The 144,179-nt window shown below is 41.4% G+C and overlaps 2 protein-coding genes and 2 long non-coding RNA genes across 11 annotated transcripts; 3 read left to right on the forward strand and 1 right to left on the reverse strand.

The window, feature by feature from the left end:
• Positions 1-21,027: 21,027 nt before the first annotated feature.
• LOC136360897 (uncharacterized) lies at positions 21,028-29,907 on the forward strand. Of its 2 annotated transcripts, none has more exons than XR_010743536.1 (3): positions 21,028-21,241; positions 26,433-26,532; positions 28,661-29,907. It is a non-coding gene; the product is annotated as an uncharacterized lncRNA (long non-coding RNA). The 2 variants fall into 2 exon arrangements; XR_010743537.1 differs by lacking the exon at positions 21,028-21,241 and having other exon boundaries at positions 26,246-26,532; positions 28,661-28,770; positions 28,868-29,907.
• Positions 29,908-30,627: 720 nt separating this feature from the next.
• Positions 30,628-81,052, forward strand: KIAA0930 (KIAA0930 ortholog). Of its 7 annotated transcripts, XR_010743652.1 has the most exons (12): positions 30,630-30,985; positions 48,587-48,735; positions 58,436-58,543; positions 59,741-59,818; positions 64,053-64,154; positions 64,580-64,720; positions 66,797-66,991; positions 69,141-69,303; positions 71,598-71,753; positions 73,411-73,977; positions 74,958-75,040; positions 80,778-81,052. XR_010743652.1 is itself a non-coding variant. In XM_066319473.1 (10 exons), the coding sequence occupies exons 1-10, from the start codon at positions 30,862-30,864 to the stop codon at positions 73,449-73,451; spliced, it is 1,254 nt and encodes a 417-aa protein (XP_066175570.1). In that variant the 5' UTR covers positions 30,629-30,861; the 3' UTR covers positions 73,452-78,234. The 7 variants fall into 7 exon arrangements, 4 of the variants coding, with proteins under 4 accessions (XP_066175572.1, XP_066175570.1, XP_066175569.1 ...); XR_010743650.1 differs by having other exon boundaries at positions 73,411-75,040; XR_010743651.1 differs by lacking the exon at positions 80,778-81,052 and having other exon boundaries at positions 74,958-78,234.
• A 2,550-nt stretch (positions 81,053-83,602) lies between these two features.
• On the reverse strand, positions 83,603-100,410 carry NUP50 (nucleoporin 50). Its single transcript, XM_066319471.1, has 8 exons — positions 100,126-100,410; positions 97,459-97,537; positions 96,212-96,295; positions 92,725-92,920; positions 90,631-91,275; positions 89,335-89,413; positions 88,195-88,313; positions 83,603-87,499 (listed from the first exon to the last, which is right to left on the reverse strand). Exons 1-8 carry the CDS (start codon positions 100,236-100,238, stop codon positions 87,297-87,299), a joined length of 1,518 nt encoding a protein of 505 aa, XP_066175568.1. The 5' UTR covers positions 100,239-100,410; the 3' UTR covers positions 83,603-87,296.
• Positions 100,411-102,504: 2,094 nt separating this feature from the next.
• Positions 102,505-118,591, forward strand: LOC136360898 (uncharacterized). Its single transcript, XR_010743538.1, has 3 exons — positions 102,505-102,528; positions 114,070-114,274; positions 118,297-118,591. It is a non-coding gene; the product is annotated as an uncharacterized lncRNA (long non-coding RNA).
• The last annotated feature ends 25,588 nt before the right edge of the window (positions 118,592-144,179 follow it).

Raw genomic sequence — 144,179 nt, forward strand, 5'->3', positions numbered from 1 at the left:
TTACAATGGTATTTTACCTATTTCTCTTGGTTATACAAGCTAAAATGGGGAGTCAGTTTTAATGTATAATCTGAAAAACATTGTTAGGGTAGCCATGAATGTCAAATCCTAGAATTGTGCCTACACATTATCCCCTCTTGGATGGAAAAAAGAAATAAAAGAGGAATTGGAAATTGAGACTATATGTGGTAGAATCAAAACTAATTCTTGTGGGGTTTTAAGAACATAAACAAAAAGCCATATGAACAAGTGGAGATAAATTATAGCAAATTTGATGATAAACTGAAATTAGATCTGAGAAGAGTAATCATAAAGGCAGACAGGGTTTTGTTTCAAATGCTGAAGCAGTGTGTCATGCAGGAAGAAATGCTGTGTAACTGGGGAAAGCAGATATTGAAAACAATCTAAACCCACTACTAGGTGGTAGGATCAGTTCCTAAGGAGAAAAGAAGCACATCTACCAAGTTCTGAACTTTAAAAAAACCTGAATAAAAAATAAGCATTATAAAAGTTACTCTGGTGGAAGCCTAAAGCGGGGCTTGAGAATTTAACTACTCATTTTTCTGGTTTTGTGTGACAAGAACCATAGGTCATTTCAGGTCCCACTTCTTTAAATTTCACCAACGGAGTGCTGTGGTAACCTTTGTTGTAATATTGAAAATTGGTGTTAATATGTTAATATTGGCAATGGAATTAAATTCTGAGAGAAAACACAATCTGCATGAACACTAAAACCTTTCCACAATACAGTAACTATATACAGGAACCTAGCATAGAAGGTGGTAGAAGTCTCCTCTAGGAAAACTAAGAAGTAGAAGGACATCCTCAGGCCCTGACTGTTTTCAGTGAGTTTAAGCCAAGGTTGCAAAGAGCTCCTAATACCATCTTCTGCCTCTGATCAGGATACTGACAAACTCCAGCAACATCCTCATTCTTAGCATGACATTTAGGAGTTGATTCTACAAAAGATGGCAATTGCTGATAGAAAATTTTCTGTGGTGTAGAATCCCAGAACAGTTTGGGTTGAAAGGACTGTAAAGCTCATCCAGTCCACCTCCTGCCATGGGCAGGGACACCAACTAGGTCAGGTTGTTCCAAGCTCTCTCCAACCTGGCCTGAAACACTTCCAACTTACTCCTCTTTTGAAATTCATAGTAAGGCTTTTGCTAAATTAAAGGTGAACTTTGTAGATATCTGCCCTGGTTTAGTCTTCTGTGTTTACACAATCTCAAAGGTCTGTGGCTACATCAAGAAAACTCTGCTTCAGAAATTAATGCTGTTCCTAATATTATTTTATTTAACCACTGATTCTTGATAAGTGTTTAACTTGTTTTGGTGGAAAAGTCTAAATAATAGAGATTATTTGATTATTTCTTTAATAAAATGGATATAAATAATACTTTTATTTACTAACACCACATTTCTGGTAAAGGAAATATTATTTCATATTAATGTAAATGAAATATTATTTTTTCTAAAACAAAAATTATTTTTCCAAAACTGAAAAGGTCTCAGAGGGATGGCTGGGTACACTAACTGAAGTTTGTCTACGTGGTGTTAGGAATCTTCATCAGTATTAAGATGTTAAATAATTTAAAGTTTATTAATAGTGATTATTTTATTTTAATGTCTTTTCAGTATGTGTATAAATTTTATGTTGTTGCAAGCAAGATTTTGGGATGTTTCTGTTGTCTTTATGTTTGCCACAGCAGATGGAAAAGGTTCCTCCCTGAACTTAATTTTGGAACTCACAGAGGACTTCACGTGATTATGAAATCAGATCTGTTACTGTGCCAAAGGAACAGGGTGTTGTAATAACAAGTTGTTTACAAGTGACGTGTAAAGCATGACTGTGCAGAAGAGGATGACAGAGGAGCTGAGGTGGCAGCTGGAGAGTTTTCTTGGGCTGTAGGCAAAGAAGGCAAGGCATAAGTTAAAGTGACAGAACAGAAGAGAACATTTTGTGTTTGGGAAACAAATAAAGGGTTTAGTAAAGTATTTAGTCTCAGCTGTTACAATTCGTTTTAATCACAGAGGAGCAGGTGAACTGTCTGTGGATAACAAATCCTGAGGTTCAAAATATTTCCCAAAACATGATTGAAACCAAACAAGATTAAATGTCAATATCAGAAAATAAGTTCTTTTAACACTAAAAGAAGCAAAGAGAAAGAAAGAGAAAAAAGGAAAGAAAGAAAGAAATAGCAAAAGCGGGCAGTGGGCAAAGGACAGTGACAGAAACAGGTTAAGCAGAAAATACATCATCACTCTGTGAGTCCCAACATCTCATTGCTTCCCTCCATCTGGTCTTCTTGGTGGTCAGAGTCCCTTGCCAAAAAGTATAAAATCCAATGGATTAATATCCATTTGGGCAGGTGGGAATGCCCAGGTGCCTGCCTTGGGGAGGGCCAGTGTGACACTGTCTCTTGCAAGGCTCTGGGTCAGTTGCATCTTTCTGCATCACAGGCAGTGCTCAGTGCAGGGCCTGGGGATCCCTTTGGGAAGGCCTCTGACAGGCCCTGTCACCCCTGTGCTGCCCCTCATGTGGCTGTCCCATGGATGTCCCATGGCTTTCCTGGGGTGGGAGGCCCTGCAGCTAGGCCAGTCTGAGCAAGGGCGTGCACTGCCCATGACCAGAGGCTGTGGCACACACCCAAAACCTCTCCTCCTTCTCCCCACTTTGGTGTGGGGGTCTGTGCCAGCCTGATAAGCAGCTGACAAACCTGGGGCTGTAGCCTTTTGGAACCCTGGTCACTAAGAATTTCAGACTTTCTGTGCTGACAGAGGCACTGACCCCCAAGAAAATACTCTGACCCAAGGCCTTGGAAAGGCTTCCAAAATTGAATGACAGAACTGGGATTATGGGTGTGGAGTTTGAATAGAAGTGTGTGATATCACATGGTGGAAAACTTAGAGTTTTAGGTTTTAGAATGTAGTAATATATATATAAAGCAAGATAGGGGAGAGGGTTTTAGGGCAGAGGCCAGTCCTTCTTTTTCACCTTCTTCTTCATGCGTCTGCGTGATATTTTGTAATTGGATAGAAAAAGCTGCATTGCAGGCCATGGGTGGTTGGTTATTGGGTTAAAAGTAAAAATAATTCAGGTGTCATTTCTTAATTGGCCAGTTTATCTTTAAAAGGCCTTGTAGAGAAAGAGATAGGAGCCATTTTTTACTTTGTTAACTACAAGTGTGGTAGAACTCATGGTTTGTGAGACTGTAATAAAGATAAGAATTAATAAACATCTGAGTCCAAACACCAAATACTGTCTTGAGCATTTAATCCTGACTCTGACAGAAAAGAAGATAAAAAGCAACAGTAGCCTCCACACTGAAGGTGCTGGGCTTAATCCTCCTATGGAAATATTCTTCTTCCCCAGCCCAGACCTCAACTTGCAGTCCAGGGCTCAGTCAGGGGCCCATTCAGGGTTTGGGGGTCCTTCTGTGCAGCTTTTGTCATAGTTTTGCTATAAAAGGCAGAAGTCCTTCATAAAAACGTTTAAGCCATAAACCATAACATTTCAGTCTCCAACACCTGACTGGAATAATATGTGAGTTTTATCTTTGATCCCCCTGAGGCAACCAGACTATTATGTAGTAGAATTTTTATTGAATGGCATTTCCCCTTGGAACACCCTGACATTCCCCTTTTCCACGGTGTGTCTATGCCATTCCAACAAGGTCTTTTGGATTCATGGGATGGGGAACATCCTGATTTACTTGTTTGGATGGTTCCCAGCCTCAGGAGGAATTCTGAATTTAATGTTATACTCTGTTCTTATAGTATTGTTGTCATTGTTTGTATATATATATATATATATATATATGGTGTGATACCTCATACAACAAACAAGGGTGATGCCTTAAGTTTTAGCTTTCATGTTTTTCACATTCTGTGCTGCCCAGGGGTGCAGTTCTGAGCCTCACATTCAGTGTCACTCAGCTCTCTTCACAGAGCAGGGAGACAAAACAAATCCTTTCCCTGCTGGAGACCAGGGGCAACTTTCAGCCCAAAAGCACAAACAATGGTGGGCTGAAGGGAGGAACAAGAAGGATGGGACCTCACAACCTGAAGCTGGAATTGGACAATTAAACTCCAAAATGCAAATGGACCAAAACTTATAAAAATGCAAGACCTCATGACCGCTCAGCCATTTTATGACCATTCTTAGTCCACCTTGGGTGTAGCCCTGGTGAGGCCCTGTCCTGCCCAAGGTGTACTCTTAAAGGCCTTTCAGTAAATACCTACTTTATCCTCTAGCTCTGTCCAGGCTCTGTTTCAGGTCAGCCTTCCAAGGCATCAGTTTCTGGCCACCCCGAAGGGATCGGGAGGCGTGTGAACCGCCGGCTCCTGCCGGCCCCCGAGAGGGGCCCCCGCTGCGGCCCGGGAGGTATCCGAGGCCAGGGATCCAAAGTTCCGCGGGCCCGACAGGCGGGTGAGTGATTGAATGAGAAAGTATTCTTCTGTTCAGCATCGCAGTTGAGTGTTAGGGAAAGGCCCGAGGTTAAAGCGGAGCGCTCTCCGTCTCCCCGCCGCTAGAGCAGGAGCAGCGCCGCTGGCGTGAGGGCGCCTGTGGCTCAGGGAGCGAAGCCCTGCCTCGGGGTCAGACCGTAGTGGCTCAGGGGGTGAATCCCTGCCCTGCAGCTCTGAAAGGCGGCATTTCAAATCCCGTCCTTGTTGGCTGTTTCTCTCCCTTAATTACTTTCTCACTCATAACTGCTGAGGCATTGGGCTGTGGGCCTGAGAGAATTTTAGCTGTGTAGCAGCTGCTAACGTTTTCCCAAGGAGAAGTTTCTCAGGAAAGCTTTTCCTCGAAACAATCTTGGTAAACAGCTCTTCTTCCTCAGAACAATCTTTGTCCAGCTGGTGTTTTCTGTTTTTCTGTTTTAACCAACGGCATTAGAGAGGTGTCATTTCTATTCACCAATCATACTGTATTGGAGCACCTTATAAAAGGTAGTAAGAATTAGACAATAAAGAGCTTTCTTTTTCTACACTTTGACCTTCTGGATTATTTGGAGTCTTTCGTGTCCTGTAGTGACAATGGGGTGTACATTTTCTTGTGAATATTGTAAAAATAACATCCCAAGAAACATCTCTGCCATTAGTTTTGAGAAACTTGACTGATTTGACTGAGGGGAACTTCTTATTCTTTAAATCTAAACTCACTAGACTCTCAGAAAAAATCTGGCTGACTTATGAGGTAGATAATGACCAGAAGTGGCCTGAATTTGGGAGTCTTGATAAGAAATTAATATCAAGTTTATTCTCCCACATACATGAAGATTGATAATTCGATGAGCTAGAATATATGAGGCTCTTTATGGTGTTAGCTTGTTGCCAAGAGCCAGAGAAAAAGGTGGATCCTGGAGGCCTTTCAATAAATACCTACTTTATTCTCTAGCTCTGTCCAGTCTCTGTTTCAGGTCAGCCTTCCAAAGCATCAAGGGTACTAACCATTCCAGACATACATAAATTGAAATAATAACAACTTTTCTTTCCAGAACCGATACATAATACAGAATTATTATGTTCTGCTTAATATTGTTAACTAAATTCTAACCAATTTTTATGATTTTTGTACGTAAAAGTACAATGTGTGATTTTAGTATAGCTAACACATTTTCAAACTCCAGAAGTTAAGATAAAATAGTAAAACCTAGGAGATTGATGTATCTGAACATATTTAAGGATAACGTACACCTGTGCAGTGGATGCTTTAATAGCATGAAGACACAAGGTACTGGCTTTACCACTTAATGAAATTAAGATGATTGACTGCTGTTGAGTTGGAGTGTAGCAGGATACTCTGCCCTGGAATGTGGTAAAGCAACTCCAACAATGCCCTGTTTGCAAGGCTATGAGAGGGGAATCATGTGCTGGTTTTTGGAGTTGGATCATGCTGGAACCTGTTTGGTGCACCAACCTTGAATCATCCTCGTGATAGTGGGGCAAAGATTTGGCAGATAAGCTGCTGAACTGACCTGGAGGCATGTGACTGGCAGTCAACCCCTTCACACTATCAACCTCCTCTCCATTTTCCATAGGGTAGGCTCTTCAAATATATTCCTTGTTTGAGGATGACTGCCTTTGGTTTTGGGGACAGCTACCAAGGATATACCTGAGCTTAAGAAAAAGAGATTTGCCCACAGTCATTGGTATGGGTGAGTTACATCAATCTGTAATAATTTGGGATTTTTGCTAGCTTTAATTTAATTGCTTTGATGTAGTGTACTATCTTATCTTACACCATAATAGTAGTTTCAGCTTTTATATTGTATGGTATATTATCTTGATTGAAGGGGGTTTTTTGTCTAATTTTTATTGTCTAATATTTAGCATAATAAATAATTAACTTTTTTATAAATATATCTGATTTGATATCATTAAAATATGTGGAACAAAATTCTAAAACTTAAAACATTTACAAAGTAAATGGGGGCTAGGAATGGATCCTGGCCTTCTCTTTCTGAGAAGGAGTTCAGAGAGGAAGGGGCTCTTTTTCTGCACCTTGTGCAGACTTGACAGGAGGGCTTTTTGAATAAACTTTGTTTGAAGCTCCCTCTCCACCCATGACAATGTCTGTAGGGGTCATGGGGGCAGTATGGGAGGGTGTGAGTTCTGTGAGGGCTATAGGCTCTGTTAGGGCTATAGGGTCTGTGAGTACCATAGGGGCTGTTAGGTCTTTGAAGGCTCTGAGTGCCGAGCTGTGCAGAGCGAGCTCTGCCTTCCCCTGAAGGCACAGAAGAGCAGGGAGGGAGTGTGTGTCACAGCCACAGTGCAGTGGTGGCACCTGCAGGCACGTGAGGTGCCAAGCTGGGCTCCACTCACAAGAATGTCCCCAGTTTAAGGGGGCTGGGAGGTCTGTGAGGGCTGTGGGACTTGTAAAGGGCTGAGGAGGCTGGGAGGGTTATCCTGTCTCCCAGGGCTGGCCAAGAAATGAATGTTTGTTCATGTATGTGATGAATTGTTAGCAAGTGTGGAGTTTGTCACATAACTCACCAGCTCTATCTGGAGAAGGTGGATGACTACTTGAGACACAAAGAAGTGAAGCCCAGGTACCTGCTGTGATAATCATGTCTCTGAGCAGTCTAAGCATTAAAATAAAAGAGTCAATTAATGAATGCTGCTGCTGAACAATACTGAGGAAGGCAAATATTATCTAGAAAGTTTGTAAAGCTGACCCAGGGGATGTGGTGAAGAATTTTCATTTTGAATTATGAATTCATTATCTTGGAATTTAGTTCCAAAGGGAATACTAGAGGTAACATAGTATAAGGAAGACTAGTCGTTCATACAGATTCAGCTTCAAAGTAATCTTGAATGTTTTCTCTAGAGCTTGCTGGAGCACCTTGCATCCAGCAGCAGCTCAAACCATTTCCACAAAAGGCAATGCCAGAGGATATTCATAATGGCTGCATTGGTTTTGCAAAGAGCCATGTACAGCTTGGTTGCTCCCGGATGTGTAGTTACGGACATGGGTGCATCTTCATCTTCTGTAGCCTAAGCTGTTGTAGTTTTTGACTGGCACTTCAGCTGTATCAAGTTTTACAACTCAAAATTGTTTGGAATATGGTTGACTTGCAGATCATGGTGAATTTGTGGTTATTATTGTATTACTTTGCATTTTATTTCTTTGTGATTGAAAAGATCAAGTATTTTCTTCTTATTTGCGAATGTTTTTTATGTTTTTCCCCTCCTGGTTTTCTTCCTCTTCTGCTTTATTTTTAGCCCTTTGTTTTCACATGTTCTTACTCAGTCCTGACACTTAGCAAGCTGTTTCTCCCAGAAGTCACATGATAATGTGAAGCATCTAGGTTAGGACAAAACATATATTTTAGTGTAATTTGAAACTAATGAAATGATCAGGAATATTTCAGGAAAATGCAGAAGGACTGTTCAATTACGTCTGAAAAGTTGTTGTCCTATTTCTGACATGGAGAAATCTTTTAACAGCAAAACACCTGAGAAAGTCACAGAAGTGAATAGTGTCCAGATTTTTCCCCATGACAAACAAAATCTATTAATGCAAGTCAGGCTTAGTAGATTTCTGAAATAAAATTAAATCATCTATTTGTGCATGCCACAGGTTGGATAAGAAACAGAACAGTCAGATTTTACATGGTGATGTTGTAAAGTCCTGGTTATGCTCTCCTGTCTTTCTGTGCAAGTAAAGATCGTTTTTTGCCTTCACTTTCCAAGAACCTATTTTAATTATCATCTCTTCCCAGATTAAGACTGTTTTAAGGCACAGATTGCAGATTAATGCACAGGACTGAGATTGCAGAGAGAAGGTGGTGGAAGAAAGTGTCTCAGTAAGACCTAAAAAGGAAAACAAAATCCCAACAGACAAAGGAAGTCAGTAGAAGAGCCGAATCCTTGAATTACAGGCCCTCCAGCAAAGTATTCTGTGCTCTGCAGTGCCCTGGATAGCTCTTAAAAATGGGATATTTTGCCCAATTTTCATATAGAAAGTAAATATAATTAATGACAAAACCCCATTAAAAGGCTTTTGCTAAGTGATCTGCCCTAAGGAATTGAACTCTGGCAGACAGAGATAAGCTTCATCTTCCATATTGTACTTGTCACTTTGTAGTTTAAAGAGAGTTTAAGAAGATGTACTAGGGAACAATCAGGTAATGCAGAATAAAAGCTACTTGGTTTGTATTAGACAGTACTGTGCAATACCACAGGGATGTCACTCGTGGGTTTCAACCCTCAGAATGAATACATAAATGAGGACATAGTTGAAAATATGAGTCAAAACATAATAGCTAGTGCTTTGCATGTCTCAAAAAAACCCAAAAAACCAACCCATATACCTCTTAAAATAGTTCTAATAGCTATCTAAAACAGGTGGACATGTGTCACAATATGCCATGATTCCAGGTGAGTAAAGCATTGGAATTGAGGAATTGAACAACAAACTATAATGTCGCACTTCTAATGACTACTCAGAGCTTAGTTTGGCTGGGTACCAATAAACAAGAAATATTTCTCAATGGTAATGGCATGTCCGGGAGATTCAGTGCATTTCTATAAGACTCTGGTCAGTTCAAAAGTTAAGCACAGATGTCAACCACAGGAAGAGCTCAAAGATATTCCTGTGTACACAGTACATCTTCTCATGTACAAAAACCTTTAGTAAGCAGCTAAAGGACATTTTGAAAAGGGAGATTTCTAATATTTTAGGTATAAAGAGACTGTTTTGTCAGGCTACAAATTTTATTCTTCCCCCCCCCCCCCCCCCGTCATGCCTACAAACTGTACAGTGAAACTGCAGCAGCTGTTGAGATGTGAAAGATACAAAGCAATTATTAACTAACTGGTTTAGAGAGAAAGTCTTATTGTGGACAGGTTTTTTATAAATTTTTAAATGGACTTTTCCCAGTTCTTTCAGGCTGGTCCAGTAAAGCCAGACTAAATAATTAAGGTGACTCATGGTGTGAACTAAGCGGACAATTCCAGTCACGTGAGTTCATAACCACAGTGAGCTTGCTACAAAAACTAGCAGAGAGCTCACCTGCCTAGATTTCTAGAACAATGCAAATAAAAAGATTTTGCTCTTGGTACGTAAGAAATACCTCGACGTGTGTTAATTGTAGTTAGTCTTGGCATTGATGGGTAAATCGCTGCGAATTCTCAACGCACAAATGATGGACAAAAACGAGAGGAGCAAAAATAGAAATCAAATTATGTCTGTCAACCAGCTCTTGATCAGCTTCACTGGTTGCATCTCCTGAATTGGCTCATCTGTAGGCTGTCACAACTGCATGGCTGAGAACATGCTTGAAATGATTGCTAGTCTGGCATTTAAATTTAAAGACAGTTGATTGAATCAGCTTAAACATTAACCAATTTTGTCCCCATTTTAGCTAATTGGGATCTCAGTAGTGGAACATCCCATCCCTTTCATGTCTTGTTAAGAGACGTGTATTTCTGGCGCAGCTGGATGGCTGAGCTGTTGTTCAAAACAGACATTTTCTGTCAACTTCTCTGAAATAATTCAAGGAGGGGTTTCTTGCCTTGTTCTCATGGCAGAGCCAGCATGTGGTAGTTGTTCTCTTGTGTGTGTGCCTTGCCAAGCTGTTCTTGCCCTCTGCTCTCTGAAGTGGGTGATGAAGTGCTCTGTCACTGCAGGAAGGTGTTTCTGCTACGGACTTTGCCTTCCTCACTTAATGCTCACACTGCAGTGCCAAGACCATATATTGGGGAAAAAGGTGGGAGAAACAAGCAAATACATGTGTCAATACTATCACAGAAACTGAAAAGGATTCTGAAAGACAGAATGTAAATCACTTAAGCAAAATTCTGAGTGACAAGTTTCTATCAACTGGATGGCCTATTACAAATAAATGGAAGAAAAATTTACAAAGAGAATTAAAAAAAAAGGCCTGTGGACAAATCATCCTTAAGAGATGGAGCACTAGCAAGCAGCATGGAAAACCATTGATGCTGTCAGTCAGCAGTCCTAGCCAAAGCCTGAATCATTTCACATCACAGACAAAGCTGTGAAAAAGCTTTATACAATGTAACACCACTATAGTTTCAGACGAGGAGAAACCCTAAAAAAAACCAAAAATCACCAGTCACAAAAATCTGGAATTGGTGAGATTATCAGTAAAATTACCAAACTATGAGACAGGGAAGTTTTCTCATCAGTCTGAAAGCAGCACTTCATTGAAAATGCCTAGGATTACCTAAGCATATGCACAAACCATGAAGGCTTTGGGGTCCCTTCAGTCTTCTCTGAAGACAGAACTGGCATAAACAGAATTAATGAGCTAAAATGAAAGTAAAGAAAGATCAAGATATGTTTTTTCTAGAAAACCAAGGCCCCACCAAATTTTTACCCTAAGAATAGTCATCAAAGAGATAATTGAATAGCAAAAGCCACCAAACTTCACATATTTAAAGAAAGCATTTAACAGGCTTTAGAATCAATGGCATATTGAAATATTACGAAATCCAAGAAAAATAATAGACATAAAAACTCTTCTCACAAGGTATACTTTTATATTTTACATAAACAGAGCTTCAGTGAACAGTTTAACAGAGCTGAGTGTCAAATGAAAAAGTCTTGTTTCACCTTTATGTCATTGCCTGCTTCATTATGAGAAGGGATAATGAGGATTATATGTGGAAGTATTTATCATTTGGCTTACATAGCACCAGATAGCTTAACAGCAGCAAGCATGATTTGGATTTTGCTGATGATACTGTGACCACCTTACCTACAGGATTATAAAACACCTTCTCCAATATGAACCAAAAAGCTTTAATAATTAACAATTACCGAAATCTAGGCAGAACTCAGCAATTTGCAGTTCAAATTGTCTGCAAGAGATCATCAAGAGTAATAAAGGTGATACCAGAAGAGGTTTAATTAGGCAACACAACAAGAGTTTTCCCCAGTTTAAACACTTGCAGATTATCACTGCTTGGACTTGCAGGCATATTAAAGGCTGTATCTAGTCAGAGCTCTGTCTGCTCATAAATCCTGTTAATCCCTGGACAACTTAGGATATGTACATTGTGTCCTGAACGGTAAACTTGTATTTCATATTCATCACAGTGAAACAATATATTTACAGGCTTGAGAAACACATTCCATCTCAAGAGTCATCCCGTGATTAAGTAATCTGAGCTAAATGCAACTCGGAAAGGGCTGGAGGAGGACATCGGCAGCAAGGTAGTTTTGCATCTGATTACCTTGGGAATGTGCTTTAATTTGGTGAGCAAATAATTATTTACTTGGTTAATAATGCATTCTATACACACTGCCATAGGTAAGTCTACAATGTACATTAAAAACAAGATGTTAGCTGTTCCCTTGATATTTCCATGATTTTACAAACACAACTGTTGAGACTGTAAAGGAGAGATTAAATCCCCAGTAGGACCTAAACATACTTGGACTCCTCCATACAAACAGCATGAGTTCACTCTTTCCCCCTGCCCTGGACATTAATGGAGATGTCAAACAGAGAGACTCTGGACTTAGTGCTGTCATTAATGTATTTTTTTACCTGTTTAATTTCTAACTATAGTCTACTTTCATAAAAAGAAAACAAACTAAATGTTTGCAAATGCCCTTTTTATAATGGATTGGTTTTGATAAGCACTAGAAGGCTAAGAACTAATACCCAGAAGTGTGGTGTAGCTGTATTTTCAGTTAATGTGTGAGCTCACAACCACTTAAAACTGCGCTCCTCATGGATAGTAAACAGCTTTTTTTTCTTTAAAATTCAGGTGTCCTTTATGCCATTTCATGCTCTCTGTTCAACTGACAATTGAACAGGCCTATTATAGATTCATATTTTTAGGATGTGACTCACAATTATTTAAAAAAATCGTTATTCAGGTAATGAAACATAATGTGTTCTAGAGATTCTGCAATTAGAGAAAACTGCTGCCACTAAAGTGTCATTTCAGTAGCTCTGTATTGGTGTCTTTTGTTTTAGTTCATTGATCCTTAGGCTGTGTATTTCAGGAGTCTCAGACAGGGACTCTGACTTACATATATAACAACTTAATAACAACTTTCAAAAATATATCATCAACGCTATTCTTACTTTGTGATAAAGGAGGAAAAGCTGTGAAAAACAGGGGGAAAGAAAATGGTTTTTTTCTTGTGCTCATGGCAAACAAATACTGCAGCTGATAGTATTGCTGATTCAGGGTCAACTGCAAGCTGCATTAAATAAGCTGAGATTTTGTGAAGTGATTGATTGTCTTTCTCCTAATTCATAGGGATGGCTTCTGCCCTCTGGCATTTTTCAATACCTGACTCATGCTGGCATTTCAATTTTGGAGAAGATAAACCCCCATTCCCCTAACACCCACCTGCTTTACCTGCAGCACTGCTTTGGCTTCAGGGATGTACCTCCAGAGAAATTGATAGCACCCCTAATTTTCAGGCTCTGTGGAATTAATTTTAAATGGCAAAACCTCCCTCAAAATTAAAAAAAAACCCCATGTTTTAGTCAAACAGAGTTGCACTTTCATTTAAAATGGAAATCAAAGCAAGACTTGGAGTATGCATAGCCTTAGGTTTGGTAGTGCCCAAGGCTACCTTCCCATCTCTATTTATATCCCAGCTTTCCAATTTTTCTTGAATGTCAATGAAGCTTCTAATTCGACCACAAATCTCCTCTATTTTCAGAGGACCTCTCCTGTTTTCAGAGGATCTCTCCTGAGGTCCTGCCTTAGGCATCTCTTAAACTTACCTGAGAATGACTGCCTTGAAGGGTAGACTGAGAACCCACTCAGGAAACCCATTCCTCTTCTGATATTTATCTTTTCTTTTCATAAGTCTTTTGAGTAACGGACTTATTCTGTTTTACAAATCACATGATAAATGGAGTGGGGGGAGCTTTTATTGTGTACCTGGTTTACTGTCATTTCAGGCAGGACAACATTTCATTTGCACAGTAAAACGGGATGCCAGTTTTAAGAGGCATCCTATCTCAAGATACCTGCATCCAGGTTTTCAACAATCAATAAATGCCAAGTACTCTGAAGAGAGGTTTTGGCTTTAGCATAAAGGGAGAAATCCCAGTTCTTAATAGGTCAAAATGTTTCTAGACAAAACATTCAACAAGAGACATTTCAGTAATATGGAATTCTAATGTGGGCACTCTGTTGGAAATCAAACTTTTGACTATACTTTTGTGCTTTCAGTTCTTTCTATATCTTTTCCCAAACTTGAACAAAGTTTGCTGCTTCAAAGTCTGTTTTTTGTTGTTGTTGTTGTTGTTTTTTTTTTGCCAGCAACCTCCAAGACAAACTGCCTCAGATGTGGGGAGTGGGGTGATTGGTGGAGGGTAAGAATCCACTTTTAGTTTAGATTTCAGTGCTTGTAGCAAAAGTAAAAAACCCAAATTTCAGGCCCAGAACTAAGGTCAAGTGGTGATTTTATTCTTCATAAACATACTCTTTTTGTAGTAGTAAAAGGAAACATTTAGCTACATTATACAAGAAGAATGGTTTTAAATCAACTGAAAGTAGGTTTAGGTTAGAGGTTAGCAAGAAGTTCTTCCCTGTGAGGATAACACAGGCTGCCCAGAGAAGCTGTGACTGCCCCATCCCTGGAAGTGTCCAAGGCCAGGCTGGACAGGGCTTGGAGCAACCTGGGATAGTGGAAGGTGTCCCTGCCCATGGCAGGGGATGGAACAAGAGGGTCTTTAAGGTCTCTTCCGACCCAAACCATTCTGTGATTTGTGATTTTAATAAAGCAGCTGCTCCCTGCTGGTATCATTCCTACAAAGGGGTCAGTAGGATGGCCTTACTTGGAATCTGAGGGGATCTGTTGTTTTATTGCAGTGTTAGCAGCGCTTCAGCATGTCTGCAACACAGAAGAATGTTCCTGCCTGCTAACCCTTGTCAGTCACTGAGGACTTATCAGAGCTGTGATTTCTTGAGCTGAGAGCATTCAGAGTTTTATTCTCAGTACTTTAGCCTGTGTTTTGACTTGCAGAATCCTCATGGCTTCCTTTCTAAACTGTAATCTTACAGGAAGATGCTGCACAGCTGAGTTTTGCACCCTGACAGCAGCTATGTTTTACCAGTAAATCCCATACTGGGAACACTGTTCATCTTCTTTTAAGAAATATTTGAGATCTTGTTAATGCTAAAAAAAAGGGGATTGGAAACATTTGGTTGAAAGACATTTTTCACATGTGAAGTATTTTTTATTTTTAATTATTATTTGAGTACCCTTCAATTGCTCTCATTGTTTCTCTATTATGTGAAATCCCATAATTTAGGGAGTGCTTGGAAAGCTTCTGAACTCTGTTAGGAATGAGTAATGAGAAACCTAAGGGAAAACAGGCCTTGTGCAAAAGTGATCCACAGCTTCTCTCTCCCCTTTCACCAGCATCTACTGATCACAGTATAAAATAATTAATTTTGAAATCATTTTCCATGTCAGGTTTCTTTTCTGATGTAATACATAAGCAGTGGTACCTGTAATGAGAAGTGCTGCACCTGGCAGTAAGATCTGAGTCTGATCTTAAAGGCAGGAGAAAATTAATTTTTATATAAAGCAACCTTTCCAAGAATAGTGTTGGCTGAGGTAAATTGAGATGCCTAAACTGCATTGATTAAAATCAGTCCAAAAGATTCATGCTTTTTTAAAAAAACAAAGAAAAAAAAAGAAGACTGTCACTGCCGCCTGCCCTGACAGGGGTTTTAAACTAGATGATCTTTAAGTTCCCTTCCAACCCAAACAATGCTGTAATACCACTCTGTAAGGATTTTGAAACCTACCTTTATTTTTTGTTAGGACACCTGATGTGTTCAGGACTTGTCATCTGTTGCAGTTTATTTTAAAACTGCTCGATGAAGCTAAGGAGTTTCTTAAGAAGAAATGCAATAGAAGGGACTGAAATGTAAATACATGGCTGGGTTGCATTGTGAGGTGTGTGCTGTCAGTGGTGGGCAGGAACAAAGCAGTGGTAAGACAGAAAGAGCTGCATGTTTAGCTATTAAATGCTGTAAGTACAGCACCATTGACCATTTGTGCATTCCAGTGCACCTCCTCTTAAGCTTTGGCTTAAGGAGAAACCTTTGTGGAATACACAAAGGTCTATACATCAAATGCACCATTCTGCACATTTTTTCCCTCAATACAGTATGTGTCCCTTCGACAGTTTAAAAAATAATTCTTTGGGATTAAACTAGGTGTACTCAGATTATCACCAATCTGTCTTGTTGCATACACATGGGCAAAAGAAAAGAGCCTCAGGGCAAATGTTTTGAGTTTAATTCTGAAATCCTCAAATTAAATTTACCAACAAGAAGTTTCTGGAGCCTAATGAACTTTTAGTATTTTGCCCCAGATGAATAGCTTGACCTGATACATTTCTCACAGACTTAAATACATGCTTCTGAAAACCAAATCCTAGTGGGCGTTCCAAAATATGACTTCAGGGTTCAAACTCTACTCTACTATTGGTAAATATGCTGATAAATGCCCGTAATATGCATTTCTCCCTTCTGTGGGGCTACCAGTTCTCTCACAGTCTAACCAGGGAATGCATGGGGTGTTCCATCCCCATTTTTTTTCCCAGAGCTGAGCATGTACGCACTGTCTGCCCCCAGGTGTTGCCCACATGAGTGATTCCCAGGCTCAGAGGGAATGAAGCATCTCTGCTGCACCACACAGGCTCTGCATGGATCTCAATTGCCAGCTGCTCTTGGTGCCAGGACACATGTCTGGACAGGTTGGAAGGGAAGGGGTTAACACTAATGCCTTTTTCAGTCAGGTCAGTCCTTTAATAGTCACTTTAGGCTTCATAAATTCAAATTCCCCTTTGTGCTGGGCCAAGGGGAAAAGATATGGTGATGCATCTTTAAGTAGTGAGGATGAGATCACCTCCTTTTTATAGCAACTGAAATCATCCAAAAGCTGCACAGCAGCAGGCTGAGCACGTTTCTCAAGCTGCATAAAAACAGCACTCTCTGGGAATTTCTTTCCAAATAAAAAGGGAGCACATACGCAGCCAGCTCTTATCTTGAAATATGACTCTTAGACACTGCTTTTATTTCTTGGTGAGAACTGGGGGATTTGACTGGTGTTATGTTCTCCCTTCTCCAGTCATTTAACTCCATCTTGACAGTTGTGAAAGTGAAAACCAGATCCTTCATTTTTCCACTGGATATGATGAGAAATCATTATAGCACTTTGAATCTCACCTAGACAGGAACAATGATGCAATGATAGAGGAATTAATATCTATAAAGATAAAGCAATAAATCCCACATAAAAAAATCATCATGTCCTAATACTGTGCAATATCATACAGGCACTTAAGAGAAAGAGTGAATATTGTTCATGAAGTAGACCTTGCCTCCCATGCAAGCACACACACAAACTCCTGCACAAACACAGACAGACATGCAGTCTGAATCATTTATTGGTTGAACATGGCCAGGCAGAGGCCAGAAGCAGGATTCCTGCAGGAGTAATGACAAGATCACAGGGCATGTTTGCAGCCATGGTTTTCCCCCTATAGAAACCCCAAGAATGTACTCTAAATTTAGAGTCCAGCAGGTACATCCATAAATCAGTCCAGTGCCTACATTTAACCACACGCTGTGCAAGCTGAGCGACATCACTTTGTTCTGACTGCTCTGTACCTTGCATTGCTTACATAAGTCACACTACAATCAGCTCTTCTTGTGTTTCCTACTTTTAGAAAAGGCTTAGTAGTGTCATGCAAGGACTGGATATGTTTGGAAGTTTGCCTTTGACTGCTTTTAGACACTGCAGGTTTGCCTAGCAGAGGAGAAACTCACAGAGGGTGAAATTAGCTGACCATGTTCCTTTAGTGTTCAGGTCAGCAGTCTGCTCACTGGAGCCTTGCACTCCTCATGCCAGTTCAGAGGACAGGGTTCAAAGAATATCTTAGTTCTTGGTGTAAGCAGGACTGAAGGGGAGTGAGGAGTGAGCTGTGTTGAAGGTGTGAAAGTTGTGGAGTAAAGGAGTGAGAAGACGAAGCACTGCTGCGGTGTTAAGTGCCTCAGGTCTGGACCCTGTCTCTTTCAGTCACAGGTCCTGAGCCACTCAGAGGATCACAACTACAAGGATGCATTTCATGGTGATTAAGGAACCAGGACTGTAACAACAAGAGTGCACAGCACAAGGACACGTGCAGGGACCTTGCCCAGACCAGAAGGAATCTGTGCAGCTCCTTGGTCACAAGTCATTTCAGCCCCAAACTGCTCCCTGCTCAGAGGCCCCATTCCTGTGTCCATCCAGCTGTGCCCTGTGAATGAATAACCAGTGGGACATGCTGCCCCTGGCCTGGCTGTCCTGGGCCCTCTGCAGCATGGCTGGCTCCACACCAGCATGAAGCACACACCTCCCCACACAGAATGTAGCAGCCTGCACAGAATTACACAGACCATTTGGCTAATTGCAAAATATAAAGCAAGGAAATGGCTGAGAGAAATGAGCTCATCTGCTTTTTGAAACCTCTGTGTGTGCATGTGTACAGATGTAGACTCCACAGTTGATGTTATTTTGATTTATCAATGTATTTGCTGAGTTAATATATTAATATATTTGCTGATTTTTACTGTGGTACAGACAGGCCCCTGCAGCACAGCATTACAAGTGCAGTGGGTCCTGCTAGGAATGACATAGATCAGAGAACCACAAAATGACAAATGTGATTACAATAGAAGGTGAATTTCATTCCAGAAATAATGTGTTATTCTATAGCTGTCCTTTCAGGTTTCATTTTCATGAGCCTCTTAGAAATTCAGCTGTGAAATTAAATTCCACTTTCATTAACAGCCAAAACCCAAGTACACTGCATGCCGTGAAAAGCAGATAGTGTAGGACTATCTAATATATCTATACAAGGTAGTCATATTAAAGATTTATGATATTTACTAACACATGGCCATATCCTTAGCACTTTAGGCTTGCACAGCTCCGTTGGTACATAGCCAGTACATCCCAGCTGGGAATGCAGCCTTCAAAACCTTTACTCATTTGATTGTTGAAAGGCTGAGGCACAGAAAGTCTCACAGAAAATTTACTATCATCTGGAATATCTGCATAGTAAAGCAAGAACTATATATTTTTCACATCTATTGTATTTTTTTGTCATTCGTCCAGGCATAAAAAGTTCAGACTTATCTCAGCTGAGTTTTTCTCCTGGTAGAGATTTACTAGATACATACCTAGTTTCTAAACCAGAGATTTTCTTTCAAGTTAGCTCTCTACACAATCGTAAATCAACTGAATAATAAAAAGGTATGAGTGTGCATGTACATGTCTGAATGTTTAGAAGATTTTTTATATCTTTTCGCTGACTTTTCCTAAAAACCAGTCACTCTACAAGTGCATTATAACTTTGAAGAAATCATTTCAAAGACATGGTGGCATTGCATTTTTTGCTGTCCAGCTAAGATATTGACAAATGTCAATAACAAGAAGGTCTCCCCACTGAAAAAGTGTAATACATCTAAAATTCAAATAATTTTGATACATGTGGCTTTTTTTGTAAAGGTTCATTTTTTTGCACACACAGAAATTAAAAAGAACAACACAAAACCAAAGCCCAGCATGACTGGTTTTCTGCTTTAATTGTGGTAGGCCAGTGGTAGCTGAGCTGCTGCAGAGCCATGTGCTGTAATTCCTTTCCAGCCATGCTTGGAGTGCCCTGTGCCTGACAGCAGGCACTCTGCTGCTCTGGCTGCTTATCATAACAGGGATATCAGAGCAGGAAGAGGCATTTCCTGTGCTGCCCACAGGCTGGGCTTAGAATACCCTGCAGAGATGTGAGGCAAGTGCTGAGCCATCCCTGGAAGGCAGCCACATCTGGAAGCTAGCTAGTGAGGAGAGTGGGAGAACTGGCATTCCCATTTCACCGTCAATACCAAGAGAGCATGTTACCTTCAGCTTGCTTTGATTCTTACAGCATAGAAAAAGATTAAAATTCTCCTTTTAAAATGTACTTACCCATGTAATAACTTTGGCAAAATCTTGATCTCAGTTCTTGGTGAAGTTGTAAATTCCGGATTTATAATCAGCTAATACAACAAAATATGCACAGCCATTATTCTCTTCAGGAAAACAAATACTGTCCGAGTCTGAGCAGTTCTCAGTTGCACAGGTTGAGCTACATTTTCCAGTGACACATGCAGAGCAGCTTCCAGCCAAGCACAGGTTCTGCTGAACTTGCCAAGGTAGAGTTTCCTGTAGTGCCATCAAATCTGAACCAGTTGCTTTGAGGTCCTCGTGGTATTTCTGCCTATTATACACAGTAAACACAGAGAATTCTTGGAGCTAGAATTATCAAGCCAGATCCAGCACTGTTCTTACACAGTTACTTGACCAGTGCAGAGTAAATATTGCAGACATTTTTGTTTGTTGCTATTTTCTGTCAGTCTTTCTTAACAAAAAAAAAACATGCACAGAGATGAAAAATTGTGCTGTAACTTATTTCACTTGTTTGGAAACCACAAACTAATATACATTTGCCTCTCAACATTTAGGAAATTACTGTCTCCCAGACGGCCAAAATTCAGAGTTGTAGGTTTATTTCTATTTGACTCAAATACTGATGTCATAAGGAATGTATAATTCTTTTAAGAATTTAGTTTATTCATAAAAATGCGTCTAACAATCTGAGAGGAACAATAGTTGAGTATTTCTGTGATCAAGAAGAACATCAAATGTGCCTCTCGACCTATCCTCATGCTCTTATCAATACTTCCCCAAGCATCCTGCTGACTTTGATGGCTATTTTTTACAGACAGTGCTATAAAGTATCTTAACATTTTCTACAATACACCCAACCTATCTTCAGCAGAGCATTCACTACACACAACTATCTACTATGAGGAGGGAAACATTTTTCTTTCATTTTGCCTCTTATATCCATTTTAGTTTATTAGATTTGCTATAATCTTCACATAAGATTCACCTAATGGAAGTTATTAGCAGTTCTCTGATTTATTTCATCATTCTAAGGAGCTACTTGATTATATTACAGCATAGAGACTAAGAAAAAACATATCTGCTGTACCATCCCACTGAAGAACTGAAAATAAATCACTAAATATTGTTGCACACAGGTTATTTACTTTTGTGCAGAGAAAGTCTTATGTCTATGAATCAATAGAAGTCTCAGTCGGCCAAAAATTTAACCATATTTTCAATAATGCTGAAGACCATTAAGCAATGATCAACATTTTTCAGGGTTCAGTAACCACAGCTAACACAATAATTAGCACAATTTTGTCAAAAGAAATAATTTGAAAAGAATTATCTTTGAACTCCGACCTATCTGTGGGCACCGAATTATTTAAAACGTCCTGGCCAGACAATGCCACGGGGTTCTGTAGTGGAGTGAACTTCATGTACAAGCCACAGTAAGTCAGAGACTTGATTTTTATCTAAGTTTAGGAAGTTGGTTGTCCTACTTAATTCTTACTTCTCCTGCTTCACTTCATATTTCCACAGGAACATGCTGAACTGGAACAGAAATCCCACAAGTCTTTGTATATAGAGAAATTAAGGGGAGAATAAGCTCTAAACTGTCATAGTCCAGATTCAGAATTGTGGATGTTTCTCCCGGGTGTTGAACCATCTCAATCCATCAAGCTTGTTTTTCTCCTTAAGTACCTTGGGCAACTGGTTATCATCATACTTAGAATCAGAAAATAAAACAAGGAACCAGAGTCAAAACTTCAGACCTTCAGAGCTTAAGACAAGTATTTCATGGTGAGTTTAATTTTCTTGATACAAACCAAACCTTTGAATTCAGAAGTACAGGAGGATTTCTGCTCACCTTCAGGAGGCATGTTGTGCTATTGCATATATCCTCTGGTCCTTTTCACGAGGCAGTCAAGAAACCAGTGTCCTTAAAAAGCTCTAAAGTGTGTTTGCACCTAAAGGGTTGTGCGTAAGAGGCTCTATCACCATGACTAACAAAGAAACACAATCCCTTTTGTGAAGGACACAAAAGGGACTGTGGTACTTCTCTTTGGTTAGAACCAGGTGAGCTCTAGTCATTGCCATGTTTTCCTCTATGAGGATCAAGTGACTTCTCTTCAAAGGGGTTTCTGCCACTTCTTTTCCAGTTACTGTCATCCTGTTGACAGGTTCAAATCACTTGAATTCTCTGATTCCATATTTGCAAAGTCAACAAGATCTATCTCTTAAACTGTCAGGACTTTCAACATGTTCAATCCTGCATTTAAAACACTGAAGCATGTAATCGAAGACACTGCAAAATCTGTTAAAGGTCCATCATTCTACTCCAGCCAAGTTGATTTGATGACCATTTCTATCTACAGAACTTCAGGTGCTCAGGAGCCACATGAAATTCTCTGTTATTTAATCTTGCCTTTAGAAGTAATTCTATGATTGGTTTAATTTCTTAACTATAGTAGATACTATAGATGGCACAAAAAAATTAATTCCATTATCACACTTCCTCTTGAACATAGCCACACTGGAGTTATCAGTACTTTCACTTCTCACAAATATTAAGCGCCAAGGAGTGGGCCAACAGGGGAGATCTGACCAGTCATATATCATGATTGCTCCTGAATACCTAAGACACTTCAATGCCATCACAAGTGCTGTGCTCATTTCTTCCACTTCTGAAGACCTCCTCATTACAGCCATGGATACTAATCAATGATAAATAGCTCACAGTACTTCTGTCAACTGCTTTGGAAACATTGTTAATGTGATCCATTCTTGGCTGTAGAAAATGGAGTGAAACATTTGGGTGGAGCTGCTAGATATTGTTAGTATCACTCATCCTTTTGACCAGACCATAAAGACCTAATGTAAGGTAAAGCTATTTTTATAGCCTTTAAACAGTGCAATTCAATTTCACATTCTTATTGGCAATGGAAGGAGCCAAGTTCTACTCTACTGCTGGACTGACAAGCCAGATTCTTTTCTGTCACTGGACTTGTCCTTTTAAATTAAGATATATTAGAGGTAAGAAAAAGCTGCAGGGCTCAGTATTAGGGCCAAATTATTTTTGATATTTTATTGATGATTGGGATGCCTGGATCAAGTGCATCCTTAATACATTTGTGGATAACACCAAGTTAGGTGGGAGTGTAGATCTACAGAGGGACCTGGACAGCCTGGATACATGGACTGAGGGTCAACAGGGCCAAGTGCTGCGTCCTGATCTTGATCAAAACAACCTCAGGCAATGCCACAGTTCAGGGCCAGTCTCAGGTGTACTTGGTGCTTGCAAAGTTATGCTAAAAACATTTCGAAGGTAAGCAGCCTGTGCTGTAAGCAGGGCTCCTTTTCCTTGTGGATTGCAGGATTCATCTAGGTTTGACAGAAGGGTTGGAGGATGGGAAAAAATGGGAAGAAAGAAACAAAGTAAGGGGTGAGGCTCACAACCAGCTACATAGAAAGCAGATTTTTATGATGATGAAATGTCAGGTGACATCCAAGTTAATGAAAAGACCTGACAGTTCAGGATGGTTTTGTTACAACAATTTCTTTACCTGACTGCTGCAGTAAGTGATTTTGGAGGCTTCTGACCTCTAATTTCTAAAGCTTTGTTCATAAGCAATAACTACTGTGTTTAATCTCTTTGAGACAAGGACTCTCTTCTTTTGTCCATGCATAGTCATTAGACCTAGAATAATTTAGAGCCTCTAGATACTGTGTATGGGATACTGTAGCATTCAAAGCTAAATGCATGGCATTTTTCTTTTAGTTTAATTTGAAAATATTACCCTTATTTTTTTCATACTGCCCAACAAAAGATTATGGCCTTCACTGGTGGGATTGTCCCTTTCTACCCTTTGCAAAGCCTTACAGGTGTGCTTCCCCTGAACACACAGTACAAGCTGTGGACAAGTACAAGTATTAGCCTTTGGAACAAAGCATGACATCAAACTAGCTCATCGTGAGAAACTCTGGCAGCTGTCCATGGCACTGTGAATGAAAGCACTTGTCAAGGCCAGTGCACAGCCAAGCATCCATGGACAGACAGGGAAGACTCACTAATTACTTCACAAGTGTTCCCATTCAATGATTGTGCCCAGCTCAGAGATCCAGCATGTGAAACCCCTGCTCTGCACTGACTTGGTGCTTACACACAGAAACCTTAGATCTTCCTGAATTGCTTTTCTCCCTTAATGTTTCCTCAAAGAACTGCTAAGATGCAGGGGATAATTCTGAGAATTTGGCATCTGATGTGCATAAAGCTTCAACAGTCCCCGTAAGCAGGCAGGATTAGGTGTGTGTATTGGTGTGCACTTCAGCTCAGGACAGGCAAGGCATCACCCCTTGGCACTCCTGACATGCAGCACTGACTAGAGAAAGGATTTTCTTGACAGCCACACTTTGGATGGTTAACAGGGACAGCTGTGAAGGAGGAAGAGATGTTTGCAATACAGCATTTCTTTTGGCCTTAGCAACCAAATTCATGTTTCAAGAGTGAAAAGTTTCTCCCTAAATTTATGGAATCAAGTAATCCTCAGTGTTCTATAAGCCATTAGAACTGTGAAATTCAAATTGATGTACTTTAGTTTATTTATCTTAAATATGCTAAGAACAGCCTTTCTTCAGTGCAAAGACACATCCCACCTCCTGAAGCTCCATAGCTGCCTCTTTTTCATTGAATTGCTTGAGGAAAGGAAATCTCATAGCCTTCTGCCTGAAATAAGCACATAATAAGCTCCCTAAATCTAACAGATGTCTCTACCTTATAAGCTGATCTGGGGAGTACTTTTTATAATCTATAATATAGATTACAGCCTATAATCCATAGTCTAAAATATTTGGCTAAGGAAGAACAGCACTACATGAAGGAGTGCTGTGCCTGGGCACACCTGGAAACTGACTGGCTTAAGACTCCATCTCCTCCTGCTCTGCCTGCACCAGTGTGATCAACATTCCCCCCAGGACAGTGAGGGAGTGTGCAACTGGCCAGGTGTTGGATTATACTTTTTTTTCACTCAGAGATGGGGCAATTGAGAGGTATTTAAAAAACTTTTATTTTATTTTTAGTTTTATGTGAAGGGTGAGACAATGCAGTTGTTATAATTCACGTTGTTACAATTAGAAGCTAACTATTTTTTGATTACAATGCATGATAAATGTTTTTTGGCTATCAGCTTTTCCCACACAATGCTGTTAATGCCTTAAAGTTGTTATAAACGAGTGTGCTGCTTAATTATCCAATCCAAAAAAAAACTCCAAACAAAATTAAATATAGCAATAAGTTTAATTTGAGCAGCTTAAAAGTTACAATTCTGCTAATAGTATTGGTTCTAAATAATACTAATACAGATACTAATACTGGTGGAAAAGGAAGATCTTATGGAGACAACTGACTGGGCTTAAAGCCTTAGCTAGTGTGCATGAAAGTGCATGTCATCACCACTCAGATCCTCTAAACCAACACACTGTAATACTTAGAGAATCATCTTCAGAATAAAACTCCTGTTTCACAGGTTTTCTTTCTCTCCACCTCTGACCAAATGAGATTATTGTGTTTTGACTTGAGAAAAAAAGGCAACATTTCATATACATCCATTTATACATAAACAGCACTTTAAGCCTTCAAATTTTTTGTTTGCTTTACAATTTGAACACAACTTCTCTTACAAAATTGGAGATTGAGCTTCTTGCACAAGCAAATGAGTTGATGTTTTTGTAAGATACATGTATTGTCTTTATTCTACAGAGGTAGAAAAAGTACTGAGCTAATTAAAAAAAAACCCTTCAAGATGAATTCCTGACCTTGTTCACTCACACCCACTGACTGCTTCCTTTTACATGACTGAGTCAGTAAGGCCAAATTCCAGTCAAAGTCACTCTGAAAATATATTTTTTTTAATGTGGGAAAGCATTTCTCTAATCAGAAACTTGGTTTCCCTAATTCATGTATTTATTATACATATTGGTATGAGCACCAAAATATTTTGCAAAGGTGAAAAAGTATTTTTTATTATATGAGAGAGCATGTCAGGGCAGAGTTCAGCCAGGTAATCTGTAGAGAAAAATCTTAGAGGTAAATAGCTGAAGATCATAAAATCACAGACTGATTTGACTTAAAAGGACCGAAAGCTCATCTTGTCTCAATCCCCTGTCATGGGCAGAGACATCTCCCACTAGACCAGGTTGCTCAGTGCTCCAAAGATTGCCTGAATTTTTTTGAGTGTAGCCAGCCTACTGAAAGTTTCTTAAGTAAATATGAATCTAAAAAACCTGCCACACCAAGTTTTTTATCTGGAGCTGCTGCTTGAGTCTTTTATTAGAGCAACCCAGTTTATAAAAGCAGATCTTCTGGAAAGAACAATTTCTTTTGCTCTCTGCTCACAGATTCTTTTGTGTCTTGTCTGTTATTAAAAATATTAACTGATGTTCATTAATACTGAAATACTAACATAACTATAAAACACAGTGTAATTAATATAGCATTAAAACCACTAAAGTAAAATCACATTATTACCAAAACTCTAAACTTTTCAAACACCCTTTTGGTGAGATATTTCTAAACTACATAGATACTTCTATTGTTTTGATATTTCTAAAAAAAAAAAAAAAAAAAAAAAAAAAAGAGACTACACCATTACTAGTTGCATTCATAGAATTGTTACTCCTACTCAGATTTGATTTTGCCCCTATACTTCTAGAAGTGTACACACTAACTCAGATGTTAAAAAAACAGATTTTTATTTTCATTTCCAAATTACAACATAATTATTTAGAAATAAAATCTGAAATGCCAGTTTATTTTTAGAAAGTAATCACATATCTTTTCCCAAAGGAAATAAGGATGGAATCACTGCATTCTTTATAAATTTTGCGTGATTTGATCACTTCTCTGGAGAGGTGGTTTTTTTATACCCTCTGTTATGGCCTGTTGGGATTTTTAGTGGATTTTTTTATATCCTCTGTTACTGCCTTTCTCTTTCAGGCAGGCTGAAACCTGTTCTTTGTGGTTACAAACAGGTCTTGCACAAGTCTTGAGCAGCACTTGAAGTCGATGGCAGACCCACAGCTCGGTGTGACACAAGGTCAGCTCCCTGCCCTGTGGCCTCACCACCCAATTCTCCTTCACCTTTGAGATTTGTCCTCTCAAAGGACACAGGTGACACTCAGGCAGACTTACACATTCACAGTTCTGAAATCCTGTGCTCAACAGGTGAGGAACGTTTTTTAGTAACTGTTAAAGATGAACTCAAAGCCTGTGACGCACAGAGGCTCAAGAGCTCAGGCACACAAAGGTGAGACATAGATAAGGTAACATGCCAAGGAATTTAGCAATATACTTGCATCAAAGGAGGTTCCTGTGGACAGCAATGCTGTGTCACTCCCTGGGACAGACTTGTCAGCAGACACTTGGCCTGTGCAAAGTCCGAATCACCACTGCTCTCTGAGGTGGCTTTCAGCCAGGTCAAGTTCTTCAGCAGAATCCCATGCCCTGAATGAAAACCCTACCTAGCCTGGCAGGGGCTTCTTTCCTGCAAGGAACTTGCCTTTGTCAAGTGACTGCCCTATTTTCTCTTATCCAAGAGCTTAGCTGTGTGAAAAAATAGTTCCTGCATGGATTTCAGACTTGCTGAGCTGGTGAAGAGCTTGAAGTGGGTTCATAAGTGATGAGGGGTTTCTGGCTACAAGTACAGCTGAAGAAAAACAATGAGACATGGATTCTGTGTAAGTGGTTTATAAATCTCAGAAGTCTGTTATCACAGTTCATATGTCACTCCTGTTGAGATAATTATCCTCTCAGGAACAGCACAGGAACAACCTGGGATAAAAGGCTCAGATGCAGAAGGCTCAGTGGTCTTGGCTGAAGAGGAAAGGGATCAGTCTGGACTGAAAGCTCAACTTAAAAGTTCAGATTGTTTCTACTCCTACAGTGCAAGGCTGAGCATTGCTGGCTTTCATTCAGTTAACCCATGGCAGTTAACAAATGAAAGTAGGAGCAGGGGTAACAAGACTGGTACAAAGAAAGGGAGCACAGCAAAAGACTTTAAGACACACAGAACACCTCTAACTTCAGAATTGCATGGCATGAAGTATTGTGCTGAGCACTCAGAGATCTAATGCCAAAGAGTTATTTTAGCTGAAAAAAGATCTTGTAACTTCTGTATATAAAACTTTCAGTATGTTTAATCTTGGGAGCAAAATCAGGCCTGAAGACGAGGAAGTTCTAGAAGTAACTTTGAGTTATCTTTCAAGCTGGCCAATTTAACACAGTTTGTAATGGGAGGCCCTAAACTCCCATGTTCTAAAAGTCAGAATGCTTTGATGCAGTTAAGGAGGCAATTAAGTAAAGACTGCAGAATTCCTTTTTCCATATAAACTGCCTAGATGGCTACTGACCCATAGGCAAGCCCTCAGCAGACTGCCAAAGATGGCAATATCCCAATTTAAGACTAAAATAGAATTTAAATTTTTTAATTGCTTAATCTCTTCCTCAAAAAAACTCCATTTCATGCCCTGTGTCTTCAAGCTATAACATTCATTTGCTGCATATAGCTGTTATTAATCTTAATTTCTTATTATCAGTAAAGGAACACATGAGAAAAATGGGGCTACTTTACATGTTTATCAGGGGTGGAATAGAGCTTCCAAAACTTCAGAGTTACAAGGTCTGTTCCTGCAGTAATTTATGCACACAGAGAGCTTGAAGTGCTCAAGTAATGCTGGTCTCTGACAGGCTGTAAGCAGCCACACAGGTTTACCAGGGTCAGGACTGTCCGGGATGTGTAACGTAGGACTCAGCCTTTGGACAGACACTCAAATACATTCAATAAGCGTGTATTTGCTGACTTGCAAACTCATTTTCACCATTAGGTATTCACATGCCATGTGCTCCTATCAGCATAATGCAGGCTGTTCTTATTAGCTGCTACTAAAATAAATATAGTAAGAAAAATACAGCCTCATATGAATAACTTGCAGGACTTTCACATAGCAAAGGTGACTGTTACTGACTGGTGCAAAAGGCACACCTCACAACATTAAGCCAGTTAGATATTTTTAATAAGCCTAAGGCCTTTGTGTTTAATAAGCCTAAGACCTTTCTGCTGTATAAAACATACATCCTAAGGCATTTAGGATTCTAGTTGTTCCTATGAGTACTTAATCAATAGTCCCTTTAAGAAAACAAACTTTATTCCTGTGTTTTCTGATCAGGTGCTGTGATCTACTAGGAGGTGTGTTTGGCTAGGGAAGCCTACAAGAAGGAAAACAGCTGCATTTTTTGCCCATGGGTGTCTTTTGATAGAAGTCAGAGAAAGTAGGAGGTAAGTTGAGGAGCTAAGAAGGGGCAGGAACACCGTTTCATTTTAAAAAAGGCCTGGATGGGGCAGCAGCAAGTTTCCTGAGTTTGTGTTTTTAAAGCAGGATGGCTGGAACTTGTTCAGGGCAGAGCAGAGAGGCTGAAATCCTGGAGACTGGTGAAACTGCTGCAAGGTTGGCCACTGACGTGTTCCTGTGTGCCCCCAACATGACAGTGCTTTTGGGATCCAGAAGCAATCTGCAGGGGAAAGACATGCAATCCTTGGTGAGTACAGCATGACCTGAGGGAAGTGAGACTGTGTCTCCTCTGACAGCAGAGAGAGTTGTTCCTCCTGAAAATATCAGGAACAACTTGAAGGGTAACAGTACAGGACAGTGTTCTGCTGCTCTTCCCCATGGACCAAATAACTCTCAGGAATGCATTTACAGGGCTAACATGTGACTGCAAACTTTGTTCTCTGCAAGAAAAAGAACTATCACATTTAACAAGGGAAGAAGTGCTTAAATCCTGAGGCTGTGTGTCCCTATTTCTATTGCTTTAAAATATAACTAGGTATTTTACTAGCAAAATCCTACATCAACTTCAAATTTCTCTCCTCTCTCCAATTCAGCATAAGGGCCTTCCGCAGAAAATATTCATCTACATTGGTGGTATGGGAAATAACTGTAAATTGCATTCAGCGGGTGTCTGATTGTTAACTGACTGGTGTCAAAAGCTGACATGAAACTGAAATTGGCAATGTGGGGTAAATGTATGCTATTGTGGAGAATGAACATGCAGTATTTGAAAACTTTTCTTTGTTACTATGCTGTAGCAAAAAGCCCAGCTCTCAAATGCTGTCCACTCACGTTTGGAGTCCTCTGACCCTTTTGCTTCTCCCCACCAGCACTTGTAAGGCCTGCCAACTTTCAAATGGGGCTTCAGAGAGAAGAATCTGCCTAAGCCTTTACAGTATTTTTAGGAAATAAGGAGAGGCTAAAGAAATATTATCAACAAAAAGAATGTTGAGTGAATTGTTTTCAGGAGAACTGAGCAGGTGGTGGCATTGCTCTCCAAATGTGGCTTAGAAAATTGTAGATTTGTGAGGAAGTTTGAGCCATTGTTGGATTCTGCTGTGGCCAACGACCACCAGCAGCAGGAGGATGTGAGATCCAATCTCTGCAGCACAAGCTGGATTATTCCCAGAGATCACCAATTCCTGATTTTCACAACAAGAGGTGCTAATGCTAAGGAAGAGGTGACAGATCTTGGCAGAGACTTCAGCAGACACCTTAGGTTGGGTTTTGTCCCCAGAGGGGAAACATGAGAATAGGAGAGCAAGAAGGAAGCAGCAGCTTGTCTATGACATCAGCGGGGTGGGCAGCAGAGATCTGCCTGCAGTGACAGTAGACAGATCTGTGAGACACAGTGAGGAGGAACGATAGCGAAGAAGGTGTCCAGAAAGCCTGACCAGAAACAGCCATTAAATGTCAGGGATGCAGGATGGATTGTCAGGGATGGAGGACGGGTTTCCCTGGATGGTGGCTGATGTCAGGGATGCAGGATGGGTTGCCCGGGATGCAGGATGGATTGTCAGGGATGCAGGACGGGTTTCCCTGGATGGTGGCTGATGTCAGGGATGCAGGATGGGTTGCCCGGGATGCAGGATGGATTGTCAGGGATGGAGGACGGGTTTCCCTGGATGGTGGCTGATGTCAGGGATGCAGGATGGGTTGCCCGGGATGCAGGATGGATTGTCAGGGATGCAGGATGGGTTTCCCAGGATGCCGGCTGATGTCAGGGATGCAGGATGGGTTGCCCGGCATGACGGTCGGTGCAGATCCGCCCTGTGGGCGTGCCCGGGCGGGTCCCGGCCCTGCCGGTCCCGCCCGGCGGCCGCAGTAGCAGGAAGCGGCGGAGCGCGGCCGGGCAGCGCCGGTGGGAGCGGTCGCGGTGTCCCGGGGAGGGGCCGGCGGCGACGCCCGGGAGACGTCCCGAGGGGGAAGCGGCGGGGGCAGCGGGACCGGGAGGGCTCCCGGTCATTGCCGTGTCGGGAGCGCCGGGTGCCGCCTCCGCGGCGGCCTGACATGAGCTCATCGGCGGCGGCGGCGGCAGCATGGCCTGTGCCCGGAGGGACGGCGAGGCGGACGGCGAGCCCGACCGCTCCCTGCGGCACATGCTGCGGGCGATAGCGGAGGAGCGGAGCCGCGCCGGCCTCCGGCACGACATCAGCGGCCTCGGTGAGTCGGGCGGGGCGGGCGGGGAGCGGAGCCGGGAGCCCCCGGAGGGAGCGGCAGCCCCGGCCCGGTTCTCTGTCAACAACAGCGGCACCTGTTGTGTTCCACGGGCCCTCCCGCCTTCCCCGGGCTCCTCCCGGGCTCAGCCGCCGCTCCATTGTCTGAAATGCCCTTGGAGAAAAATGATCAGGCGGCACCGCGCACATCAGACCGTGTTGTGTTTTTTTTAAGTGTGAACTACGTACCGTGTGTTTTGGGATGGAAATGGAACCGATTTTTGCTGCCTCTTGCCAATGCTCGCTCTTTTGCGGCTCTCAGACGCTCTCTAGAGATTCTGAGCCTGACGCCTCCCTTCCCTGTTTAAATGACTTCACGCCGCTCGCCGTGGTCTAGTAAGCGCAGGATGTTGTGGCTCTTGCAGGTCAGTTAATTTTTGAAACGGTGGAGAGCTTCTTAAGCTCTCTGTCTTGTTAATTTTCATCTCCGTTGATGCAGATTTCACATGGCACGTCTTTATTTAGCTTTTGGCAAACCTTATGCACTGTAAAACAGAAGTTTCAGGTTGAAATTCAGTCGACTTTAGGCAACAGAATGGTATGGCAGCTCCTTAACCAAAATTATTCACATCAGGAAATTCTTCTGGCCAGGCTAATGAATAGAACTCACTAATTTTTATATGCAGCAATAAAGATCATGGAAGATCTTCACGTCCAAAATCTCTGTCTACGTTAATTCAAAGCTTTTGTATAGCCAGGACTGGACCTGTGTTCTGAGGGGCTGAATATCCAGAAGTGCTTGCAGGGGCAGTGCTTCAAATGATGAAAAGTGACGTACAACACTTGTTTCTTCCATGGTGCCTTTATTAATGACTCCTCCCTCCTCAGCTCGTTTCTAAGGCCACAAAAGTCTCATCCATTTTTGACTCTTTGTTAAAAGCTCAGAATAAGTTCTTATTCAGGTTTTACAGGCTGTGAGGTTTGGATTGAGCTGGGGAAACTCTGGTTCTCTGCGTCTGTGCATCACTTTGTCTACCAGTGCTTGCTGTGGTCTCCCTGGAAAGGAATGGGCGCTCTGTTCCTTCCTTTTGCTTTGCCACTGAGCGAAATCTTGTGTGAACAAAGAGAAATGATTCTTGGTTCTTTATGCCTTTTTCTAGTAGAATTGGTTCTCTGGGCCGTAATGTAGTGTTGAAATGTTACAGGGCCTAATAAAGTAAGTAAAATATTGTGGCAAAGAAATGGTAAACGAAACGGGGAAAAGCCCACAAAAATCTAAATAGCTGTGAGATTGTGTTCATTGGAAAGCTTCTGTCAAGTCCTGAGTGGCCATCTCATGTTTGAATGTGAGATAAAGGCTGCCAGGAAGAGAAATATCACCATCACTTTCTTTTGCTGAAACTAGGAAAGGGAAAAACTGTGGTAGCTGGTAAGACCATGCAGATACTTCTCTGCTTGTGTTTGAGCACACATCCAAAACAGCCCACCATGGGAAGTCCTGCTGAGTGGCTTTGGGACAGTCACACAAGGAATGGGACGGTGTACCTCTTTTCTACCAGGTGAAGACTTGAAAGGTAAACCTCAGGAGAGCTCCTTAGCTGGTGGCACTGTGGGACTGCTCGTGGCTGCAGAGACTTGCCCGTGTATGACTGTCCCTGTGTGGAGATGTGCACTTCGCTGTGTTCCCTGATCCATAACGTTGTCATTCTCAGTTAATGAGAGAGAGCTCTTTGCCCTATGTTGTGATTTGTTGCCAGGTTAGTAAATTGTTTAAATGCCTCCCTTAGGAAAAGCACTGAGCTTTTGGAGTGGTAGATGAACCCAAGGTGTAATTCTGTGGCTTAAACTTGTGCGTGTCTGCTCTGTACTAGTGAATGCTGTTGCAAGGCATGCAACACAGCTGGAATAGCCTGGGCTACTCTGGAGTATGCTGGGCTCTGGCAGCAGAGCAGATGTAAAGGATTTTCCTCAAATTCAGAAGTCATGAAAGTAGTCACAGTCCTGTCTGGGATCAGGTGGGTAACAAAGGTTTTGTCTACCTTTTGTGCCTGGCTGGGACATCACCTATGGGGCTTCAGGACCTGCACACCCACACTGTTTTTATATGTGTTGTGGGTTTTGTTGTTGTTGTTGTTGTTGGGTGTTTTTTTTTTTTGTTTTTTTTTTTGTAGGGGTCATATCCTTTTGAGCTGTATCAGCAGGTGAAACCTGTTGTTTTTCAGTTCCCTTCAAATCAGCTGGCAAAGACTCCAACTGTGGCTTTTCCCTGAGCGCTTCTAATCCCTTAGCAATAAAATGGGACTCATTGGGTCATAACCTGGCTATTCTCTGCCATTTTATGTATTTCCTAGAAGTGAGCCCAAGGAGGAGGGAATTGCTATTTTTGCTGATGCTGAGGTTTGGTGAGAGGAATTGCTTTGTTCCAAGAATGTCACATAAGCATTTGGACTGACTTTGTTCAAAAATGTAATTCCCCTTGTGTGGTGGGATTTTCTGTAATGTCCTGTTTGTGTAATGTATAAAATGTAGCAATTCAAAATAATGACTCATGTGGTTATTTACCAAGCTGGGAAGGGTGATGTTCCTCCAAGAGTTCTTGGCTGGATGTTCATGTCACCCAGTTGGACAGTACTGCTCTGGTGTTGTGGACTAGGGTCCCTCTGAAATGCTGTTGGTTGCAACATTTCTGTGGCAAAATATTTCTCCTGCTGAGGGAGTGACAGATACGCTGTGTTTCTCCTCAGCCAGGCTGCATGTAAGGCTCTGAAGTTATCTTTTGGCCAAAGCCCTGAAAGGGAATGTTTTAATTTTGGTGGTTCCTGATACTACTGTGTAACATTTTCAGATACTTAATTTCCTTGTCCTTCCATCTTTCAGTGACAATTTGCCCTGCTTTTAGAGTAGTAGACTCTAAGCCCACTTTTAGTAGCGGGTTTGGACGGAGTGTGACTTTATTTGTACTGGAACTTAGAATGAGTAAGAAAAAATAAATAGGTAGATCTGAACAATCTCTTGGACTGTGGCTGGTCTGTGATGGAGACATGTAGTGGGTGAAAAATGGAGAACTTGTAGAGATCCTGAAAAGAAGGTGGCTGCCCTGTGAAGTGCAGCGCCTGGGGCTTTAACAAGCAGCTGAAAACTGAGGTGGGTAACAGGAACCTGTTCCAGGTGCCAGGAGAGATGGTCTTACCTGCCATGAAGAGTTTCTTGTGCTTCCTCTCCTGGTCATCCTGGGGGTGTTCTGGGACCTGAAAGGCTGTTGAGGAGAGGAGGATGTACTTGGCATGGGGGCAACAGGAGCAGGAATGCTCATCCTCAAAGCTTGAGGGCTGCCTGGACTTGTTTGTGCAGCAGTGTACAAACCTCGGGGCTCATGACGTGAGAAAAGACTGTAGCATGATTCATGGACCGCATTGCCTTGATGAATAAGACCTGGAGAGAATTCTTGAGCCTTCCTGAGAGAAGGGAAGGTGAGGTGGCACACAGTAAATGCTGGTCCCTGTGATGGAAGCCATGTGGAGAAAGGGAAGAAGAGCAGGGGACAAAGTTTTTTGGGAAGCAGAAGAGGTTAAAATGGAAAATTAAAAGGAGGATTAATTTGGATTTGAAAGTACTAGATTCAGGCCTTACCTTTTTCATGGTGTAGTAACTTTTAATTAAATTATAATATTCAAGAAGGATATATTTGCATCTGTAACTTTGAAGAAAGTGTAGCCACAGAGTAGATGGAAGTGTCAGCAGAGAATTTCCTGCAACACAGAACTGGTTTGACAGGAGTTGCTTTCTAGCAGACACAAAATATTCTTTCTTCATTGTTCTTCTTGGAGTTAATTCAAGGAGTTGAGGAGTCAAAGGTGAGAAACTACAAAAGCTGCAAAGCTTTTTCTTCTTTTTGATCTGTCAATAACAAGAAGGTATGAAAATTACGTCTGTCCTAACAAAAACTTGAGGGATGCACACAACCAAATTCACCAAGTGTGGGTAATGTGGCCTCTAATGAGTTTGTTTAATTTAGAACAATTTGATTTCAGTTTAAAAATTCATTTTTTATTACTTTTACCTTATTATTTACACAATTTCTTTTGCCCTAGTTATAAAGTGTTTTGCAGCTAATGAATGTGAAATGTTCACTAAAAAATGTATAGTCAAATACTGAAGAGAAAAATGAGATACTAATGTAAGAAAATTACAAATAGTAAAATAAAAAAGTGTTTATAGAGTAGCTCCTAACCAGTCAAAACGAAAAATACAACCTGCCCTCCGCCCCTAACATTTCAACCAGAAGAAATCTGTATTTCTTTTCAGGAAAAGTTCTAGAAAGTGCAAATACAATGCAAGATCAGAACAGATTATTTAAATCAGAGTTAAAGTAGATACTTTGAAGTCAAAGTGGTATAACCAGTTTACCCTCAGGTAAATACCCTGAGGTATTGAACCTCAGATTTGTAGTTGGATAAAGATGAGCAAATAGCAAAGAAATTCTAGTGTGAAAGATGATTTTAGACCAGTTTTTAGGTGTGTTTTTTTTTTTTTTTTGGTTTGTTTTTTTTTTTTTTTTTTTTTTTTTTTTTTTAATTTCCCTGGCATTGAAAAATGTCTGGAAGACGTTTCTGCAATCAAATACATGTAGGTATTTGATGTGTAGTTGAATGCTTGGATGGGGTGGTGTGGGAGAAACCAAAGGTGGAGCAAACTCTCAGATCCAGTGGCTTTGTCTAGGGGATGTGAATGTGTTTCTGCTTGTCCTAGGGTTTTGTGTCCTTGGGCTATCTGGGACTAAACTCTAGGGCTGCAGCCCTCCAGAGTTAATACCTTTTTCTGTGAGGTTTTGTTTGGGGTGGTTTTTTTTGTTGGTGGTGATGTTGGGGGGTTGGTTTGTTTGTTTTATGTTTTGGTGGTTTTTTTGGTTTTTTGGTGTTTGTTTTGTTGTTTTGTTTTGTTGGGGATTTTTTTGGTTGGATTGTTTGTCTTTTAAAAGTGAATAAATTAAAGTACTGTTTTGATTGTTCCATAGAACCTTGCTCATGCTGATGTCACTAATGGCTTGTCACTCCTCACTGGAACATTTGTCATGTGGCTGTTGAAGGTTGGCTTCTGCCTGGAGTGTGACAGATATTCCATGCCACATCGATAATATAACAGACTCTCTTTTATTACAGCTTTCACATCTTTTTTTAACAGTTGTGTTATTAGTTTGTTCTTTCCTTTTAACAGAGATGAAGCCTTGTGGGATTTTTCATGTCCTGCTCAGGAGTGTACATGCTCAAATTGTCAAAATCAGACTGGATGTGCTGAAGTCAAGAGGCAAGATTTTTTTAAAAACTAGGAAAAAACCCAACACCACCCTCCCCCAAAAAAATCCTCACAAAATACCTTCCAGAACATTGTTGCCCCTGCCAAAATGAGCAGCTGAGTCTTTAAGACATGGCATGCTGCTGTTCACTTTTGGATACTAGTAGAAGTTGCTTGATCCCACTCCCTGCCCCCCCCCCCTTTTTTTTTTTTTTTTAATTAGTGTCCCTCTGGGCAGAATTATGAAAATGTAAGCGTAATAATGGGAGCAGTCAGGGTATTTGAGAACACCCATCTCTTATTTATGAAACATTGTAGCTTTAGTAACCTTAGTTGCTTAGTTTTGTTGTTCTAGTAGTGTGCTCTAGATCTTCAGTACCATTCTAAGCTGTAAATCCATTTGGAAGTCTGAGTTCTGTTTTGGAATTTAAGATGGATGGGAGGTCTGTTTTAGGGATTAGGACACATCTTATGTATAAGGCTCAGGATGGATCTTTTAAAGATTTAAACCTTCTATCTGCTTGGATTCTTTCTATGGAATGAAAACTGGACTTTCCTGAAGAATGAAGTGTGTTGATCTCCCCTCTAACTGTTAGTGTTCAGGGTGTTGATCAGCAGAAAAAGCTCAGAGGGTGCAGACTTTTCAATATCTCAGATACACAATATCTTATGTCCAGCTGCATTTCTGGGAAACCAAAACCCTGCAGTTAAATAGTTTGTAATGATTGTTGCATCTTCTTATCTGGCTCAGTAGGATCAGGTAGTACCTCACTGACTTTAAGTATTACTGGGAAGTGAACAATAAGGTAGAAGGAGAAAGTCTGCACAAAATCAATTCATGGTGTCAGGAGCCCACTGAATAGTGAAGCTGCTTTGTACAGAGTCTTCAGAAGTATGTGAAACAAGCTGGCTTTGGTCTGTCTGCTGTCCCTGGGGTTAAATAGGGATGTTCCTGGGGTTCCTGATTCAAGGAATCAGGGTTGCTCTCTTTTTTTGGGGTGTATGATTGTAAAGAGGGTTTTGGTTACCTTTCCCTATGCAGGAAATAAAATGCAGTCAGGATGCAGGAACAGCAGACACAGACTCATGCTGCTGCTGCAGTGGAGTTGTGGTCACCTGGGCACACTGCAGCAGTTCTGTTGGCTGAAGTTAGTCAGATGCACAATCCTAAGTAATATTTTTTCTCCTGCATTCTTATTGTTTAAGGCACAAATTATATGTGTGAAGATTTATGGAGTTTTCTGCAATTTCAAGCCTTTAGAACTGAAGTTTTTGTGGGTTTGGTTCACCTGGTCTCGAGTATAGACAGTATGGTAGTACTACGCAGAAATTGAACCCTGAAAACAGTAATATTCTTTATCTTCCTACTCTGGGGGTTCACTTGACGTATTTCCTTAGGGACCACAAGTTAAATCCCTTTAGGTGAATGTAGTATTTTGCAGGCAAGTATTGTGTTGTGATGTGAAGAGCAGTTCATTTTGGAGCCATATCTGTCTTGCCACAGCAGTGAGGAAACAGCTTCTGGTGCTGGTATTGAGGCTGCATTTGGTGTTTCTGAATATTTTTTTGCATCATTTTGTTTCTTATGTCAGAAAGCAGAGCAGATGGCAGGCAATCATCAGTCCTTCACATTTGAAGCATTCTGGGTTGTTTCCAGGTCCAACATTGTGCTGCATGTACAGAAGTGCATTTGAGGTGACCCAATCTGTTGAACTTTGTTGTGTTTCCCTCTGGAAAATGACATCATTGGGCTTTTTGTCCCTCTTTTTTAGGCAATATGTGTTCAGTGAGTCAGGCTGAGACTGCCCCTGGCTTTGATGTTTGTGTTGAAAATCTTTATGGCTCAATAGTGACCCAACTCTTCATAAGCTCCCATGCAAAGGCCCCAGGTCAGAAATTGCCCTGTCACTGCAGCCGGAGTGATTTCATGTGTCAGGAATATTGTGTTAGGTGTTGCTCCCATTTGATCAATCTGTTGGCACTGCATTGTGTCAGGTCTTCTGTAGGAAAATGGGTGAACACTTGGGTGGGGTTTCCTTTGAGCACATGGAGGTGGAAGATAGATGACTTCTATCTGATTATTGGTGTCTGGAAGTAGCACAGGCAGTTTTAGCTCCAGACTCTGTTTGCATTTCTAACTGCCAAGCTTGGATAAAAGGCAGAAGTGTATTGGGAGTTCTTGGTCCTACATTGCAGGCTTTGTGTGATCAGCAGGAACTTGAGAAATGGATTAAAATGCCAGTGAAGCTTGAGCTGTGTCTTTGCACTATGAAGAGCTTGATTTAATTGCCTGGAGATGCTGAAACACCATCAAGATGAGGGAAGTGTTTTGAAATGAATTTCACTGGAAAATTATTTCTCTGTGTGGTTGGAGAGCAGATACAGGAGATCTTGAATGTCTAGCAGTGTTGCATTTCCAAAAAGGGATGTGTTTACTTACTTGCCTTAAAGGACCCTGAGAGGTGGGCTTCAAATTTCAAACTCTGTGCTCTGTAATAATACACAGGGTGTATTATTAGTGAAATAATCAGTGAAATAATGAGTGAAATAATCAGTCTCATCCTTTCAGAAGGAAAGCAGCAAGTTCATGGCAGTACAACTTGGAGATAAAGCTCTATAAACCCAGATGTCTTTCTGAATAATTATGATCCAGCTTTTTATATACTTTGTAGGAATGTCAAAGTACCTTTTTTTTTTGTTTGTTTCTAATGAGTAGTTTAATTCTGCCTAAATAATGAAGGTCTGAACAGATGACCCTTGTTTTTCATAACAAGGGTGACTAAACTCTACTCAAAGCACTGTTTGAATTGTTAGTAGCTCGTGTTTTACATGATTGAAGGGAACTGATTTCATCCTCTTCGGTCTTTGAAATTAAAAGCATAGATTACGTTATGCTGAGTTCCTTGCTCTGGCTCTTCAGATTCTTTCTGGATTGTTCTTCATCAGTGATTTTTCTTTTCTTTCAGTTAACAAAGAAGCAAAGATTTAAAGGTTTGCATTATATGCTTAAAAAATGTTACAGGACCAGGATAATTCTTTTGAGATTTTTCACTTTCTTCTGTTCAACAACTGACAGACTAACTCATTTGGTGATAGATACCTAAGTAGTCATATGTGTGTGTATTTAATACCATGCATTAATCCTGTGACGCAACGGAAGTATTTTTGAATGGAAGAATGATCCTTTTGCACTTGTTCTACACCTGGGTGCATCTAGTTGCTCCTAGAAGTCAGTAGGAAAAATGTGGTTGTGAGTCTCCAATGGAAAAGTGGAAAGGCAGGCAAAGTATTAGATCTCAAGTACGCTCTTTGTCACTTTTACAATTTTGCTGTCTTGAATTAATTTCTAAAGTAACATTTTTAGGTATCACCAAAATAAAAGAGACTAGAAATTTAGACTTGATGTGTTGAAGCTCAGTCTAATGTTTTGCCGTGAGGCTGCTGTAGCTGGTGCCAGCAGGGTCAGAGTTGCACTCAGAGCAGCCTGGTGTCCCATTCCTGGAAGCTCTGCTGTCTTCTGTGCCTTCCTGTGACATGGCCAGGAGCACCATCTGGCATGTAAATAACATAATTCTGCTTTATTAAACAAAAAACCCAAATACAGAGTTGTCTGTGATTTTTTGGGGTTTTTTTTCAGCAGAACTTGAATTCTGAATTCCTTTCCAATTTGAATTATTTTCTACAACTGCCAGAAGTAAAGAAAAGTCCAGATTTGAATTTTTCACCCTATGTTGTTCTGAATGGGGCAAAAGGGGAAAATCAGGTGTACACATGTCCTTCCTCTGTCTCCTTTTCTGGTAAGAAACTTTGAAAGAAATCACAAATGTTTCTTCAGCAAGATGCTGTGAAGAATGCAGGAAGTAAAAATGTAATGCTTACCTTGTACTTGCTTGTCACTGCCTATGAAACCTGAGGTTGAGGGCATTTCCTAAAATTGACAGAAAACAAAAGGACGGAGAAATTGGAGTTACTGTGGCTGTATCTGAAGTCTTAGTATGTGTCTTCAAATGCAGGATCTATGCTTCAGTACTTCAATGGCTGAATAGAAGAATATTAAGATTTATATTCTTCTAAACTGTAGTTGCAACATCAAAAGACAGTAAACTGTAAGCAAAATTTCAGAGGAGGATGTTTGTAAGCACAGTGGTGGGCAAAGGCAGTAAAAGACATTGCCTTGTGGCGCTCATGCTGAGGAATTTTCTAAAGAAGACCTTTCTTTTTCAGCTCACATGTTCCTGCTTGAGACCTTGTAACTGTCATGAGATAAAAGAAGTGATTTCTCGGTAGATAAAGGTTATGACTCTCTCTGGTTGTTTATAAAACCTTTTTTGTAACTCTTTTTAGCCTGGAGAGAGTGCCTGTGTCAGGGTGATGTGGTGGGTGGGAGACCCAGGGAAAGGAAGGAGAGTGAAAAGCAGAGCTGAAGTGCCAAACAGTAGTCATGTTGCAGGTTGAAGGCAAAAAGTTTCCAAGTCTCTTAACTCTTTAGCCCAGTATTCTGTTCCCTTGGGCAGGTTGCTGTAACACACCCATGTACAAGCCTTCCAGGTCTGTAGGGATTTGTAGCTGTGCAGGCAAACATGAAAACATGCCATTCCTTTCCAACCAGCATCACTGTTCCACTTCCTCTTCCAAAGGAGTGCTGATGAGGGGATCAATAGTCTCTAACCCTGCACTGCCTCAGGACAGCCTGGGTGTGCTTCCTTGACAGTTTTATGGTTTCACAGTAAAGTGATCAGCTGTTAGAGGAAACATTTTTCTTCCATGCATGACTGAGGTTTGTTTAAAGAGAGTGGCCTGCATTTGCCATGAGAGATTTCACTGGGATGTAGCTGAGTGGGCAGGCTGTTCACTTTTATTTCTAGCTAAATAGCTGTATTTGTTGTCTTAGAAACCTGCATTAATGTCAGTGCTAAAGGGAGTGCTGCCTAATTAGCTGAAATATCTAGGTGCTGGCAAAGACACTCAGTTTGTTGGACAGCCCAACCCTGAACAACCCAAAGTGTGATTTTTAAAGAGTGCCTTTTTTTTTTTAAAGAAATGCATCCTTCTTTAGGCTGGTTGTCTTACGTGTCTTATGGGTTGGACACCCAGCTGAGAGATGGCAGTGTCAAACAAGTTTTTTTTTCAAATCTTGGCTGCAAGATAGGTGAAAGTGTTGGTTGTCAGCTTCTAAAAGTGAGTGGGTTTGTGGTGTAGAAGGTAAGTGAGAATTATGGCTTCTACTGTAAAGCTGCCAAGTGCTCACTCAGAAAGATGCTGCCGATGTTTCTAAGCAGAAAAGAAACTGAATTTGGAAAATACCAGCCTGTGATAGTAAGTATGGGTAGGAAATAACTCTGCTTCTCTGCAGACTGCTGCTGTGATACTCCTTCCTTCTGCCTTGACAGCAAGTTGCCAGCTACAGCCTGGGCAAAGATAAGTTACTGGGGGAGGTGCACACATGAAATTATCAGTTATAACCACAGTGTTGGTAGTTTTGTAAGGCTGAAATACTTCTAGAATACAGTTTGCTTGTTTTACCTGATCTACCACAGTAGTCTCTCAGATAGGGCTTTGACAGTGGCATTTTTTAAGTGTGAAAATAGGGACCTTGGAAGTCCTAAATTTACAGAAGTAAATTTCCAGTCTTTGATCGGAGGAATTGCTTTGGTGGAGAACAAAACCAGCATGTATTTTAGCAATGAAAACACACATTTGTACTGTTACAGACAAGTTTCTGCACTCCAGCAGTGCCAGCATGCTTTGTAAGTTGCTAAGTGACCTTTCCAGGTTGGATCTAGGTCTTGGAAAGTATGGGACTGTTGCTGGGTAATCCTGGAAGCAGCAGTAGGAAATGCGCAAACTTTGTCCCTCTTTGATTGGATTTAAAGTGCCTGCATCCAATGGGGTTGTCTCTGTTGAAGGAGAGTGTTTACACCTGCACTAAATCCCCAGTTAGGCCAGTTCTGAAACACAGCAGTTTTTCTGCAGTAGTTTCTTATGAAAGGTGTACCAAGGTGATTCCTCTGGTGATTCCCTAATGAGCAAATTAAATCTGTGGAAGTGATGCTGGCAGTCCTTTGGGGAATTGCACATGTTTTGAGAGTTTGGGTGCCGTTTCCAGGGAACTGAACTACCACATGCTTTGAGAGGCTGAAGTACAGCAAAGTAACTTACAACTGTTGGATGAAAGTGGATTTATTTCTGTGCACTGCAGTTCAGTAGTAGGTAACCCAACCCTATCCTTTCAATTGTGTTGACCCTTCCTAGGATTAGATGTTCAAAGTAAACTGCCAGATGCCTGTAAAATGCTGTCTTTGTTTGGTGTTTCATACTGACCTGTCATATTTGATGATTTCTCTCTAAGTTTATCTTCTAGGGTTACTCTTGTTGGAAAATATTTCTCATGTTATTGTGATTCCATCTGAATTCTGCTTTTTCAAAGTGGGAATTTGTAGATGGTGCACAGTAGTTTATGCTTTTAAGTTATGTGGGCTTTGACTCAGTGCTGAGTGTTGACTGAAATGATGGTTTCCTCAGCATATGATGTAAAAGTGAAGAAGAGACCTGCAGGAAGGTGTGTGAACTTTAGGGATACATTTTAATTTTTTTTTCTAGAGGCGATTGTGTTTGTCTTCTCAGCAATGATCCTATGAAGCAATTTTCTCCTGTGGAAGAAGTGCAGGTAAAAATGGAAATGGAGAATTGAAACAAATATGAATGGAAGAAAGTAATCTCTCTCCCACCTTCCACTTCTGAGTAACACAGAAACCATCCCAAGGAGAATAAATGAGGAAACTGCAGTGCCCACAGTCCAAGGAGTGAGACTCCTTAATGCTTTTGTGCAAGTGAGCACTTCTTTTTCTTTAATATTCTTTCTATCTGAATGAAATGTAGTAACAAATAAGCAACACTTATTAGTTCAGTCCCCCGTTGTTTGTGCTTTTGGGCTAGAAAATGGTACTCATTGTCCTTGGTCTTCAGCAGGAAAAGGATTTGTTTTGTCTACCTACTCTGTGAAGAGGGCTTGCCAGCACTTAATATGAGGCTCAGAACTGCACCCCTGGGCAGTACAGAATGTGAAAAACATGAAAGCTAAAACTTAAGGCATCAGCATCACATGGCACTGTGTCATTCCTGTTGGGTGAGGCAGAGCACTGGCCCATCTGTGCTGTTGGTGGGGGCCTGGATCTGAAATGAGGTGTCTGTTCAGTTCCTGGCCAGTGGAGCTCTGGGAGGCTGGAAGGACCTGGCAGGGCTTCCTATTTCAGGAGGAAGGAGATGCGGGGAGGTGGAGGTTGTGTGCATGTTAAAAATCACATGAAGGCTGAAGAAAACACAATTGATACCTGTTTTTGTTGACAGGGTTTCTTCTTTTTCAGTCAGTTTGTGATTTTTTCTGCTGCTGGGTGGAGCAGCATCAGAAGCCATTTAGGTTCTTCATTGTCTGCTTCTCCATAGTAGTGCTTTCTGCTGCTCACCTTAATTCATTGAAGCTAGAGAGGAAAGAAGGAGGCAGCTCATTTTTCCCAGGCTCAGGTGAAGGAAGGGAGGCTGAGTTCTTCCTCAGTTTAGCTAGGAGAAGGGGGAGAGCTTTTTCCATTCTAGTTATCTCCAGACCATTTGATTGCATCCTGCCAAAAAGTTGGTGAGATGGCACAAGGCACTGTGAGACTTCCTGAATTTGTAACTGCACAACTGGGGAGCCCAGTGTGCAGATGTGGATTTCCTTGAAATCAATCCTTGCCTCCCTGCAGCCAGGTTCCACACCTTTTTATGGATTTCTTGGCTCATTCCAACTGTTTACTGAATAAACATATAAGCTAGAGATGTCAGGTTTTTCTGACTGGGGTAATACTGAGTCTTCATCATCTTAGATTAATAGATGTGTGCATGCCACACTTGGTGGGGTAGAATAGTTAACTCTGATTTAGGGTAAGGAGGAGGGTTGTGTCTGTGGCATCTGTCTTGCCCCTGTTGCTACTGTTACCATGATGCCTTCCTTTTTTAGCCAAAGTTCTGCCAGTAAAATTCCTTCTTTGTCACCTGCCTTCTAACTATTGCTTGCCACTGAACTTCTGGAAGTTCACTGGAGTCTGTTTCTATAAGGTCAAGCTGAAGGGATTAAGTAGTGTCCCTGTACCAAGTCATGGGAAGGGGCCTGAACTTTGGATTTCTCATGATCTGGTTAGCTGGCAACTATCTCAAGAGAGGGAACATCTATTCTGATTTCATGCAGTCATAATAGCAGCCTTATAACATCAAAGGTAGCTTTAATATATGTGAAGCAGTTCTTATATTGTCCTTGCAGAGTACTTGGCTAAACTCAAAACAAAAATTAAGTACAGTGTGAATTGCTTAGAACTCTCATTTTGTCACCATGCTGGAGTTGTAAAGATCTTCATTAGTGTTTTATTAACCTCTAAACGTCTAAGGGTGGTTATTTACAGGTGATCACTGTGGCAGTATTGGATGAAATGAGTTTTACTATGTTTCACAGTGAGTATCTCCTGGCAGACTAAAGGAATGAAAGCATAGAAAGAAACCGTCTACCTGAAATTATTGTTCTTCTAAGCTCTGAGTTGTACATGCTGAAAAAATTATTATCCACTGAATGGGAAGTCTTTTCTTCTATTCCTTTGAAGCCAAATAATAACCTGACACTTCCCTTTATCCAATGATTTTTTGGAAAGCATTAAAAAAATCTTGATTTCCTATGTGGATATGAAGTCAGTTCCTGAAACGAATGTTCAGTATGAAATAATAGATAAGAAGAAAGACATTTATTACATAGCAGTTGACATAAATTTTGCTTCTAATGAGGATAAAATACATGTAAATGAATAATTACAGTAATTGTTGTAGTTAGGATTTGTTCGTGACAAAGGTCTCATAATTATATAATCAACTTTGGATTTATTAAGATTTAAAGTCTGAACTCTTAATTCCATTTTATTCCTTTAGAAGCAGGATTTGCTAAGGGAGGAGCATTTTCAGGAAGCTGACTTGCTACATGCTCTCAACTATAGATGTTTCCAGTTTTCTTCTTGGCAAAGCTGGAAGGCTTCCAGTGAGATGCTGTAAATTACTGTAATGTGGGGATCTAATGGTTGAAGGCATTCCTGAGTGGACATACTGGATCTGACAGTTTCTGGCTTTAAATTGTAATAGATTTTCTCCTTCTCAAGTTTTAAGAAGTTTTGGTTACAAATAAAAATGTTGTTGTCTCCTTTGCAAGTTAGTGCAATTTAATATTAGATTTTAAAGGCTATTTCTTCTTGTGTGCTGTTGCACATTCTCTCTGCTTCTACTGGAATAGAATAAAAGCAGCTGTTTTGCTGTGGTTTGGCTCTTTTTTGCTTCAGGATGAGTTCTTTAGCCACTGCAGTCACAACAGTCACAGCATCCTTAGGCTGGTTTTAATTACAGCAGAATCTGCAAGCATCCCTGAAGCATGGAGGAGAGTTCTGCATCTCATCAGCTGCAGGTGGGGTTGGAATTGACAGTGATCCAATGTGGCTCAAAGGATTTCCAGGGTTTTTCCCCTGCATTGTGCTGCAGTGCTGAGGTAGGTTCAGTGCTGCAGTACTTCTGTCCCCAGGTTTTCTGCTTAGAGTAAGATTGAATCCATGGAATCAGTTTGTCCTGTGTTCCCCAGCAAGTGGAGAGGCACACACAAAGTCCTGGTATCCTACCCAGTTCTGTTGTTCTCCTGCAGGTATAACCACCCAAAAATGTATCTGATATACATATATGCTAAATATATGTGCTATAGTCACCCCTAAAGACTTAGGTGAGCATAGTAATTCCTGTGGTTTGTAGCCTAAAATACACCTGACGGTGTCAGCAGCTCATGGACAGTTTTTCAGAGTTCTGCATGTACTGTAAGAATCTAGAAGTGATTAATAAACCCTTTTTTATAATGCTGGGTTTAAATAACTTGATTTTGCATTATAAATCTAGGAGTGCCTTGCCTAGAGTTATTTTGTTTCCTTGTCTATGGAGCAAACCAAAGCAGTGTATTTCTGAACACTAGAGCACTTTCACAGATGGTTCTTACAGAACTTACATTCTTTTTTAGTTTTTCCTTTGTCTTTCTTAGAGCGTCAGAGGAACTCAGGGCAATACTCTTTCCCTTTTTCTTCCTCCCTCCCCATCTAATTAAGGCTAGGAATTCAGGTACTCTAACCCCATGAGATTTAATAAGTGTCTTTGGGGCTATTAGTTGATCACAATGAATGTGTGCCATTTTCTGCTCTTTGCTAAATATAGAGGCAGGACTGGGTTGTGGTGTCCTCGACTGTCACAGTTATCACAGGAACTTTGTTAACCAAGTTGAGCTCTGTCTTAGCTGCAGGGATTTTTGCCTTCCCTGTTCCAACTGAGGGGACTGCTCCTTAACTTCCATGGCTTGAATGCTAAGGAATCAGCTTTGAATTTCCAGCTGCATAGGTGTCACTGGGTAGTTTAGAGCCATTTGTCCTTGTGTCAGCAAGGTTTATCCTTAAACCTGAATAATTCTTTTTCTCTTCTTGATGTTCCTGTGTGAATATACAGACCAGTGATAATCTTGTCCTTTTTCAAACTGGTTTTGAGAGTCTGAACATGCTGGAATCCTCTCTTGCATGGTATGCGCTCAGGTGTAACTGTTTGTTATACACAGTCCTGTTCATGTGTGCCCTGAGGAAGCATTCCCATGATGAAGATGCCCAAGATTCCATATCTGATCTCTCCAGCACTTGATTCCATTTGTCCACTGAAAAAATGGGTAGTCCTTAACTATTCAAGTATTTAGTGCAGATTTTATTCAGGATTACGCATTATGTTTCATGCTGCCTTAAGTAATTGAAACTACTTCACTGCAGTCATGCAGATAAAGTAATTGCAGTGTGTCCTGGAATTAACCTGCAATGGGAACTACCTACCTTGGCTTTTTGGGCTTTTCTGTTCTCTGTTCTCCCTTAGCCTTTTTTTTTTTTTTTTTTTTTTTTTTTTTCTTTTTTTTTTTTTTAAATCAGCTGTATACATATTTTCAAATACTATCCTGCTCGATGTTGTTAAACATATTCTGTGCATGGTTCATCAGTGGATTTTTATTGTGGTTTCAATATTACTTTTTTATTTAGTTTGGAGACACTTAATATTTTTCTTTCAGTCACACATATGTCTCCTAAAATTTTGCAAGTCCAATCTCCTGCCCACCCAGTAATTAAAGATTGGAAGAAAGATTTGTCTGGAAAATACTGCGCACAGTGAAGTAGGAAAATGTGAAGGATGTCCTGTAAAGGGTAGATGTTCTGGGAGAGGGGTTGGCAGTTGCACATGTGTACATACACCTCCACCTGTCTTGCTGTCGTGTACATAATAACCATCCATTATCTCCACTATCCATTTTAGGTTTTTGTTCTTAGTCAGCAGTATAATTATTTGTAATTTTTTGTTTAGTGTTTCTCTCCTTGCATTTTTAAAACAGCTTGATTGTAACAGCCAGTTATCTCTCAGCAGGGCTTTGGGGAGGGGATGCAATCACTCCGTGTTGTAGTAATCAGCTCCCCCATCATCAGGCACAGTACTCCTTTCTCTTCTTTAGCAATACAAAAGGTGCAGCACCCTTTGCCGTTTTATTACAGCTAAGTGCTTTGAAGAGTTTCACAAAATGAGATGTCACCTCTAGTGTGCCTCCTTTACTTGGGGAGAGGTCCAACTGCAGTGCTACTGCTGTTGTCATTAGTCTCCTTGAATGAGACTTTGTGGCATCTTCCTATTCTCATTTTTGCCCTGTTCCTCACACTTTTTATTGTGTAATTGGGATTCAAAGCTTGTGAACTCATCGTTTCCTTGAGTTGGATTTTGTTCCTTTGTCAGAGAGAGGGTGAATTGCAGTCATCCTTGCACAGGTACATTCTTTTTCCTGTGTATTGGTTTAAGGAAGGCATCAGCTGGTGGTTCCTGAAGGATTGGCTGTAATCCCCAAAAGCCCATAAAAAACCTGTTGGCACCTTGTGGCTTCAGGTCATTAACTGGAGCATGTACTGTCACCACGTGTCTTTGAAAGTGCTCAAGTGTGGCTTTGGTTCTCCCAATGTGTTGGCACAAGCAGAACCAGGGGCTGCTCCCAGGCCCTAACCTGTGCCTGTGGGCTAGAGGGGAAGATTGGCTGCTGGGCTGTGCTTGACAATGGCCCAAGACAGGCTGTGGGCTCAGGCCAAGTGACAGCTGGTCCGTGCGCCACAAAAGAAACTTGGAGCTACAGTTCTGCTGGCGCATTAAGCACAAACAGAAGTGACATCCTCATTCACAGCTCTGATCTCCCCTTTCTTTTATGCCTCTCTAGGGTGTTTCAAAGATGACCGTATCGTGTTCTGGACTTGGATGTTTTCCACGTATTTCATGGAGAAGTGGGCGCCCCGGCAGGATGACATGCTCTTCTATGTCCGTCGCAAACTGTCCTATGTCAGTGGGGAGAGCACAGAGGGCAAAAAGGTGAGTTGTGGTGTATTTTACACTTGGGGAAAGCTTGACGGTAACATGGGATTTGGTGTTGTGGAGCACCTGATACATGTGAAGAATTGCAAACCAAAGATAAGGATTTTCCAGCTCTGCTCACCACAAGGTGTTGCACAAAATGGATCCATAAGGAAGTACTATGGTTAAGGTTATGAATGCCCGGTGACCCTGCCTTGGCAGGGGTGTTGAACTGGATGATCTCCAGAAGTTTCTTCCAGCCCTAATGATTCTGTAACATCAGCAGCAATGTAAATGAGGTGAACTATCATAGACTTGAGAAAATCAGAAAGCTTGCCTGATTTTTGGTTTGCTTTTAAGTGGTGATGCTTTGTAAACTCAAAGCATAAGTCTGTAGGAAGGGAGGAAAAAAATGGAGAACGAAGATGGTCATACTGATATTTCTAGAAGAAAACTGGCTGAGTTTACCAGAGTATTAGGAATGAACACCTGTTGAGTGTACTCAGTAGCAGAATACAAACAGCCTTCTGGAGCTGGGATGCAGCAATGACAAACAGCGGAGAAACTACTGTATTCTCATAGTCTACATTTAAGATAATATGCCCCTCATAAAGAACTATTGTTCCTTGTAAACATAATCAGGTATCCTGGTGCTGCTGCACATTTCCCCATTAGAGATCTGAGAAACTTCTTAGCATTCCATGGCAGCTTCCATCTTAGGTGGGGGAAACAGAAGCAAGATGTAGGATGGTTTTATTGGGAATAAAGGTTGGTGGCTGCAGGAAGATAAATGGAGGAGGAAAAGATGAGGATAAATCTCCCACCATACATAAATAATTTACACTGTTGTTGAATCACAGGTATTTGTGCATGATGTATGTGAAAGCGTTTGTAACCAGCTATATAAGAGTTCTCTGGGTTCAAATGTGGTGGTGTAAAGAACCACAGTTGTCAACTCCCTTGAGGAAAAGATTCTAGAAGGCTTTCCCACACTTTGGATGAAGATACAGAAAATGGACAGAATTATCTTCTCTCTTCTCCCTGGCTCTCCAGCTTCCATCATGACAACCACTAAGGAGAAGATGGGAAAATATGGTTCTTTCTCTGTCAGTGGTTTAGTCTTCAGCTAGTGTATTTGGAGCTTTAAGACTTGTGGGGGTAGCTTCCATCCTGATTGTTGTTTAAGTGACTATAAAGTCATCCCTGTTTCACATCAAATAATATTGTGGCTTTGTTCAATGTGGTAAAAGCATGGATTGTTTAACCTTTTGTCCTTTTCAGCAAGGAAAGTGAATCTCAGAGACAGCATGATTGTTTAAATCCATTCACAGATCCCTGATCAATCTGTTTAACTGATTCATTACCTTAAAGTGTTTGAACCTCTTGTGGATAGGCAACAGTGGCATAAACCCTTGTATTTGCTCTCAGAGCATTATTTAAGCTTCCTAAAAGCACCATAAATAATTTTTATTTGTGAGGAGGTAGCATAAGTGGTAGTTTACTACAAAATCAGCTAATTTTAGAATTAGTCATCGTGTGTGGTAACAGCTGGAATGAGGAGTGGGCCTTAAAGCACATGCAGCATTTTGTAACTCTCCCATGGCTGGCTGTATTTGCATGGCTTCTGAGAACTGAACCTTTCCTGTGACTTTGAAGTGCCTCAATTGCTTTGTGAAACTTCGTAGTTGGTGAATGGTTGGTACTTGTTCAACTGTCCTCCTGTTTGATTTCACTTGACTGCTTTGTAGTTCCAGCTCCTCTTTTATCTGATTTTTGAGCCTGTCCAGTGCAGTGAGACACCAAACAACTACTCCTACACTTTGAATTATGACTGCATGGGGTTTTAATTTACTTTGTAGTTTTGGACATTCTTTCTTGAAAAATGATGCCAAAATGCCAAAATCATACTGTTAAAGGTAAGGGAGATGGAGACTGGTATCTGTAGAAGCTGGATAGAAGTGCAAGACTCCCTGCCACCCATCAAAATCATTTGGATTTCCAGGGATAGACTGTAAAGGCAAATGAAAGGGAGCGTTCAGAGTTGTTTGGGGACATTTAGGACTAGAACTGGAGCTGTGCTGTTGGCTTCTGCTTTATGCCAGACTGAGCCAAATGGTCTGGTGATGATTCCTTCATGGACCACATTGAGCATGGCTTTGTAGTCTGTGTGCACAGTGACGCAAATTTGTTGTAGTTCCTCCACAAGCACTACTATGCATGTGCTCTGTGCTTAGCTGGCTGCTGCAGGTTTTGGCTGAAGAATGCTGGCAGTGGTGACTCGTTGTCCTGGGTCAGCTCAGAACATTAGTTTATGTTCACAAAAATAAGATCTGTGCAGCTTTGAGAACAGCAATCATCATACTGATGACAACAACAGAAGGGGTTGAGTGGGGAGAGGCTGTTTGTCTGAAGGCTGACACAATGGTGGTGTTTGTTTGTGTCATTTCCATGCCCTGGTGTGATGGTATATGTCAGCGGGGAACAAGTGTCAATGGATCCAGTTCCCAGGCTTTGGTGCCTGTCCTGCATGATTAAAAGTAGTTCTTGCTTGTGGCTTTGGGTTTTTCTCTGCTTACTGGAGTTGAAGAGTGTTGACACTAACATTTTATTTTAAATTGAGGTATAACAGCGGATAAGGAGAATAAACCTGATAGGATTGAGATTAGAGGTTCTGCTCAGTTTTAAGACTGAATGAGAAGGGCTTTAGATGCAGCTCAGTCATGACAGCTTGTACCATTTGGTATGCCCAGTAGATGCTAGTGGTAAACTTCTCTACCATCATAAATTTTATTTTAAAAGGCCTTTTAAATAATCTACTTTGCACTCTGCCTGGTCTAAGTGACTTTCCTTTTGCCCTCTTTTCCTTCCCACCAATTTCTAGACTGAGCATAGGTGGGTGAAACAGCTATTAAACTTCTAATACATGAATGCCGGGGCAGAACTGCCATATTGAATTCTGAGCTATATCCCCTGTACAGACTCTTGGATCCTAGAGAAGTATATTTAATTCTGTCTTTCCTTGGCATGTCACAATAACACACTTGCAGTTTTTCTTGCCAAGTTTTGAAGATACATCTTCTCTTGGTGTCTTAAGCAAAACCACAGACTCCCTGTGTCAGGTTGTTTGCAGATCAAGGTACTGAGGAGTGTAGCTTTTCCCAAGGTTAAGGAATTTAGCAGGGTTCTGTAAAGTAAAATCCCTTTGACTTGTCACTCTTTATTAAGTCAAGACTCAAAAACTGCTTTGCTGCTGCCTCTCATGCCAGCTGACGTGACCTACTGGAAAGTATAAGCCCTGATCCGCACTTCCAAAGGGTCTTGGACATTGCAGGTTTGAAAGGTTAATATGGTTGGACTTAGGATTATGATTTTAAAATGCTGTTAGGTCAAGATTGAGTATCTCTGATCTTTCTGTAGAGAGCCGCTTTACTTTCTCCTGGGAATCCAGAAGAGGCAAGTATATAGTGTTACACAGACAGCTGGGAAACAAAGCTTCAGTGATAGACCAGCAGGTTGTATTCTGCCTTTCATCGTGCCCTGTCACCTGAAAAGGTGCCGTATCTGTAGGGCAAAGCAATAAAAAAGATAAATGTAAGATATCCTGGGCATATGTTCTGAGCTTGCCTGGATATTGGAGTACTTCCTATTTTCTTCAGCATCCTATCAGTGTGGAGGAGTAGAATTGCTGCCAAATGCACAGGGTGGTCATTAGGACTGTTAAGTCTTCAAAAAGCTTAAGCTACTGATGTGACTGCAGCTTCAGAGACAGAAGTGAACGGAGCCGTGGTTTGCATGTTCACGTGCATCTGGACCTGTGACTCAACAAATATTGCTTGTGGTGTGAGCAGTCAGTTTCCAAACCTAAATTACTTCAGGCACATGACTGGCACAGAAAATCACAAGATTTTCCTAACTGAATCTGTAATTCACTGTCACCGTCTGGCTGTCTAAAAAGATTCAGCAACCTCAACTCAGCTCTGTTCCAGTGGTGGGTTTTTTTTGCTTTTCAGCACTACAAGCAAACAGGATGTCTCCAGAAGAGCTCTATGCTATACTTCATGGCAATCCCATGCCACCGCCCAAATGCTGAAGAGAAACAAATGGCCAAAAGTTGCATCTTTTTTGCTGGATAAATTTTCTTCTTGTTCATGTGTAGTTTGTGGGAACAAGCAGTGATTGCAACACATCCAAGTTGATAGAGAATTGGCTGTTGTGCCTCAGCTCTTCCATTGTGCTGAACTTGTAGAGGTGTTGCAGTGAGCAGGCACATTGGCTTCTGCAGAGTTCAGCACCGATGCTTTCATTTTGAAACATGAAAAAAGAATCCTGATGTTATCAGATTGATACTCTGATTTTTTTGTAAGGAGCTCAACATCTTCAGTGTAAATACCTTTCTTTTGCAGTTCCCCTTGCCAGGAATCCCTGTGCTTTCTCATGCTACTTTGATTGTCTAAATCTGTGAGCATAAAGGAGTTGCTACCTGAGAGCCTCTATTCATGATGCACTTGTAAAATCATCGAGGTTGGAAGAGACCTTTAAGGTCGTCAAGGCTATTTCCATTTTTCCTGTGTGCTGTAGCAGACTGCTTGGAAAAAAAAGCCAGGGGAAGAAAATGCTGTGATGAGTGTGACAGAAACATCTTTTCCACACAGAATTATTCAGGCTGTCTGTGACCAGTACTATGCTTGTGACACACGTGGCAGGCTAACACCAGTCAGGGTGGTAATGCTCTCATGTTCTGCCCTATTTCCAGAGTAAAGTCCTGTCTGAGACAAAGCAAGTGTACAGCTGAAATACTTCCACAGTGTCACAGTCACAAAATTCCAGACTCAGGAAGAGGTGTGGGCTGCAGGGGCATTTTTTATGAATTGCTTTATATTGCCTCCAGTCTCTGAAGAACTCTTCTTAAGCAGTCACATAGGGTGACAAAGCCAGAATCAGATGTGATTTTAATATGAATGGCACTGAAACGTGGCAGCCAAGAAGATGCTCTGTTCTCTGCTACAGAGAGCAACTTCACTGGGAAGGGAAGAAGCCCAGGTCCTGTTTTCCTGTCCGATGAATTGTGCTGAATAATTCAGTATCAGAAATGCATCGTATCTCTCTGAGTCACTGGGGAGTGGAGGGACAGAAGATCACTGCTAGGCTGCGCTTGCATCCTGGAAAAGCTAAAAGTGTCTGCCTGGAGCTCCCCAAAAGCCCTATGAAGCCACTGGTTCTTCAGAGCACCTAGTGGATTTGATCTGTGGGTTACAGGCTGGTCAACTTTTGCTTATTAGAGATACGGGAAGGTCTGGGTTTAGTGTTGAAATTAATATGCAATTAAATTGGAACTCTGGAATATCATCATCACATTTGCAGTAACATTGGTAATTAGAACTTAAATGTCTAAGGTCTGCACCAGGGTTTTCCCTCACCCTGTCTTCTGGTCTCTAATCCAGTTTATGCATTTTATGCATTGAACAGAAATGGTTTGAAACACTGATTTATTTCCATTCTGTAATGCTCTTTCTCCCATGGCTCTGTCTGCTGCCTCTAATATTTATTCATCATTTTTTCTGTGCTGTGTTGGCACTCAATTTGTCAATACACAGTTGGTTTTTTTCACTTTCATCCACTGGTGTTTATCTCTCATTGGCAGAAAGCGATTATTGGAACCCCTTTTTTAGGGGTTAGAGGAGACACTCATTCCAGTGTTCTTCTCCTAAACTTTTCTCTAAACCGAGACACTACCACAAGGAAAGGTTTCCAAAGTTTGTGATGATTTGGTTGTATAGAGAGGTTGTGGGCACAGAATTCAAGTAATTGACACAGAAGCAAATTTTTCAAAATGGGCAGTTTGTCTGTAGCTGAACTTTGTTTCTTGCACAGTTTGCAGTTGCTTTGTTGCAGTGGGCTTTGTTTCAGCTTTATAGTTGTGGTGGGTGTCGAGTTGCCATAGCTACTGGCCATTATGCTACCTTTATGTGGGCTCCAGAGTCTGTTCCAGGAGGATCAGGTGCAACTTCTGAATAATTGATAGTATCCAGAAAAAGGGAATACAAATTTTGTATTGGAGGACATTCTTTACACTGTCCTCTGCTGTTAGCACCAGTGAAAATTTCAGTAACCATAATCCTGAGAAAGCTTCTCCATATAACATCTGAAAGAATCTTTATTTCTCATTTTAGGACATTGTTGCATTGCTGAATACAGTTGTCCCCTTTTAAATAGTATCTTGGATATAAATATTCTAGTGGAGGCTTGTAACATCAGCTTCCCTGTGTGACAGGACTGGGAGTGAGTGCACCCTTCCCACAGGGCTTCTCTGCATGCTCCAGAAAACAGTAGGCTCCTTTGGTTTCCTTCCCATTTAGCAGGGACAGGGATGTCACTGAGGAGCAGATGCATGAGCAGATGGGTTTTCATGGCCAACTGGCCAGCCCAGCTTGTGTCCTGTTGAGTATCTGTTCTGCAGCACTGCTGGGCAGTGAAGGTGGCTCTGCACGTCTGGTGCTTCCCAGCTTGTTAAAACACAGGAAGAAGTCCTGGGATATTAGACCAACATCCCCTATGCTGTTTGTGGTGGTTTCTTGGTCTGAGAAAATGCCCTTTTCCTGTGCCAAAGGGTCCAGGCAGCTCCTGAGATAGTCTTTTTTTCCTGAATTGCATGTTGCTGATGATGTGTATAGAGAGGGAAGCCCAGAGTGACTGGTGTCTCCATGTCTGGCGGTGGGAGGCCAAAGAAGTTTTCTGCTGCAGGGAAAGTTTGGATGTGTTTTGGTGACTTTTGGCAGGTCATTGTCTATGTAACCAACCTTGCTGAAGCTGAAGGAAGTGCTACAGCTGGAGAGAGGCATTGCAAAGATCGTAGTGTTTGGCACACAGACCTGCTTTGCTGCTGGTTTCAGGCACTCTTACGTGCAGTGTTTCCTTTTTTTAATCAATTACCTGCACCTTTCCTCAAGAGCCAGACGCGCAGGAATCACTGTGCACAAACCCAGCCAAAGCTGGGTAGCTTTTGCTCAGATGGAATCTACCTTCTGCTAATCTCAGAGTAGACATCTGCTGGTAAAAACACCATGAAACATACAACCTAGGAAGAGTGCTCTGCATGAAATCAGGGTAGTTGTTTCTATTAATAACTTTTCATGTTTGCAAGACGGCATATCTGATCTAGAGCCAGGTAAACAAGCACAAAGTGGCCAAGTGAGTCAGCAGCTGACCTGGAAAAGACCCAGTGTCTCCTGGATGCCTGGCTGGGATAGATTTGTTTTCCTGGGAGGACTCAGCTGTCTGAAATCCAGCATGTTCTCCAGTCCATGGAGAGCCGTGATTCATGGAGATCCACTCTGCCCTGATCGCACAGGATGTACACCAAGGAATCCTACCCTGAATTAGTGCACAGGGGAAAAAAATGCCTAAAGAAAGCCTTTTTCCTGTCAATGTCTGTGACAGACTTGCAAGACATTCCATCAAAGAGTTGTTGAGCACTGGCATTGTAATTGCTGGGGAGAAGTTGTTCATGTGTGTGTGAATTCCAGCAACACAAAGAATTAGCTGCTGAGTTCTGCAGAGGGGGGGTTTAAACTTCAGTGTTATGAGGTGATTGACTACTTAATGGCTTAAAATAAAAGCTCCGTGGATACAGAGGCAGGAGACACTGCAACTGTGTCTGCTGTGCACTTTTTTTTTGCTTTCCCTGGTGTTACCTAGAGCTGGAGTTTTACCCTGGCATTACTCAGTCCTGGCTTCGCCCCGTTTTCTCACTGCTTCTTTCCTTCAGGAAAGAAGGATGGCTGTTACTTCACAGGATATTTCTGGAATCTTTTCATGTCATGTTTCTGTGCTTTTAGGCACAGAAGTGCAAATATTACCTTTGTTTGGAGATAATTTAAATTAGATTGTTTCCTTCATCTGCTCTCATCTTTAGTTTTTTGTAGTAGCTGTCATTATTTTTGTGTAATTATATTGCCAATAAAAAATCATGGATGGGAACCTTGGAAGAAATAAAAACAAACCAAAAGAAGAATGATGTCTATAGACCTTTTAAAAATATTTCTAAGTTTAAAAATTAACAGTGAAGAACAGCGTGTTCAGCTTTCATGGTATCTGATGATAGTCGCAATCCTGAAATTTTGCTGTTTCTCTGATCTTCACTCTATTTTGGTATTCTAGCTTTATGTTTTTCTAGTTTGCACTGGAAGTGTCAAACTACATTCACCTCAGTGTACTACCTCATCATTTTATATTTGTCTCAGCTGCTTCAGTTTCTTAGATAGATAGAGTTGTTTCTATGTTCTGAGATGATTTGTGGTTTTTCATTTGCTTGTTTTTTAGTGCAGCTGAAAATCTTGCACGTAGTTGTGTCTTATCAGTGGTTCCAGTGTGAAACCTTTAGAAGACTTTGCAGGATGTTGATGCTGGCAGGTGCCCACTGACGTGGCTCCATCACTGGGCAGGGCAGAGAAAATACAATGAAAGGCTCATGGGTCAGGATAAGGGCAGGGAGAGATTCCTCACTGGTTACTGTCACAGGCAAAACAGACTTAACTTAGGGAATTTAATTTAATTTATTGCCAATGAAAAATAAAACTCAATCTTAAAAACACCTTCTCCCCACTCCTCCCTTCCTCCTGGCCTTCTTTTCTGGTTTTCTCTACCTCTTCACCCCTCTGGCAACACAGGATCATGGAGAGTGGAGATTATGGTAAGTTCCTCACACATTGCCTCCACTTTTTTGTCGTTAATGTGAAGGTTCATCACAGTCTTTCTCTGATCTTGAGTGGAGTCTCTCCCATGGGAGAGTCCTTCAGAAACTTCTCCAGTGTGGATCCCTTCCACAGGGTCAGTCTTCCAGACATAGGCTGTTCCACGAGGTCACAAGTCCTGCCAGCAAACCTACTCCAGCCTGGGCTCTTCTCTCTCAGATGATACTGCCAGGAACCTGCTCCATTGTGGATTATTCTCCACAGGGTCATATCCTCTCTCAGGCATCTACCTGCTCCTTCTTAAACCTCTTATTCCACTATTATGGACAGCCTTAGCCATCCTGGAGCTGCTTGGCATTGGCTCTGCTGCACATAAGGGAAGCTTCTGGCAGCTGCTCACAGGAGTCACTCCTGTTACACCATTGCTAACAAAATCTGGCCATGCAAGCCCAGTGCAAAGGAGTTTCCAAAATATCTTCTGTGGAGCACACAGGACCATCCCCAAGAGACACATGATGTGACTCTTGGGTATGGTCCTGTACAGGGCCAAGAGTTGGACTGGATTATCTTTGTGGCTCTCTTCCAAGTCGGCATATTCTGTGATGTAATTATTGGACTTTGTCTTATAGATACTCCAATGCCAACAGAAAATAAGCAATAGCTATGGGCTGGACCATGCTGAGCATTAGTGTAGTGACGTGCTTGATTCTGGGGAGCTGTGTTAAGAGAAATATGTATGTGTGTGCATTCCTGATTTTATTAATTTTGCTTTTGCTGAAACATACCTGTTACGGGAAATAAATGAAGCTCCTGTCCAAAACTAAGATTTTCCTGCCTTTCTTCTCTGTTTGCCTATATATCCCATGTTTCCCCAGTTTGTTTCCACACAAAGCCTTGCATCGTCAGCAAAATCTGACCCTGAGAGAAAACTAGGAAGCTACATGATGTGCATCTTCTGCTACCACTTTTATGTTTGGAAATAGGTACCTCTAAGTAATAGTTTTCAAAGTGATGTGGTATTTTCTTAGCAGGTGGAAGTTGAAGTTTACCGTAGAGATTCTAAGAAGCTTCCTGGCCTGGGAGACCCTGACATTGACTGGGAAGAGAGTGTCTACTTGAACCTCATCCTGCAGAAGGTAACAGTGATGCTTATCTAATTTTCACTATATATGCAGTTTTGCCTTTTAGAATCTAAATTAACATAGACTGAGATGCTTATTATTTTTAAATAGAGTCCTAATAGCTTTCTACCAAAATCTTTAACTGTATGCAGTGAAGCTAGGCTGAGTTTTATGCTCTGTAACAAAGTTTTGCAAAAAGAGGGCTTCATCCAGTTTAACGATTTTTGAGAATGAATGAAACTAGAAAAGCAGCATTTCCATTAGAGTTCACAGTACTGGTTGCAGCTAAGAGAGAAGAGTGTAAATGCAGTGTCATAAATTGTGCTGAGGGGTTACTGCTCTTGACAACAGAACTTTAATAAAACATTTGGTGGTAGGAACATGAAGCCAGAGCTAATTACTTCTTTAATCGACTCATAGGTTGCTTGGCTATTGTTTGTGTTACATTGGTGCTTAGGAAAGCTGAATATTACTGTAATCATTTGAGATCCCTTAAAAGTTTTGCTCATTATGATCTCAGAGTGGAAAACTGTTGGCTCAGGCACACATCCTGGAAAATAAATTGTTTTCATTCTCTCTCCTTCCTCCCAGAAGTCTCTTTGCAGAACTTCTCTGCAGAGAGCAAGTTTTGCCTTTATTTGATGCTCAATAAAACCAGGATACATTTGCCACAGTCAGAATTCAGAAATGTTATTACAGCTGGATATTGCTGTCCAAAACTGTTGCACTTGCTCCTTGTAAGTTTTTTCAGGCTGTTTGGAAGGCTGTGCTAGTGTTTTCTGACCTCTCTAACATGTCACTGGTTTTTTCCTGTTCTAAGGGAGGAAATCTTCCATTTTTGTCCTAAAGTGTGCTCAGGGGTGTGTGGGGTTGGGTGTTGGGTTTGTGTGTGGTGCTTGTTCCCCCAGCTGAAATTAAGCTTGTGTTAAACAATATTGGCAGGACTTTCCTTCCCCATCAGTTGTCACCTGAATAAGTTGTCACCTCAGCTGTACAAGAGATTTCAATGTCACTGAGTTAATGAACAAACATAAGCTTAAAAATTGTAGGTGATTCAGAATAGTAAGGAGAGTAAAGAAAATGGCAACACCAAAATATCTTACTTTTCAGATAGACAGCTAAAAAAATGAGACAGAATGTGTTCTGCTTCATGCACATGAATGTTTTGTTTTCCCAACTCTAAGTTTTGATTTCTCTGGTGCCCTGTTCCAGCTGGATTATGTGGTGACCTGTGCTGTGTGCACACGCTCTGATGGAGGAGATATTCATATTCACAAAAAGAAATCTCAGGTAAGCTTCCCCTTTTATTGCTTTGGATCAGAGGTTGGTATCCAGTATTATCTAATCCTAAAAAATGCTCCAAAACTGAGACAGTGGTTCGCAGGCTGCGGTCTGACAGATTCATCCTCGTGAAGCATCTGAAGTCTTTGTATAGTGACATTTCTTGCCAGTTATCTAGATGTGAGATCTAAATGTCCTTTATAGCTCTTCTCAAAGAATTGTGAAGACCTCTGCATGCTTACGGTGTATATCTTTGGCTGCTGGATTTAGGGGAGGAAGGAATATGATGCCTTACTGTTCTCCTGTCTGAGACTAAACCTGAAAATGTATGAGATCTGAATTATGAGAAGCCTTCAGGCTAAGTTTCTGATGTAGAGTTGCTAAATGGCAGACAATTTACTGATTACCAATTTATATTTTTATAAATATATATTTAAAAAAATATATTTTATAAATATATATTTACAAAATTCTTAGTCTCTTAAACTGCTCTTTCCTTTCTTGTCCACCCCATAGGCTTTTATCTTTTGTTTGCAGTTAATCCAGGGTTTAGCATAGTGGAAGAGACTGAATAATAAGCATACTGGGGATAGGAACAAGAAACCTGAGGTTTCCCCACTCAGTTTCAATTTGCAATGTAGATCTTGCAACAACTTCTGCTAGTTAGCAGAAATTCTTCTTTTAAAAGGCTCCTGTTGCATTTAAATGGCTGTTTCTCCCAGGCCTTTCTATTCCCTTAGTTCATGAAGCTGCTTGCGTGGCTTTATGTAAATAAACCAATGCTCTTTAGTCTTTAATTATGTTTTACCACTTTAAAAGAACTTTTGCTTTGCCTACAAACAGAGCTAGCAATGCTGATTATTGTCTCTGTGATTTACATTGATTAAGCACAAAATTTTTTCTTTAGGTGTTGTTGAAATGCCACATTGCACTGCTGATTTAAGCCTATTATTTCTCATTGCTTTTTTCTCTTTTGGCTAGTCCGAATTTCATTCCAAGCTAACTTCTGCAAATGTTTTTGAGAAAAATCTGTAAGTATTATTTGCAGATTTGAAAACTAGGAAGGAGAAGAGGGATATGCCCTTATTGCATGTGAACAGTATTTAGAATGAAGAGGAAGTTTTTTGTTCCTCCTTTCCAGGGGCTCTTACTGTGGGACTGCTGACGAAATTGTTGTCTTCCATTTTCCACATTAAACTTACCAGTACATACAATAACACTTCAGCACCATTGTGTTGATCTAGAGAGCAAAGGTAATTCCATATGCTGTGAGAGTATGTTTGCAGTGGAGCATTTAATTGTTGCATCCACTATTGAGGCTGTTGGTTTTAAATGAAGAAAATCCAGCTGGTTTGGATCTGCATTTCTGCTCTGATGGTTCTTGCTTTAGAAAATGTCTTCTCCTGCCCATGTGCCGCCAGATGTTGATGGCCTAAGATTTGCTGTCCTATTCTAGACCTATGACAAATCTACTCTGCTCACACAAGTGAGTGCCTAAGGCATGAAGCCAGTATGAAAAACGCTGACTTTATTTTGCAAACTGCTGGCTTGACAATAAGATCTCCACAAACTGTATTTTACTCAGGTGTGCCCGACCGGAGATGAATTTGGGGGAGTGTTTTGTTGTTCATTGGCTGGTGTGAGAGTGAGGATGCCTGGAAGAGGTCTTTGTTTCAGGCATTGGTGCAAGTAGCATTTTTGAGGAGTCTGATTGCTTTCTAATGATGTCTCTGGTCTTGAAGCAAGCTTTCTTTTTAATTCTCTTCAATATGCATAAAGACTGCATAAGTACAAATAAGGAAAAGCAACCCTCTCATGAATTTCTGATATCCTATCCTTAATTAAGTTTTGTGTTGAATGGTTTGTAGCAAGAATGTCATGAGCTTGACAGCCTGGCTGGATTCATAGCTTTCAGCATGTTCACAGTCGGCTGAGATTTAACAGGTTTCTTTAAAGCAAGGCTTTGTTTATAAACAAATGTGGAAGCAAAGAAAGCTGCTTGGTATGAATTCCTTCTCCTTCCTTACCTACTCATTCATCTAAAGCCTTTTAGCTATTTTAACAAAGTCCCTAAAGGAGTTCAGGAACTGCTTGGGAGGAGAAATGTGCAAGAGGAAGCATAGTGATAGGGAAAGAAATAGAAGCACAAGATGTGGATGAGAAATCAAGTGCTTGTCCTCTTGAGAGCCATTGTCTTGGTTTTGTCACCGGAACTGCAGAAAAATCAAAAATTCTTCAAAAAACCTTTTTAGTGTTAGAGAATCAAACACTTTATTCTGGCCAGGATATTGTTCTAGCCAGGATGTGCAACAGAGGTCATTTCACCCACACATTGCCTGAGTTGTGCAGAGAAAATCATTCCATCACACAATTTTTACTAGATTTTTTCACATACTTATACAGTCAAAACCAATAGAAATTAATAGGTTCAATGTTCATTGGTCACACATTACACAGTTCTTAGTGTTTGGTTTCCTGTTGGTTATCAATCTCTTCACCTTAGGTGTTAATTAGGGTCTCATTCTTCATTCTCTTATCTCTCTTTTCCCAGACCAGGTTTCTCCCACCAGGGGTGATGTTTGGAGTTGTTGTTAATGGTTGTTATCCTTTTTGTATCTTCTGTGCTACTCCCAGTCTGTTGAGTGATGAAACAGGCTCCTGAAAAGAAACTTCAATTCCCTTCCTCCCTGAGCAAAGGCGAACAAAACCCCTGACTAAAGTTATAAAAAAAAAATTTAAATTTGGTATAATTTTCAACAGTTTGAGACAGTCTAAAGAGGTGGGCACTCTGAAATGAGCAACCTCCCCCTTGGTTCCAACCAACCCCTTTTCCCCAGTAAGGAATGAAATATGGGTAGATTTAAGTGGAAAAAAGGACATTTTATTATCAAACAGACACCAACAGTGAGGGGGAAGAGGTAAATAACTGCTGGATACCAAACTGTTATAACTCAAAACCCAGCGGGAACAAAGAGAGACCCAGAATGGCAGAAACGCCTGTTCCCGAAATGGCGCCTGCAGGAGGCAGCCAAGGTGGCGCCGCACTGTTCCCATCCAAGGTGGCGCCTCCCAGGTGTCCCTGTGTCCCCAGGAACGAAGTGACCAGATGGTGGCAACCCCTCCCAGGAAGGCAGGAGCCCACAGAGCCGTTCTAGAGGTAGATGGAAGCTCGCCGGCCTGGTGGGGTCTGTGCTGCTGCAGCCGCTCCCTCCTGCCCTTGGTGGGCTCTGCCCTGCTGCCGGGGCTGTGGGGAAAGGACCGGCCTGCGGGCACTGCCACAGCCTGGCCTGGCCCCGGGAGCTCGCTGGATTTTTTTTCTTGCTGTAGGCAGAGCTTGCAAAGTTCACTTTGAAACAGTTTCTACTTACAAAATGCGGTTTCTGCAAGTAGCTGCAGATGCAAACCCAAAGCTGCTGCCAAAGAGAGGCTCTCCGTAGTCTTCTCTCCTGGAGGGGCTTGGACTGGAGTGAGGGCTGCTGTGAGTGAGCACCTGTGGAATTTGCCCCCAGGCAGCCCAAAATTGCTAACTGCAGTCTCCCCTAGACAAGGAGGAGGGGGGCAGAAATATATATATGTATATAAAAAGAGAGAACGAAAACCAGGAAGGAAAGTCTTTGCCTGAACAAAGACCAAGTAGCCACCAGAGTGAATACTACACAGCCAAGAGCCCAGAAACTGCCTCCGCACTGATTTCAAAAATCAGTTTAAAAAAATGCGATAGCATCCCCCCCACACACAAGGTCTGTGGTTGTAAGGCTATAAAGATACAGTAACAGTTTTGGGGTGCAGGTAGATATGGAATAAAATAACATTATGGATCACGCCAGGACAGCCATGGCTACCCTTACTGAGGGAGGTTGATCTTGGTGTGGTACTGAGTAAACAACAACAAATTAAGGTAAAGGTTACTTCATGGTTACTTTCTTGTACTGCGGCATTGCAGCAACTTAAAGACACCTGAAAGTGGTGATGAAAAAGTATGTTGGTGTGCTGTAGTGTGGTGAGAGGTCAGGTACACAGAGACATTTACTGTGTAGCAGTGAGTTTTTGATTACTTGCATGTGAAAACCAAGAATTTCTCAAGTGCCATTATTGCAAATCTGGCTTTAGTCAGAAACCAGCTCAGCTGTGCTTTCAGGATGTCCAGCCTGAGGTGTTTCATAATTACTTGCCTTGTGTTTAGTGTGTCTGTTTCCAAGCACATTTAACTGAGGAACGATATCTTTTTTTGCATCTTTCTCAGCAAGTGTTTGCATCTCCTAGCAAACACCCGATGGACAGTAAAGGAGAGGAGTCAAAGATCAGCTACCCCAATATATTCTTCATGATTGACAGTTTTGAGGAGGTGAGTTCCTTGTTGCAGCAGCAAAGTTTTGTCCTGTTCTAGTCTTGTGTCCTGATTAGCTGTTTTCTTGTACCTTATGAACAAATGTTCATGGCTAGTTGAGGGTTATCTTCTGCTAGATCTTACTTTATTTAACCTTCCTCTCTCTTTATTGTTTGAAATCTGATCTTAAAGCTGGATTTTGGCATCAGTGTCTATGATGGGCTGAAGCACAACAGGCTGATATGAGAGCTGCTCATCTCAACAAGTGATTTGCAGTGTGCACTGCCTGAAGTCTGTTTTTTTGAAAGGCTGGGGTGGAACATTCTGATCCCTTTCAATTTATATTGAAACTTCCTCGGGCATAAAGGACAGCCATGGGAATCTGAATGTATTTTGACTGGAACAGCTTTGCATCCAAGTGTTTCTTCTCACATCTTTGGCAGGTTTTCAGTGACATGACTGTGGGAGAAGGAGAAATGGTCTGTGTGGAGCTCGTGGCCAGTGATAAAAGCAACACCTTCCAAGGGGTGATTTTCCAGGGGTCCATCCGCTATGAAGCACTGAAGAAGGTCTATGACAACAGGGTAAGGAGCTTCTGAAAGACAATGTCCTTGGTAGCAATGGTGCTCTGACTAGATTTTCTTTGTGGCTGATAATGTCAGCTTTTTTGTCCTGTTAGATCAACTGCATCATAGTCTGTCTTTTTTGACTTTGAAGATTAGCTGAAAGCTACTGGTTTTGGCTGAGATAACTGAGGGTGTTCAGACTGGGATGTATTCCTCTGCTGTTTTTCCAGAAGGAGGGGAGGTAGGGATATATAGTCAAGAGCATGATACAGGAATGGACCTAACAACAATTCTTGGAGCCCCTTTGTTTTCTTGAAAAGTCATAGAAATTTCTGTATTCAGGGAAGGTATGATTTCATGGGAGATTTTAAACTCTGGTAACTACATTGTGATAAATTGTATTTCTCTTCATTATATTTTGCACTCACGGCTGTTTTCAAAAGACTCCTGTAGTGTCACTGCCACTGAGAGAAGCTTTCTTTACTTTCTACAGAAACATGAAATACCAGCACTTTCATCTTCAAATTCAGTACTTAGTGCTGAAATCAAGAGTCAATAAACTTCCCAAATGATTTATTATGAAGACAATCCTGAGAGGTTTTTAGAAACAAACAGAAGAAATTCTCACAACGTCTACTGTGTCTCTAAATTTCTCTTTGTTTCTACCCTTGTCAGGAGAGGTCCTGAATAATTTCCCTTCTCCCTGATTTAAATGTGAGTCATTACACTCTTCCAGCAGGTTTTTGAGACAACATGAAACAAAAGTTGTGTCTCTCCTACCATTATCATGTGGCCTTACACTGTCAGCAGCTGGATCATTAAAATAAGTGGGAATGCAGAATCACTGAAGACAACATAAAAAGAATGCCCTGCAGTGGAAAGATAAGATTTGATGTGGTAAACTTACCTCATAGCCTAGGAATGTCCTGATTGACCACATAGCTATTTGACATTATTTTGTTAAATTGTTAACACTTCAAATATTTCATTATGGCCAGAGGCAAAACTCAAAATTTTACCATTTTTTTTACAGAACAGGAGTAATCTGTATGCCTTTGAATATTATTTGATTTCAATTGTTTCAGGAAAGGTTTAGATTGAATACTAGGAAAAATTCCTTTACTGGCAGAGTTGTCAAGCACTGGAACAGGCTGCCCAGGGAAGCGGTGGTGTCCTCTTGAGATATTTAACAGATGTGTAGATGTGACACTTAAGGACATGATTTAGGGGTGGGCTTGGCAGTGTTTGGTTAATGATTTGACTTAATGATCTTAGAGGTTGTTTCTAACCTAAATTATTCTAAGATTCTGCAATTCTCAGTATACTACAAGCTGATGAACATGTTTTCATAAACTGATGAAAATTGCAATAAGTCACTTAAACTTATGGATAAAAGCTGAAAATGTGAGACATAATTGTCACTTGACAAAACCTTGACTGTTTTCATATTGGTCTGTTCCTTTTTTCAGTTCTCAGTTCAATTTTCAGTTCAGTTGTGCTGACTGGAAATTGAGCCCCTGTGTCTGTTGAGGGGATTTAAAGCTGTCAGGGTGTCTTGGTGAGCCGTGCAGTGCAGGTTAGTTGTGCATGGGGCTGGTTTCTTCTATTTTGGCCTTGACACTGTGGACATAAAAATGTCAGAAATTACTTGGCACAAAGTAGTGACCCAGTTGTGGGGTGTGCTTTGCTGGTTTGAGGCATCTTGTGTGTGTGTGTGTGTGTGTGTGTCTTTTGCTTTTTGGACTCAAGTGAGTGCCCCAGCACAGGCTGCATCAGGTTGTGCACATGCCTGCCTGGGTTCTCATGTGCCACAGTGTGTGGGCCTGGATAAAAACCTTTGGTTTCCTCTGAGTGTGCCACTGCTAACTCTGCATTTTGGATGGCTGAAGGAGTTGGTTCTTGTCAGAACCTGGTTTTTTCTCTGTAAAATTACTTTCCCTTTGGACATCACTTCAGATTTTAGCTTAAAATGTTTCTTAGGAATCATTATCCACCATGGTTCTGACTTCTTAGATAACTGCTTTCAGAGGATGTTATTTTCAAGTTGTAGACCTATTATTACATGTTTTTCTCTCCTGTCTTGATGCATTGTAGGTGAGTGTTGCAGCTAAGATGGCTCAAAGAATGTCTTTTGGCTTTTATAAATACAACAACATGGAGTTTGTCCGAATGAAAGGACCACAGGGAAAAGGACATGCAGAGATGGCAGTGAGCAGAGTTTCCACTGGTGACACTTCACCGTATGGGACAGAAGAAGATTCAAATCCAGACTCCCCAGTGCATGAGAGAGTAAGTAGCAGATAGAAATACTCTCTTTAGGGGAAGCATGAACATGCTTTGTGCCAAAGCCAGGAGGCAGGCTGAAGCTGGGGTTAACTCCTGCTGAGGTTGTGCACTTAGGTTTGCCTATGTGTAATTTGTAATTTGTACTCAGTGTGTGAGATGGATACTTTAACACAGTTCCCCCTGAGCAAACACTAAATACAGAGGTGACTGGATGATTCATACTTCTGGAGGAGTGTTTTGTTGAAACAACAGCAGTCTTGATGCCAGGGAAACCAATGATTCTGCCTGTTTGCTATAAAAAAAGTAGATTCTACTTCTGTGCAAAATAGGATTTTCCTAGAAACGTGGGATTTGTGTGTTACGTAGGTTGTTCACTCAAACCTCACAGGGAGTGGTGCTTTTAGGTTTTGCCACTGAGAAATACTGGCCAACACAAAGCCTCCATAATGCTAAAGCAAAGCTCATGGATCCAGATGCAGCATTGTATTCCTACATATGCTTAATTATAATGCAAGTGCAGTAAAATGCCAATGGAATCAGACCACAGATGCTGATCTGGCCTTTATTCAATCCTAGCCTTATTTTCCATTAAGACATGTTACCTGGTTAATGGGGATTGGGCAACATGTCTTCAAAATACGTGCACAGACCTGGGCTGGGTCAGTACTTTATGGAGTCTAGCATAGTTTTCTGTGTAGTGCAGCTAACTTGTATAATTTAAAGATCTGCAGAATGGCTTCTGGAGGTCTCCATGCAGGCAGTGTGGTTTTTGTTTCTGACTTGGTAAAAGGCAACATGAGCTACCAGCACAGAACTCATTAACTGGATTTTCTTGCTCTCTACCACAGAACATAGCCTGAAGAAATTAGGCCTGGAGGGACCACACGACCTTTTGTCTCTAAGGCCTTCAGTGTCAGCTGGAAAATGTCAAATTAGATTTGATAATGTGTTACCAGTGCTTTTTGCTAATGGTTTTAACACTGCTATGTCTGTTTCTGGTTCCCCCCACAGTGTGATATGAAATGACTCCCAAATTAAAAACAGAGACAAGCACAAATTAGAAATTAAGTGTCCTGGGAAGAGGATCAGTTGGGTGTTACAATGCCCTTCTTTCATTTTTTTAACATTAGTGATAGAGGGACAACATGGAGTGTTTCTGCACTCAGCCTGGCTTGGCTGCCATTATCGCTCCATGTCACCTCCCTCTGCATTTCTTTGGACAGATATGAGCAGTGTCATGTGCCAGCTCAGAGAGAGTTATGGGACTATTAAATTGACTGTGTGAAGAAGGAAGGACAAGATAAAAGTTACTCACATCCATTAGCAGAGTAGTTATCCCTGTTTTCTTCCCTTTGAAATGAAACTATTAAAATACTGCAATCAAAGCACATCAGTACTACTTTTCAGTTCTCTCCAAAACAGGTGTACTTGAATTTAACTGTAGTTTATTCAGTGGCAACTACTGCTCTGAAGGAAGGGTGTCTCCATAGTTTTGTCCCTAACCTGAGTTTCACCACACACAGTTCCATCTCTGTATTTGTCATCATTTGGATTAACCAAATCTTCTAAGGCACCACAGCTTCATTTTCTCCTTCCAGTATTGAAATATGACACACACAAAAGAGAACATTGACTTCACTTCTGCCTCAATGTGCTGGGCTCAGGCATTTGTGACCCTGCTCCCCAGGGACATTGACCTTCCACAGGATTCCACAGGACAGCCTTTCCAGTAGGGAAACTGCTGCCTTGTGCATGCCAGAGAAATGAAGATGCACATTTTGAGTGTGTTCAATATAGTACATTCTTAGTGAATTATTCTCCTGCATTTCAACATGGAAAAAAAAGATTGACATTCTTGGTGGCTTAATTACTAATTTTGTGCCATTATGACTGTAAATCCTTGTTAAAAGTGATCATCTGAGAAGGGAGTAACGTGTAAAATGATTCGTGTAACAGTTTAGGGTTGTGATGTATCAAAATATTTTCTTGATGAGCATCTTGAGATGATTGTTCAGTTTAAGTTCTCCAGCCACTTTGATAAAACAGAACTAGATACCAGTTATCATTCTGATTTTTTACACATGTGATTGCCTTGTGGCACATGGAGGGAAAACCAAGACTTTGTCCAGCATTTCTTCTATTTCCCTTTTAGGTTACTTCTTTCAGCACACCACCAACCCCAGAACGTAACAACCGCCCATCCTTCTTCTCCCCGTCCCTCAAGAGAAAAGTGCCCCGAAATCGAATTGCTGAGATGAAAAAGTCACATTCAGCAAACGACAGCGAGGAGTTCTTCAGAGATGATGATGGTGGAGGTGAGAGAAGTACTGACAGCTAAACAGACTGGTCTGCAGAGGGCACAGGGCTGTGGAAAGGGATCCCAGTGCAGGGTTTTCAAAGAAGGTTTGCAGGGTGGAAAAACAAGAGCTCCAGATACAGCCAGTGCCTCTCTGAAAATGACATTTTTCACAGGCTTAAGCATCTCTTTGAAGGCTGAATATATTCACAACTCCTGAATATATTAAAACTTATTTCTTTTGTATGGACCCATTTGAGAGAAACTGGAGCAGCTGACATCCTCTCCCTTTCCCAGATGCCACAATCTCTGGGGGCGCTTCTGCAGCTATAGTGGGGTAGGGCATGTTCTCAGCAGCAAGTTCTTTGAATTCTGATTTGATATAGAGTTGGTTAAAGCTGGTGAAAAGGCATTTACTTCAACTGCCTTTGAATCAGTTCTGAACTTTACAAAGGAAAACCTAATGAGTTTGTCTGTACAATAGTTTAATGCCTTGTGGATCTGTTCCTTTAAATTCTAGTTACTCAGCAGGAAACAACCGGCAAGATGGAGTCTGATTCAGACTATAGTATATAAATCCCAATCACATCACAGTCTTGTGAGACAGGAAACTCAAAAATGCTGATGTCAAACTGCTTTTCATATGTTTAAAAACAATTCAGTCAACAAATCTGTCTGTTAACATTCTAACAGATAAACCCAAAGGTAATTTCTAGATTGCAAGTTCTGTTTGAAGTAGCAAAGATATTGCCTATCAACAGCCACCTTAGCTAATAAAGTTACTGGACCACCTTAGCTAATAAAGAATTGCACATTAAAAAACAAACTGAAGTGACAATGTTCAATGCAAATTCTGTGGCAGCTTAAACTGATGGTAGCTAATTCAGAGTTCTATCAATAAAAATCTTTGCTCATCTCTTTTTCCTTAATTTGCCTAATCAGAACATATGTTATTTCAAATGAATGTATTTTAGTATGTTTTACTAGGCACAGGGTAGTGTGGGGAGAAGGGCAGCTTTCCCCACATGTAGTCCTGTTTTTAGTATCTTGATTTTGGAGGTTGCCCAGGGCAGAACAAAGTTCTGGGTGTTTCTCTGGCAGCCCTCATGGGTTGTGCAGTGCCTGCTCAGGGTTGTCTTGCAAGGTCTTATGGTATTTAATGATAATGATTGACATTCTTTTTATTTTCATATCCTTTTCCTTCTAATATATTTATGGAGGTAAACAAATTCTAGGTTTGTCAGATATTTTATAGCATTCATAAAAAATACCAAGAAATTGTTTTTAAGTGTTTTGACCTTATTGTTCCTCATCTGAAAAATAAAAAGAGGAATATTTTAACAGCTTATGCTGGGAAGCCTAATTTACTCAAAGATGTGTTTTCTACAAGGAATAGTAACTAAATTGTGACTTTTTTTACAAAATTCAGAAACCTGAGCGTCTTACCAGTGCACCTCAGGAGCTGCAGTGGTGAAACTCTCTTATTTTGGCATGAAAGAGCCAGATGCAGAGGATGCAGAGATAGGAGCAGAGGTTTGGGTGCATCTTGGCTTTATGGGTGGAGGAAAAGATGTGGATTGTGTAAAGATCACCAATGTCCTTGGTACAGCCAGTGCTGCTGCAGAGTTGCCCCAGTGCAGACAGATCTGTGGTGAACAGGAGCAGCCCATCAAGGCCCACTTCAGTGCCTTTGCTGTGTGCAAGCATGATACAGCAGGAGAGGTGTGCTTATTGCAGCTTCCAAAGTCAGCTCCTCCTGCCCTGATCACCACATTGCTCAAGGCACAGTGGTCATGCATGGGAAGAGGTAACAGACAGCTCTACATGTGTATAAGGAGGGAGGGAAGGATTTTTCACAGTTTTTTTTTTTTTTTCCTCCCACATTGTTATGCATCTTTCTAGAGTAGCTGCCACCATGTATTTTCCTCTTTGGATCAGGATCTGCTTTCAGTCCCGAAGCTTGGATCCCTCTTGATCAGAATTGATATGTTGACTTCAACATCTGATTTTAGCACTGTGGGACAGGGATGAATTTTACAAGGCAATAGAGCAAAGATTAAAAACACTCCAAAAATGCAGCACATGGCTGTGGGAGAGACCTGCACCTATAAAAGACTCCTCTGGCCTATAGGGGACTTAGTATCTTTTTGTTTTAGAAGTTATTGGGGGACATCTAAACTAATTCTGAGCTCAGCTGAAGGGTCCTAGGTGTGGCTCAGGGAGGTGTGGTTTTTTTTTTTTTTTTTTGAGTTTCAGAAGTGTTCCAGTAAAGTACAATCCCTTAAGGTTTGCTGTCTCTTCCTGCCTTTCTAGATCTGCACAACACAACGAATCTCCGGTCACGCTCCTTGTCTGGGACAGGGCGCTCGCTGGTGGGCTCGTGGCTGAAGCTGAACAGGACAGATGAAAACTTTCTACTCTATGCACACTTAACATACATCACTTTGCCATTGCATCGAATTTTAACAGGTGAATTTTGACATGTACCATGTTGGGGGATTCTGCTGTTAAGACAGAGGAGTGAGTGTTTCTCAGTAATGCCATTGTGAATAGGAATAGATTTCAATTTAGAAGAAATTACAGATTCCAGTAAAAAATCAGTCATTTGTAAATAAAGATGGATTTTGAAGTGTTTCAGCAAAATAGATAATGATTCCTTATGATCATTGTGTTGAGTTACACAAGCTGGAGTTACCAAGCTTACTCTGTCACCACAGGCATTTTGGAATTCACAGGAGGTTAATTGTTTCTGCTGGCATTTAATATCTGCTCAAGAGGGTGGCACAAATGCCTCCATGCTCAAATACTGGCTTTGAGCTTGAGCATCCTTTCTGAGACTTCTTTTGTTGAACATACATCTGCAGGAATTGGGGTGTATATTGAGATACGCAGAAATAGGGCACGTAATTTCTGGGATGTAAGGCAGAAATTTTATCTGCCATTTTTCCCTACCCAGGTTGTTTTAGCTTGACATGTTGTGTAGGCCCTTGTTTCCAAGGGCCTTTGTAATCAATGTAATCAATTTTTGTAATCAATATATTTGTGCCAGTGGCAGCTTTCCAGGTAACAAGAGCATTACATGTGGGGCAGGGTGAAATGGGAAACGTGCTCATTTCTCTTGGGTAGTTCAGGAAACCTGTACTAAGATATTAAAATCCCAGTGATGGTGATCAAAGTACTTTTTAAAGTGTCTTGAGTTTATTGATAAGACTTCACTCTGACCCTTCTGTCCATGTTGGATAATCACACTTCTGTCACCTTCTCCTCATATGTCAGATGATCCCATTCCTTAGTCATCTCTATGGCCCTTCACTGGACTCCCTCCACTGTATTTAATTCTTTACAGGTGTGGCTGGAGCCCTCTGGACCTGGGAATCAGTTTTTGCTTATGTCCTTCTCTTTGTGCAGTTGTGTTTGATCAGTCTTTTAATTGTGTGTTCCCTTTCCCCATGTTCCTTGTTCTCTGTGTAGACTTGAAAAGGACACAGCCCAGAGTCCAGATGTTTCTGTGTAGTGCCCTGCTATGTTGGTTTTACTGCCTGTATTTAAAAAGGTGCCCATGATTACAACAGAAGTTTTAAGGTTCAAATTCTGTCACACTTGGACAATATGGACTTGAGGAGCCAAAAAGATGATTTTTTTTTTAAATGGCAGCTTTTTGAGTGCAGAAATGTATGCTTTGGGCAATAGAATGAATGAAGGAGTTGAATTATTTGTACAGAAGCTTCCTTAAGGGACTTGGAGATGTTGCATTTGCTCCTTCAAGAATGGGAAACCCCTTGGCATCTCTTGTTAATGGCACTTAAACCTGTTTCCCTGGAAAATATAGCCACTCCCTGTCTAATGTATGTTGCTTCATCCCAGTATAAATGATAGTAGATCAGCTGTCCTCTCCACATGATGGGATGTATTTGCAGTTTGTCATCTTTCAGCTCCTCCCAGCTGCATCCTGGTTAACTGAGATTTTAACAGGCAAAGCCATGTACTTGTCATGTTTTAGATTCCTGGTGGGCTGTGCCACAGTCCACGCTTGTGTCTCCAGTTCTTTGTGCTTCCTGGTCCTGTGGCTGCTTTCAAGAGCCTCTGAAGTTGGCTGTGTCTCTTTGTTTCTCTCTCCCATGCCCAGATATCCTGGAAGTGCGGCAGAAACCAATCCTGATGACATAGCAGAGAGCGGGCACTGCCTTGGAGCCTTGTTGCCAAGTGCCTATCCACAGCGGTTTTCCGTGCTAACACTACCATCTAGTGTCAGGAACACAGACCTCCGCAGGAAACAGGGAAGTCCAGGAATACCAGCCGATCAAAAGTGCCTCTTTCTTCCTTCCTCTGCTGTCACACACCGAATGCCCACATCACTGGAGTGTTTCTGACTGGAAGAGGACTTTCAGCAAGATAAAATGAGAAGGGGCTGCGTTTAAACTGAGTCAACACTTTACGGACAGTTTGCTACTGTGTTTACTTTATAACTAAGAAGCCAACAACATGTACAGAATGTGTTAAACTTTATATTCTATGGGAGAAACATTCTAAGAATTTCATAATGATGTGCTATTGGACATTGCTCCATAGACTCTGGCCATACCCTCTCCTCGTCTGTGTGGCCGTGTGTGAGCGCATGTGTGTGTGTGTGTTTGGGGAGAGAGAGCAGCTTCCTGCTAAGGGAAGAAAAGGAAAAAGATACATTGCTGTTTTGGTATGTGCAGCAGGTCGGGTCAGAGCTTAAAAGAGGTTGAAAATGTTCCCATTTTTCATGTGTCAGTGTTAGGACAGGTGAACTCTGCTAACAGATTTCCGTATCTACCAAAGAACAGCAACATTTTCATCCTCAAGAACTGGCTAAGAGAATGAGCCAGTGAAAAGAAGGCTAAAATGTGCTGCTATAGTAAAGCTGAGTTTCATCTCCAGTACTAATGCTGCTTGTCTTTCTCTCAGCTGAGTCAATATTAGTTTGAGTCTAAAGTGAAAAAACAAGAGACTGTAGTTGGTCTCCAAAGGCCTAAAACCTTACCAGTAACCCATCCTCCTTCATGCACTGGACTTGAGAGTTTGTAGTTGTCCTTGCAGTACCCTTTGTAGCCAAGGAGGGCATGGGAGCTGCTTTATGGTCAGGCAGCTTGCCCAGATTTTCCATCTTTGGTTGTTACATGCTGAAGCACAGAGAGCTTTCTTGAAATACAAAAGATGGAAACATGATTCTGTTCTGAAAAGTGAGTAAAAATTGCATAGTGGGAGGTCTGAGAATGGTGTGTCAGGAGCTCTCAGGAAAAAGCCTTATGTTTACACATGAAGTTCAGCTCTCTCTAAACGGCAAAACTGCTGTCCTTGACATTTGGAAACAAAATGATTGAATGCTGAGGTTACTGTACTTTGGCTGACTATTTTGATGAGAGCCAGTACATACTTGGGGTTATTTAGGACCGCAACAGCAATGGGAGGGATGGTGTGTCCCTTGGGACAGGTGAGACTCCAGTACATGCACAATGGGAGAGCAAAGATGCCATTTTTGTCACTTTGCAGACTCTGAGCACCTAAACCTGATGCTGTGGCATGTGCTCTGAGCCTGGACCTTTGTCTCCCTCATACCTGGTCTTTCCCAAGTGCTTTGTTGTTACTCTCGAAGTAGCATCTAATGACTTAACCTCTCAAATAGGACTTTCTGCTTTTTTTCCTCAGGCTAGATTCCATGGAAATAGCTCCACTTCAGCATAAAGGCAGACCAAATTTGCCCTTCAGCCCAACCTGATGACTCCAGCATGGTAAGGAGGCCTGTCTGTATTTGAGGCCAGACCTGGAAGCTGTCACCTTAGCACAGCATGGTGGCCTTTCTTACACTGACAGCATGAGTGTATGACAGGGACAGCTGACCAGTTTTCAGTTGGCTTCAAATGTGTTGCAAGGCGTTAGAAAAATGTTCCCTTTGTCATTACCAGCACACCCCCTTTTCATGCTGCAGCCTTGGAATGTTGCCTGTGGTCTGTGTGGATGTGAGGATGTTTCCACCATCTAACCTGGTTGCCCCAGGCTTTCCTCTGAGCCTGGGGAGAGGTGGAATCCTCACTCAGCAGCTGAAGTGCCCTCTCAAGGAACTTGCCAGGCAGCCTGGGTGGGTACCTGAAGTCTCACAGGTGCTGTTCCTGGCATCAGTACAAATATTCTCTCTTTGCCCATGCTGAGAATTAAACTCCTCAGCTAGAAAACGTGCTCCTCTCAATGTGCTCCTCACTCTGCACTTTCATACTGCTGGACTGGGCAAACCAGCACTTGGTTTTCCTTCAAATGTTCATTGCAGAGGGAAGGGAGAGAGGGTTCACATTTGTGCTAATCATGACAATTGATACCTTTCAGTCAGGCAGCCAGAGGAACAATGTAAAAAGGAAGTGTATCCATAAAGGACCCTCAGTGGTAGGTGCCTGAACACTCCTCAGTGGAAAGGAATTTGTAATGCTCCCTCGGTGTTGTGTATTATGTTTAGGTGGCTTAACTGTGTGTGATTTGAAAGACTGAGAAAATCTTGCTGTGTAAGATTTCAAAGCAAATGAGGAATGATTCTAAGCTAGTGCATTAGTTTAAAAGCAGTGCTATGGAAAGTACAGTTTAAATCCTACATCTGTGTTTCAGGAGGTATCATCTGCTTTGTTACATGTATGTGGTTGGATTTTGATGTCTAGTGTTTGAAGGGCTGTAATGTCCTAAAAAAAGTACATTTATTTCTTGTATCTTGCTAGTGGGATATGCTATAGGTACATTAAAGACTTGCCTTTTCTAGTAGAAAAGGACTACAAGTATGCCCTCATGGACATCCATGGAAAATAGAGGTCAAAAAGTCTACTGAATGTCAATAGTGCTTTTTGGAAGCAAAGATGTGCCAGATTCTCAGTTATTCCTTTTTTAAACAACTGTCTTGGACTTCTTATGTATAGCCAGTGCTTCCCACTTTTTGTTATCAAACTCCACATTTTGTTCTGCTTTTAAACATACCCTGAAAATTATAATTGGTTGTCCTTGTGTGGACACATTGATAGGGAATTTGATCAAAAAGGGTTTTTTTTGGGTCAGGATGGTACAGCTGGACCCTTAGCATGCTATTGCACTACATAAAAAAAGAAAAGTGAATGTTAGTAAGAACCTCTCACCCTGTTAATTTGGAGGGGTTTAATTCTGTAGCTCCTAGGCAGTAAGCTGGATTCAGCCCCTGTTGACCATTGAAGTAATTGCTGCAGATGGAGCTGGTGTGTCCTGCAGTATCATGAAGTTTGGCTGTCAGCGTCTTAATGGCGGGAGCACAGTGGGTTTCATCAGTTATGCTGGTGTTTGAAGATGCAGCTTAGTTAACAAATCTGGGAAACTTAGCAGAACAGCTTTCTTTCTTTTTGGAATTCTGCCATACTTCATTGCTCAGTTAAGTCCTTCCATCCTTCTGCCCATTCACTCCCTCTGGAGGTCAAGGCTTACCACTGGAGTTCTTCATAGATGTTGTATATTGATAGATGTCAAATACAAGGATGTGAATCTTTTCACCCATAACAAGTTTTTCACAGCTATCTATTTAACCAGTATAAAAAGCTTTTTTTTTATTTTTAAATTTTTAAAGAAAGCTCTTAAATCAGTTATTTTGTGCTAACTGATTATTGCTCTGCCTCAAAGACCACCATGTATGTGAAATTATGTTCTCTTACTGGCGGCCAGGACAAGGCAGATTCCAAATCTCCTTTTAAAAGAAGATGCTTTTAGAAACTCTGAGTCTTTCAGCTGTCTTGGCTAATCCAGTTTGTGTGGGTCCCTGTTCCTTCTCTTTTTACTCTCCTGGTCTTCATTGTTTACAAGGCTTGGGCATGTTAGGCTCTGGATTGCTGTTACTATTTTTATAGTTTTCTATTTCTGGGCATGGTGTGCTTTCCAGAAAAGAGAATTGTTTGCACAGGTGGCTTTTCACAGTAATATATTTTTCCCAAATTATGTTCATTATTTAGACAGTGAAGTCATTGGCTCTGCAGACAGATATCTTCCAGCAGACCCTCATGAACAGAATCCCATCTGGTCTCTGAAGTTCTGTAGGGATGTGGAATCCAGGGAAATAGACTAGTCTTAGATTATTGAGCTGCTTCTTGCCAGTCATTAATTTTTCCTTTTCAAGATGATTGCTTGTCCTGTATTTTGTAGTCTGAAGCTTCCATATTAAAGACAGATGTAAGATAAAATCTTCAGAAGTGCCTAAGCCCTGTTGTTACCCAGTGGGGTTTAAGAACAAATTTTTATTTAGGAAAATAATGTATTAGTCTTAAATTCCATCTGTGTTGTATGTAGCAGTGTCAAGAAATGACGAGTTTATAGTTCTTGGATGAACAGTGTCTCTCAAATGAACTCACCCTTTGTGTCTGAAAGACTCTCATGGTTTCCAAAGGTCATGGCTAAAAGCACTGGAAAGTGGATTTCCTGTGGTCACAGCAATCAGATGTCTGCAAATGCCTTACACATTCTGCAAGGTATGACTGCAAGTGTGTGGTGCTGGTGTGTAGAAATTCTGTGTCAAAAATAGGTACGGTAGAATCCAGTTAAAGGCATTGTGAAGTAAGTAGCTTTTACACCAAACCTTAAACAAAGGAGTATTTTTTACACCAGAATGTAGCTGTTTGGATACTTGGTCAAGATAATACAAGTTTGCAAGCAGGTTGCAATGTTGAACGTTCTCTGTGTAAATATATAAATATTCTCAGCCTAATTTTATCAGCCTAACATATGTTGCATGGTTTGGGTTTTATTTGCCTCATCGATCATTGGTGTTGCTTAAAAGGTGATGGGTTGGAAATTGTGCTGGCACTGTACTGAGCCATTTGAACAAAGAGCAAGGAGAACGTTGTGCACCAAAAATAAAGTTGACTGTGCTTATGGCAGCAGTGAAGAAAGTGTTGGACCCTGCAGCAAATAAACAGACCTCTTTAACGACCATGAACTCTGTTAGTGGTGTTTTCTCTCTGCTGTGCCTGGTGGTGTTGGAGTTTGGATGTATTCCTTCCTGGTGGCAGGCACCAGTGGTGGACTAGTGCTCTGTGGCACTCGCATAGGCATTGCCAGATGGATACTCATGAGGCAGAGCAGCCTCATTGCTTTTTGTTCTGCATGCATTTGGGGCAAAGGCCAACTTCTGATTCTGCTACAGAACCTCTGATCAGTCCCTGACAACTTGACACAGGATAATGGGGGAGAAGGTAAAAGTCAATGTAGTGCTGAATTTATTTACAAAAGGTTTTCGTTCTTGTCTTTAGAACAGCCCTTCTAAACTGACCTGTGGTTTGTTCTAAACTTGATTATGTAGTCAAGAATATTTATGTTTGTGCAGTGTATAATAGTGAGGACTGATGGCTGTGATGGTTTCTTCCTGATTAATTCAGGAAGAACTTCAATGTGGGGTTATGCATTGTCACAAAAATGAGATTGCGTTTAGATCTGCACTGCTTACACTGCCTTGAATTGTGTGTACTGGCAAGGATCTGCCTTGATTTAAAGACATGCAAGGCTCTGAATCCTCCCTCTCCACTTGATTTTTGTGACTAACATTTCACAGTAGAAGAAACATTCAGGGAATTTTTCTGTCTAAATTAGTTAAACACTCCTTGAACGAATGTTGCCAACCATGTCCTTGAGTTGATATGCTGACGATTTCATTTCAAAGAATCCCAGACCAGGATGTTTTATGAATCCATGTGGATAACAACATTTATCCTAAGCCATGTGTGATAGCTTGGAGATGTGTGGCATATTAGGGAGAATTTAAAGACAGAGCTTAAGAAGAACAGGATATCTCAGTTCTTAACATGGATATTTGAGCAGATTGTTGGCAGCGTTGTTTTGTGACTGCTCATGAAACTGGGCAGGAGTCTTAGCTGGCTGGGAAATACTAAAATATGACCTTGGAACAAACTGTGATTTTTTTTTCCTTGAATGCTTCAAGTTGAAAGGTTTTGTAAGCAGCCATAATGGAGATGGAATATTTAAATCAAAAGGTAAAGAGCAGCAGAACTTCATGAGTGATGGTAATAAACCTCCCCTGCTTGATTAGTCATTCAAGGGTTTGGACAGGAAAAGGTTTGCTGGTTTTGGGTTTAGTTTTTAATCCAAATGCTGAGAGAAAAGAAGACTGCCATGTACATATTTGAAAAGCTTTCACAGCTTTATGGAATTAATTTATTGACTATACTAAAAGACAAATATGGGACTAACAGTGTGGCAATACATTTTGTTCTATGGTGTTTTGGGCAGCCAAGTTAACTCATGTTCTTTTGTCCTGGAGTGTTGTGCCCTGCCTGACCACACCTGGAGAGATCCTCCCAAGAAATACCCTAATATTGCTTGGCACACAAGTTTATCATCAAGGTCTGATTATACATAGTAAAATCACACTTTGGAGATGAAAGGAAAACTAGACATCTATGTTAGCAGTTACTTGTGTAGTCTTCTCAGAAGAAGTATGTTCTTCCTGAAACCTGTTAATGAAACTTTGCAGAAAGCAAAGGAGTAAAATGAAGGAAGAATATGGGTCTGATTTTCCATTAACAGTGTAAGTGAGAATCCGGGAGGAGCTGATGCTCCTTAGTTAAGAAAACATTAAAATACACTGAGGAAAATAAGAGTTAAATTCAAACTCCGTCCCCAGCTTGGTTCCTCACAGAGGTAGGTTTGAAATCCAGTGATTTCATTGTTGGAAATAAGTAATTTATGCTTAGTTATGCCAGAAAACTCTTCCCCTAGACAAACTAGTTGGCTTTTCCTAGTAGGGTTAATGTTTATTGGGGTGGTGGCATGAAAACCAAGGCAGATGATCCACTCTTTTGTTCAGACAAAGACAGAAGGGCTTGTGTGCAGAAACAGGATTTACTTATGTGAGGCACATGGCCTTCCACTGCAGAAAATAAAGCTGAGCTGCCACACAGCTGTCCTTGGACCTTCACATATTGTGTACCTCATGGCACCTGCACAGAAAGAAGGATTTTTAGGCAAAATCTCCTGGTTGGAACATATGAGTGAGTGTGAGGGTTGGGAGAGGGTGAGGATGTGCCTGTTCTGCAAAGCAGCTGCTGGTGCTGCTTTCTGGGCAGTGTGAGCATTTCTGCTGGAGCTGCTGCTGTCACACAGATGAACTTGAGGTAGTGAAATAAAGGTTGGAATAATAGGTGTGTAGATAGTAAAACTACATGTTCCTGAGTTCACTTCAAAGAAACTGTTCAAAGGAAAATGGGAAGAAACAATTTTAAACCTGAATTTCCTGAAATGCCGTCTGCCTGCACAGCTCAGTGGAGAGCACCTACACTGCAAAAAAAGCTTTGTCTCAAAACGTTAGTTACAGCTGCACTAATGTTTCCCCTGTTAACCTGTTAATGCCAACATTGGTGTGATTCTGGTGATTCATGAGAGAGTATTTCACAATATGTGCTGACTCGCCTCGTGCTCCTCTACCTCCCATCTCCCTACAGTGGTAAAGTGTGGTTATGTTTGCAGTTCTGCCTTTCCTGCTGGAGCAATATTGCTATGGAGATTCAGCGAAAGCAGTGTATAAGTCTACAGACTTTTTGAAGTCCTGCACTCAACCTTTAGTTCTGATGCAATCACTGTGTTCATCGAAACCCTACTGGAAATAGTGAATGCCTGCACTGAGTCCAGATGCTTTCCTTTGCTCCTGAAGGACAAAAGAGTTGCCAGAACCTACACTTTCATCACTGCAAGTGTGAGACTAAGTTTTCCTTTGAAAAATAAAATGATAGATGGATCATCAAGGAGCAAGAAGAGTTATTATTATTCAAGCTTGTTTTTCAGCAAGAGATGGGAATGCCATGCTTCCTGCTATGGGTGTCTGTGGTTACCCTGCCCAGCACAGGAGATCAGCAAAGGTGTCATTTCTGACTTCACTGTAAAGGTAAGGAAACACAGATTTCATAAACTGCCAAAGTAAGTAAGTAAGTTTGGTATGTGAACCACCATTTTCTTTTCAGTGCTAGAAATTTCTTTTTACAATGAACCATCTGCAAGCTTCCCCTGGAATTGCCCTCAACAGAACTGCTATTTGCAGGTGAGAAGAATGCTCCTAAGTGCCCACCAGTCCAGGTAGGGCTCCAGATACAGCATCAACCACAGCTCAGACAAAAAAAATTTGTAGTGTATTATGTCATCCATGCTATAAGGTAGTAAACTAAATCACACTTTTTCCTCAGTGGTACTCCTTGAACAAGAAAATTCTTTGAAATTCATATCTTTGAAACCTCTGCAGACTTCCAGAGATTATGAATTCCTTTGTTACCTCTCAGTAAAGGTTATGATTTTCCTAACAGTAATACCCACTAAACTGATTATTATGGGTATTTATTCTGATTATAATCCATTTTGATTGTAATTAAAATAAATATCCATGTGCAGGATGCTGATATGGAAGTAAGAATTTCTAAACAAGTGTGATGCCTGAAAAAATTAACAATACACAAACCTAACAGAATAAGGGATAAGTGTATTGACTACTTCAAACAGTGTAAATTCTGCTGCTGCTTCTTTATTCATCTTGTACAGCTTTTTGTTTCTTGGTGCAACTACTGTATTTCGTGCAACTCACTCAGCTTCATGTGCTCACAGTAATATACTGTAGCTTGTGCTGAGGTTTGCCTTCCAGCCATCATCTCCTGAATATTCAGAGCAGTTTGTTGCTTTTGTCCACCTCAACTTTAGTTATCTTGTCTTTCTTACAAACATCCTATGAAGCAAGTATTTTACCAAAGCTGTTGCCCAAACTTTGAACTTGTTCACACCTTGACGTGTCCTGCCTTGTGCACAGATGGTACCTCAGGGTTACTTGGCTGGTTCTTGCTCTGCATTTGCCTTTCAGTTTTGTCATTAGCATGAGGTTTATTATGGCAGGTAACCAGTCTGTTGAGGCATTGTTTAGATCATGATTAAAGTGTACTTCTTACTGCCAGTATTTACTAGCCAGTGACACACACACACCCCCTTCTCCTGGTTCAGCCCCAGCAGCAGCTCAGCCCTTCACTCCTCCCACTGGTGAGATGGGGAGGGGGTTAGAAGGATGAGAGTGGGAAAACTGGTGGGTTGAGATGCAGTCACTCCAAATAGCCAGCCTTCCTCCATCTCACCCCAGCTCTGTAATGCTGACCATGACACCACAAGGTCTGGGATGTCCCTGTGGCCAGCTGGGAAAAGCTGTCCCAGCCATGTTCCCTCCCAACTCCTTGTGCGCCCCCAGGCCCTCACTGGTGGGGTGGGAGAAGAGCAGGAAAGGCTTTGGCTCTGCAATAACTAAAACATCCCTATGTTATCAGCACTGTTCAGCACAAATCCAAAACACAGCCCTACCTAGCTACTGGGAAAATTAAGTTATCCCAGCCCAAACCAGAACACCTTAAGTTCTTGCTGTGCTCTTCACATGAATGGTTCCAACTGCTGCCTGCTGTGGTTGCTGTGACCTGCAAGAGCATTTGCCTGCTGGATCAGGAAAGAGCCTGATTTTGATTAACACACTCCATTCTTGGACTGTTTCATTTTCTTAGTCTTAGACTTGATGTCTTCTTGCCCCTTCCTCTTATGGAAGTGATAAATCTTTGGTGATTAGCAAAGCAATAGGCATCAGATGTTCTAGGTTACCGCAGCCCAAAAAGAAAAATAATTCTGCCCTTGAGAGCTGTTACTTTGCTTTTTCTTTATGGCTGCCAAAAGTTTGGGAGACTCTATGTGATGACAGTCTTTTTAAGTAGAAGGAAGTATCTAAAATGTGGCATAATGTCAGCATGCATCCCAGGTGCATGAAGTTGAACTATACTTGGCATGACAGGTCTGGCAGTTTCATTCAGTGAGGGTTTTGGGGTTTTTTCTTGTGTTCGCAAACTGTTACAAACCAATGAAGAAAAATATCACTTTGGCCTGACTTTAGGTTAGTGCCTCTAGGCAAGATCTAAAATAAGTTCTGCAAGGATCATCAGGTAAACTTAGATTTTGTGGTTTCTAAATCCTTTAAAATTCATGTGGAGGGTTTAGAGGTCAGTCTCTGTACCAGTCACTCCACCAGTATGTGAGCACAGTTGTTCCCTCTGTCCTCCAGGGCAGCCCCAGCTCCAAGCTGGCTCAGCTCACTGACCTTGCAAGGAAGAAGCATTTTACTGAACTAGCTCCAGGTTTCCAAGTCAGGAATGGGCAGGGCTGGACATTCCTTCTTTTAGTAGCAGGATTTTCTAGGCGGGAGTTGACCCGCAAGCAACTGGTTGTACAATTCATTTTATCAATGCGATGTTACACACTCAAAACGAAAGTGATTCACACAAGATAAATTAATCTTCCATTCATTTATTCACATTTTCCATGGATTTTTGTACATGTCCTCAGTGTATCAGAACTAATGAAAACATTAACATACATGTTATGTAAAACTTAAGTATTCACTGAAAAATTCTGAGCATTTTGAAATCTTCTAACAACTAACAAATCATCACATTCAGCATCTTCATTGGATTTAAACTAGCTCATGCCACTTTGAATTGTTTAATGTCAGGTAATTTCTGCACACACGCACCAGCTACAAAATTTTATCAAATGCAAATAAGTTAAGGCATCAGAAAGGAAGTCTTTAATGACAGTTTAAATGTTACAGTGCTGCAAAGGGAGCTGAACTTCAGTTTTAATAGCAAAGCAAGCCTCCTGATTGGTTTATGCTCTACAGTATGTTCATTTGAACTGTAAATTTAATTTAAACTTTGACATCCATCAACCAAAAGGGATTAAAGGAACACAGTGTTGCCCTCTCAAATAGATAATTTTGAATACATTACAAAACAACCCCACAAAACCAGAAAAACCTCACCCAAACAAAAACCCAAAAAGAACCCCACAAAGAACTAAACCTTGCATATTGCAATTTAGTATTTTAAAGTAAAATTCAAGCCAAGTGTAATAATCTCCCTTAGAAATTATTCTGAGAATTAAAAGAAGCAGGGATGTTTATTTTCCAGCCGAAACTTCAAAATTAGAGGGGGAGGAATGGATAAGACACTCCAACATCTACATACAGCTGGAACAGTGAAGGCATCAATGCAAACTGGGGCAGAAACTTGCATCTTTAGTATCAGGTATCTGATATCCAGCTGTTTAATACATTACTAACCAAGACACAAGAATGCCTCCTTGAGTGCCTCCTTCTGATCAAAACTCTTTCCTTGGATAGCATGTGCCAGTTTGTTAAGAAGGCAGCAGTACAGTGATGTCTGTGCTCTCCATGAAATTTGCTTTTTCATTTAAGGCTTTTTCATTTTGCTTTTTCATTTCTATGTAACAATCTCTGGCCTTTTACAGCATTTCTGTATTTTAGTATTTCTTAAATAGAAACTGAAACAACATCAAAAAATTCTAACAGTGCTGGAAAAGGGCTGTGCTTTATACCTGAGCACCAAGTTTGTCAGTGTGTGACTGACTTTTCCTGCTTCATAGTCTACATAATGGTACAGTCACCATGAATCGATGTTGATTAAAATCTGCTTTGCAGGGAAATTCTTCCCTGTTCTTTTCGAGGCAATTTTCCCCATGTAAAATGTTCAAATTTGTATGTTTATGTATATATTTGACATTCTGATGAAGGCAACATCCCAATTTTTTACCTTCCCTGGCTTTATTGATTAAATACATGCACAGAAGGATTTAGGGGTTACTTGCTGCAGTGGCTAGGGTAGGGTTTCATTCTTTCCAACACAATTTATTATTAATCTACTTACTTTTCCATTCACTCTGTGCCCTCTGCTTGCAAACAGGCCAGAGCTGTACTCTCAGAATTGGGCCACACCCATGTGTGCAAAACCCCACAGCTGGCCCTCTTCAGAGGCAAAGCATAAGGAAAGAAGTGTTAAGTTCAGTTTGTTGGTCCACGTTTCTAAGGATGAAGGAACAGTTCCAAAGCAAAGAAAAGGCAAAGCTTTTACAGACAGAGCTGTTCTTTATGGGATGTACCACCAGAGCTCTGTCTATAAACCTTTCTATACAGAAACAGGGTTAAGACAATACAGTCAAAAAACAAATGCAAAATTAACAGCCCTTGGACCAGAGCCTGGACTAAACTGTTAGGCAACGTTCTGCTTTTCATTCATACACATTTAGACACACCCTCTCAGCTTTGGGCCTCCAATTTAGGTAGCAGCAAGACACTTTTTTTTTTAAAAAAAAAAGCCTTATTTTGAGGAAAGCAATGTCACTGACTTTTAATGGTTTAAATACTTAGCCAGATGCAAAAAGAAATCCCAAAAGGCACCAGTTTATTTTTCAAATATCTCAAATGGCATCTAAGCTCCCTTCACACTCTAGTGTTAAAAATGCAATTCTTGTACACCAAGCGTGGCTGAAATGTGAGCAAAGGCCTTTGTTTTGGAACTTTGGTAAATAGGGCTATAGATAAAATCAAGATTTTCCTCCTTTTAATGAAGAGGGGAAAAAAAGGCCATAACCTGAATTGTGCAGTGAATTAGGCCTAGAGGCAGCCATTTGCTCCCCCCCCCAGAGCAGGGGTGCAGGTGAGATGTGCTGCACCTCATCAAATGGTGTTATTCCTTGTTCCCTGCCCACAGGATGCCACTGCGCTGGAGTTCCAGGTCCCCTATATGCATCATTGTGTCACACTGACATTTTTAAGGAAAGGGGGTTTTCCCTCTGTGTCACATAAGCCAGAGGCTAAACAGCATGTTTGTTCCATCTTGCCAAAGCTGGTCAGTGAGACACATCTGAGAGCAATTCAAGTTTTATATTAACATCAAGCTCTTGGAGAAGTCCCAGAGTTGGAAGCAAAGTAGAAAAAGTTACTAGGGAAGGAGTTTCCAGCAAACATTTGAAAAAAAGAAAAGGATTAAACCACCAAACACAGTCTGACAAAGTTTAGAGGGAAACCAAGACCAGAATGAATGTTCTGATCCCCAAATTATTGCCACCTGGTTAATTTTATCACAGCTGAAAATTATGTTTACAGATTACCCCATGCTCCCCACATGCAACAGAAGGCTTCTGCCAAAGCTGCACTCTGCTGCTCTACTTAATGCTTTTATCACATGGAAAAACACATCCTGACAACACACCCTTGTGCATGTGTCTCCTGGCAAGGGCCACAGGCAACAGAAAGGTCTTTAAAAGTCCTGAAGTTTGTTGGTGGGAAGAGCTCTCTTCAGCAAAGTACCAGCAGTAGGACCAGTGCAGCACATCCAGCTCTGCCTTGGCTGGGTTTTGGGATTAGGGACAAACACCTGGGAAGGACCACGTGGAAGTGCAACCCTTTGCCTCTGACCTGTCAGAAGCCAGGGGATGCCAGTGTGTCCAAGATAAAACTCTTCCAGTTGTCTGTTTGTACTATATTGCACATCATTCGCTTGTTGCTACAGCAAGAACAGAACAGACAGCTCCTCTGGAGGAACCACTACTGTCAACAAGACTACACAAGCAACTTCTCTTTTGAGTATCTGCAGTCTCTGAGTCCTGAAAGCACGTGGGTCTCCAGCACAAAGGAGATCATCACTGGTGGGGTGCAGTACTGTCAAGAAGTCTAAAAAGTCAGTCTCACCAGAATACAACAGAGCAGTTAAATTCTGCAGTCTAGAAGCAGTTTCAACAGGTAAACTTGAACATCCTCCCTTCCCAAGACAGGAGATGGTTGCATTCTTTTACAGTCTGTGAGGAAGCTCTGGTACCATGTTTTTCTACTCATATTTCTGTCCATTTGGTCGACTGGTGCTAAAAACAAATGCCTGGATTTACATCCATGTGCTTTATCCAGAAGAAGTCCTGCATTTAGATACTGAAAATGAGGGAGCACAATCCAACACTTGTGTTCTATTAAAGCTTTTATTAGCTAGTTTAGCTTTTCCTCACATCATTTTTCCAGAATTCCTATAACAGTTCTTAATATCAGAGTAAAGAATGAAATGTTCAAGTGAAGTTAGGGAAGAAAAAAAGAGCAGCAGCAGTTTGGCAATAACTCCTCAAATTACTGCAACTTATCTAAGCCTCCTTTTTCTCCAGTAAGATTTTGTGCAACTCATCTGCATCCTCACTTGTTTTCACTCTTATTAGCATAGTGACAGGAACAGTTGGATTCTTCTCATCGATCGGTGGATTGGGAACACACACTATAAGAACATTGTTTTTTCCGGTTCTTGAACATGGCATCTTAGGTGGAATTAGAACATTCAACAGTATATTTCCTGCATTTGAGGAGGGGAAAAAATTATGATTAGCCATTTTCTAGCTTTTTTACTCTAATACAGTGTTAATATAGGTACTAACTAGAGGTTATGGGCAGTGTTTGGAAGGAAGGCAATTCACAAACATCAGGTATGTTTGTCTTCTTCCCTAAGCATCTGTTCATGGCCACTGCTCTCAGATTTCTCTCCTCACTAGAAATGAGAAAAACTCTGCAAATACTGCATCCTCCTTTTTTAAATGGAGGAACCTGAATATCAAATGATAGCAGGGACACACAGGAGAAGGGGAAGGGGACAAGGGAGAAGCAGCAAATGAGGAATCCATTCACAGTGCTTAGTTTATGCCAAGTTACTCATTCTGACCACCAGACACACTTCACATGCAGAAACAAAATGTTCTGATACAGACAGACATGTTAATTTGGACAAACCAGGGTAAAACATGTTCTTTGTATCCCCAAATATACACTATAACCTTCTACTTCTTGCACTGCTTCATGTGCTCTCTTTTGTAATGCTCTACTAGAGGCATCCAAATGCTTGTGCCAGTATTCTAAATGATTTAGGGGGAAAAAAACAGTAGAAAGGTTTTCACTAATTGTATCTCTTAATGTTGTATAAAAAAGACCAAAATATCCTAATGCTTAGCAAGAAATTCTGACATCAAGAGTTGTTACTGGTATAAATGTACTTACCTAAATTGGTATCTGCTCGTACTAGGAGTTGAGTTTTTTCATTTCCTGCTGGTTTTAAATGTAATGTTCCTACACCTTTTTCTTTAAATTCATTATCCTTTTTGTAGAACAGTTTGCACCTGTGGAGAAAAAAATAAATCCCAAACCTTTGTTTGAGCAGCCATGTAGAGATGAAATACAAAGATATCTCCCAGACACATGTATCCACCTGACTCCCAGTAACGGTAATCAGGATTTAACATGTTGGGAGTAACCCAAATCTTTATTATTCTTGACCTTGTTTCATGTGCTAATGGACAGCACTTGCAGATCAAAGAGAATTATTTCTTTCAGTATTGAAATGATAAATGTATTACTTTCAGGGAAAAATAAAAGGCACAGCAACCTATACTCAGGGTCCATGAGGAGCAATAAATGTAGGCTACTTTTAAAATACACTAATTAGAAAGCCGTAAAAACTTGCTGTATCATTCTGCAGTTATAATAGGACTTTAATGTACAATTTATAAACATTTTAAGTGAAACTCTAATAAAGCTAAAGCCATTTTAATAAAGTAGCACACATCTTTCAGATAGAGCCAATGACTCTTTGTAGCAGAACAAATTCTGTGCTGAGTGTCAAGCAGATGTGCAATTACTTGGGCTACTGAACATACTTTGAAAAACTGCTTCTAGTAGAGCCAGTTTCATTTTGAACTTAAAAGCAATAACTTGTTCACTCCTTTATATAATAACAACCAGTACTTTCCAACTGAAGAGTCTTAATTTAGGCTATACAAATTCACCTGGTGGATTTTCCAGCAGTACTGGATATGATTTCTGTGGTAAAGGCCCAAGGTCCTGCAATTTAACTGTACAAAACCTGATGAAGGCAGAAACATCTTCACTTGTAAAGAAGCTGATCACATGTACAACACAAACTATTAGAGCTGTGTCCAAGATACAGAAGAATTTTAGTAAGATCTTACGCACTCCTGCCTGTAATTAACATTTTTTACAAGTTCTATGTGGATTCTGTGTGGATTCTTAACAAGCTTTATTAATTAGGAAGTCAGGAACATGTCATTAATGATGCACTGCAGTGGTGAAGAATAGCAATATGCAGGTTTATATTTTATTGTCCAAGTTAAAGTCACTTACTTCTTTGAGTAGAAAGCATCATCTTCTTTTATTTCATTAACAATGACTTTTGGTGGCTCTTCTTCCTCCTCTTCCCCTCCTTTAAACAGAAAGTTTTAATATGTTAATGTTGTGAGCACATACTTGGCACTGTATCCGAAGTCCCTTAGGCACACCATGGTTGGCATGGACACATTGACAGCCACAACACCTTTCAGTCCATGTGTACTCTGCAGCAGCTTCAGCTACAGAAAAAACACGTTACTTGTTTCTCATTCAGCTCTTATAGCAACTTCATCCTCACCTTCAGTTTAAGTGGGATGAAAATACCCAATCCATACCAAACAGTCAAACCCCAACAATAAAAAGTTTAGTAAGTCAAAACATTCTGTTTGAACAGAAAGTTCTTATATTTCAAAGAATGTGCTCCACAAATGAGTTCAAGTAAAGCACAATAAATACTTCCAAGAGCCAGGTTTTATTTATAATATTCCTTTTGGGGAAGGGAATTAGTTGCAGAATGACGGATAAGAGAGAGTGGCAGATGATACCTTTCCAGCCCCTCAGCTACTGGGATTTCTATCAGCCTGTTGTACCCAGCACAGGCAAAGAGCAGAGTAAAGCTGTCAGGTACTATGTAACTTTGTTGGCCTTACAATCTATTAAGTAAAACGGACTAAATTTTTCTGTATCTCAAGCTTTTTACTGCAGGGATCTCTTGATAAACCTACAAGGAAAACTAATGGGATGGAGAAGGCCAGCAGGCTCAAAGGTGAACATACCAGCTGGCTTTAAATTTCATCAATTCCTGTCCTCAGATAAAAGATTCTATTATATAAAGTGTAAATCTGACAGAAGCATGTAAGTCTTGATAAGCAGATACTTTTGGTGTTGCTTACAAAAGGTTGGGTTCTCCCAGTTAGGGGTATAATTTCTGCACTTTCAAATTCAAGAATGATGATGATCACAAAAAATAGAACTTCCTGAGTTGGAAAAGACCCACCAGGATCATCCAGTCCAATTCCTGGCCCTGCACAGACACCCCAACAATCCCACCCTGTTTATCCCTGAGAGCGTTGTCCAGACTCTCCTGGAGCTCCGGCAGCCTCGGGGCCGTGACCATTCCCTGGGAGCCTGGTCAGTGCCCTACACCCTCTGGGGGAAGACCCTTTCCCTGATATCCAACCTAAACCTCCCCGACACTACATCATGCCATCATTTTAATGAACTTTATATTGCTTTTTTAGTATTCTTAAGTTCACATACACTCACAGCTAACCATTAAAATAGCTAGGAATGCAAACACATAGAATTTACCTTTGTCCTCACTATTGCCAGTGTCTGTCTGAGGTTCCAATGAACTGGTGGACGCTGCAGTGACAGACTTAGCCTGGTTTGCATCTTTTCCAAACAAACCTGAATTCCCAGGAGAAAATGAGAAACTGCTAAGTGTTCCTGAACCAAGGGAACCCAAAACAGGACTGTCAACGCTCTTGCCAAAATTAAATGAGACAGTTGACGCAGCTCCTAACGGGTCTCTTTTATCTGACGCAGCTTCAGGTTTTTTGTCTGAGGTATCCTCAGTTTTGTTGTTAAACAAAAACGTGGAGCCTTGCTGGGGCTTTGAACTCCCAAACATAGGAGCAGCCCGCGCGCCAGGGGTCTTGGTGCTTTCATTCTCCGAGCCGCTGTCGCTGCTGCCTCCGTGCTGCTGCTCGATGCTGGCCAAGTACTGCTCGTAGTCCCTGAAGATGGGGCTGAGGTCGCACAGGGGGTTGGTGTTGACGTGCTTCACGATCCAGTCGCGCACGGAGCAGTTGAGGGCAGCCAGCTGTTTGTGGTAGGCGCCGGAGCTCAGGGCACCGCCTGACGGGCAGGGCTGGCTGCCGCCGTTGGCTCTGGGGCTGGCCGCCTTCTTCTCCGCAAACACAGCACCACTGGGACCATTGGACACTGGGGATCCTGTCACAAGAAAAATCACGGAGTTATAGAATATGCTGAGGTGGTAAGGACCCACCGGGATCACCCAGTCCAGCCCCTGGCCCTGCACAGACACCCCTCAATCCCACCCTGTGCATCCCTGAGAGCGTTGTCCAGACTCTCCTGGAGCTCTGGCAGCCTTGGGGCCGTGACCATTCCCTGGGAGCCTGGTCAGTGCCCTACACCCTCTGGGGGAAGACCCTTTCCCTGATACCCAACTTAACTCTGGTTTGGTTAATAAACTCCAGTTTAAACAAATAATACAACAAAACAACACAGATGCTGTGCTGACCTAGTGGGAAATGTGGCTTGGAACCTTTTTTTTTCCTCAGAAAACACAGCTCTCTTAAAAGCCTGACTAATATGTTCAATATATGTTAATGAAATCACTCATCCTTATTTAGCTGAGCTCCTTCTTTTGGATTACCACACTGTGCCCCAGGTACTGCCATGCCAGTGAGCAGGTCCAAGTTTTAATTTAGACAAGTAAGGGGTAGACAAAGTAGATAGACCACACTGGTGTATTAAAAAAAATCCAAAGACATCTTGTACAGAATTCTGAAAAAAAACCCCCATGTTTTATATATTGCCAAACCCTTCAAAATCTTACAAAAATCTAACAACTTTAGCAAGCTTTAACACTTATTAAATCAAAGTACTCATCTCTTGCCATTTGTGCTTTAAACCACCCTGAGTCTACTAGCCCATAATTTTACAAGTTTTTGAGCACTTCTGTATGAAAAATGCTAAAAAGCAAACTAGAAAAATTCTCACTGAATATTTCCTTAATTTATTCAAGCTCACTGAAATCTAAGTTACTCTAGACTTCAAACTCCACCATTTCTATTCTATGGCATGGTGACTCCAAAATTCTGTGGTGGCAATGTTAACATTTCTGCATCTCCAGCACAAAGGGACAGAACTAATATTCCTCAGGAAACTCCAAAGAATGAGAGCTCAACTTGCCAAAGTACTTCAAATGTCTTAAAGTTTAGGTGTAACTGTAACAGATAAAATTCTAGTAAGACTGTCTGCAACATCCGATGTACAAGGAAATAAGATAGAGAGTTTAGCTATGCAGCATGTATTTTTTATTTAAATTCAAATAACTGGGACATGTTACCAGATGCTTTATAGCTTTTACAGATTGCCTTATGCCAGTGCCTTCAATTTCCATCTGTGCCTAGAAAACTTTTACCTCCAGTATTAGAAATATGAATTTAGTAACCACCTCTTTAAATTGCATGCCTATGAAAACTTGTCCCTCCAGCACCCTAAAATTTTAAGAAATCTTACAAAGAGGTATTAAGCCTCAAAACCTTAAAACACAACTATAAGATGGTCTAAATTTGGTTTTTTTGCAACAAAAATAACCTTATAGATTTTATGACTGAGAGTGCTGATAAATATGTATGCTTATTTAAAACTTACCAAACGCTGACTGTGTTTCAGAGGTGCTCTTCAAACTGCTGAAAGAAGGAGTACTAGAGACACTACTGCTTCCATTGGACAGCCCTTCCAAAGGCTTTACTCCTGCGCCATTCCCAAATCCACTGAAGCCACCTCCACCTTTTCCAGAAGGCAATATAAAGCCTTTAAACCCTTTAAAAGCTCCTCCACTTTCAGACTGGGAAGAGAAAAAAAGAGAGACAACCACTTATACACATCTTCTCCACACAAATCCTATCTCCACTTAATATTTCTGACATCCTTGGTTTATTTTTCCCTAGTTCAGAGTGTCATTCCATGCATTAGTGTCAGCTATGCAAACCAAATAAACAGCTTCTTTATGACACACACTGCTACTGTTTTTAAAAGACTCAGATGTTTGGTATGAAAATGAACTGGGTCTAGGATGTGGATACATGGAAGTTGTTCAGAGCTGAGGATGTGTTTGACTACCTATTAGACATTCACAGCATCTTGTTTTCTTTAAATAATTACACAGGATAATATCAGGTTTATTTTCAACAACTTCTAGCATTTACAATTGCAATCAAGAGCCCAGTACTTTAACTCACTCATCACTCTGGAGTGACCTATGAAACCTCTTGCAATTTACCCCAAATATTCCAGTGTGACTGATGCAAGATGCAAAGACACTGTACTTGGCCACAAAACATCTCTCTCTGCAACCCAGTTCTTTCATCTCTCTCATTACCCAGTTCTGATCACTGTCTTTGCAACTGTATTATTTTATGGTATAGTTTCTTAGATGTTTCTAAAAGACAAAGGATTATTAACATGCAAATAAAGCACTGCAACTTTTAGGTCTTTGGAGGTAATGAACTTCTACTACTGGAAGTGAACATTCAATGTCTCTGGAAAACCATTAGAGGAGAACTGCTGCTGAGTTTAATCCGCTTTTGCCATTGAAGAAATGGCAAAGCCTGTAAATTTTAGTCTGTATTCCAGTATCTGACCTTGTGGTTATGGATCTCTGCTTCCTTTTGTGCTGTCTTTTCCAGTGTAGTCCTCTGCTTCTCATTCCTAGGTAGGCATTTTTATTGTGTTTCTCTCTTATCAGTCCCACCTTTCTCTCTGGACATTCCGGTTAAACTGTTGTCTTTTTCACTGCAGCATTCTGCTTGCTCCATGTAGGAATGTCAGTAAGTTTCAAGTTTACCTTTTTGTAAATATTTCACAGGTTTCTAATGCAACTTCAGCTGTCCTGTCATCTCTTCTGCATTTTAGACTTTGTCCAGCCTGTTGTCCTGGTTTTGGCTGGGATAGAGTGATTTTCTCCTAGTAGCTGATACAGTGGTGTGATTTGGATTCAGGGGGAGAAGAATGTTGACAACACAAGGATGTTTTACTTGGCTCTGAGCAGTGCTCACTGCAATCAAGGACTTCTCAGTGTCTCATGCTCTGCCAGTGAGCAGGACACAAGGAGCTGAGAGAGAGCACAGCCAGAACAGTGACCTGGACACAGAATGTCATGGCCAGCATAGAAACTGGGCGAGGGGGACTGGCTGGGAGCAGCTAATTCCTGCTTGAGGATGGGATGAGGTCAGGGGGTAGTGAGCAACTGCCCTGTGCATCACTGATTTTTCTTGGGTTTTGTTTTTTTTTTTTTGGTTCCCTTATCATCATTATAATACTTCAGTCATTAAACTCTTCTTATCTCAACCCAGGGGTTTTATCCTTTTTTCCAATTCTCCTCCTCATCCCACTAGGAGGAAGAGTGAGGGGCTGCATGACCCCTTAGTTGTCAGCTGGGGTTAAAGTACATCAGCCCTTCTACAAGCTCTAACAGCCTGCTTCCAGTCCCCTGACTACTTCTACAACCCATCTGGTTCCCCTTTCTCATTCTGTTCTGTTTTTCCTATTCCACTTGCCCCTGAATCTCTCCTGCTCAGGTTGTAGTTTATGTTTTCCATCAACTCTTTCCAGTACAATCCTTTATTTAACTGTATCCTCTACCACATTTCTGGCTAAAACTACTCAAGGCATTAGTGGGCTAAGTCAGCTTCCTCATTTACACTGCCTGGACTGGAGAAGGAAAATCAAAAGCATAGGAGAAGGCTGTCTAGCTCCCAATTGTGCTTAGTCTCATCCAATCCTAAAGCAATCTGAGTAACAGGTAAAGCTCCTGGCCTATTTCTAACATGATGCATGCCCTGTTCAAAGGATGTCTGGGAAAAATATATAAACAACAAAGTATTTGTCAAGGATTTCTGAAAAGACAACAATTTGTCTGGACTGAGTTAATGCTTTCACAGGGACTAAACCTGTAACAAAGGCCAACCTCCTTTCAATTTTCAATTTGTTACTGCAAAGAGTAGATGGCACTGAAGTTCTTAACAAGGAGGGAGAAAAAAAACCTAGCAGCATTCTTAACAAGACATGGTTTTCATTCTCAGAGCAGCTTAGTATTTGGGAGTTTTCTAATATAGCTTCTGACATCCCCCAGCCCTCCAGTATGGATAACTAGTAACTTTGCATTTCCATACTGCCATCTCTGCAAAAAATGAAAGTTTTACCCATTTGCAAATGGCATTGTGTCTGAAACACTCCTTATTTTTACTTCAAAAATATGCTGCAACACTCTCCTCTCCCAGTCAAACTAGGATTACCCTTTTTCTTTTTGCCTTAGCCTTATCCTTGGCATGGAACACTAAAGCCAAAGTTTAGGTGCACATATGAGCTGGTGAGCTGAAATGATAACTTTATTCAGCATCACTTACAAACCCAAGCAAGTAAACACCTGAGCATGATGTTGTATTGTGTAACTGAGTGAAACCCCATGTAAGAGACGGTCCAAAGATCCGTCATCTGCCTCACGACCATCGAGATGGAAACCCCCAAAAGGACTCTAAAACCCCAACACAGGAGTGCTGGCCTGGCTGAGGTGGGATGTTTGCCAAGTGTTGCCTGAAGGTGTGCTCAATGAAAAAACCTGGCATGCCTATCTATCGGAACATCAGAACCTGAGCAGAAACAATGGGCAAGTCACGCTGAATTGACTGCACTTGATGACGGCTGTACCGTTTTCAGTTCACACTGTACTTGCTAACAGCTGACCTGTTCCGAGTTCTCCATACAAACACACCGTAATGATTTCCCCACCTTTTGGCAAACTGCCTGTCCCTTTGGAAAGGACTGTAAGAACCCCTAAGTTAACCAAAGACTTTGAGATCTCCCCACGGAAGAAGACAGATCTATTGGCTGGACCACGAGGATTTAGTCTCTCGGCTGGGAGCTATATCCACCCTCTCTTTCTCTTTTCTCACTATCCTTTGTTTCCCTTCAAATCCTTCTATCGCATTTGATGTTGGCACTAATAAAAGTGCATTTGTTTTGATGAATACTGAGATCCCCTCTGTGTTGTTTTTGCACTCTGAGATGAGTTAATGAACCATCACGACTCCCACTTGCATTAGCAGATCGTCACACCCCAGCACTGGTGTTCAGTTACCTCAGAGCCAACGTTTCGGCGCTTGGCTTTTTTAATTGCTCTGTTCTTCAGGACCTCTTCACTTGCCACAGAGAATGTTCCCACCTGGAAGAGGAAGTGATGGAATCATTAGTGGAATACTTGAAATGCACAGCAGTGGCCAAGATCAGGTTTCGAACATGACTCTAACACTGCTACCAAACAAACAAGGGAAAAAGTTAAAAACCAACCCACTTCAAAATTACAGCACTGTCATTACCTTGCCAGCTACCTGACCTTGGCTTCATACTTGGAAAACTCTTTCTGGCTCTGCACTACATTTCCACAAATAATGTAAGTTTTGCCTTGCTTTTTCAAAACACAGCTCTAAGCTCTCTCTGCTGAAGGGAATCTGTCAGTAATCCACAGTTTGGAGCAGATATATGGAGATGTGGGCTCTAAGCGGCCTGCTGTAGTTCAAACACTAGCGAAGATAGCTAATGGCTCAGTTCTACCCTGCAATGAATGAGGAAATCAGGTTTTCTTATATTCAAATTCCTGGAAGAGTCAGTTTTCTTTCTTACATTTACAGGCCTAAGCATTTAATACTTTCAGTTGGACAAAAACTAAACCAGTTTGTTTAAACATGAGCCATAACGAAGTGTTAGACATTAAAGGTGAAAATCTCTTTTTACAATCAGGTGAAACATACCACTTGAACTACTTGCCTAATTCCTCTGGCTGTGTGGAAACATTCAGCTAAAATTAACATAGTTCTGAAGTTAACTATTACTGACCTTCAAAACAAAAAACAAAAAACAAAAAACAAAACAAAAAAAACAAACCAAAACAACAACAACAAAAACAAACAAAAAAACCCAAACAAAACAAAAACAAAAACAAAAAAAACCCCAAAACTGGAAGCATACAGAGCACTTATCTCCAGAAATCAAATCTACTTTCCTGTCAATTCAATTAATACCTATCACACATTTGAAGAGTCCAAAAGCATTTTAGCAAGCCTGGGGTTCCCTCTAGAAACATGAAGTTCCTTTCCCCAGAACCACTGATGTAATTTTAACTCTTAAAAGCTGCTTTGCTCTATGGTCTGCATAATTGGAAGCTTTATAAAAATAATTTTTAGAAGTCCACTTCTATAAAATTATCTTTAATTGCTACACTTTTAACCAGTTCTACTGCAGGTTTTATGCACAAGATACACAGCAAATGTAAACAGCTACTCTGCTGCCTGCAGGAGTGCATGGTGGGGGAACTAATGTGTATTTTACCTCTTCAGCTTCATCCTCCTGGTCCCAGTTTCGGTCAGTCAGTTCCTTCTCTGCAATTCTCTTTGCCATTTTTCCACACCTGCGTGGAAGAAATAAAAATCCTAGAAAGAATTGTACAGAAATTGAATTCTAAGTAGCTGTGATCTTCAATTTGTATTCGTCGAATAAAAAAACAAGAATTGCAGTTCATGCAGAAGCATATCAAGATTGGAATGACAATAGAAAACCAAGTGTTGTGGCAAAAACAATCAGCACCACTTGAGATTAAAGTTGTGGTGATCAGCCATATTCAATCTTAAATTAAAGTAACAACAGAAATGTACTTTAATGTTATGGAATAAATTTTCTTTAGCAGCTGGAAAAATTCCTTTCAGAACTGTAACTCATATACTCTGATCCTGAAGGGCTACAAACTCCCCAAAGCTGTGGAATTCATAAAAATTAATTCATTAAAACACTGCATATTCCACTCCACATTGCCGCCTCAGGGTACCCACGTAAGCAGCAAGAAAAAGTAAGTTGCATTATAACATCTAAAATAAATACTAATGAGGACCCACTGAATCAACTGAGCAGAGAGCTTACTTAAGACTGAAGACAATGCTCTCCTTTAAAAAATTGGATTGGTAGGCCATTACTAATTTGAAAAAAAATTATGAGTAAATGAGATTAGCTTTCCTACAAAGGATACATAAGGTTTGTCATGGATTTTAGAGCAATTACTGTAAGCAGAAAAATCATTATTTTTCTGGTTATCTCTGTGATGTAAAGCAAAATCAGCTTTGCTTTGTAACTGTTCTGAGTCCCATTTTACCAAAGTACAACTTATGAGCTATGTACAAAACCAAAGAAAGAAAATGTGGTAGCTGGATTCAATCTAGAAAATGTGGCAAGCAATCACACTACTGGAATTTATGAGAAAAAACAGGTTTTTTACTAACTATGGTTATATATTCTGACACTAGATACAAAAACTTTCCAAAGGAAATATGTAGTTTTGTTGCAATTTAAATCTCAAGCAAGCACAGAAATTAAAACTCTTCCAAAAATCCTCTTGGGTTTGTGATTAAGACCTGCCCAGGAAAGAAAAGAAAAAAAGCCACAAATCACTGAATTTCAGAGCCAGAAACTGTAACACTACATTGTTACATGATATCTTGTTTATATGTTGAAATGTTTTAAAACAGCAAATCCAGCAGCACAGCAGCCTTGGAGATGACACGTGCAAGTCCTCAATTTTGTCTGACACACATCACAAATAAGGTCAAGTTACCAGAGCTTCTGGAAGTAGAGGGACAAAGTTGGGCCCATGTATACATATTTAAATCCTCTAATCAACACTGTCCTGAAAGCAGACATCCTTACTTGATCCCTGGGAGACTATTTCAATCTAACCCATTAAAAAGCTAAAAAAGAAGTTTTAAAGTCACCTTTATTTAAATTACTGTTTCATTGCTTTATTTTTATATAGAATGTATTATATTATGTAATACATGGTAATTTTAGTTTTGAATTCATAATAAATAAAAATATTCTGTATATATAATCTGCATATAGTCACATTATGTATATAATATAATATTAATTAAATGTATTAGTTTGATTATTACATCAAACATTTGAGTTATTGAAAGAGCACATTAACTGCAAAGCCTGTCCCCCACCAAAAGAGGGAAAACCTTGTCAACCTGAGCTCCAGGCTTTCTGCACCCCCCTGTGCTTACAGGTTCTCTACAAAAGCACTGTACAGCATCTAACATACATTAATCTAACACAGAGCCTGAGGTGTATTCTATCCCGTGAAACAAGAACCAACACAAACATACATCTGGCTGTTGGTGTTCCCAAACTTCGCCAAGTTTTAGGAGCACATGTTCTGAACAGGCTGAAATAGAAGTACTTTGAGGAACATATCAAGGAATCCCAGAATATCCTCAGTTGGAAAGCACCCACAAGGATCATCCAGTCCAGCCCCTGGCCCTGCACAGACACCCCTCAATCTCACCCTGAGCATCCCTGAGAGCGTTGTCCAAACTCTCCTGGAGCTCTGGAGCCTTGAGGCGTGACCATTCCCTGGGAGCCTGGTCAGTGCCCTACACCCTCTGGGGGAAGACCCTTTCCCTGATACCCAACATAACTCCTGTTCTATTAGCAAGCTCTTCTTGTTTAAAAATAACACGACACAGATGCTTTGCTGACCTACAGAGATCCGCCCAGGAGCTTCCCTGCCCTATTTAACGCAGCCGTTCGCCAGCGAGGCGCAGCATCAGCTGAACAGCGAGGGCCCGGGAGCGCCGCGGTGCCGGCGGGAGCGGAGCCGGCTGCCGGGCCCCGGCGGTGTCGCTGCGGTGTCGCCGCGGGTCCCGGCGGGAGGAAGCGGAAGCCGGATGCCGCCGGGGCCACCGCGCGCTCCCGTCCCCGCGGAGCTGCCGTTCCGCTTGGGCTCCCGGCTGCCCTCGCTCCGTCCCGGGGACACCACCTCGCGTTCCCCGCACACCTCACAGACCCACCGGCGCGTCCCGCACCCTACCAACCCGCACCGCTTCGGACCCCGGTTCAAAACGCCGCCGCCGCGCTCCCTCCATCCGCACCCCGCACCGCCCTGCGCGGGTCCCGCCCGTGCCCGGTCACGCCTCGCCCCCCGCGCGTAGGACCCGCGGGACTCACTCGCTCGGGCGGGCGCTTCTCTCCCGCCGCGCTGCGCTGCGGGGCCGACGCTGCGGCGGGCGTGTGGCGGGGTCCTCCTCGCAGGCTGCGCGGCCCCGGGGCGCGCTCAGCATCCCCCCGCTGTGCCCCCGCAATCCGCGATGCCGCCCGGCCCGGCCGCTCCCTCTGTGTCCGCCGGGAGACGGGGCTCGGAGGGGCCCAAGCCGGGAACGACGCGTCCGCCGCTGTCCCGCGCCCGCCCGCACCGCGCGTGCGCCCGGCGGGCCGAGGGGCGGGGCCGAGGGGCGGGGCCGGGAGGGGCAGTTCCGCCGGCGGCCGCTGCGAACGGACGGGCCCGCTTCGCGGGTCACGTGACTTCCGGTGCCGGCCGCGGTTTCCCCGAAGCCTCCCGATGTCGTCGGGAAAAACAAGGCCGTGACGTCGTGTTTTGGGTGTCAGCGGGCCAGGCATTACTTTATCCTTGGCCCGACAAAATTTTGGTCGCCATGCAGAAGCTGATAAGAAACTTCCTCACCTGTTCATGCGTTTTTATCAAATTAACGTTCGCCCGTTCTAAATCATAGAATTCATGATTTCCAAACACGGGAGGCGCCTCAGGGCGGCTGAGGGGCGGCCGTGCCCTGGGTTGTCCCGAGCTATCCTGCTGCTCAGCCCTGCTGCTTCTTCCCTGCCGTTGGTTCGCTTTCCTCGTTAATTTTTAATTAATTGTTTTAATGAATACTAATCAGGATGTTCATTATAAGCAGTGTGCTAGTGTGTGCACTAGACCTGTAGGAAAGCACGGTCCAAAAACCTGCTAAATGCTGGCTTGTTCCCGTGATCACGGAAATGCCTCCGCGACAGGGTGAAAATCACCCGGAGACCGGGAGTTCTCTCCAACTCTCTTCGGCCGGAATGCTGAAAATAAAGATGGTCATTTTGTCCCAGTGGGGGGCAGAGAACAACAAAGAGCCGCTGAAAGAAGAATTCAGCGTTGCCCTGCCAAGACACACTCGGTTTGAGCTGAAAAGGTCGCTGCGCATGTGATTCATCACCGGCTGGTTTTACCAAGGGCGAGGCATTTCAAGTGTAGTTTGCTGAAAAGGCACAAGAAAGTCGAATACAGATGTTATGCTGAAATGTAAGAAGCAGGAAAATAAAAAGGTCTTCTTTTTTAAATATATATATTTTTTTTAATGTAACTAAACGTTTTCTCCGTTGTTTGCACATTTTGTTATTCCAGAAGTGTAGCTTTTTTAATGCTTTATCTGACAACTCTTATTTGTGGTAAGTAAGGCATTCACAGTGCTGAAGGAAAAGTCCATTTGTAAAGCGTGCTTTCAATAAGGAGTTTTCCAGGATCGCTTAATAGGATTCCAGGCATTTCCTCATTGATATTTTTTATGTTCGTGAAGTTGCTTGGAAGGTTTCTGAGGAATTCCTACAAATTATTTTAACTGGAAACCTGGCTGTTCTGTTGTATAAGAACTCCTGATCTACACTAAGCAAAAGAACTTGATTTGAAATACTCAGCCCTGCATGGCAATTCGGGGTAGGCACCTATTTCTCTTGGCAAGTACCAGGTGACAACTCAGTGTTGATCCAGGGTTAGAGTTTTGTTAGAGGCTTTCCTTTTGTCATTGGCTTTGGTTTGTGGCATTTACCTATCAACTATTAAAACCCCAAGTGCCTCAAAATAACTATATTTAAAAGGCTTTATTTCCCTGGCTTTTGGGGTCTTGCCCTAAAATTACAAAAGGGAATTTATATTTCCAAGCAGGGAATTGGATTTGCTAAAATGTCACCACCAATCTCTTAATTAGCCCCTCAAAATACCATGTTGTCTCTTGGTCCTCGGTGGGAAAGAATATGAGTTGAAATGAAATGGGAGTTTTTTCTTAAATAGCAAATGTCCTAAACAGCAAAAATCACAAATGCAATGTCAGAAGTCATGCACTTCGAATTATCGACTGACTTAGAAATTTGAAATTTGATGGAAATAGTAGTATATGCAATTCTTAGAAAAGGATTAATGTTTGCGTTAAAAGTAAACTTTTGATAATTATGGGCAAAAAAAAAAAGCATTTCTTCTATTGGTCTCTAAGATGTGTTGACTCCAGTTGTTAACCTATTAATTTATGTAAAGTTAGGCCTGAAATCTCTTTCCTGTGTTTTCAGTTTATTTTCTCCAGTTCTGCTAAAATCAACATGCCTTGAACGGAGCTGCTCTCCCCAGTAAGGAGGATGTTGGAAAATGTATCAGAACTCCCATTTTTTAATACTCATTGAAGCAAGGACCACAACTGTCAGTTTTGTTGTCTCTTAATAGAATGTCCTTGCTATAAACTATTTCTGAATAGTCTGTCTAGAAGACATGTACCCAATTTCCCTGAGGAGACAGATCTCCACAACATCTTATAGAGGGTCGGTACAGTAGAGGATCTGTGTGAATTATTGGTGGTTTCTTCCCTAAAGTATTCTAAAAATGAAAATTTCATGTTGACTTGAAAAGTCTTTGTTGGCAAATAAAGGCAAAAATTACCAATTGAGGACAATTTGACAAGCTTTATCCAAAACTAAAGTAAATGCTTCCTTTCTTCTTCTTCTTTTTTTTTTTTTTTTTTTTTTTTTTTTTGTGAGGGTGTTTTAATTCTTCTTTTGGAAAATCGGGAAAAAGAAAGGAAAATGTGGCATTTTTCTGCATTCTTCCCTATATTGAGGAGGGGGTAAAATTTCAGTAAAACCTTCCTCAACTGATATATAATCACTAAATGTAGGTCACAGATTTGTCCAGAGAAACCACAGTTCCAAGTTAAAATTCCAAGTCAGGGATACATATGTCTGTTCGGTTTGGTTTTCTGCTAGCTCAGTTGGAAAAATGTGTGAAAAGAGATTTCTTTGATGCCATTTTTCAAGATTCTTGTGTACATTATTAGAACTCTACTTTTTCATCCTTGTAATAGTAATTACTCACTACAAAGTGGGGTCATTAGCCCTAATTCATATTTACAAATATACCAAATACAAATACAGTTTTAAGGTGAATCTTGTTCTGAAAGAGTGGAATATTTGTCATAGTAACATGTCTCAGCAGTCCAAAAGTGCTTACAGCACCCTTCCACTCAGTCTCAGTGGCAAAATAGGTCAGGACTGTCAGTTTTTCTCATTCTCTGACTGTAATGTAAATTCTGCTCCCCCAGACTTCAAGCAAAATATTAGTTTGTACTGAGTTTTCAGCTCCTTCCAGCAGTAACCATCTTAATTTAAAAAATATTAATTGCTTGAACTATTTTTCACACGTAACCTTTTCCTCATTGCAGAAACAGATGCCACCATCTTGCTTGTACCTCCATAAACTTTTAGGAAGCCATCAGATTTATTAACATTTTCTAGAAAACAATTTTCTCTTGAGTATCAGGTTATGTTGTAATCTACAGCTGATAGATGGTGGAAATACAGTGCCTGATTCCCCCACTGTAGGCACATTACAAGAGCCTCTGTGAAGTGGAGCTTCAGATCTGCCTTTCAGTGGCCAGATGGCCAGAATGTTTGTGTAGGGTGGGGGTTTTTTTTGTTCTTTGTTTGTGTTTTTTTAATTGTTTTTATTCCTTTCCATCATCTCTTGTAGAAATGTAAGAGTTGTTATTCTAAGCCTATAGTCTTTGTGAGAGAAACTGGAATTCCATCTGCTGTTGACTGAAGGAAGCTGGGGGGAAATCAACAGAAACCAACCTTTTTTTAGGCAGCATTTGCTGCTAGTTCTGAGCCAAAAAACTCAAGCCACTCTGCATGAAGTGTTCTGGATGGCTGGTGATTTAACCTGGTGGCCAAGGCACGCAGCTTTCAAAATGTTGTAACACTAGCCAGATTATTTTGTCTCCTCATTGTACTGATTCAAAATATTTTCTAGTCCAATGGAGCTGGGTACAGACAAGTTAAAATGCAAGTCAGTTATAGAAATAATGATTCTGATGTATCTCTTAACTTTGACTTTTTTCTTTTTGCCAGAAATCAAGGGTTGGCATAATGGTATTTTTCCCTAAGGAATTGTGTTTGTGCTTTTAATAGATTATAAAAGAAGCAGTTGAACAAAGTGATATATAGGGAAAGTGAATTACTGAGCTTAAGGGATATCTAAGAAATGAATTGGGATTTTCAGTCAGTATTAGGGAAAACCTCTTCCAAGCTGTGACAGCAAGAACAAATAGATTTTTAAAAGGTAGCAACTTTTAAAAGAATCAAACTGTTAAGCTTTTACAAATGAATGTTTATTTTTGTCCTCATATAACTTTGCTTTGCAGAAATTGTGATAGATATATTTACTAAGGTGGTTTAGATATCTCTAAGCGTTAAAACTCAAGTTCTACATAGTAGTCTATATTTTCTCTGTTACCTGAGAATAATGTATTTTCCCCACGGTAACCTACTTACACATCCACAGAATCTGCCCCAGAGTCATCAAATGAAATGCCTTCAAGCCTCACTCATACTGGGGTAGAGGGAGCAAATGAAACATTTTTCTGAAAAAAAAAAAAAAAAAAAAAATCACTGAAAGTGTTACTAAAAGATTTGAGAGTTTGAGGAGTGTCAAGCTAATTCTTCTTGGAGTACTTGAAGGTTCTCAGTAACCATGAGTATCTTCTGTGGGCTTTGTGTTGGTGGATTTATCCGTGGGTAGCTAATCCATTGGAATTATCCAAGTTTCTGGTTAATTTGTGCCAGAGATGTGCAACACTCATGCTTATGAGCCATATTGCATCTAAAAGCAATATATTTTCATTTTTTTTTTTGTTTAGCTTTTGTGCCTGTCACCTACTGTACATGGCTGTCAAGTAACTTGTGATTTTTTCTCCCCTGGGCCAGGCTGTGCTGTCTAATGACCAGTTTTGTTGTGGGTTAAGGAACATAGAGCTTGAAGGGAGAGAAAGAGAAGTGGTCTGATGGAGACATCTCTTAGCATGTCTTTGCTGTTACTGGTTTTTTGGGGTTTTATTCAGCAATTAGTATTATTCAGTTGCTTCATATATTTAGGGACAGCAATAATTGATTTAATTTATGGCCTCGAGTGTTTGAGATACCTGCAAATTGTAGTCCATGATCACTATTAGTGATCACTTGTAAAATATCTGTACTTTGAGTAAGATTTTTTCGGGTGGGCAAGTAGATTTATACACAAACTTTCCTGCTGAGTACTTTAGTGATACTTCAGATGGACAGAATTGCAGTTGTTCCCTGGAAATACCAAACTCACAGAAAGCTGCAGAAGGCAGGCTGTGCAGTTCAGCACTACTGTCTTAAGTTACAATGTAAGGTGTAACCAAAAGTATGTTTTCTACCACCATCTGTTAAAACCAGGTGAGGCAGTGCTCTTTTTCTCTCCCATGAATCATCCCTGATAACTCTGAAGGGGGATTTTCTCTTAACAGGCCGCCACTGCCTGACTCATAAAATTGCATCATCCCATTGGGAGATGCTCTGCCCAGAGGGGAGGAAACAACATTCCTACCTGGATATAATCCGAGCTTTGGCACACCACGGGCATCCTCCCCTACTGGCTCCCAGGGGACAAGAGCTGCGGTAACCAGCACTGGACCTTCAGAGGGAGACCCGACCCTTCTACAGGATCACTGCTTCAACCAGAACCACATCTGTCACTTCAACAGCACCGCAACCACCATTTAATTGGGCTGCTACCACCACCCTGAACAACTGGCTGCCAGTGGTCCTGTACTATTGCATTTGTTTTAATTTTCCAACTAAATTATGGCTCTGACTATGTAATCTCTCACTGGTTTGCTTTCAAACTACTACACACTGCCAGAGGAAACGTGGTACACAAATGGTACTCAGTGCTGAGATTGCCCTCTCTCAGTTTAGCTCATTCTTTCTGCTCAACTTAACACTTAAAATCTGTGAATTCTTGTGATCTGAGGTCATCAGCTGCCATCAGCACCACTCGTTTACTCTGCTGGGTAAGAATAGATCAGCTACTCAAGAGAGGCAGATGAGATTTTGTTTTGATGAGAAACATTAGGACAGTGGAAAACAAAGAGGGCAAGTAGAAAATGTTAATTTCTGGAGCAGGATTTGAATAGCGTGCTGTAAGAAAGATTGGAGTCTCTCCTTGAGTGAGCAAGCAGCCTTGTGTGCTCAATGGCATGGGTTTTTTTGATCTAAAATTTCTGCCAAATATAAGGGAAGCTACAGATTTACCAGCAGTGTATGGATCTTTGGCATGCAGCACCTGTCCTGTGCAGCCACTTTCCATGAGACAGAAACTTGGAGGTGGTTTGGAGGATACGGGGAGGACACCCACAAGTTTTTGTGGTTGGTGTCTGCTGCGGTATAGACACATTGTATGGACATGTCCTTTCAGCTCAGAAAAACTCTCTGTTGAGTAATATGTTATAAAATATTTGTATGTCCTGTTTTTTTTGACATAATGCTGTATTTGCCATCCAAGAGAAGCAGTTTTCAATTCTGTTTTATAGAGAAATTATTTATATTTCTCTTTATTTTTTCAGCCAGTGTTGCATACTTTCATGCTTATTTTTGCAGGGTTTTTTATGCTATGTTTACATACAGAATAATGTTATTCTGAATTTTGTAGTGAAGGCTGTTTTGTCAGATGATGAAATAGACTGTTTTTATACCTAGAAATAATGGTGCATCTACGATGTAGGCAGCCTAAGATTTATAGGGTCTTTAAATACTCATTTTCTTGTTTTGTAAGTAGTTGGCTTTTTAAATGAGGTGATAAATAATTTTATTGTTCACCCAGGTATAAGGGAAGGGATTTATACCAGCGCTTGCTCTTCAGTATAGTTTTTTTTATCTGCCTTTCACCTGACTAGAAATATCTCCATGCATTTGAAAAAAGGTATGTTTGTGCTATTAACTTGTTTTATGATGTACCTGTATAAAGGCAGGAATTTCAGTACAGCAGATATGTCACAATATATACAACTTCCCTGGATTTGGTTTCAATGGATAAAGCCTTTTTGGCTTTGTCATTTTTAGGAAGGAAACTGAAAGGAAGAAGTTTCATTTACAAAATGGGGGAAATTTTATATGTTGTTTGTTGGGGTGTTTTAAAAGGAAATTAATTTTTATTTATAAGCTCGTAATGGAAGTAGTTTCTAATAATTTTCAAAGTACAGAAAATGTTTTAAAACATTTTTATCCATGCTTGGGAAGCTTGCTCCTCTAGGCATTGTTATCGACAGTGAGTCCTGTTTTACAGTATGATTGTATTGATATCAATGAACAGGCAGAAGCAGAGCAGAGCAACAGAATAATAAAGGAAGAGGACTTCAAATAAGTTTTATACCTTAGGAAAATACTAATTTTTACAACCAACCCTGCAAGTATCGTGCTACTGAAGATACATGCTGGGTTTTTGTTAAATCCTGTGTGTGTTTGGGATACCCGTATGATCTGTAGTATTTCTCCCTACATGACAAATATGGAAAAAAACTTTCACCTGTGGAACTTAAAGTCCCATTTTTGAAAATACCTGTTTGTTTTTTTTCCCTAAGAGAACAAGAGAAAATGTGTCTCTTTAGTCATAAAGTAAATCAATAATTTTATGTTCAGATTGTTGCACTGCTTGGAGAGCAACCTTGCACACAATTAGGGGGAAATCTATCTTACTTGGTTAGAGACTGTTCCACACCCCTGCAGTATTCATTGCTCTAAGTGCTCCTCATTTACACTTGAGGATCTTGCAGTCTCTCACATTCTCCTTTAAAAGAATCACTGATAAAACTGATAGATCGTCCTGGTATCTCTGGATCGTCCTGGTAACTCTGAGTTGCATTGAGTCTCCAGAATATCTGCAAATACCCTTAATGGTTTTGTTTATTGACTTTTGTTTATTGTATATATATGTTATATTATACACATCTATACACATATATGTATATATAATATATGTATGTATATACATATATATGTGTATATAGTTTATATTTGTGTATAAATGTATATATTGTGTGTATATGTATATATTTTGTTTATTGTGTGTTGTTTATTGTATTTTGTTTATTGTATATATGTATATAAGACAAAGTATATTGCTAGGGACTGTCAGTTAATTGAAACCTCAGAAGCAAGATGTGATCCATGAGGCTCAGCAAACCCTAACAGGGCAAGTAGTAGTGCCAGAACCAATCTTGTGTGAAGTAGTTACACACAAAGCCAAGTGTACATTGGAGTACTGGAAAACTTTTGAAAAAAATCTGTAATTGGGTCTAAAATGGCTCAGATTGTACAATCAAGAATCCAGCAATGTATATTTTGTTAAAGAAACAATCCTAACCAACTAAGGCTAGAGACCACAAAATCTGGAAATGTTCCAGGTGAATACTGGCAGATTGATTTTACTGAAAGGGCAGTAAAAATCCTCCTAGTTCTGGTGGATACCTTTTCTGAGTGTCCAGTAGCCTTCCCTTGTCCCACCAGTCAGTCTAGGGAAGTGACTAAAATACTATTAGATCAAATAGTAGCTAGATTCAAGGGAATTTGGGAAGGTCATCAGACAGATGTTCCCATTTTATTGCAGAAGTGGTACAACAGGTTCAGAACGCCTTGGGAATAGCTTGGAACACTCATACTCTTTATAGGCCCCAAGCCTAGTGGCAAAGCAGAGTGAATGAATTACACAAACAGATTGCAATTGGGTAAATATGTCAGAACACCTCCTTGACATGGCTCCAAGTCTTACCTGTTACTCCAAATTAGAATTCAGTTGCGGGGTACCAGCAAAATAAGCCTCTGTGAGCTGCTATATGGTCTATACCACATACTCCAGTAAACACACATGTAAAAGGAGGGATTTGTTTTAATTATTACCTCATTTTTCTTAGTAAAACTTCACAGGATTTGTAGCTAGCAGTGGTGATTTCCAGACCAATGGGATTAGACCCAGCTAGAGAACCCAGTTAGAGAACTTCCAACCAGGAGACTGGATCTACTTGAAAGACTGGAGAACCACTCTGCTCCAGCCAAAGTGGAAGGGACCTTCCTAAGAACCACTGACAACTTTGAAGCTGGATGAAGTAGAATTCTGGATACATCATTCCAGAATTAAAAGGGCCAAAGCCTATTGGGTAATTGAACAGTTGTCTGAGAAAAACCAAGATGCTTAACTCTTTTTTAGTAAGATGTATGTTGATTGTTATTTTGTCTAGTAGAAGTTGTGGAATGCTGCTTTGCTGATTTCTCTCCTTGTTTGTCTCTTTTAGCAAGGAGGGTGCACACCTCCCTTATAGAGACAACAGAAAGTTTGACATGCTGTCATTAGGGAAAAGAATACCAACTTGTGCCTTCTTCCTGGCAATCACCCTACTCCAAAGAGGAACTTTCTCCTTACCATGAGAGATTCTTAAACACAAAATTTAAGGGATTTATATAATGTATTTCATGAAATGTGCTTTATGGTCTTTCTTGAAAACAAAACTAACTGGGTCTTTCCACTGCTCATCTAACACCAGCTAGGAAGGAAGTTTGGTCCTGTCTTTGCTTTGCTCAGTATGCAGCCATTGCATTTGTCTTCTCATCTCAATAATCAGAGCTACACTAAGAATGGACTTCATTTGAATTAGGGGTAATTAAGATAAGGTCTGCTGCAAAATCTGTCACCTGTTTCTCTGTGCACCATCCACACAGGTGAGGCCACTTCTGCAGCTCTGTAGATAGAATATGATTCCATTGCCTTTCCCCTGGAGAGGAGAGATGCGCCTGTGACAGCCAATCTGGCTGGAAATTCAACACAGTGCATATAACTCATAAGTGTCAGAAATGAGGCAAATTATAAACTTCAGAATTCTTTAGAAAAGGAGAACAAGCATTTTAGAAAACAACTTTGAAATAAATGTTAAAATGAGGACTGTAAGGAAATCAACATTTAAGGGTGCTACATTTCATGTCTGATTTATTTGAAACTGCTATTTGCTTTTGTCACAATCAAATATTCCAAGAAAATGGTATTCATAGCTATTGTACAAGAATTTTCTAAGTCCTTGTGATTCAAGTATAAAAAAAAAGTCAGGAAACATTATGATTTTCTCCATCTTTTATTTTATTTTTCATAACCCAAGATAAGCCCTTATTTCACATCTAGAAATACTTGAAATAATAGCTTTTCAGGTAGGAATAAGACTTAGCAGCAGTTAGGCTATTATTTTCACTAAGCCAAATAATAGGCTTTAATAAATGGTCTCTTCTTAGCTGTGTTGTCCATTATTAACATGATTACATCATTCCTGTAATATTCTTATTTTGAAGGACTCTTGATGGTGCTTTTTTCCTCAAGAGAGTGGTGATCTGAGTGTTAGTAGCTGGTGCTGACTGATGTGCCAGTTGTGCCTGTCCATGGAAAGCTGCCTTTTCCCCAGCCAGTTTCTGACAGCTGATGCACTTGGGTCAGTCATCCCTGTGCAAAGTGCATGGCAACTTAAAAGATCTTGCTAAAAACTGTGTGCAGTGCACCTGGGATTGCAAATGCTTTGGGTTTTCTGTGTATTTTTGAAGATAAAAGAAGAGTTTAATATTAACTGAAGGGACCATTAGTGCTGGCCAGTTTGCTTTATTAACCATAGCTGAAATATACACCAAATATTTTTAATGCAAAACCTTTCATTTTCTTTAGCATTGCTGTTGTCACATATCCTTGGGGTGAAGAGAACACTGCATGTTAAAGTGTAGAGCCTGCTGATTCCCATCCTCTCCAAGTTCAGCAGCCTCCAGATCAGAAACCTGCCAGAGTTTGTGCTGGAGTGCCCAGTAGCTTCCTTAAACCAACTTGATCTTTGTAGCCAGAAGAGAGCAGAACACAAGAGGAAGGTGTTTTAATGCAGTAAAAGAGCTACATGTCTGTCTTTCTTACCCTAAGACCTCTGCCCTGTGGTACAGAGTAACAGAAATTTTGCTTCTTCACATCCCACAGTAGAATTGTTAACAAAATATCAGAAAATCGTATAGCAGTAGTTATGCTAAGGCTTCTTGGCTAGCATTAGGGCACTAGGCCTTGGGAAGGTAGCCTGGGAATATGTTGGGTCTGTGGAAACAATAATCAAAGGGATTAGCAAAGCATGAAGAACATGCTGAAAGGGAAAACCGTCTTAAAGATAAAGTTTGAAATATTACTAGGAGGGGGTCTAGTGACGGGGAAAAGTAAATTTTGGTAATTAACCTATAGTTTTAAATAAGACAAGCATGTAGAATTTATTACTTTAGAAGTCTGTTACCTAGTAAATGAACGTCATTGCTTTGATCAAAGAATTTTTCTGTTTGTCACGTAGTATGATGAAGTAATCTTTGTAAAAAGGTATAAAAACCTGAGTCTTGATGAGGGTCTTTGGGAATCCTGATTTGGGACGTTGGTCCCCAGGAACCCGGGCCCCGAATAAAGCACGACATAAACTGACTCCTTGTTAGTTTGTGTTTTCACTTCGTTTCGGGCAACAGAATCAATACGCTTTATTCTCTGTGCAGTTTCCTTAGGGAGATTATTTTAGTCTGACTTCAGCTTGTAACTGTTGCCATTCTTTTGGATCAGTTTGCTCCCAGATTGGCAAAATCAGCTGTGATAGTGTTGCTTGTAGTCTGTCATAGGCTAGAGATTATTACATATATTACTTGACTGTCAGGGCTTGATCTTATTTCAGTAGTTACTGCTTTCTCGCTTAGGGTTATTTTCAGCTAGATCCTTCTCCAGACCTGGCCAAGACTGCAGTCTCAGAACTGCTGAACTGCCAATAACCTCTTAAACTGATGAAGACAGTGTTGTGAGGAGTACAGAAGAGTTAGAATAGGAGTGAATACTAATCTCTTAGTCATCAAATCTACTATTTCCAGGAAATAAATGTATTTAGTCACACCTTAAAAGCAGCATCCTCCAAGGGAAGTGCAAAGATCTTTCGGTGGCCCATCCAGAGGCGTGGAGGGGTTGCCAGTTGGTATTTTGTCACGGTTTTTCGGTGTGAATCACTTTTTTTACCTGATACCTTTTGTTATTAATATTGTTGCTGTTGCAGTTCACTTTCTTATCTCATTTCGGCTTCCAGTAAATTGTTCTTATCTCAACACGTAATTTTCACCTTTTTGTCCCTGCAATTCTCAATTTTTACCTTTCTGTGCCTGCAAATCCCACTTCCAGAGTGGAAACAGGGAGGGGAGGGATGGGATATCGAGCAAGCGTTTCGGGAGAGTCTCAGGTAGGGAGAGTGCAGTTCCTAAACCAAGCCACCTATAAAATACAGTATCACAAGAACTGATAATTAAAAATTAACTTTATGTCATTTGCAGCCTATGCAAAGTGCAAAGTTATTGACTAACCTGGTCCTTACTCTCTTACATGTAGCCAAGTGCCTGTGAGAAAGGAGTACTCAGAGGTTGATGACACAGTGACGGTGTCACTGATGCTTGAGAAACCTCTGGATGGAAAGCACAGGGTATTTGTGTTCTCTGCTGGAAAGCACAGTGTATTTGTGTCCCATTCTGTGGCACCGTGGAGGGCTTGTCCTAAAAAGACAAGTGATGTCTCATAAAAGAAAAAGGCACTGCTGTGGAAAAACAGCAAGACCAATTTCTGAGAATTAAACAGCATATAAAAAACATGTAGCTCTTGGCTAAAATTTTCAGTACTGTCTTATATTCCTCAGAGCAGTTCAGGAGGGAACCATTTCCTCCTTGTTTTCTGAGTCCCTGAAGATTGAGTAATGGATGAGAATAAAAACATTTTGATGGCAAGAGGTTTACAGTGGGATCATTGTCAGATCGGTACCTCAAGGGCTCTACCGGGGGCCATTGTCATGCCTGTTTCCTTTCTGCTAATGAGTGGATCCAGCTCTCACTGAGGTACAGGAGAGATCAGTGTAACAGCCCAAGAGCTCACAGTGGCTCATCTTTCTTGTCAGCCTCCCGTACTCACTCTGACAAAGTGAAAGGCTTTGGAAAAACCAGACTCATTCAATGTAATTGAACTAAATGGATATAGGACACTTATTAAGCATTAAACAGAATACTCTTTTCTGGCTTTTGCAAAGACTACAGCTCTTTGTCATTTGATAATAGACATTCACTTAGGAGTCTTCTTTTTTTGTGTGTGCATTGAGATTTTTAAGGTATTTTACTCACATCAGTATTAATGGGAATTGTGCAAGTAAACCCTGGGAACTCAGAAAAATAAAACCTGAGACCTTTGTGTTTCTAGTAACCAAAAGCCTCGAATAACTGAGAATCTGTAATTGGTTCTATTATGGGACAATCTTGGATGGGAAAAAGAGCTCCAAGTATAAATGAAAGTCACCCACTTAAGGGCAAGTTCTACAGTCCTAGCTTTGCCTAGAGAGTAACTTGCTCTTTCTTGCTCTTTAGATAATCTATGTCTGTCCAGTTATCCCAGCTTTTTGTGGAGTAAAAGTGAACTCAGAATAAAGCAGTATGAACCTCCTGCTTCCCAGTCTGAAACCTTCATATATGTTTCCTATATAGGGTTATCCTCTTGCTCTGTTGTTGTCATTCAGAAATATAGTTTTCAACATGAGTAATTGTATTGAAATTATAATTTTTATTTCAGTGTTTAATTTCAGTGATCTGAAAGTACTGGTAAGACTGGCATTTTCACCTTTCCAGTTCAGTTCTGCATAGACTCAATAGCACTCATTTTACAGTTTATGGGTGCTTTTTATCCTCAAAAGGCTTTTCAAATATCAACCATATTTTCTTGTCATTTAATGCTTTGGCATAACCCAGACCTAGGTGTGAAACCATCAGAGTTCACAGCACTTGTAAATTGGACAAAGCCACAAAGAGGTGATTACTTGTTAGTGTTTATCTTATGAAAAAGTATTTCAGCACAGAAATACTGTTAATGTCAAAATTTACATGATGAGACCAACCTTACAGTAAAAGAATTCCAAAATCTAGTGTGTTTTTATTCTGCTGTTTCTTTTTTTAAAGGTGGAAAAACTGTGGGAGGAACATGGCTGTAAATTGCTGTAGTCTGAAGAGTTAGTGGAAGTAGGAGCAGAATTAAAATTCACTTACCACTGCTGCCCTTCAATGAAGCATCTCACAGTCCTTCAGAGTAACTTCCTTCTTGTGAACCCAGCTGGCAATTAAAATGGAAGTACTGGAATGAAGAAGGAACCAGGGAAAAGGACAGGTAGTGTAGCACTGCATTCTTGTTTTATTAGTATGTGGGGGAAAAAGAGATATTTGCCTGGTATACAGTATGACCTGTCTCTGTTTTGTCCCCTCATTTAGTTATTGCAGTTAGCTAAAGAAATACCCTACTTGTTTCTCATGGTTTCCTTATTAATTTGGTATAGTACTTTGTGCATTTCCTTTGCCCTTCTAGAGAGTAGGGATTTTCCTGAATGAATCAGTACACACCTACTCACAGCTGTAGAGAAATTTCAGTCCTTTGGGGCCACCTGTGGCTGTGCTAATGGTAGGCACAAAGCCAGGACTAGTAAAGCACTGAGCTAGTTCTTCTATTAGTTGTTTGCACCTATCTCAAAAAGACAGTCTCTGGGTCTTAAAAGAAAGATTGCTTAGGAACAGCTCAATATGCATATAATATGCCCCGTTCCTACCTCATTTACTTATGTGTAATCAGAAACAAGCTCATTAATGCAGAACAGAGTTATGTCAAAGTAGAGCTAAGCTGATAGGAGAAACGAACTTCTTACATTTGGGATGTTATCCTTTCTTAAGAGAGGAGTTTGCCTAGTAAAATTACTACTGTTTAGCTGAAAATGATGCTTTAGGAAGACTTTCAGCAAGGCTGCTACCTGTTTGATTTCTCTTTGTACTGAGATCTTCTGAATGCCTGCAATAACCCTCTCTTCATTTTTCCCTGGTTGGGAACATTCTGGTTGTGTTCCACTAGATGGCTACAAGGAAAGTAGTTTGGCAGGGAGCAGAAACATACAGCTCTTGGTATGCAGGGAAAACCTGTCTGGGATTTTTGTCTTTTCTTTACAACTTCACTCTCTGACTATGGGATACAGCTGAGCTTCTCAAGCCAAAAGTCATGTTCAGTGGCATTGGAGAACTGTCTTATTGGAGACTGCAGCAAATCCAACACAATGATCCACTTGATCCTGGTTTCATTCAGTGATGTTGCCAAGACTGGAGGTTTATCCTGAGTGTTGTGGGCAGTGGAGCTTATCATGGGCCCCTGTAACATGCAGATATCAAAACAAGTGTGGCCTTGCAAAGGTTATGCTACACAGGATGCTTGTCTGTAGGGCTACAGGAGCTAAAACTGGATCTGTGTCTGATTTTGTCACCTACAGCACCACTGAGGTCCAGAGCATGAGCAGGCTCCTAAATAAATTGATTTTATTTCCATTAGATTAGCCAGAGCACCTTATTCCAGCTTTGTCCCAGCTGCAGGAGGACAGAGATTACTTGCTGTAGAATAAATACCTGCCTGGACTGCACTCTGTTGCCAGTGCTTCCTGAACATAAGTGAAATTGAGAGAGAACTTACACTTGGGCAGCATTTTGAGTTACATGGCAGTGATGGTTTGATCTTGGTATAGAAGACCAAAGTCACTGCCTTGCTGCTTTTTTGATTTTCAGAACCAGCATAACTCTTAAGTGCATGGATATTGGAGAGTCTTAACTGGGATCAGTGAGATGCAGCCAGTAAGATTTTCTTCTAGTTGTAGCAACTGGTTGGGCTTTTATTGTTGTGGCTTTTCCTACAGGACTATAGCACATGAAGGAAGTATCATTATTTGCATTCAGTAAAATAGGAGAATAGAAGTACTTCCCAGTGATAGGGCTTCCTCAAAGTCTTCCTGCCTATCTGTGGCAGGTATGTGAAAAATAGAAGGTTAAAATCCCATTAATTCCAAAAAAGATGGTGAAATGGGGAGACCCCTGCCATGTCTCTGGGGTTTTGCTGTGTGGCTTTGGCTGGAGGCAGTATTGTAACTAATGTAAATGGGAAAATTCCTACTATCTCCTTTACTGGCTTTACATATGCAGCACAGGATGCAAAAATGCAGATGCCCTAGAGAAGGCTCTTTTTTAAAGTCCTTTTTTACCTAAACATCATCTGGATGAATCTGTAATTTGTTCTCCAAAAAGTGAAGAATGCAAATAGTAACGCCCCCCCCCAAAAAAAAAATCAGAAACTAATGCTGTACTGTAAACAAAAAAAGCCCACAGTGAAATGATAGGAAAATCCTACATGGTCATTATCACCAACATTTTCTACGTTTCATGTAATATTTTAAATCAAGACAATTGGATATAAGTGTGTAATGAAAGTTATACTTGCATATCAGTCTTAATTCTGATTTACGTTAACCAAGATTTGGCCGTATCGTGAGAGTGTGGCTCTCCTTTGTTCATTCCCCTTTCTAGCTGCCACAACAGAACTGAAACTCCCCTCACAAACCCAAGTTTTAGTCAGTTTTATGAATTTATTCCTTCTTCCCCGATGTATCTTTCCACTCTGCGCTTTCTGCATCTCTGATTATTACAATTTCTGTTGTGTTTTAGGTAAAGTCTTTGTCAGGATACAACCCTCTGTATTCTTTTACTGTAAATTAGTGCAGTATTTTGTGTGGGCACATATGGAGGTGTAGAGATAGGAATAGTCATCTCAAAGTTCACAAAATGAATGTAAGTCAGACTTTTCTGCGGTTCAATATATTTAGGAGGGACAACCTACCATTTTTCTTGCAGCCTCGGTTAAGCTGTTGGGAAAATAGTTCTACTGTGCCAAGTAGTTTCTGATACATCCATTACTTTAATGAAACTCTATGCTGTAACTTATGCACAGCTTGAGAATAAAGGGAGAGAGTAGAGGAGTGCCTGCAGCATGATCCAGTTCTGTGAATTCCATGAAATTCTGTACTTTGGAAACTTGTGGTCACCATTAAGGTTGTTCTCTGTTATCTGTGTCTGTGATTCAGACAGCAAGTGTCTGTCCTGGGGTAGGGCATTGCAGTGTGGAGCAGGTGAGGGGTGAATCGCACCGGGGCGTGCACTTCATGTAATGGAGAGTGCCCATGCTCCAGTGGTGGCATCTCCCCCCAGTTTACCAGGACATCTGAGATTTCCTGACATCACTTCACCTGACACTCTTCTGGGCCAGCAGTATAAATTCAGTGTCTCAAGAGCCTATTTTTACCCTAATTTACCTTTTTGGGCTTGTCAACAAGCAAGGGCTCTGTATGGTCAACTCCTGCATTGCTCTGTATCCCCTGCCATTTGAGAACATCTTTCCTGTAATTCTTCAAGAAGCCCTCACCTTCCTGTGAAGATACTCTTTCCTAGAGTACAAAATGATATATGTATAGAAACCAAGTATGGGAAACAAATATAAATTGTTCTTCAGCTATAAGTTAAAGTCAATATTCCAAGGAATAACTGTGTTTATGTATGGGATTCTGTTTACCTGCAGTAACATTGTGAAGAATCAGATATTCTAATTGACATGTTTACTGTGGCCATGTCTAGCATTTGTACGTGTCAGCCATTGGGATGTCAGTCATAGTTGTGAGGCACCGCATTTACACAGAGAATTGACTTAGTCCTTCTCCTCAAGGAGACATTCCTTGAGGAATGAACATTCAACTCTTCAGCTGAAAACTGGGGGTTCTTAATAATCAGGAGATGAAAATGAAGGGGCCATAAAGAGAAGAGTTTTTATGTCTTGGAGATTTGGGATTCTTTCCTAGTGTCCTCAAGGCATTCATTGAACTACTTCAGAAATCTCTGAACCTCACTTTGCCTCAGCTGCTCCATCTATCTGCACTTGTCTCTTAAGCCTCTTCAAAATCAGGTAGTGATAGTCTAAGTGTGGGCTGTTGGTGCTGAACACACAGTGGTGCTGCTCAACTCTGAAATAATTTTGTTCATCTTACCAGTTCATCTTGGAATTACTGGCTTGGTAAACTTATATATCCCATGACTAATTTACAGTAACTGGTACAGAAATGTGTACAAATTGTTACTTTTCCAGCTGTGGTTCCCAGAGATGCAAAATGCAGAATGACCAACCAACTTTTCAGATAATTAATCAACAGTAAAAAGGAGGGGAGCTGAAGTTCTCTTGTCCATAATGCAGAGACACTAACTAGCAGCAAAAAGTCAGCTTTAAATTAACCACTGCCCAGGCAAAACTCTTGACTTTGCCTATATCTCAATTATGTTGTGCAGAGGAGCTGAGCAGCACAGTGCATCCCTGCCAGAGGAGTCTTCCCAGGCTGGCATGGAGGGTGAGGAGCCAAGAGAAGTACCTGGACTAATTCCTGCTAATTGCCTCCTAGCAGGCAATGGCTCTGCATGGGCTGCTCAAGAAAAGCCACCTTCAAAATTCAGCTCCACCAGGAAAAAAAAAAAATCCACAGCACTAAGGACACCCAAACATAAAATTTGTATTCACTGGCCAACAACTGTCACTGTTAGATCACCCACCACCTCTCCCCACTTCTCATGTATCACAGGCAATCAACGGGCTGGTCAAAGCTTGGTGCTCAGGTAGTGGTTTTTCTGCTAACTATGTTTTTCCCTCATTGTGCACAGGGGACTGCTGTGGGAGAGATGGGAATGCAGTCAGAAGCTGCACAACATGTATCAGGAATACTGCCAGGGCAGCCAGTTTTCTCTTCACTTGTTGCAGCTCTGTGAGCAGAATCATACTCTCTGTGTATATGTGGGAAAAAAGGTCTGATAAAAAAAAAAAAAAAAACCTACAGTGATAAAACAAAGGAATTCTCAAAAGGCAGAAAATTCAGAGCTCACACATTGGTAGTCCTGCACTCCCTGTGCAGCTCAGAGAGCCAGACTAGCTCAGCTAGTGCTGAGGGATTTCAGCCATACAGGAGAGTTCAAATGCTCTCTCAGCTAAATGCCTGCTGTTTGGAGAATCTCCACACAAACACTTGCCCACTGAGTAGTTAAATTTCACAAGCAGCTTTCATTCCTATTTCTGTGTTGCTTTTCATCAGCTTAGTGTATATCTCTCTTGTTCCTGTACTGTTATGTTTTGATAACTTCATTTCTTTAGCCTGCCTGTCCCCTTGTTCTGCTTCCAAGCGCTCTGTTTCCCAAATTCCTTCTCAATACATTAGTAGCACTAGAGAAATGCTTTAATTTCCATAGGACTCTGCTGCTCTCTGCTCACCAGAGGGGCATCTGAGCAGATTCTCTCTGTATCAGCTGCTGAAGTTTGTTTATTCTGCACCCAGGAGGTGAAAACAGAAATGAGTAGGATTTTCCATGTCTTCTGAAAAAGTTTAGTTTGAATATCCATCTCATGCAATTTTGTCCTAATTTACCTGAGACTGTAAGTCCCACTTTTGCTTCTTTCTGATGTTACTTATTCTCAACATGGGCTGCAGTAAGACTGACAGTGTAAGAACCTGAATTTCCTGCAGTAAAATTTGTAGCTTATCATATTCAATAATAAGGAAGTAAGTTGTAACATTTATGAGTTTGAAACTCATAGTGAAATAAAGCTATGGTGGAAGACCATAAAACACATAAAGATAATACAATATTTAATATCTTCCAACCTACTGGACTAAATTTATTCATGAGGTTTAGATCTAAATGCCATCCTATCTCAGGTGGGACAAGTCAACTTTTTTCCTATGACACAATATTATAATGGTAAGAATCTTTCTGATCTAAATGAATTTGAAACTTAGCAAGAACATAATTGCCATGTGCCATGTGCATTCCTGTGATTTGGTCCAAGATCAATTTCCCAGAGCAGGTGAAAATTCGTGGATTAACACACAGACATGCAGACACACACATGCTACAAAGGCTAGATCTCTACAAATAACTTGTTTCCTTCTCAAAGTGCAAACAAGCTATAAATAATAGTTTGGAGTCAAAGATATCAAACAACATTAATGTGAATATGGCACCAAAAAGATATACTTCCGTTAAAACAGTAGAAAACGTTTCTATGTGACTTCATGTCTTCATGATTAAATTTGCTTCCAACAAAATTCTAAGACCAGTCTGAACTTATTAAAGGAAGTTCTATTTGGATTTTCTTCTGACTAAAACAACTTAATTGTAATCAGCATTTCGGTCAATGTGAACTTCTGTTTCTTGAATGAAGAATTAATAAATTTATCTGCTATTTCATGTTGCAATCAAATGGCAAAACATGGCCAAGTATCACCCACACAAAGGAGGGCAAGGAAAACTTCTGAGTATTCCAACCAGAAGAATTTAATGTAGAGTTTTGGGGAAATGAAAGTACTGATAATCACCTCAAACTGTAAATAACCCCCTTGAAAGCAGATGTCAGTTAAGCAGAGATTGTTGTTCTAATCAGAAAATAATTATACTTTAAAGACATTTTTGGGATTAAAAAGAAGACGAAAAGAAGCAAATAAGTTTAGGTAAAAGTTTTCAGAGAAAAATTCAATGCTTCCATTTTTGACAAAGTTGTAATTTCAGGGGGGAGAGGTTACAGTCCACAAAAAATGGTACTTGAACACAATTTTTTGTTGAAAACTTGCTTTGATTATTTTTTTTCTTAAGAGTTCCTAGCTGCTTTGATAGAAATAACCTATTCAAAATATGCAAGACAATAAAACCCCCCCAAATTTTGACAACATAATGTTACTGAAAGATCTTGATTTACAAAAAGCTATATAAAACCCTTTTCCTTTGAAAAATTATGGCCAGCTGTATTTAGTATGCCTTAATTATGCATTTGATCCAGAATGTCATTCATCCTGCTTTCCCCAGCTGATTTCTGACTGAGCATCTCAATGGTAACTGGGTCAGCTATATTCTTGCTGAGAATTGAAAGAGAGAACAAGTTTTGATCCCTAAGGAAAATTTGGAATGTATTTGGTTTTGGCTGTGAGAAGATTCGAGGTGAAGGAATCAAGCATGCAAATACATAAAAATTCCATTTAGTGGAAGAATTTATATAGGACAAGACAAATTATTTGCATTGCTGCAGTTACTCTGCATGTCAACACTCCTTGTTTTGAGGAGCCATCTTGCTGTTAGCAACCCTTGGGAACATATTCCAGTATGTGGGCAGCATTCCGAGAAAATTCAATACAAAAAAATTTGATGTAGCAATCTACTGGTTACTGCTTTGAAATTCCCTCTCCCGTGCCTAAGATTTGAAAACTTTCACACCAGAGCCCTGCCTGCATTATGAGGAGGAAGATCCTTCTCCAAGACATGGTTATTTCTTCCCACACCTTGCCAGGGGATAACAAGACAAAGTAATGGAGCTGAACAGGCCTCCAGTAAGACAAACAGAAAAGCATAAGTCAGAGAGGTCCAATCACATTGTTATTTTTGATGGACTATTCATTTATTCTTTCCTTTTAATCCTTGCCTGTTTGGGAACAAGATCAATTTAAAATAAGGAAACGCTAAAAAATATAACATTATTAAGAGGTTTCCTTTTTCCTCTTTCCTTATATGCTCAAATTATTTGCACCTGAGGACTGTAAAGTGGTAAGGGCCCCAGGCACTGTTCTCGGGAATATTTTGTTAGAGACATGAAGTTTTATTACCTGAACTGTGAACTCAGGTAAGCTCTGGTTCTCACTTGGGTGGGCATTATGTGTAAGCTGGATAAGTACAATCTAGTTTTTGGCCCTTTTGAGGAGCTTGTAGCTCCCCAGAGCTGTGAGATTCTCCTGCAGCCCGTGGGATGCTTTGGGGAGAAGTTTCCCTGCTGCTGGTGCTGTGTGATCACACCCAAGTTCATCTCACCACAGGAACAGAACTTTCTTTTTTGTGATTATCTTTGTCTTCATCAGTTCAGGCTTATTAAGTTTATGCTGGCTTGTTAGTGTTCATTAAGGCTTAGCTGGCTGCTTTGAGGGATGTTATTATTTCTCACACAGAAAGGGACACTTAATTGTGAGGTGAATCTGCTCCTCCTGGTCCCTCAAGATTTCACAGACTGTCACTTTGGCCCTTTCAAAACAAAGACTTGAGCATGGCACTGTAAGATAGTTCACACCTCTTCTTGCAATTCACTCAAATTAAACCAGAAAATGTAACAAATCCATATAAGCTGTGAGGAAAGAGGGAATGTCTGAGTGAGATTGGCCCCAAAAGGGCCTTTGTTTGGAAATTTCTGATTCTGCCATTTCTGCCCGCTTACATAAGCTGGGTGACACTGCTGCAGAACAGACAAAGCATCTGTCTTGGATTTTTGAAAATGCCAATTTTGAAAAAGTGTGATTAGTTATTTATGGTTTTTTATAAGTAGAAAGGCTGGGTGTGAGTCACTGGGCTGTCCCAGTCCTGCAGGTGTGCAGAAACAGACAGGATGTTTTCCATCTCTGCTGCTCAATATGGGGTGTTGAGGGATGGCTTTGCTGAAGGAGTCTCTTCAAGTGCTGTCTCCTGGGATGGCTTTGCTCTGGGGCCCTGTGTTCATAGCAGGATTGCACTTGTCCTTGTGCCTGTCATGGCAGCATGGATGTGATGCCAACTGCGCAGTGAAAAACATCTCCTTTAAGTTCAACTTCTCCCTGTTTCCTTAGCAGGGCAGCATAACATCTCAGCTGGGAGTGCAGTTCCTCCTCTGACATCCCTGTCCCCTCATGTGTGCATCCTTGTGCAGCCATGGAGCTGCCAGGTATTGATTGGATGGCACGGCCCTGGAAGAGATGCTCATGCATAAAATCTGATGGTGGAAACTGCAACTGTTACCCTTACAAATAGTTAAGGATGTTTTTACCACCCTGCATTCCTTCTCACCCTGGTGCCTGCTGAAAGGCGTTAACGATTGGATTGCTTCTGGAGTTTGGAGGGTGAGTGCCTCTTACAGCAGCCCTGGAAGGACAGGACTTGCTCAGCAAAAGTGTGATGATACTGCTGGGGCCCATTGCACTTGTTGAGTGCCAATTTTGTAAGGGATCAAATTGCTTCCTTCTGAGCATGGACAGCAGCCCTGCCTTCCACTTGGAGGAGTCACTTATAATCCTTACAGCGCTTTCTGAAGAGCTGACATGCCTGTCTAACATGCTGCCCCTACAGACATAATTTCTGAGGCAGCATCAAGGTGGGAAAAACCCCCCCATTTTCAGTTTTTTATGGTTTTGGTCTGTCTCTGCAAGCTCCATTTATCTTTGTATTTTTAGCATAACTTCCTCCTCTAGGTTATTGCTTTGAGTCCCATTAAGGAAACAGTACCCTTGGCACCAGCGGCTCCATCCTGCGGGTACAATCTGTGTGATTTAGGCCGCCGACCCCCTTTACGCAGATTGCGTAATTTACGCCATTTGTGTAACCTCCGTGAACGGCGTAACTCACGCACTGCGCGTAACGCGCGTCAACTGCGGGAGCCTGCGGAGCCTCGGAACTTCTGCTTTGTCCCCACTCTTGCCATAAAGTAAATGATTCCACTCTGATCTCTCATCCAGGTGATCAGATCAAAGGTGGTAGCTGATAAACTGTGAGGCGTCAGTGGAATTAAGTAAAATGACTGGAGACAAAGAGCTCTGAGCCTCCTCCTTGCTGGCTGGATCAGAGAAGGATTTAACAGCTGGGTAGGAATGACTCCATTGAAAGAGAGGCAGTGCAGTTACATTGATGCTCAGAGTAGAAAGCTGGAGGTGTCTCTTAAATGTCCTGTGAGCCTTTATGACTGCCCTTCCCACACCCTGGAGCATACTATTTGTCGGAGAAAAAGTGGTGGTTTCGTATGTAAGTCCTCCACCTACACCAGTTTTGTCTCTTCAGGATGTTACTCAAAACTGCTGTTTGGAGCCCTCTGAGAGGACTTGCTCAGCCCTCTGTACCTGTCACTGGTGTGCAGGACACCTGGGCTGCAGCTGGGAGGAATTTCTGCACTTCTCTCAGAGCTCCCTTCAGTGAGTCAGGGTAGTCACGCTCCACACACAGACCATTGCAAGAGTCAGACATGAATGTAGAGAAACTCTGAAGATACAGCTGATATGTATTTTTTGAAGTATTTTGTTAGCCCTTTAATTTAAACGGACCAGAGTTGAGCTATGCAGAGCTCAAAGGAGCAGCTATATCATGCATATGCCAACTTTAAACCAGCTAGAAGTGATTAAAATTGCCGGAATGGGCTCAGAGCAGGCTGTGAAAATCCAGCTAGTGAGTGCCTATGCACACTATGAGCTTGTGATGGAGACCATGTGAGTGACCTGCATGACTGTACATAAAACTGGCTGACCACCCTAACAGCTCTTTAAGCAGCTTAAAGTATGCCCTGCACAGAAAATACAACTCTGTGTGTAATCACACGAATTTAAATAATATAGTTAGAGCACAAATTTTTAATCCCAGTCTCTGGGATGAGCTCCCAGCTCAAGCTCCCCATGTACCAGTAGGTTTGGTCAGGGTGGCAGGTGTTAAGGCTGTGTTTCCCAGCAACCAGGTCACAAAACATGCAGGAGGTTTAACATTGAAAGTGTTAATTTGAAGTTGACTTGGAAGAAAGTATAACCCTGAACTATTTGTAGATACGAGACTTCTCACCTTATTTCCAAACCTCTTTGACAAGGATGCAACAGATTCTGTTCCTGTCCATTTGCTGTTGGGCTTTCAAGTGAAAATAACTTATAACTTACAGTTATAAGCTCTCTTTGAACTGATTAGTGTAAGGGCATACTTAGAATAAATGGAAGTTGCCCTATGACATTGGAATGATCAGAGCTGTTTCAAAAGAGATGCCTGGGGATGTAGGAATGCAGTATCTCAAAATGCCAGGTAAGCAACAAATAATTATTCTTGCTGCATCCAGCTCGATAAACAGATAAAATAGAGAACTCCTACCAATTTTTTCCAAACTTGTATATAGTAATCTTCAACCAGAAAGAAACAATTTTAGGAGCACTTGAAGTGAAATTATTAGTTTAGATTATATTGTATTAAAAAAAGCTGCTTTTTGTTTGTCTCAAGTTTTAAGCTTCGGGGGCTTACTAATAACTATGGTATAGGAAGATGTGAATTTAAGATACGAAATGAAAGCTGTGAATTTTTCATAATCACCTGATTCCAGAAACTGAGGCTCTTACCACCAAATGCTCAAGTTCTATCTCACCTAAAATTTTGTATGGGCAATGAAAACCCCTCCAGCATTCTTTGTCTTTAAGGCTTTACTTTTAGGGGACAATTGAAAATGTGATGCACTTTGATAATAAAATTCTACTACTGAATTTTAATCTTTTGAGTCAGAAGCCACATTTTGCCCTGCAGTCTCACAGCCATTAAGCAGATTAGTGGTGGTGGCCTCGGCTGTGGCACCCTGGTAACAAGCATTGCTGAAGCTGGGAGGGGTTCAGGGGTACCAGTGACTGACCCAGCTTAAGTCCCATGTTGGAGCATGGTAAGTGAAGAAATACTGTGGTAGAAAAGGTGTCATGTGTGAACTGCATGGGCAAATGAGTCCTTGTAGAACTGGAGGAAACTGAACAGGGTTTTGAATTTAATTTATCTTGTAGTTATCATGAACGTTCTGGAAAGAGGGTGAGTTGATACACTCTAACGACCATGCTGACTATCTGAGAAAACAGTGGAAAAAGAAAGCAGCTCACAAACCATATCACAGCATTAATTTCTTTTAGACCTCTCAATTGACTTCTATTTTTAAAATGAATGTTGTGGTAAGACGTAAGGACAGGAAAGAAGCTGACTATCTAAGAAAATATTTCTCCAAGTACCTTGAGAGATCAACTTCATGTTCCACAAACAATGTCAAAATCACTTAAATGAAACAACAGAACAAAGCTCTCTTCTAAAAGAAAAGGTTTTGTTCATGTTGGCGTCTTCATTATAAGTACACTGACTAGAATAACAGCTTCAGCTGAGAGAAATGAAAACAGCCTTGTTTCCCAAAACAGGATAAATGAAGCGTGTGCACTTAATCACAAGTTTACAAGATAATCTTTTTTGCTTTTTAATAGTATTTCAGCAATGGTAGGAGTCTGTGCCCCAATCAGCCAGCTCTGCCCAGCCTGGCCATGGCTCTTTCACCTACTGGACTGGCTGGTGGATTCATGCAGCAGACCCCACACTCTCAATCCTTTACTTGGCATCTTCTCTATTGCAGAATAGTTAGTTAGTTTTTACTGCCTTTGCTAAAGTATGCATGCTCTAGTAGGGCCCCTTTCCAGGACTGGTAGTATGTTTCCCTCATTGCAATGTGCCCTGCTGGTTCCGTTTTGTTGTACACCAACAGCTTTTATATCAATAGCGCTCATTCCCTTAACTGGAGTTCTGTGATGGGAGGTTTGGTGTTTACGATGTAGCATTTAAATTTTATGGTATGGCCTTGTGCTGGTTTTGGTTAAACATGGGCCTGGGTTCCTGGATCCAATCAAGCACATGTTTTTCTTTGGCTAATTTGGCTGCATTAGTATTTTTGGAGGGCTACATTTATGGTAATGGTGGATGTCACAGTTTTTTCAATAGGAACATGAACACCGCATTTTCTATCAGTAGAAGAAATTTAGCTCTTGTGTTCAGTGTAGATGTGAAGTATATACACTGGTGTGTCCTGTGCTCAGTGGCATAGAGAAGCCACAGGAGCAAGCGGGCCTTGAACAATGTGCCATTTCCTAAAGCCACCTAAATTCAACCTAAAGTGTCTTCCTATTGACCTCAGTGGTTTTAGAAGAGTCTCTGGTTTCAGCTGGAAGACAAGATTCTAACTTAAAGCACTTTTTCACAACAATTACCTGATACATTTTTTTTCCCCCATGTGATTAAATTATTTCACTGAAGCCTGATAATTGTAGCCACACATCTGTGATTTGTCTACTCTAATTTTATAGGCTGTTCATTATAAGGGAGGTAGAGCTAGTTGGAGAAGAGATATTGAATGCTAATGGAATATGCCCTGGTTTAAGGACACAGATTGTTGCTATATTAGCTGTCCGGCTGACAGGAGAGTGTAAAAGTATTTCTGGGCTAAGTGAAGAGGTTTTTTTGAAATAAGCGCCTGGAAGCATTCACTTCCGTGCAGGTCCCTAAAGGAAGACAATAAGGGTTCTCTGAAACTTCGAGGTGACACTCTCTAGAGAGAGGGTGGTTCTTTTTTCCCTATGTTTCCTAAGACCAAAACATCAGATGAAAAATAAAGGTGGGAAAAGCATCCTGCACTAGGAGGAGGTGAGGTTTGCCAGACAAAGCCATCTAGTGGTCACTGCTCACTGCTGTCCCTGCTCAGGGACTGAGTGCTCTCAGTTACCAAGGGGTTTGGTGCCTGCTGTGGCACCTGCTCGGCTCACTGGCTGTGTCTGCTCCCTCCTGAGCAGAGAGGGAAAGGGCTGCTTGCTATTGAGTCAGAAAAGCAAAGAGAATAGTCCCCTTGAACAGAAGGAAAGTAAGGTTGCCCGTGACAAAATTGTTTGTGTTGTTGAACAGCAGAGGCCAGTAAAGGTGGTGGCTGGTCTGGAAAGCACTGCCAGGAGTGGTGACCCAAGTAAAGCCTGACTGAATGAAGTGTGTGAGCCCAACCCAGGGGCTGAGAGCATGGTAACCCTGCCTGTGCCTGGGGTGCACAAAGGACAGCCAAGAAACACCTCCCAGCTGCTGCAGGCATGTTGCACTTGTGAGGAGGTACAAACCTTTTTTAAGCAAAATGCTCTGTGGATTAGTGCTGAATTTATGAAATTGTTTTGTCCTTAAAAAAATCAGTTTAAAAACCAAAAGGGTTTTTTTTGACACATTCTAAATGTTTTGACACATTTAATTTTAAAAGCTGAAAACCATAGAGTTTGGACAGCAGCTTTCACTTGTTATCACGAAAGTTGTGGAAACTTGATCACCATATGCAGTTTCTCTACTTCCCCATTAAAAAAAAATTGATCAACAAGAAATGTTCCATATTAATCTAAAATACTCTCTTCCCTGTATTTCCTACTTTGGTAAATGAACAAAAATCATTATTATTTCCATTGTGAGGCCTTAGTTTAATGCCCATTTTCCTCTTAAAGATGATGCCTTTGAACTTTGTCATCTGCTGTGCTCAGAGAGGTGGCATTATAAACTTTTCAGAAGATGTTACAGAATCCACACTGGAGGCACATATTATTAGGAAAACAGATACCTTTCAACATAATGTGACAATGCAGGAAGTTTATATTTTGAGGAAGCCCAAAGATCATTGAGAGGGCTGAGGAAGGGAATGTGTGTGCTGAGTATTTTAATGTGGTAGAAGTGAACAGTCAATGTTGGTGAAGAAATGTGGCAAAGTAGATAAGCCCAGTGGAGATTTCTCCTGCTGCTGTACTCTTGCCAGGGAGAGGAGACAAAGGATTAAACAATTCTTTACTTCAATAGCTGAGCCTACTTTCACAGCTACTAAAATACCTTCATAGTGCATGTACTGTGTGTTCAGCCACAAGTGTAATCCTGTTACTAAAATGCTACTCCAATGCACCTGGCAGTTACATAGCTGCATTGCTCACTTCTTCTGAAACTTCTGGTGTTGGTTTGTTTTTGGTGGTTTTTTTTTTGTTTTTGTTTGTTTGTTTGTTTGGTTTTTGTTGTTTGTTTTTGGTTTTGTTTTTGGTTTTTTTTCTTAAGAATTTTAAAAATATTCCAAGGAATACTGAGTTTATCAAAAGCTGGTGGGATTTTTGGGCTCTCAGTCACCAAAGTGCTTGCTGTAAATTTGTTCCTTGCCAATATCCAAACTCCAGGACATGAAAGTGAGCCCAAAGTCAGTAATGAAGAGGTAGAAAAAGCAATGTGCATTTGATCTCTTTTTTACTATCCGTTTCTTTTATCCTGCCCTTGGTAAACCATTTTTGGTTCTTCTGTAGATCCAGTTACTGAGTCTTTGTACATTTGGAGTTTGCAATGTTAACCTTCAATGGCTGTAGAACAAGTTGAGTTCTTCAGGTGTGAAGCTGAAGGGAGGAAGGGAGCAAGTGGTGTGTGTGCCTCAGAAGCAAGCAGTCAAGTCCAGCTTCTCTTAAGAAAAGCAAAAACTGGGCAGGTTCTTTTCTTCCACTTTCCATAATTTTTTGTTTGCCTGTTCCTTTTGAAGAGCAGAAGCACAAGACAGGCTATTGGGTCAGAAAAGATAATTTTCTCTGTTAGCTGAAATAAAAGACTGGGTGACACCTCCTTCTCTTTGCCAACACCACAGGAAGCAAGTAGCACTAACAGACTCAGCAGGCCACATTTCCCCATTTTCAGTGTAACCGCTCATTTTAAGTTGTTGCTTTAATAAGCAGATGGATTTTTCATAATGGTTAAAAGGAGTTAAAGCATGAAGGCACTTAAAGAAATCAGATGTCAAGACTTTAACTTAATGGGTTTATAAAGTAGAGACCCTTTAAAGATGGCATGGTGATCCAGCAGCCATAAAGACCTTATTATGGGTCAACAGTTTATTTTGTGAACAATAGTGCCTTTTGAAGACACTCACACAATCAAAATTTAGATTTGTGCAAAGTGCTTAATTTTATTGAAGTGTTGTAATATAAATGCATGAGCTTCCCTGAGCCAGCTGTGTGTGCTTATGTCTGTACTTTTTGAGAATGCAGGCTCTTCTACATCTTTAATAAATGACAAATTCGGTGGATTTTCTTGTTCCAAAACAGCATTTTTATAATTTTTGTGATCCAATGAATGCCATCCTTTGAGGACTATCTTTGCAGGAGCAAGAGGAGAGGGGGGAAAGATCACTACAACTAAAAAAAAGCTCATGCTTTAGTATTTAAAATGCAGTAATGTTTCTTTAAAAGCAACTCAAATTCAGCTATGGGCCAAGGGTCATTTCTGTTACATTAGACTGTGAAAGGCAGGGTTTTGGTAAAGATTTGAGCATTTGAAAACAAAAGGTTTTATAGAAGACACTGCATCTTTATTGCCTTCAGTGCTGGTGGAAGTCTGGTTGCCTTATGGGAAACATAAGGAGTTGCTGAGGAGATGTGAATATTCCCCTAAATATCCTAAGGTCAAATTTCACCTATGAATTCTCCATTGACTCTTAAAGGATCTTCCTCTGTGGCGTCTAGGGCCTGATCCAAAGGTAGTCAAAGAAATTGAAATCCTTGCATTGATTTCCAAAACGTTTAAATCACATCCTACAAGTGCTTTACTCTGTAATACATCTGATTTGGTTGATTTCTTACTGAAATCAGTGGGGACTTGCCCAGGTCGGTGGGAACTCCTTGTGTTTCAGAACTCTCCCAAGAGTGTTCCAGGTACCTTTGGAAGCTCTGCTTTTGTTGTCAGTGCTTTTGAGCCAAGTCCCACTTCCAGTGCCATGCGCTTGACCAGTTTATGCTGATTTTGGGCTTTGGGCATGAGGTGTAGAAGCAGGAGACAGTACAGGGGTGGTACCCATCTCTTAGCCCTGGGGCTCCTGAGCAGTTCTCACAGTGATCCCATACTGCTGATGCCATATCCCAGCCAGCAGGAGTGCCTGGGTGCATGGGCTGATGCTGCTGGGCCTTCCTCACTCTTGAAGGCCACAAGCTGTCAGAAGCTGATGGGAGCAAAAGGCACACTTTGATTGCATTGACTGCCTTTTTTGTGTCAGAGCCTGAAATGCTCTTCACATGCTCCTTGAAGGGACCAGTCCTTGCACAGAAAGATGTTTTGCCAGCTGATTTTCTGTGTTTCAGGGAAACACCCGACTTTCTGTGAAACTGGGCAAATGTGGAGTGAAAAAGGCGTGTATGTGTAGTATATTTTGAAAAGGCTTGTGCTTCCATTTGGCTGTGCTGCAGTGCTCCATGGCCAATCTTGGGCCTCTCTTTGTCTGGTGTGGTGCCCAAAAGTAAAGGGAGCAGGTGCCTTCTGTCCCTGCCAGTCTCACCACAGCAGACAGGGTTGTCTCAAACTGACACACAGGAAGGCTTTTGTAATTCTCCTGGCTGTTCAGTGATGCAGAAACCTGGGAGAATCAGCCTAGCAGAGGCAGAGGGCCAGCCACATCTCACCCCTGACAAACCAGACCTTGGCTTCAAGCCCTGGGAGGCATTTGTCAGCTCAGGGTGAGCCAGAGATACCCTCCCAAGGGCCTTTGGGGTTGCTATGTTAATGAATCCAAGTTCAGTTCCCCTATTGGGTACCTGTGTTCCATATTTGGTAACATTTCCAGAGTGATCTACCCCTAAGTCTGTATATTGTTGCTTCTTCCTTATTTTTGATCTTTGGAGTTTGTCTCTATACTGTGCTCAGCTTTTGGGCATTGTCCTATTTTATTTCTCATTAAAGTGAATTTTTCTTACTGGGCACTCCATCGCACCCGCTCCTTTCTCTGTGCCGTGTCTTTTGAAGTAAGGCAGCTCAAAAGATTTGCCACAGCCACCCTCACTGCAACAGAAACCAAAGTAAGATGTCCTTGGTAGGAGATTATGATATTCTGAGGAGAGGATTTGGGAATTTCTCACTTGTTGGGGGTCAGCGATGCAGCATTCTCTGGGGAGTAATCAACTGGCAGGAAATGCCCATTCACTCATTTCTGCAGAGAAAATGGGTAAGAAAGGGTTTGTATATTCCTAGTTTGGGTGGGTTTTTTTTCTATTTTTATTTTATGCTAATAAGATGGCTTGTGCCAGAGAAAAACTGTTTCTTTTTCTCCATTCCTAGTCTGTCAATGTAATATAAATACCAGCCCACAATTTAGCCATTGTTAATTAATATGTACTTTCCATTACCTTTCTTTTGGAGAGCTCATTTTCTTGAGGAATGTAGCTTTTCATTCAAACATTTCATTTTGTAACAGGAGAAAGAGGCATGGAAGAACTACTTTAACTGGATTGTGTAACAATGGCTGTGGTAATAATTGTCTGGGAGAATTATATGGAGGTAACAAAAGGACTCACAAAATGAATACATTACAAAGACTCTTTTGTGACTGAAAAATACTGATGTCCTTAAAAGAGAGAGAGAGAGAAGTAGGAGTTGGATGGTTTTTTAAGAAAATACAAAGATTACACTGGGAAGTTTGTCTTGGCATAGGGAAGATGTTTTCTTAGGACTGCTGAAAGAAAGCTTATGCTCTGTTCCATTGTTTCCTCACCCCTATTTCCACAGCACATGTTCCTTGTCCTGGCTGGTCAGCCTGACCTGGGCTCCAACAATTCTGCTGCCACCAAGTGCTCAGCAAGCAGAGCAGCTCTGTCAGTGCCTTGGCTGCTGTGCCAGTCTGATTTATCTCTGCACAGACAGCTCATACCCAGTTAAATTCAACAGTCGAGGCTCACTGCCAGTATGTCACCCTTTAGGATCCAGTTGTGCCACTAGGATAATCCAGGATGGGGTCAGTAAATGGGAGATTAAGAGGAAGTCAGAGAGGCAGAGGGGGTAACTAGTTATTAGATCTATTATACACACACTTATTTCCAGACCATTCAGGGGGCTAGTCTACAGGGTAAAGGATGGGGTTTGCCCCTTATTTTGAGTCTTTATTGGACTCACTTGACAAGTGGATTCAATCTTGTTAATTTTCTCTTAGCTCTTAAGTTATAATCATGAGGAGTCTGTTTTTGATATCACTTACTTCATCTAAGAGGTTGCACTTGCTGTCACCATTTGGAGGGCTGTAGATGTTTGTACTGAACACTGTTCAGAAATTCTTATTTTTGTCATGAAAGTACAGCTGTATCTTGAAAGTGGTACAGAATTAGAATAAGGTATGATGAGGTACTTGGGTTGCTAATATGCATTACACTCAGCAACACCTTGGCATGTGGAAATGTGCAGCCTTACACATCTGGATAGCAGGAACCAACAAAAAAAAAGATTGAAATTCTTTTAGGGTTAACAGAGGAAATGTCATCCTCAATGAAATGGGTAATTTCTTACTGTAGTTGGTGACTCCCCAGACGACCACCTTTCTGTGGCTAGTGTTAATGTTAAGCACTTCAAAGGCATGGGAATGTGAGAGAGGAAAAAATCTGCTATAAAAGCAATTTATTTTTCTGAGGGGGTAGTGGTCAGCTGAATCCTTTCTGACTTAGCCAGATACAAAACTGTGAGTGCCACTGCTGCAGAGAAGGTGGTGGTGGGGAACAGGGGGTGTGAAGGGAGGCAGGAGAAAAAGCAGAGCATGGAAATTCCAGCGTCATCTCTGTGGTGGAAGGGCTCTCTGATGTGAAGCACAGACATTCCTCATTTATGCGGCTCAGTACAGAGGGGGATTTTCAGCCTTTTATGCACAATGCTGGGTTAACAAACTCTTGTGGTTTGACACTGGCCAAGCACCAGGCACCCATGAAAGCTGCTCACCCACCCTTTCCTGCTACAGGTGGGCAGAGGAGAGCAAAATTTAAGGAAGGGTTCATAAGTTAAGGACCAGGAGAAAACATTCCAAGGGCAAAACAGGCTCCACTTGAATTCACTCAAAGTGAATTTATCACTTAAAAAATTGGAGGAGGATAATGAGAAGTAAAATAGCCCTTAAAAACACCTTTTCTTCCCCCAACTCCTCCCTCCACCCCACTGACAGCACAGGGAGACAGAGGGTGGAGGTTTTGGTCAGTTTGTCACTCAAGATTTTCTTCTGCTGCTCAGGAGAGGAGCCCTTCCCCTGGGAGCCCGTGGGGTCCCTTTCCACAGGAGACAGTTCTCTGTGAACTTCTCCACCGTGGTTCCACTCTCACGAGCAGCAGCCCTCCCAAAACTGCTGCAACGTGAGTCCCTCCCATGGGCAAACAATCCTCCCAAAGCTGCTGCAGGGTGGGTCACTGTCCCACGGGGTGCAGTCCTCCAGGGACAGGCTGCTCCAGCCTGGAAGCAGGATCCCCTCTCTCCACAGGGTCTCCCACTGGATCACAGCCTCCTCCAGGCATCACCTGCTCCAGCCTGGGCACCTCCCCACGGGCTGTGGGTGGATCTCTGCATCCCTATGGATCCCCAGGGACTGTGGGTGCATCTCTGCATCCCTGTGGATCCCCACGGGCTGTGGGTGGATCTCTGCATCCCCATGGATCCCCAGGGGCTGTGGGTGCATCTCTGCATCCCCATGGATCCCCAGGGGCTGTGGGTGAATCTCTGCATCCCTGTGGATCCCCAGGGGCTGTGGGTGGATCTCTGCATCCCTGTGGATCCCCAGGGGCTGTGAGTGGATCTCTGCATCCCCATGGATCCCCAGGGGCTGTGAGTGGATCTCTGCATCCCTGTGGATCCCCAGGGGCTGTGGGTGGATCTCTGCATCCCTGTGGATCCCCACGGGCTGTGGGTAGATCTCTGCATCCCTGTGGATCCCCAGGGGCTGTGGGTGCATCTCTGCATCCCTGTGGATCCCCAGGGGCTGTGGGTGAATCTCTGCATCCCTGTGGATCCCCAGGGGCTGTGGGTGCATCTCTGCATCCCTGTGGATCCCCAGGGGCTGCAGGGGCAGAGCTGCTCCACCACGGTCTCACCATGGGCTGCAGAGGAATCTCGGCTCCGGCACCTGGAGCACCTCCTGCCCCTCCTTCTGCACTGACCTTGGTGTCTCCGTGTTGTTTCCCTCACACATTCTCACCTCCTTCTCTTCTCCATCTGCAATTTAAATAGCCCCACTGTCTTTGTTTTGGTTTTCTTCTTAAATCTGTTACCACAGAGGCATTACCATCATCTCTAACTGGCCCAGCCTTGGCCAGCAGCATGCCCATCTTCAGAGCCATCAGGGATTGGCTCTGCCTGACGTGGTGGAAGTTTCCAGCAGCTTCTCACAGAAGCCACTTCTGTGGGCCCCCTGCTACCAAACACCAGGCCCTGAAAAACCAGCACCCAAAGGTTAAAGAACAGCCAGCAAGCAGAGCAGTCTGCTGAAGGTTAACAAGAAGCTCTGAGTAGAAAGGCTGTTCAGGATGTCTCAGGCAGCATTAAGGATCCTTTAGACTTCAGTTTAGAAGTGTCACGTGCAGGCAGACATCCAGAATGATGAAACTCTGGATGGTAGGAATACTGGAGTTCCATTTCCCTATGGATTTTGAGGACCATCCTCTCCCACAATCCCACTCCAATGACCCTCAATTCCTGTTCTGTTTCCCTGCTACAACATGGATTTCATCCCATAGGGAGATGATTTCCCAGCTGCGTGTACAGTGCTTTCCTTGGCTCCAGTCTGTGGTTGGAGCTGTGTGGTCACTGCCATGTCCCTTAACTCCACAGACAGGCCCTGGCTTTGATGTGTGACTGACTGAAACTGGGTTGCTGAAGTTGGCTGGAAAAGAGAAGAAAGACTAGGGACCATACATACTATCATAGAACTATTTAGGTTGGAAAAGACCTCTAAGATTAGAGTCTAACCTGTGACCAATCACCAGCTTGTCAACGAGACCAGAGCACTGAGTGCCACATCCAAGTTGTTCCTGGATGCCTCCAGGGTTGGGGACTCCACCACCTCCCCTTCCAAAGCCTGACAACCCTTCCCAGGAAGAAATTCCTCCTCCTGATGTCCAACGTGACCTTCCCTTGCAAAACTTGGGGTGCCATTTCTTTTGGCCCTGGGAGCAGAGCCTGAGCCCCACCTGGCTACAGCCTCGTGTCAAGGAGTTGTAGAGAGAGAAGAGGTCCCCCCTGAGCCTCCGTTTCTCCGGGCTGAGCCCCACAGCTCATATGCCTTGCTCTCTAGACTCCTCCAGCTTTGTTGCCCTGCAGGCAGGTCGGCAACAGGAAAAATGTCTAAGAATGCATTTCAAACGCCAGCAGTGGTTTTTACAGTATGTGTGAAATGGAGCGGTCCTAATCCTACTCTCACTTTGACTAGGAGGTTTGTAATTCCTGTAAAAACCGGGCAGTCCTGAAACGGGGGCAGGTGGTGGTCCCACATACTCAGGGCAGGCTGCTGGATGCTCTCGGGAGCTCTGCGGCACAAAATCGGTGGGAATCCTCACGGCTCCGTCCGAGCAGGAGTTCCCGGAGCCCAGAGGTGGGGATGTGGGCTGCAGTGCCGAGGAGCTGAGCTGTAGGCGATGCTTGTCCAGCTCCCACCGAGGGTGCACAGGGAACAGCCGCTTTTCCAGGGCTGCCTGTTCAGCTCGGCAGATGCTCCTTCCTGAACCCTTCCCCTTTCTCCCTGCCCTGCAAACAGATTCTTTCCCCAGCCGAAGGCAGTTTTGCCCAGCTAGTCATTAAACCAGCCGGATGTGGCTCCCTTCCCCCACCTGATACGATGCCGAGGAGCGCCTGCTTTTCAATTCTTTCACGTCGTCTCTGCCAGATGCTGCTTCCGCTACTAAAATTTGAAAATGAGAGAAAGAAAAAGAAAAAAAGAGAAAAAAAGAAAAGCAAACGGCCCTCAAACCCAGCAGTGGCAGTCCCGCGTTCCGTTCGTGGCCGCAGCAGAGCCCAAGGCGAGCGGCGGCCGGGCAGGGTGTGCTGGCCCCGGCGGAGACTCGGAGATGGAGACGCGAGCGGTGTGCGAGATTCCTGCGGAGCTGGGGGGAGGTGGAGCTTGTTTTTCAACGCTTTCTCCGAGCCGCATGATTCCTGAGCGAGCTCAGGGCTGAGGTGCCGATGCGTAAAGGAGGCTGAATTGGGGAGCAATTTGCCGGTCTCGGGTGTAGGACGAAGCCCCTTCCTGCTCCCCCTCTTCGCAGCACGGCAAGGAGAGAAGCTGGAGCATCCCTCCCCTTCCTCCGGCTGCTACCCTGACATCTCTGTCTGGCTGGACACGCTGGCTGTCCTTCCTCCTCCTCGTACTCCTACTTTCACCCCGCTAAAATACGCACGCCCAGGGGCTTTAATGTGATAAAAGAGAAGGTCTTGAGGAAAGTCAAAAGCATGTGAGGAAGGAAACAAGTTGGACATGTAAAGAGAAAAAGAGCTCAAGAGTTTCACCAGTGAGGCATGAAATGAGAAGTAACAGCTGGTGTACTGGAGCATCATCATCGAGAGCTATGGATCCAAGGTTAACAGTGCGGGAGGGGAGAGTTGGAATTTAAAGTAATTACCAGGCAAAGGATAGAGCAAAAGAAGGAGATCCAGGCAATTGCCTTGCGCTGCAATAGTTTGGAAAGAATCACCGGGAAAACTGGCAAACATTAGCAAAAGCCTTTGTGTGGTCGAGAGCCACTTCCTTTCTCCTTTTAGAAGTACTAAATTTAGAAGAGGCTGAGCACCTGATTTACTTAAAAAAAAAAAAAAACAACAACAACAACAACAACAAAAACAACAACAAAAACAACAACAAAAAAAAAAAAAAAAAAAAAAAAAACAAAACAAAAAACAAACCAAAAAAACCCCCCACACCAACCCCAGAGGACTTCCAAGAATTTGCATTTTCTATTCCCACAGTTGCTTGCCGGGGAGGCTGAAAGGAAGAAACAATTTTACTTTTTTCCCTCTTCCTACTTAGAATGTAAATACAGAAATAGAGAGCTAAGGAGTGGCAATAGAGATGTAGGGGGTAATTGTGCCTCGGGTGTAGGTTAAAAGTGCCAACACCACTGGAGAAAGCACACCCCTTAATTTTTCATTTATAAATATTAAAATGAATGTTAGATGTTAAGAAGAACATTGTGTTGTCCTCGTGAGTTGTGATGTTGAGCAACATCAAATCCAAGGAAAGATTTTTCCTGCTCCCGTTTCATGACCTCATGGACAAACACAAAGCAGGGCAGAAGTTTTCCAGCTTGTCAACCCCAGGCCCAGGAGCCACAATTCTCATTGCCCAAGCCCTAATGCACAGAGAGGGGTGACATGACCTCTCTCTGTCCCAGTTCATCCCACAGCACGTGCAGACAAGGCTTTCCCATGAAGGTGGCCAATGCCCAAGAGCAATGAAGCCAAGGGGATTTGTGGGAACGAGCTCTGCTGTGGGATCCTCTTTTTCCCCCTTGCCATGATGCCCTTGGGAGCTGCCCTTGGCCAGTTGCCCTGCACAGGTTACCCAGAGAGGGTCTTGCTGCTGTGGCCCCTTCCTGCAGCTCCTGTGCTCCTTTGTTCCATGGCAGTTGTGGCTTGACTACATCTCCCAGCAGGCTGTACTGGGGAAGGGGGGAGAAAGGTTACATTCCTCCTCAGTGAGATGAAAAAACCCACATGCTCACTTTGCTGAGAAGTGAGCACATGCTCACATCATGTGCTTTGAGAAGAAACGGGGTACAAGGCTTCAAGAAGTCAGTTAAATCCTGAAGTAGGAAGGATGTAGCCTTGAGCTTTGAAATCTTAATAAACACATAGAGGAGATATTTTTTTTTTCTTTTGTGTGCAGGACCAATGGTGGCCAGTCTGTCTAGATATACAACTTATGCAACTGTTTCTCCATCACAAACTAAAGCACATGCATGTCTTGCATAATGTTGTTTGCCACCATACAAATATTTCTTTTCTGGCCCCTGTAGAGGCTACAGATTGCTTTGCTGATCTTCTCCATCAGATGCCTTTATCCTTCTGGAACTGCATATATGCAGATCTCAGGTCTATGTAAATATGTATAAACAAAATGCATATTTTGTAACAGATTTATTTTTAGTCTCTATGTTTTTAAGCTAGGGATAAAGAAGTTTGATTTGATTAATGCTGACAGTGGAAGCTGAAACCTTATCAGGGATTTTAGAATTAGAATTGCTGGTTGTAAGTGGTCTCCCTGTAAACACTGTTCTCTTAGTTATTCTTTTGTTTTCAGCAAAACAATGCTTGTTTAAATTAAGAGTTAATTTAATGATAATTTAATTTAATAAACACGGTCTCAGGTTCCTAAAGAATCCCGGCAACAGAGTTTCTCTTGAAGAAGAGCTTGAAGTGAACTCTGGGGGTGGTGTGCCAAGCCTCTGCTCCTCAGAGATGGTTCCACTCACACACTGAGTGCTGCCCTGCGTGCATGTGTTTTTTTGGAACCACATTTCATGACTCAAGCAAACTGAGGAGCAGAGTTTGCACTCAAACACGTGGGTTTGGGCATATATGTGACTGTCTAGGTATTTCTGTGCATACGTAGGCATAAATAGCTTTATAAATACTGCATATCCACTGTGTAACAATTGTTTGTGTAATACCGTGTCAATATACACAATTGTCTGTGTGATAAGAGACAAATGTAATGTCAATATATAGGATTGAATTTTATTTTAAATTGTAAATTGGATTAACTTCTCTGGCTGATTTGGCAGAGTGAATTATTATTGTTCCGCTGCAGATTTCATCACAATATTTGTCCTTGGTGTCCTAGGATACTTTGGCATGATTATTTTATTTTAAAATCTTTACATTTTTATATTAAAAAATATTCACTTAACCTTTCTGGAGAGAGTAGTTTTAAATCTGTAAGTTTTACATTAATTGCTTTCTGTTCCTGTCTGAATTGTAACAAAGATAACAGTCCAAGCTCTTCTACTCCATTATACAATTTCTTTCATCTCTTAAGTCTGGGTTCCAACCTTTCTGAGAATTGCTAAAGTCTGTTAACAATCAGTGTTGTTTTCACTGAAATTAAAAATGGTGTCAAGGTGATAGTTTTGTATCAACTGAGTAGGGTTTAGATGATTATATTTTTATTACTCTCTGTTGTATAACAGAGTTTTGAGCAGATTTGTGACTTCAAGCCCCAGTCATAACAAAGAGGTGGTAAGGAGGCACTGAGACTCAGATGGGCCTCTTGGAGTCATATTTTCTTCCCAGATCCCTTTTGTTCCTAAGAACAAATGCCCATTTACTCCCAACAACATTTTGCGACCGCCTTCCTTTTCCAAACACCTTCCATTGAGTGGTGGAGGGATGGTAGCAGGTTGTATCAATCCTCACCTTTCCACTTGTTTCAGTGAAGAAATTTCTAGTCTTCCTGTTTTCCTTTTTGAATTCCAAGCTCTGGTGTGTTTTGTGTGTGTGTGCCTTGAGTTTGCTCAGATTTCTGTGGCTGAGCTGTCATATCAACCACAGTCTCATCATCTAAACAAAATTCTGTCAGGATGTTTGCTGGGATCGTGGCTCTTTATTCTCCATTTTTTAATCCATCTGGATGCTGACATTAAATACACCCTTGCTCTTGGACAGGCTCAAGGGTTTCTGCAGCTCTGGGATAGGAACTCTGGATTAGAGCCAGATAAAGGATATTTTTCAGCATTTCCTAGATGTTGAAGATCTTCCTGCCCATGGCAAGGAGATTGGACTAGATGACCTTGAAAGGTCCCTTCCAACCCAAACCTATGATTCTATAGATAGGTAGATATTTAGCTGTCTTCAGATTATGTGTAAGCAGGAAGAAGGACACATTTTCTCAACCATCTGTTGATCTGAATGGATTCAAATTTGTAGTACTTTGATTTCCCAAAGCTGAGTGCAGAAGCAAGTAGAAGCTGAGTTTCTCCATTGCAAGCTTCTATATTGCAAGAATTAGTGTTGGTTTAAACAGTTTCTTTTGTGGCCTCCTGTAACACCTTTCCCACATATAATGTTTTTACAACTCTTCTGTATATCTGCAGCCTGTCAAGACAACCATTCTGTATTTGTGCTCACTGACTTCCTCCCAAGCTCAGTGAGAATATGATATTTCTATGATGTTGAAGGCTGGGCTCAAATACAATTTTTTCCTTAAAACATGTGGCTAATGAAAACACTGCTCTTCTTACCCTGTCCTTACTGAATTTCTCTCTAGTTTCTGCAAGCATTGTATTAATATTTTTGATATAGAATCATCACAGAATCCTGGAATGATTTGGGTTGGAAAGGACCTTAAAGCTCTTCTCATCCCATCCTCTGCCATGGACAGAGACACCTTCCACTATCCCAGGTTGCTCCAAGCCCCATCCTACCTGGCCTTGGACAGACACTTCCAGGGATGGAGCAGCCACAGCTTCTCTGGGCACCCTGGGCCAGTGCCTCACTGGCCTCACAGGGAATATGTAAACTAACCCTGCTCTCTCTCAGTGTTAAGCCATTTTTCCTTGTTCTGTCACTCCAGGCTCTTGTACATAGTGTCTCTCCATTTTGTTGGCTGCAGAATCCTGTTTCAAAACTGATGGTATTTCATATTGTCAAACAGATGCCCACACCTGAAGCAAGATCTCTGGTTGTTACTCTGCTGATGATTACTGCTGGATTCCTGTTAGTGTTTTAGGTATAGCATTTGAACCAATAACTGAGAATGTTTTACATCAGGTAAATACAACAATATTGTTAATGGCAAATACATTCTGTAATTTCCTATGGTATTTGAGCAGAGGAGTGTGGAATGATTTCAGCAAAGTCAGTCATGTTTCAGAACCTAGTTAAAAAGTAGAGAAAAAAAGATTAGAAAATAGAAGGAAAAGACACGTGGGTTCACTTCCAGTCCTGTAGAATCAAGGAAGGGAAAATTTGGACCTCAGTAAAACTTGTTTAACTTATTTACTTGGTTGCTGCAAAGTGATCCTAAAGGGACTCATCACTGAGGAAAAGTGAGGACAGAAAGTTGCTGGACCAGCCCTTTCAATAAGATCACATTTATTTTTGTGATATGTTTTTACAGTATATATTCGTAACTGGGAATTTGAAGGAAAACCTTTAGGAACAGAAGCCAGGCAGTACAGGAGACACCTTTCCAAGTCATGTTATTTAGGTCTAAGTTATTTTTAATAATTTTTCACCTTTTACTTTTGTAATCATGTATTTCCCCAGCAGTGCAAATCAGCCAAGGGTGAGATGAAGAAGCATGAGGGCTAGAGGACACAGACATTCCAACAGCAAAGTCAGGATTGCTGAGCCAGGGCACTGAAATGCCATGAGTCAGCCTGTTCCTGGCTAGTCATGAGACTGAATTTAAAAAAAAAAAAAATCATGAGCTGTTCTCAAAGCAAATTTGGGCTTCCTTTTGTTTGCCCTTGGATTGTGGTTTTGTCCCATGCCTGGGATATGTTTGCAAGTTTTTCCCCATAGATAAAAGGACTAGAAAGGGATTTAAGTCCCAAGCAAAGGGCATTTGAAAAGCAAGTTAAATGCTAGTCTTGTAAGAATGGGCCAATGTGTAAAAAATGGTTTCTGCAGAGACATAAAGAGAGTAAAACAGACATCACAGAACATAGTAGGATGAATTGCTTGGCATCCTTACACAACTCACCTAGTGTTTAACTGGGGCAAGGACAGGGAGGATGATGTTTGGCCCAGAAAAAGACAGGGCAAGCATTTAGGCTGGGAATTTAGTGTGGAAAACAGGAAGTATCAGGACATCAGCAGCCTTTTTGGCCAGCTTGCGTGAGCTGTAGCTTAGAGATTTGCATCCATTTTTGGGCTGTGTGTCACTCAATCTCCTTGTTCTGACCAAGGCAGTGTGGCCATGGCTGGGGCACAGGATCTCCCGTGTGAGACACTACCACACCTGAGAAGTTTCTGTGTTTGCCTGGGAAAGCAGCACAGGCACAGTATTTGTATATCCAGTGTCCATCTCCCTCCTTTATTTTGACAGCCCTGGCAACTTTCGGAAAGCACTCAGAAGCCTTTTGTTCTACTATCTTTTGGGAGAGAGTTCACGAAGTGAGAACACTTTAATGCCTTACTAGAATGTTGGTGGTCAGGAGAGAAAGCTTTACTCATGCAAAGATTTAATCTGTTTTTTCTGATGGCCTGTTGTGTTTTGTCTCTGCACATCTTTCATTGCACTTTTGCTTAATACAGAGAGGACTATTTGAAGAACCTCACAGTGTTTATTTACAGAAGACAAACAACCTGTGAGAATTCAGAATGTACTTTTTAATGTACTTTGGAGCTGTTCCCCGTGATTACATGTTAAGTAAGATGCAACCAATAATTGCATTGAACATGGCGACTTTCTATCATAAGCATTTCATTTCATTTCATTTCATTTCATTTCATTATTTATTTTTTTTAACCTAAGCTTTTACATCTCCTAGCACCGTTGTCATACTGGGGAGCCTATGTGTATGCTGCTGCAATAGCAGGAGATAATTAGTGTACCCTGCTCCAGAGAATGAGTGCATGGACTGCATGAACAATATCCTGTTGTTCAACACTTCTCATTTGACTTTCTCAGATCCCTTATTTTGAAGATGATATTCCCACAGCCTCGCTCTGTGGTGTTCTGCAATGTTGCTTTCCAGTGATATTAACAGGAATGGTATTGATCTGAGTATATTCCCAGAGTGATCCTTGGAGCAAAATTTGTTGAACGAGTGTTATGTACAAATTCACCTCAATGTACAAAAGAAATTCAATTCTCTTCTTCAAAGCAGAGTGATAAAAAGGATTCTGGGGACTAGATCAGCCTTGCAAGACAGTGAGGCTGGAAGTGAAGGACAACAGCAGCAACAAGAAAATTGAAAAAAAGGATGGGGATGAAGAGACAAAAGAAATACAATGTCTAGGAGATTTCTGTAATTAAAACCCTGTTAAATATCTGTGCTCTGCAAATGATACAAATTGATATAGTTTCAAAAAGCCATTACTGGGACTCCACTAGGGGACTTCAATGTATTTTCTGCCCTAGGTCTTTGTTCAGCAGAAATGTTAAGCAGGACTTCTGTGTGCAGGAGCCTACTGAATACAGTGAAATGGGCTGCTTCATCTTTTCATCTCATTCAGCAGAAATTTGACTGTCCTGTGTAAAATATGTCTCAGTATTGCTGGGAACTTTTGCATAGAGCAAAAAAGAGGTGAAGGCTTCATTGTAATGTTCCTCTTGCTCCCTGCTGGGTCACTGTCTGTTCATTGCACTACAAAGCCCTGTTGCTTTCTGCCACAGAAATTAATTCAATATTTTCCTTTGGAGCGAAAATGGGTTTGGGTTAAATTCTGCATGAGAGAACAAAACCTTAGGAACAGATGTGCGTGAACTTGGTGTAAGAGCAAAATGTGGCATGAGGCAGCTGAGTCAATTGTGATGAAGCCAAGGTGACAGGTGTCACTGCTTCTTCTTCACTTGACCATAAGGAGATGTGACAGAGAACAGAAAGTTTGTGGCCTCTGCCAGAGCCAGGCCTGGTTTTTAGAGCAGTAGGACAAACATAGATTTCCTCCATGACAGACGACTTACTTGGTGAAGACATTTGTGGCACAGGTACCTACCTCTTCCATAACAGTGTGGTTGAATTGTGAATCAGGCTTGGGCTGATAGCTGCTTATTCTTTCCTACCTTTCCCTACTAAAAAGTTGAAATAAAGGTTTTTCCAAACTGTTAAAGAGATTCAAATTCATAACTGTTTTTTGAAAGAGGCTTCTGAATCTCCTTGGCAGCT

Source organism: Sylvia atricapilla, chromosome 5 (assembly GCF_009819655.1).
Source record: "Sylvia atricapilla isolate bSylAtr1 chromosome 5, bSylAtr1.pri, whole genome shotgun sequence".
NCBI classification, from domain to species: domain Eukaryota; kingdom Metazoa; phylum Chordata; class Aves; order Passeriformes; family Sylviidae; genus Sylvia; species Sylvia atricapilla.

Bases quoted from the DNA above. Each gene is read 5' to 3' on its own strand.
- KIAA0930 (XM_066319472.1), top strand. From the start codon at position 30,862: ATGGCCTGTGCCCGGAGGGACGGCGAGGCGGACGGCGAGCCCGACCGC. The intron at 48,736-58,435 runs GTGAGTTGTGGT...GTATTTTCTTAG, and splicing joins AGAGCACAGAGGGCAAAAAG to CAGGTGGAAGTTGAAGTTTA. The intron at 64,721-66,796 runs GTAAGGAGCTTC...GATGCATTGTAG, and splicing joins AGAAGGTCTATGACAACAGG to GTGAGTGTTGCAGCTAAGAT.
- NUP50 (XM_066319471.1), bottom strand. From the start codon at position 100,238: ATGCTGAGCGCGCCCCGGGGCCGCGCAGCCTGCGAGGAGGACCCCGCC. The intron at 92,921-96,211 runs GTAACTGAACAC...TTCTCTTCCCAG, and splicing joins GCCGAAACGTTGGCTCTGAG to TCTGAAAGTGGAGGAGCTTT. The intron at 87,500-88,194 runs GTAAGTACATTT...CCTCAAATGCAG, and splicing joins ACGAGCAGATACCAATTTAG to GAAATATACTGTTGAATGTT.